At 43.8% G+C, this 144,179-nt stretch overlaps 1 protein-coding gene across 1 annotated transcript; it reads left to right on the top strand.

Annotated features, from left to right (window-relative positions):
• The first annotated feature begins 27,885 nt into the window (after nucleotides 1-27,885).
• On the top strand, nucleotides 27,886-115,479 carry KIT (KIT proto-oncogene, receptor tyrosine kinase). The gene is given in 22 exon segments (XM_058722563.1): nucleotides 27,886-28,069; nucleotides 65,813-66,082; nucleotides 68,948-69,229; nucleotides 70,327-70,463; nucleotides 75,278-75,449; nucleotides 80,082-80,271; nucleotides 82,471-82,586; nucleotides 98,022-98,136; nucleotides 99,680-99,861; nucleotides 101,306-101,412; nucleotides 101,509-101,635; nucleotides 101,899-102,003; nucleotides 102,093-102,203; nucleotides 103,367-103,517; nucleotides 105,354-105,445; nucleotides 105,932-106,059; nucleotides 107,120-107,242; nucleotides 111,264-111,316; nucleotides 111,318-111,370; nucleotides 111,482-111,581; nucleotides 111,945-112,050; nucleotides 113,154-115,479. Coding segments are annotated over 22 exon segments (2,919 nt in total). The 5' UTR covers nucleotides 27,886-28,002; the 3' UTR covers nucleotides 113,286-115,479.
• Nucleotides 115,480-144,179: the final 28,700 nt, after the last annotated feature.

Here is a 144,179-nt window from a genome sequence, read left to right as displayed (position 1 = left end):
TTGACCTCAATCATAGAAGTGACTCTCTTGTGCGCTCTTTCAGGTATCCTGAGCTCATTCGTCTAACTTCCCAGCTTTTACCCTGTTGCCCATCTTACCCATAAGCCCCAGAGCAGAGTCTTCTACCCACCGGAGTCCTCAGTTTCCGTGGGAGTCCCACTTCCTCTTAGCGAGGATGTAAGGGGGTTTGGGAATCTTGTGGACCGAGTCCCTCAAAGCACGTGCCCGGTCCAGTCACCCATCGATGCCCAGGTAAACAAGCACTATGTCCGTGTTCGATGGGGTTAAATGATCAGGATTGGATAGAAAAAGCAAATTTCAGGGAGTGCAAATTCCTCTCTTAATTCCATCGTCAACTCCTTCTGTGACCTCCCGTTTCTAAGACTTATCACAACTACAGAGAACCTCAGATAACTTCCCGGGGCTGTTTTGAGTAATACACATTAACTGGTTAAGTAGTGCAGTGATTACAAATCATTTTGCAAATACAAAGCTTTCTATATACTAAGGAATTCTTGTATATAGATTTGATATATACAAGTGATATACCAAATTGCCTGGGCTGAAAACAATGGAGGGAAGTCCACGTTGTTCTAGAAGAATATATAAAATGTATAATATATATAATAAATACCTTATCAAATTGCCTGGGCTGAAAACAATGGAGGGAAGTCCACGTTGTTCTAGAATAATATATAAAATGTATAATATATATAATAAATACCTTATCATATGGTAAGAGCTAACAAATCTTAAGTCTTTATGTACCAGGTGCTGAGCTTAGATGATCTCTTAGTTTCCCCAACAACCCTTGCTGATCAGTACTTTCATTTTCCCCATTTTAGCGATGAGGACCCTGAGGCCCAAAGAAGTTAAATAATTTCCCAAGTCCTGCAGGCAGAAAAAGCCAGAACCAAGGTATGGACTCCGACATTTCACTTCCATGGGTCTTCTTGCTTACTCGGCGGTAATACCCACCTGTGTCTGGAAGTCTCTCAAACCACCGTAGAAAAGTTTGGTAATTCTGTTTCGTTAAAATCTTCAGTTGCATTGGATGAAAATAATAATGAATAATTGACATGTCTTGAACAATGGCCTTGGATAATTACATATATTAAACCACTTAACGCTCACGTCAGCCCTGTGAAGTTGGTACTTGTATCATTCCCAGCTTATGAATGAAACACAGAGATGTAGAGAAGCTCGTGCACAGTCACGCAGTTAGCGAGTGGCAGAGGCTGGCTTTGAACTCTGGGCAGTCTGGATCCAGAGTTTGCGTTCTTCACCAATGAGGAGCCCGGTCAATGACTGAAAGTGTAGAGCAGCTTGTAGAATCCTACTACGGACCCAAGGAGTAGACTTGTGCGATCTTGGGCCTCAGTGTCTGCCAGCCCTGGAATTCTTCACGTTCTTCACAGCCCGTAAGACTTTCAATGTCTGCGCTTCTTTAAAACATTTTTTTTTAACGTTTATTTATTTTTGAGACAGAGAGAGACAGAGCATGAACGGGGGAGGGTCAGAGAGAGAGAGGGAGACACAGAATCCGAAACAGGCTCCAGGCTCTGAACTGTCAGCACAGAGCCCGACGCGGGGCTCGAACTCACGGACTGCGAGATCGTGACCTGAGCCGAAGTCGGCCACTTAACCGACTGAGCCACCCAGGCGCCCCAGACTGTGTCTGGAGCACAGTCACTGCAGCTTCAGGAGCAAGTGGATGGCCGACATTGAGGTTTTAGGAATTTGAAAAGAGACAGGAAGTCTGTGAAAGCTTGGGTTTTACTCAGGAGCCCTGGGACACTTGAATCCAGAGGTGCTGGTGAGACCCACAGGAGACAAAAGCACTTGGCAAGAGAATGGTGGTGTGATTCCAGGAAAAGTGAGAGCTGATGTGGGGTGTCGACGTGGTATACAGGGGCCCTGGGGTAGTCACCTGTAGAAGGAGGTGGGCATATGGTTTTTAAATATATATATATATATATATATATATATATATATATACACATATTGGCCTTGGCGTTTTGTGAATTTGGACATATACTGGAAAAGGACAAGAAATGACAATTGTATCATTTTTAAAGTACAAGTCTTATAGTGAGGGCAGCACGTAAATCGCAAGCCGGAGCGCTTGGAATGAAACCAATGTGGGTTTGTATCCGCCTCTGCCACCTTTTAGCAGATCCTGAGTAAGTGCCTTCCTCTCCTCCTTAATAAAACGGAGCTCGGACTAACACCGAGCAGAGACTCCATAAATGTTCCTTTTCCTTCCGGCAGGCCACAATTGCTTCTCTTCCCAGCTTCACCCCAAACCTAAGAAAGTCAATACTCAATTAACTCTTAGCCATGATGAAACGCTCTGATCTTAAAGAGGGATAAGGATGTCATACCTGCCCTGTTTTTCCTTTCAAGTTGCTTTTGGCTTCTCAAAGAGCTTGACCCTGATCCCAGAGAGAGGGGTGGGGCGGAACATGGTGGAAAGCAGCAAACCAAGCGCCCCCAGATCAGAGGTGACCACCTGGCTCCCCAGGGGAATGCAGTAGGGCTCCACTAGAAAAGTCATGATCGGAATGTGCCCTCCTCAGTCCCATGTCCTCACCTCCACCCTGGGTAGGGCCTGGTGTAGGAGCACCTAACTGACCTGCTGGACTGAGGGCTAACGATGTCCACTACTGTGCCCTGCACGGCCTGAGGACACAGGTGGTGTCACTCCCTCCCCATTCTCAGCACACGCTGGACAGGCATTATGGGGTGAGGGTTGGGAGAGGGGGGTGGGACACTTCATGGTCACCACGGGTTGGATTCGTGGGAAGACAGACTTTGAGATTTGAGTGCAGGAAGTCCGTTGGGAAGGGGTCTTAGGATCAACACCTGTGGGGTGTGATGGGGGCAGGAAGCAGGACTAGGAGGAGGTGGACTGTGATTGCAGATGCAGCAAAGGCCTCAGCCTACCCACCGGGGGACTCACGGTTGACTCAAGGTAGGAACTTTCATATCTTTTTTTTTTTTTTAAGTTTATTTATTTTTGACAGACAGAGAGAGAGAGAATGAGTGTGAGCCTGGGAGGGGCAGAGAGAGAGGGAGACACAGAACTCGAAGCAGGCTCCAGGCTCCAAGCTGTGAGCATGGAGCCCGACGCGGGGCTCGAACTCACGAACCGCGAGATCGTGACCTGAGCCGAAGTCGGACACTCAACCCTCTGAGCCACCCCAGGGGCCCCCGAAACTTTCATTACTTTACATCCTTGTAAATGGGTTGTCTGGGAAGGGGCACGACATCGGCCTAGGTGGCTCTCTCTCCGGCCAAGGAAGAGATATTGGTAGTCACCAACCGGTCCAGCAGCTGGGAGGACAGATCCAAATCCTGCAGTGGGAACCCAGGGAGTGTATCACGGCATCCGCTACAGCAGCTAACCCTCTTGTCTTAATGAGTGAAGACCAGAGAGGAAACAGATGATGAGTCCTTGTGGGGCGTGTAGCTCGCAGGCTAAGGGACTGACAGCTGGTGCTCCCAAGAAAGTCAGCCTGACTTCCAATCTGACTTCTTCGCGTCCGGTGATTTGGAGACGTCACTTAACCTTGCTGTGTCTCAGCTCCCTCATGTCTCAGTTGAGGGTCATGCTATCGATCCCTGAGAATTGTCGCAAGGATTGAACGGAGAGTAAATGCAGAATTCTTAGCACATCTGATGGGTCCCCTACCTGTTAGATGTTGTGGTGAATACTATTCTCACGATCTCATCCCTACATCATCCCTTTGACACAAACCCGAAGGTGTAAGGCGTGAGCTGGAAAAGAGAGGGAAGGATCCTATAATAATACTCATCACGACTTAACATACATGTCAGGAAAGCCAGCGTGGGGCAGGGATTGAGGGGGTAGAGGGTAGGAGGAGGGGCGTTAAAGGCAGACACCTGCAGGCTTGCTGCTTAAGTGAGCAGCACTAAACCAGCTGTTTGACGTTGCAGGGCCATTGTGAGAACTAAAAGACGGAGTGTCAGGAAGCTGCTGGCCACCATAGGCATGTTATGCTTTTGCGATTCTCATCCTTAAACTGTCATGTCCACAGAGGCAACACTGAGGGAAGAAGCCGTTGATTCAGACCTTACAGGTTTCCCAGGATGTGTAAAACACCGGGGAACGTACAAGTTGAATTCCTAAAGTTGGCTACACGCTGTTTCAACTGTTAGGAGGTTAGCCTGTACTAGCCTGGATTCCCAGGATTAAGCGTTGCATCATTTACAGTTGTAACAGGATGGTCAGAGGGGCTGGTGGTGTTTTCTTTGGTCTGAGGTGGGATTGGCTGGAGAAAAGAGCTTTGGGACCAAGGACTCTGGAGATCGGCTAAAGGAAGTGGTGTTCTTTGAGAATCGTGGGCCTCCCTGCAAGGTAACACAAGGTATGGTAGGGTAGGCTGCACTCTTTATGCATTTACAACCTTTTCTTCATTCTTTCTTTCACCGGAGAAGTTAAAAACTTGAGGAATTTCAAACATCTCAACCCTAATAAATCTGCCATGTTCTCTTGCATCAGATACTCCCCAATTTTCCTTTTTTAAAAATTTCTTTAAGTTTATTTATTTTTGAGAGAGAGAGAGAGAGAGAGAGAAAGCATGAGCATGAGCATGAGTGGGGGAGGGGGAGGGGCCGAGAGAACGGGAGATACAGCATCCCAAACAGGCTCCCCACTGTCAGCACAGAGCCCAGTGCGGGGCTCGAACTCATGAACTGTGACATTATGACCTGAGCCAAGATCAAGAGTTGGACGCTTCACAGACTGAGCCACCCAAGCATCCCAGACACTCCCCCGTTTTCCTTCTCCCCAGCTGACACTTGTGCTGGGAGGGGTTGCAGACGACGGGAATGGTCAGGATGAAGTGGGGTTTGGAGGCAGAGAGAGTGGGTTTAGGAGAACATTCCCCACGCCGAGGGCCTGGGCTCCAGGCTCCAAGCCATCCTCCCCTTCCTCGTATCAAGTTGGAAAAAAAAAAAAAACACCAGATATTTACTTTGATTTATCTTTCAATTGTGATTGATTTTCAAGCCCACCTTGCTGGGAATACCGGGCCAGGCTGGCTTGACTGAGTTCTTTTTTTTTTTTTCTTCAACGTTTTTTATTTATTTTTGGGACAGGGAGAGACAGAGCATGAACGGGGGAGGGGCAGAGAGAGAGGGAGACACAGAATCGGAAACAGGCTCCAGGCTCCGGGCCATCAGCCCAGAGCCTGATGCGGGGCTCGAACTCACGGACCGCAAGATCGTGACCTGGCTGAAGTCGGACGCTTAACCGACTGCGCCACCCAGGCGCCCCTGGCTTGACTGAGTTCTTACCACATGGAGTAAAAAAATAAGCCATGGGAATCCCAAGTCCCAGAGTGAGCCAGTCTGATGGACTTACTTAAACTTTCTCCAAGGCGAATTCCCCATTCCTTTTGTTTGGTTAAGAGTCACAGTGAAGTTTCTTCTGCAATTATGGTGTCAGATATTTTTTAAACAAGTAAGCAATAAAACAAACACATAAAATATCTTGAGAAGAGAGATAATCAGGCTGTTTGTATCTTTCAGAATCCCAAGAACTCCTAATGACCCAAGTTTTTGGCTTCAAGGGAGATATTTAGACAGGATCATGCCCTTGATTTTTATCTTTGTGGACTTAAAGGCGGGGCAACTCAGTTCACAGAGATGTCATTGCTAGGCCAGAATGGACCATCCGTTTCCTGCACCAGCTTTTCATATCAGAAAGCATAGTTGACTTTAAGCTTTTTTTATTTCTCAGAAGAAAATAAGAATAGGCCAACAGAGAGAGTCTTGGGACTTAAGGGGAACCCCCTTAAACCAAATGTATCTGAAATCTGTGTCCTTCTGTGTCCAATGACACTATCTTAGGGCACTCAACCATTATCTCTAACAGAGACTACTACTTATGATGGCCTCCTAATTGATCTCCCTGTGTCAGTGTTTGCCCAACTTCTGTGAGTTTTTTGCACACACGATGGCCATGGTGATTTTCAAAAAGTGTAAATCAGATCATGTCACTCCCCCAGACAAAACTGTAGAGTAATTTCCCTTGCACTTAGAGCAAACTCGAAGTTCTTATTGAAGATACATGGCCCTGCTTTTTCCTCCAGGTTCAACCCCCTATCTGCTAGCCTCACTAGACTTCAGTTCTTTGAGTAAGCTCTTTCAGGCCACAGGACCTTTGCACATGCCATTTTCTCTATTTAGAAATCTTCACCCTACCCTCTCCTTTCAAGTGACTTTCTCTTCTCATTCTTCAGACCTCACCTTAAATGTTACTTCCTCAGGCAGAACTTCCCTGACTGTCTTCTCTAAACAAGGCTTCTCACTCTGGTCATCGGTCTCTATTTTATCATAGCATTTATCACGATTTGTCATTATTTTTACTTATTGTTACTAATTATTTTTCTTTTTTCCGATTTATTTTCTGCTTCTGACACTTGTCCACAGATGGCTAAAGTCATGTTTCTCGCGTTCACCATTGCACCCTTTCTGTCCAGCAAGGCACTTGGCACAAAGTAGGGACCCCACGGATACCTGTTGAATGAAGAGATACTTTATACTGATAGGGGGTTTTAAACGTGGCTGCATTTTCCATGAAGTAGTTTGCTTTTAGAGTTTTAATCTTACTGAACTCTATATGACATGCTAAAGTCTCTGATAAAATCACCTAATTCTAAATCCCATTGCGACTGTCTCCATCATTCCATTTCTCACGTTTCGTTGTCTTGTCCTTTATGAGTTCCATGAAGATGAATGTATGCTAGAATGTAAGCTTCCTTTTGTCTGTTTTGTTCACTGCTTGTATGGTTAACAGTGTTTGGCACTTAGTAGGCATTATATACGTATAGCTGTTACTTAAGAGCCATCCAGGCTGCAATCTATAAGCTGATTTAGCATTAAGACCATAAATCCACAGAGCAATGTTTCTTGTAATAGAGAATTTGCAAAGTGGCAATATATTTATTAGCTAGAGGTGTCTTAGAGAAGCATATTCTTTGACTCGGATAGTATTTTAAATCCTTTTAAGCCAGTTGCCTATGTTTTGAAACTGGGATTTCATATCAATATCCCAACGTCAACTTTTCTGAAAAAACCAGACGATCTAGCCACACAGGGGCTTTTTTGCCACATGGCATAGTGGGCAGAAGCTGCATAGCAGCTGCCTCTTATGGAGGTACACATCCCCTCTGTCTGCTTTTTCTACCAGTTTGTGTTGATGCAAGGATCCTGCCCCATTACCATTACCCTGAAAATAATAGTGGGGGGGGGTGGTTTTCAAAGTAGGTAAATACAGGGTTTCATCAGAAAGCCCACCGGAAACAAAGCACCAACTTAGGGAATATTTGTGCAAGATCGCGATGGAGTTAGGCCTGATTAGTCCTTCAGAGATTTGTTCAAAGCTCTCTGTAAGTGATGTAGTAGGTAGTGGCTGGCATAGAAATGATTTGCCCTTGAGATCTTCTGTGTTGTTAAATTCTGGGCATGGAGTAAGAAGCTAAACTGGTTTCTTTATCTTAGGACCCAGCTAACTCAGTTCATAGAAATGATTCAAGGACGTCATGCCTCCAACCTGCATAGAAAGGAGGAAATGACTATAGGCATTATTTAAATCTGTTACTGGGCCACAGGCGTTGAAAACTGGCCAGCAGCTGGTGCCTGGAGAAGATAAGTCAAAGTGCATATTTTATCAATTGACGATGAGTTAGCAGCAGCAGAGTACTGACATCATCAGATCCTCACCAATGAAATCTGAGCGTTTATCTGGGCATTTGGAAACAAGCAAAGCCCCCATACAATACGAGCAACTGTTTGAACTCGCTATAAAGAGGCTCAAGTTACATTTCATCAGGAAACACTCGGGCTGTGCTGGCAATAAGGGTCAAAACAGCAAATGATTTTTTTGAGACCTAGAAAGGAGCAATTGGCCGAAGTCAATCTGGGCTGATTTTCCAAGTGATAATTAAGTTAATTATAAGCATTTTGTCTTTGGAATTTAATTTTTTGCCTCTATTCCCTTATCATTTTGGTCACTCTGGGGAAAAAAAAAAATAGGCCTGATGAGGGCAAAAACATTCAAGTACCATGGAGTTTGATTTAGTCTAGCAATTAGATAGATTTTTACAAGTGCTACTAATTGTCCCTTAAAATAAACTGGAATGCTATGAAAATGGATGTTGCAGTCTAAAATTACTCATCTATTTTGAAATCTAATTCACAGCTTCCACTCAAATGTTTACAGATTATGGTTTCAAAAAAAAACTATTAAAATTATAAAATGTGTACGTATAATTTATGAGGAATCTATCATTTATGATTTAATTAAGTAGTTCATCACAGCTGTTCAGGTTCACGCTGGATTAAAAATATCTTGCACCCAGAAGTACTATTGAAAACCGAAAGTTTTACCACAACCCAACTAGCTTTTCTTTTTCTTCCTAAAAGTGTAACACACAAGAATCAAGGAAATTGGAAAAGAACGCTTTTTAAAACATGCAAGAGGGGTGCCTGGGTGGCTCAGTTGGTTAAGCATTTGACTTCGGCTCAGGTCATGATCTCACGGATCGTGAGTTCACGCCCGCGTCGGCTCTGTGCTGACAGCTTGGAGCCTGGGGGCTGCTTCGGATTCTGTGTCTCCCTCTCTCTCTACCCCTCCCCCGCTCGTGCTCTGTCTCTGTCTTTCTCAAAAATAAATAAACCTTAAAACATGGAAGAAATGAGTGTGTAGTCATTCATTGAAAGAGTCACGCTGCTCCAGGCTCAAGGGCTACAGGCTTGGAATGGGATTAATCTGGAATTCCTGGTCTGGTTCACAGTTGACTCCCCTCCTAGTGTGGCCAAGCTTTAGACTCCTTGAAAATCACCAATGGAGCTTAGTAAAGATATGCACGTCCCCAGAGCTTCTGATCACTCAGTTCTAGGAACCTGCAAATCTATCATTCTGAAGATTCTCTGGGTCTATCTGATGGTCGGCCACATTAGGGAAGGGCTGGTCTAGTTCCAGAGGACTTGAGAGACAATAGAGGGGCCTGAAATGGATCAGTCATCCTGTTGTCTTTCAAACTGAGTGAATTCTGAACCATGTTCTGAACCAGGCAAGAACCCTCCAGGCTGATTTGATCCTTACACTGCAATCGTCTCAGATTGAAGTGACTGATCAGAGGTGAATGATGTAGGGGGATTGACAATCAGAGGGCTGGGGTTCTAGTCATCCTTTCGCTCCCAACCAGCCACGTGAAATTTCTCTCTCTTGTAGCATTACCGTCCGTAAAATGAGGGAGGTGGGCTCAATGGTCTCTAAGACGAGGATTGCCATCCGGGGGCCACAGGCCACATCTAGCCTGCAGACTGATGTTACTCTGACCTACGTGATGTTTGAAAATAAATTTCAGTTAGTTTCCCAATAGGGAGATTTCCCTCCAAATCTAGATTTTCAGCTTCTCTTGGAAAATTGGAAAATCTGGGCATCAAGGGGTCCCTTCATTCTTACCCAGCAGCTGTCATTGGGAAAAGTAGGGTTTGTTCCTTAATTTTTTTTTTTTCCATTTATTTTTCAGAGACAAAGAGAGCACAAGTGGGGAGGGACAGAGAGAAAAGAAGACAGAATTCCAAGCAGGCTCCAGGCTCTGAGCAGTCAGCACAGAGCCCAACGCGGGGCGTGAACTCACAAACTGTGAGATCGTGACCTGAGCCGAAGTCGGACGCTTAAGCTTAACCGACCGAGCCACCCAGACGCCCCACGGTTTGTTCCTTTTAAAAGGGCCACCAGGGGCACCTGGGTGGCTCGGTCGGTTAAGCGTCCAACTTCGGCTCAGGTCATGATCTCACGGTCCGTGAGTTCGAGCCCCGCGTCGGGCTCTGTGCTGACCGCTCAGAGCCCGGAGCCTGTTTCAGATTCCGTGTCTCCCTCTCTCTCTGCCCCTCCCCTGTTCATGCTCTGTCTCAAAAATAAATAAATGTTTAAAAAAATAAATAAATAAAAAAAATAAAAGGGCCACCAGCTCTTGTATTCCTACAGTAGTCATGTTTCCTACTGACCAGCCTGCTCCTAGATCGATGTTTCTGCCTGACACCCAGTGATGGTCTCACAGGTGGCTCTTGCAAAGGTCATTTGCCACATTACCACCCTTTGATTCTCTAGGTTACGTCGTAGGGGTGGATCCTTTATCCAGGCCTGTGCCTGCCTGACACCTCAGCAGCCGCTCACTCCCCCCTAATTTTTGAGTCAGGAAAGCAATTTCTGCTATTCCAGTTTTGGGGCCCGGGGAGTCTTTAAGGAAGGAGCAAGGGAGTAGGAGCCTCGAAGGAATGTGGTGACTGCTTCTCCAGAAAGGAGCCGAAGAACTAAAATTTCTGTGTTTACAAATTCCTAAGTACAATATACCCAAGTGGGCCTCAATTTAGGCCAAATGTTTGTATCACTGGTTATGGGCAGTTCCAGCAAGAGTAAAGACATTGCTAAATTGCCAGGTTTTTGCAAATTGTAATGAAAATTGTATGGCACTGAGTCCAAAATCCTTGTATCAATATAATAATTACTGGAAGACTGGAATTACTGAAAGGAAGTGGCTTTTCTGGGAAAACACAAGTGGGAAAAATTCTTTTAGGTTTCACAGAAGCATCTTCAGCCTAAAGGTGGGCAGCTGGGATTGGGGGTCTCAGCAGAGGCCTTTGAACAGAAATAAACGTGATTACGGATTACTCAGATCTCACGGTTATCGGAGGGACTGCCCTATTTGCTATGTGGGTTTCCCACCGCTTCTACCTAAATCCTTTCAAAATACACCAAATGTGAACAATGGCCAGTGTAGGGGCACCTGGGTGGCTCAGGTAAGCATCTGGCTCCTGGTTTCAGTTCAGGTCAACATCTCTTGGTTGGTGAGTTCAAGCCCCTGTGCTGACACAGACTGCTTGGGATCCTTCCTGTTTCTCCCTCTCTGCCCTTCCCTCACTCATTTTCTCTCTCTCTCTCTCTCTCTCTCAATAAATAAGTACCCTTTTTTTTTAAATTTTTTTTTTAACGTTTATTTATTTTTGAGACAGAGAGAGACACAGCATGAACGGGGGAGGGGCAGAGAGAGAGGGAGACACAGAATTGGAAGCAAGCTCCAGGCTCTGAGCCATCAGCCCAGAGCCCGACATGGGGCTCGAACTCGTGGACCGCGAGATCGTGACCTGAGCTGAAGTCGGACGCTTAACCGACTGAGCCACCAGGCGCCCCAAATAAGTACCCTTTTAAGAAAAAGAAAAAAAAAAAAAAAAAGAGTGGCCGGTGTAGATCTCATTCTCAGCTTGCCAAGGCAAATTAGTGCCAAAAGCATACTGCCTATGGTCACTTGACTCAATTCACATTATGCACATGATTCTAGGTTACAAGGGATGAATCCCACTTAAACTGGGAAGCCGTTGTATGTTACAGGTAGCTGTGCAAGTGAGAAAAATTCCTATTGGCTGTTTTAGAGGAGTCTATTGCTGGGAAAAGAGCAACAGGGAGGAGGGCAGCATTTAGGTTCCGCCTCAGAGGATGGGTTGAGTTGGGTGGTGAAGGGACAAGGAGCATTTAGGCAAAGGGCCTGTCAATAGGAACACGTGTCTGGGGAACCCTGGGGGGTCTGCTACGACCAGAGGGGAAACTTCCTGAATGATGAGATAAAAAGACGTGAGAACTGGCCGGAAATAAGGCTAGAAAGCTATAAGGCAGTCAGATCGAGAAGGGCATGCTGAAGCCTTGGATCATGATTTTTAGGTAATGGTGAAATGGTGAAAGCTTTCTGAGATGGGCATGGGAGGGATCACATGATCCCTTTTATTTTAGAAAAAAATAACTCTCTGCAGTGTGCAGCATGAATTGGAGGGGTTGGGGTTTGGGCCAGGGAGAGTCACAGTTATTTCGAGGGTGCTGAGTTGGGCTTGTTTCTATCTTCTGCCTTCAATCTAAACGAGAAAACGTATTAATTTACACTTGTTCAGTGCTGTGGCTTAATGTCAATTGAACGTTGTATTTGCGTGAAAGCCCTAGCGAACTGAATTATTTTGTTCAAGGATATACACGCATTATTTTGTTCCACTACACTCTTTCATGAAAAAGTAGTGTACGTGGAAAACAGAACTACAGTTCAGTTATTGAAAGTTATCCCTTCTTCTTCATGACTTTTCTAGGGTCTTTACCGCTGCCTCCTCTTTCCCCCTTCGCTGTGTTCTACTCAGTTTTGTGGTTCCTCTGGGGTAGAACAGCAAAGCCTGGGCACTGAAGCAGGGAGGGTCATGTTTCACATACAGTTTGGGTGTCTGAATGGCCCTCAGTGTCCCTGTTCTCGTTCGCTACAGAGAGGGGAGAGCATCAGAAGGTGTATGGGATGGAAACTATCAAATCAAACGAGGTAGTGAGCCAATAAACGAGAAGTCAGATTATGACAAGAAGGAGGAATGAAAAAGGAGCATAGCCTGCTGAGAAGGGGAAAAACATAACACACATACTAATATTTCTAATACGTTTTATATTGGTCTATTATGTATGGAACCTGTTTCGGCCTCATGGAAAATGGATGATTTTTGGCGGAGTCCACCAAGGACAGGCCTTTGGGGGTTTTGAAGAGAAAAGGGAGCCCTCCCGTATAAAATACAATTACAACCGTGTGAAATACCTTATTGCTGGGTCTGGTATTATTACCCTGCACTAGTAGAGACATACTTTAATGTTCAATTCTCGTAAAATATGGAAAATGACAGCTGATAAGGACCATAAGGCCGTTTCATGAATTTCACATAACTTGGGACACATTCTGCCCACTGATATGCATGGCTGAAGAAAAATCCCATGGAATGAGGAAAGGCTGAATTTAATATTTCTGGGTTTTTTTTTAAGTTTATTTATTTATTTTGAGAGAGAGAGAGAGCACATGGGAGGGGCAGAGAGAGAGAGAGAGAGGGAGAGAGAGAATCCCAAGCAGGCTCTGCACTGTCAGCATAGAGCCCTACATGGGGGCTCAAACCCACAAATTGTGAGATCATGACCTGAGCTGAAATCAAGCATCAGATGCTCAACCGACTGAGCCCCCCCCCCCGCCCCCGCCCCCCGGCACCCTTGAATTTAATATTTCATTATTTTGCCAGCCTTTCTATTATTTTAGAGAACTATTTGCTTTCTTAATGTTTTTATTAACTAGCGTTATTACTAACGATAACTCATTATCTTAATAAAAAATAATACAATGTCAGAATGTTTCAGTCGAAAGATGGTAAAGAGAGTAAGTCCACTCACAGAGTTCACATTTTGGGCCAAGAGAAGAGTTGGAGCTTCGGTGTTCCTAAGGAGCGTCAGTGATGGATCTGTTATGCAATCGTAAAATCCACAGTGAATCCGACATTTTCTGCTTCTTTCCCACCAATATACAGTGTCAAGGTGGGGTCCTCCAGAGTCGGACAGGCCTGGGCTGAACAGTCACCCTGCTGCTTCCAGAGCTGCGTGGCTAGAAAGAGCTACCTAGCCTGCCCGTGCCTCAGTTTCCCCATCTGTAAAATGGAGACTGTACTGTCCTAGGGCCGTTTTTGAATGTTACATGAGATAACTCATCTAAAGCAGTTTCTGAACAGTTTATTAACCTTAGCCCTGTTGATATTTTGAGCTGGATAACTCTTGGTCATGGGAAGGTAGTCCTGTGCAGCGCGAGATGTTTAGCAGCATTCCTGACCTCCATCCACCAACTGCCCATATCACTTCTCTTGCCCCACCCCCCACCCCCCCTCGGTTGTGACAGTGAATATCTCCAGGCATTGCCAAATGTTCCCTGTTGGGCAGAACCACCCTCACCCCTCAACCAGTGATCTTGGTAAAGTACTTGACGCATAGCAAGGGCTCAAAAGACATTCTCTATTATTATTATTATTATCATTTTGTATTGCTTTTAAGGAGCAGCAACTTCGGCTTACAACATCTCTTTGTTTGTTTCTTTGGGCTCCGTGACAATGTGCAGAAAAACGGTCAAATGCAAGGAGTCGGAAAGGATGGGCTACAAACTAATCAGCTCCTGACAGTTTTGTTAAATGCAGTGATTTTCTTTTCTTTCTTTTTCTTTTTCTTTCTTTTTTTTTTTTTCTGCCACTAAGGAGAAGAAGGTGACGGAACCCTCGGATCCTCCCTGATATTTTCCAGATTTTATCAGATGCTTGAGTAAAGAGAACGCTGTCACTTTACCGAGGCCTGCCGTATGAGAAAAGGGAAAAAGATAATATGGTTAAGTCACTAGCATGCTATTATATGAGTTGAGCTCTGGTGCTGTCCCCGAAAGTAATTTCCATATATTTCTTCACCTCTCGCCTTCCAGCGTCGCTATTACTTAACCCACTGACCCAGATAGCTGCTTATTAACATTTAATACATGTTGAAGTGTTAGTGGGCTTTGAACAAAACATGAAGAAGTTTCTGACTTGCTTTTAGCTCTTTGCCCTTGAACCATTACATGAGTAATTCTTTAAAGCTCTGCTCTGCCATTGCTATAACGGTGGCATGGATTTTCTTTGAGATACAAATGAACAATTTATGAAAGTTTATCCCCCGGATGCATGCAAGCTTTCGTCGGTTCAACGAATGTTGATGAGCCCCCCATGTGCCGACCACCGTGCGCGAGGGAGGGAGGGCTCACAAACAGATGTGGTGGTTGTGTTCTTGTTCTTTATGGTGGTGAAGGCAGGGAGCGGAATGCTGGGAGACACAGGTAGGTATTCACAGAGAGTGAGAAGTGTGGGGACACAGACGTGTCACCGATGAAAGCACATGGTGGGGCCCCGAACTTAGTCTTTAGGGGTTAGAAATGTGGCCTCCATTTAAAAACATATGAAAAGGGGTGCCTGGGTGCCTCAGTCGGTTAAGTGTCCGACTTTGGCTCGGGTCATGATCTCGTGGTTCACAGGTTCGAGCCCCGCGTCGGGCTCTGTGCTGACAGCTCAGAGCCTGGAGCCTGCTTCCGAGTCTGTCTCTCCCTCTCTCTCTGACCCTCCCCCCATTCATGCTCTGTCTCTCTCTGTCTCAAAAATAAAATAAACGTTAAAAACATATGAAAAGAAAATTATTCCCACTATCCTTTCCTCCTGAATGAAGTCACACCAGTGAGAAAAAGACAAAATTCAGTCAAGGCGGGAAAACTGGAAGTTTGTGACATCTGAAGGGTGCAGCCCTGATCTATGCAAAATGCAAAAATATTTGAGAATAGGAATGTTTACCCTGACATAATAAATATTTATTAGTTTGTAAATTCATTCCAGAAGTTACTTGACGTAGCTAAATGTGGCCAAAAAACCCCCACCTTCTTTCATTTTTATTTTTTTTTTAATTTCATTTCATTTCATTTTTTTATGTTTATTTTTGAGAGAGAGAGAGAGAGAGCATGGGCAGGGAAGGGGCAGAGCAAGAGGGGGACAGAGGATCTGAAGCAGGCTCTGTGCGGACAGCCGCAAGCCGGTGGTGGGTCTGGAACTCACCAACCGTGAGCTCATGACCTGAGCCAAAGTCACATGCTTAACGGACTGAGCCCTGTTTCATGTTTAACTTATAAAAGTAATACATGAGCGTACTTGGAGAAAAGTTCCAGCGGCACGGAAAGAAAAGGGACGAGGGAGTGAACTCGCCCACTTACCCTCTCTCTTTCCCAAATCCACCCCCCTTGCCAAAGACACTTGATGGTTTGGTGTGCATCCTTGAAGAGATAACAGTTATACGTATTATAAACCACGTGAAACCGCTGGTTTTACGGGTCACAATGGTCAAATGTGCACCACCTTTGTATATTTCCACCTAATATTTGATGTGCTTTGCGGATCCCACACACATCATTCCGCGACTCCCTCTTTAACCCCAGATCTTTCCTCTCCACGTGCGCACGTGGAGATCGCTTTTCCTTTTTTGGCACGTAACCTTTCTAAAAGCGTTAAGAAAATAATCTCGAGAAGATAAATTAAGGCCCCAGAGAGGTGGAGAGGCTGACGATGGGAGAGCTGCTGGAAAAATTACTCATCCTATGCTGTCGTTTGGAAAAGAAACTGGTCACTTCAGCTCAGCCTGCCCAGAAGGCTCGATTCTTTCCAAGGGGGGCTGTGTACATGGTGGCAAACAGAAGCTCCCTCGCGACCGCCACCCCCCCCCCCCCCCCCCCGGGGTCCATTGCACTGTGCTGCCTGACTCCTGCTGCTTCAATTTACCTCTCAGCCACCCAGCCTCTCCGACGGCCCTGTGCCGGGCTCCAGGCTGTCTGGGAGAAGCCGCTGGCTGGCTCCAAGACCCAGAGGCCACGGGCTGCAACTCACGCTAAGTTTCTGTGTTAACAATAAATGTTAACTTAGTTTCTGATGACTGCTGGAGTCTTCGGGTAGTACCTGATCCGCCCAGATTGTTGTTTAGTATAATTTTTCATAATTGCTATTTTTCATAATAATGGCCTCGGAGGGCAATTTGAAAAGCGGGGGAGCAGCGTTGGATTTACGGTCAGAAAACTTGCCTTTGTAAATGTCTGCTCCGTTGTTTATGAAAACCGAGGCACTGACTAAATCACTTCTCCTCACTGGACCACAATTCGTTTTAATAGCTATAAAATTAAGATAATAAAGAATATCTTACCATTTGTTGGGTGTTCACTATGTCCTGGGCACTGCTTCTAGCACTTTCCATATATTAACTCATGCAATTGTCATCGCAGCCCTGGGGGGTGACCCCATTCTTACCCCATTTTATAGGCGAGGAAACTGAGGTGCAGACGTTAAATGACTTCCCCAAAGTCACCCAGACAGGGAGGAAGATGAATGGAAGCAAGAGGCACCGTGCTTGAAGGTTAAAGAGGAATGAATGGTTTGGGCATCTCTGTGTGGCCACCAGGGCAAGAAGTTGGTGACTTTTTTTCCTTCCACTATTGCCTCCGAATCAGAGAATCTGTAAACATTTTGGAGCTGGAGCGGGACCTCAGAAGTTGTCGAGGGCATGGGGCACCTGGGTGGCTCAGTCAGTTAAGCGTCCGACTCTTGATTTTGGCTCAGGTCACGATCTCACAGTTCATAAGTTCGAGCCCCCGTGTCAGGCTCTGCATTGACAGCACGGAGCCTGCTTGGGATTCTCTCTCCCTCTCTCTCTGTCCCTACCCTGCTCACGCTTTCTCTCTCTCTCTCTCTCTCTCTCTCTCAAAATAAAGAAATAAAAACTTAAAAAAAAAATTTTTTTTTAAATTGTCAAGGGCAAACTTTTCCTTTCAAGAGGGGAAGACATAGGCCCAGAGCATTTAAGGGAGTTGGGCAAAGTTCGAGCTAATGAGCACGAGGGGGCATAGATTTTGCCTACTACCCTCAGTCATTCCCATGGTTTTCCCATTGGATTAAATATTGCAAGCAAGTTTCAAAAACCGTTTGTTGTGGATAAGGTTATACGTCAACAATAATGGAGGGGAACTCCTTGTCCCACATTCCAGCTTCAACAACAATCAACCACTTGGCCGATCTAGCTTTTTCTATGTTCCTGCCCACTCCTTGCTTTCCAACCCCCTCTGGATAATTTTGAAGGGACTTAGAGGTATCATACTCAGTATAAATCTAAACTGTAAGGGCTCTCTTTTTAATATCAGCACAATACTATCGTCACATCTCAAAAATAACAATATTGCTTAATATCATCAAATAGCTTGGCAGTGTTTAAATTGCTCCCTTTACCACACACTTTGTTTTTATAGTTAGTTTGCAGCAAGCAAGCTTTGAACTTTTTTTCTTTTAAGGCTTATTTACTTTGAGAGAGAGAGAGCAGGGCAGGGGCAGAGGGAGAGGGAGAGAGAGGAATCCCAGGCAGGCTCTGTGCTGTCCAAGTAGGGCTTGAACTCACGAACCAGGAGACCATGACCTGAGCCAAAATGGAGAGGCAGATGCTCAGCCTGACTGAGCCACCGAGGCACCCCAAGCTTTGAACTTGTTAGCAAGTGTGAGACACTGTGGGGGACACAGGGATGGTTTAAAAAATGCCCACCCTTGGGTTCTGAATAGTCAGGAATGAATCTGAAAACCTATTAAGGGGGAACCAACGTGCACTGGGGTGCCAGAGAAAGCAGTACAGGATCGGCTGCCTGGGCCTAAGCCCACCTTCACCACCTCTTCACCAGGTAAGGCACATGGCCTATCGATGCCCACCTCTCCTTACCTGTTAGATGGGGCTGATAATAGACCGACCTCAAAGCGCTGTTTGGAGAAGAAACGCAACTGTACAGGCAAATACTTACGTCAGCACATGAGACATCATAATTATGCACTAAACACTAGATATTATTATGATATCCCACCATGGTTACGACGCACTAGGTCTTAAAGGCACTTTGTAGTAGCAGGGTGGATAGTTTGGCTATTATGCCATGAATAATAATACGTAATAATAATTATTGTGGATGATGATGGTGATGGTGATGATGATGATTTTGGCCAGGATTTATTTTTTTAATGTGCAAGTCAATTAAAATTAATTGACTTTAACTGTCAATTACAAGTAATGTTCGAGTGTTTTTGCACTCATACTCCCTCTCCTCTCTCTTTCTCTCTCTCTCTCTCTCTCTCTCTCTCTCTCTCTCTCTCTCTCTTCGATCTCTCTCTGTTCACACCTTCCTCCAAGTTGAGGTCATAAGGTCCATCCCCGAAGCCACATCTCCAAGGCGTTTCTTCCCTAAAGGGCCTAAGGTATACAAAAGATCTGATTCCTAACTGGGATGGGGTAGCAGCAAAGAGGGTGCCATAATCCCCGTTGTCAGGATAACCATTCATCCTGGATTGCTTGGTTTGTGCCTTTTGTCCCCTTGCACTCCCCAAACTGGCTCAGTTCGGATGATAAATTATACGATCACCCCACCTATACCTAAAGCAGAATATCAGGCGTGTTTTACAGAACATATGGTTTGAAGTCAACCTTCTCCTATTCACATCCTTGCTCTCCGCCCCCGCCCCTGCCCAGTGCACCTGCCATCCCCACCCTGCCCTGCGTGCGTGCCCTGGTCTCTGCTGTCACCTTAACCCCTGGAGGCCTGTGGACAAGCTATGACCAGAGCAACTTTGTCCTATCACTGGGAATGGTTTGTGCTACAGTTTGGGGCCATGCTTCTGTTGCTATCCTTTCAATTATGGAAATAGTTTCTATCAACCAAGAATGAGGGGTGGGTCCCTATGAGGTCATTTAGTTGCAAATTTTAGGAGTCCCAAGCAGATTGAGAAAATTCTGTTTCCCCCTCCCTTACCAATCAAGAGAATTGATTCATATGTACTGTGTGTCAAGCACTTTTTTTACTCCTTGTATTTACTAAACCATTTAATGCTTTTAATCTTCATTTACTTTTATTTATTTTTTATTTTATTTTATTTATTTATTTTTTTTTTTTTGAGAAAGGGAGAGAGAGCGGGAGCACGGGAGGGGCAGAGAGGGAGGGAGAGAAAGAATCCCAAGCAGGTGCTGTCAGCACAGAGCCCAAGCCGGGGCTCAAATTCAGAAACGTGTGAGATCATGACCTGAGCTGAAATCAAGAGTCTGATGCTTAACTGACTGAGCAATGCAGGCGCCCCTAATACTTTTAATCTTTCTCTTTAAAACAAATTTTTTTAATGTTTATTTATCCTAATACTTTTAATCTTAAAGCAAGTTTTTCTTACTCTGCAACTGGACTTCTTTATCAGATCCTTTGGAAAATGTAGAAAAGGTGAAAAGGTCATGGTACTCAGTATGAGGGTAAGGCAGATTTGGATTTCCACATTTATGACAACCATAATAAGGTGTTTTTTAAAGTTGAATTTCTTGGAACCAGAACAAATCCCGATAAAATAAAAATCATAGGAAAAAGCACCCAGGTGCATAATTTGTCAGTAATTCCATTTTGGAGACACGCAGTGTCTGCTGTGTGCACCGTGGCTTTGCGTGGGGCAAGCCCTTCGGCGAGCTCCACAGTGGAATTGTCGCACGGTTCCTTAAAGAATGTGTTATTGAGTGGAGAGGCTGTGGCAAGGTTACAAATGATCCTGTTACAAAGCGATGAAAGATATATGACTTAAGAGTTGCCTGAACCGTGGGCTGGGGGGATTTATGGAATACAGACAGGACTCTGAAGTTTAGAAATACTCCTAATTCTGGGAAGTAGCATGGATTTAGATAAGAGGTCCTACCGTGTTGTTTTTCTGTTTCTTTATTTTTGTACAGTGGCCCAGGCCTAGGAAGTTCTCAGCAGTGGTTGTTGATAATTACAGTAAAGTAATCTTGTGGTGTCGTATTTTAAGTACTATATGTAGAGTCATATAAGTTATACACATACGTGTAATACATGTACATATAATATATATTATGTATATATATATACATATATATTATACATTCTGTATATGCATATATATACATTATATATATATATATATATATATACACTTGTATAGTACGTATAAGGTACTAGGTGCTATATAAATATATATACAGAAAACCTTGGATCGTGAGTAACTTGTTCTGTGAGCGTTCTGCAAGACCGGCAAACATTTCTAGTATTAATTTTAACTTGATAAACGAGTGATGTCTTGAAATACCAGTAGTACAAGATCCTGAACGTCACATGATCATAACTGAGCCTATGGTTCTTCTTCCTCTCCCTCTCCCTCCCTCCCTCTCTCTCTCTGTGGGATTGTGGGTGATCATCTCCTATGTACGGATGCTCGGTGTTCGGCAGAAATCAGTGATGTTTCAGAACATTGGAAGGTGACTGCGACTGGCACTAGAGTATTTTTTGTCACTTCAGAGCACCTGTGGACAGTCCTTTACTTTTCCATACAAGAGTAAGCTTAGGAATGTTCTACTTCCTTCTGGGTCATTGGATAGGTTCCTTGTTAAAGTTGTGCGAAAAGAAAAAGATTCCATTGAGCCAACAGATAGGAGTGATTCCATTAGTGATAGTGGAAGTCGTCCTACCCAATAACCCTCCTCTCTCTTGTCTCCCTCACATCAGCCACCAAAGGTTTCAAAGGTAAGTGCAGGTTAATTTATTTTTCTTTATATTTAGTATTTTCTTGATTATTTTGTATTATATTATAGTATTGTAATCATTTTTATATGAATATGTTTGGGTTGGGGAACGAATCATCTGAGTTTCCATGATTTCTTATGGGGAAATTCGCTTTGATATACAAGTGCTTTGGATTACAAGCATGTTTCCGGAACGAATTATGCTCGCAAACCAAGGTTTCACTGTGTGTGTGTGTGTGTGTGTGTGTGTGTGTGTGTGTGTGTGTATACACACACACATATATATGTATATGTATGTATATGTGTGTATGTATATATATACATACATACACACACCTCCTTGGCCTTAAATTGTTTCCACTTCCCCTTTCTAATCATCCTCCCCTGCCAGCTGAATCTTCAATATCTTTCCCTTCTGGTGCTTTCATCTCAGCCTAGGAACAGCTCCAGGCCCCCAGTCTCCCCTCAGTCTCTCACCCCATCCTCTCCTTTCTTATACCATTTCATTTCTATTTTTTTAGGTTAACTTATTTTGAGAGAGAGCGTGCAGGCTTGCACTCACTCGTGGGGGTAAGAGAGGGAGAGAATCCCAAGCAGACTCCCTGCTGTCAGTGCAAAGCCGGATGGGGGCTCAAAGTCAGGAACCTTGAGATCATGACCTGAGCCAAAACCAAGAGTCCTATGCTTAACCAACTGAGATACCCAAGCACCCCACCATTACATCCGCCTCTTTATTTTTCTCTTTCTTTCTTTCTTTTAATGTTTATTTATTTTTGAGAGGGAAAGACAGAGACTGTGAGCAGGGGAGGGGCAGAGAAAGAGGGAGACAAAGGATCCCAGGCAGGCTCCAGGCCCTGAGCTGTCAGCACAGAGCCTGACACGGGGCTTGAACTCACGATCCTCAGGGTTGATGTGGGGCGGAGCTCACAAACCTGGAGATCGTGACCTGACCCAAAGTCGGATGCTCACCACTGAGCCACCCAGGCGCCCCTGCACCTCTTTACTTTAAATGAATTGCTACATTCACTGCAGCCTGGATTCTGGCCCCACAAACTCCGTGTGTCTGTGAGTGCATGTGTGAGTGAGTGTGAGAGTATTTAGTCACCAAAGACCTCTAGGTTAACCAGAAAAGTGAGTTATCACAGTGATTAAGCACAGGGACCATGGACTCAGCCGACCACGGGTTCAAATCCTGGTGCAAGTTATCTAACTTCCTTGTGCCTTGGTTTCCTCAACTGTATAGTGGGAAGGTCTTGTCTGGAAGAGTTACCGGGAAGATTAAGTGATTTAGTGTATACAAAGAATTCAGAATTGGCTAGGCATTGTCAGTTCCTATTATGGTTACAAATGCCACTGGAGACTTTTCTGTCCTTATCTTATTTGACCTCCCAAAGGGACAGATTACCCCCGAATGCTCCTACTTTCCTGAAAATCTCCTTTTGCCACTGCCCTCTCTGTTCTGGCCTTTCCGACCCCTGCTTATCAGGTTCCTTTGTGGAATCCTCTTTTTTTGCCTGTCTCTTAAATGTGGGTGGTTCCCCAGGGGCTGACCTCAGCCCTCCGCTTTCCTGGTGGGGTGCACCGTCTAGGGGGGCCTCATCTAGTCCTTGGCTGCAGCCACCTCCCTACAGCCTGGTCCCGTCTGAGCTCCAGGCCTGCATCTCTAGCTTTCAGGAAGTCCGCAAGCACCTTGAACCCGACAGGCTCAACCACCAGACCTTCACCTGCCATTCAAACCTGCTTCCAGGAAGCACACTATAGTTGACAAGGGAAACTGCGCTCACTTTCCTCAGCACTCTGATGGGGTCTCTTACTTTCCTTCACCCTTGTCCGTGTCCCCTCTCACATTCTCCCTTCCACAAATTTGATTCAGCTCACTTTATCGCGACTCTTCATAGTTCAGAGGATGAAGTTCACGTTTCTCGTTTCCCGGCATGGATGGGTCTTTATCTCTTAAACAAGCTGTGCTGGGCCGCGTGACTTGGGGTTCTTCAGATTCCGGGTGCTCTTTCACGCCTCCAGCCCCTTTCACACTTGTGCTTTCTACTGTTGGAAACTTCTCCCCTCTCTGCTTTCTCTTCCTCTCCTTCTGATGCCTCAGAATCCAAGTGCTACCTGGGCGCCTGGGTGGCTCAGTTGGTTCAGCCACGGACTCTTGATTTCAGGTCATGATCTCACGGCTGATGGCTTCAAGCCCCACATCGGGCTCTGCATTGACGTGCGGAGCCTGCTTGGGATTCTCTGTCTTCCTCTGTCTCTGCCCCTCCCCCACTCATGTGCGCGTGCCCTCTCTCCGTCTCAAAAATGAATAAACATTTAAACATTAAAAAAAAAAAGGATCTAAGAGCTACCTCTTTGGGGGAGCCTCACTCTACGACATGAGGTAGATGCTCATCTGTGTTCGAACATCACTCTGTGCATACCTCCCTTAGAGTACGAATAACGGTTAATCTTTGACCCCTTTACAGTGCGTGTCCCTCCTTTCTCTCCAAGTCCCATGAGGGCCACATCTGTGTCTTCTCTAACTTTGCATTCCTAGTGCCTCTGTAGCACATCTTGCACCCTGAGGGTGTTCAATAAGTACTCAATGAAAGCTGAGCCAACAACATATATTATTTTCTTTAGGTTTCATAAACTACGGGGTGGTTACTGTTAGAATAGAGTTGACCAATGAGGATCGTATGTTCATTTCTTCCACTTTATGGACAAAAGACTTTTAAATAGTTACTGGAAAAGCAAGGACTATTAAGTAGCAACCTCAAAAAGGATTATACCCCATGGGTAGCAATTCCACATCTAGGAGTCCCTCCGAAATAGTCAGAGGCAGAAAAGCTTTATTTACCAAGATGCTCATCGCCAAGTAATCTATTTGTGATAGAAACAAAAATGGAAAAAAGAGACATAATGAAACACCCAGAATTGTGGTAGATAATACAATTAAAATTATACTGCCATTATACACTGTTTCCAAAGAATTTTTAATCATCTGGGACAATGCTTATGGTATGATTAGTAAAAAAGATGGGTAGAAAACTAACAAACATTGTAAAATCTTAAATTGCATAAAGGAAGAACATTTTATAAAGAACAGAGAAAAAAGACTTAAAGGAAACATACCAAAATGAACTCTTCAGTAATTATATATCGGGTGATTTTTGTTTTTTATGGTCTTTTGTATTTCCTAAATTTTCTTGTAAAAAAAATTTTTTTTAACTAATTTTTTTTAATGTTTATTTATTTTTGAGACAGAGAGAGACAGAGCATGAATGGGGGAGGGCCAGAGAGAGAGGGAGACGCAGAATCTGAAGCAGGCTCCAGGCTCTGAGCTGTCAGCACAGAGCCCGACGCGGGGCTCGAACTCACAGACCGTGAGATCATGACCTGAGCCGAAGTCTGACGCTTAACCGACTGCGCCACCCAGGCGCCCCTTAAAAAAAATTTTTTAATGTACTTATTTTTGAGAGACAGAGACAGAGCATGAGAAGGGGAGGGGCAGATAGAGAGAGAAGGAGACACAGAATCCGCAGCAGGCTCCAGGCTCTGAGCCGTCAGCTCAGAGCCCGACGCAGGGCTCGAACCCACAAACCATGAGATCATGACCTGAGCCGGATGCTCAACCGACTGAGCCACTCAGGCACCACTGGTATTTCCTAAATTTTCTAGGATAGACATCTTTACTTTTACAATCAGAAATATAAAAATTTTCAAGTTAGAGATTTTGACTGTGTGACTATAATAAACATCTTTTGTTCTATTTGTGCAGTGTTAGTACTTTTTCCCATGAGAATAGCTCAGTTTTTCTTTGGGGACACATCCTTCTTCATTCTTAGACCTCATAATGTGGATGAAATCCACTTCCAACCCCTGGCTCCAGGGATGGGCATGTGATCCAGACCTGGCCAATCATCATATTCTATTGGTCAGGCCTCAGCAACTGGTTCCAGATCGGCATGTGACGTAAATCGGGGCAGACCTTTCATAGGAGGGTTTCATGGGGGCAGAGAAGCTCTGCTCACACTGGAAATAATAAGCTGTAGGTCTGAGTGCACGGAAAGTACTGCTGAAGGATGGATACGGAGGAAAACACATGTGTATATGCACACACACGCACATACTCCACACCGCCTTCAAGTTGATGACTCTGAATTCTTGACTCTAGCAAAGTCTAAGATGCTATTGTCACTGGACTTCGCAGTTATAAGAACCATTAAGGTTTAGGTTTCTTTGTTTTTTGCTTAGGTCAGTTCGAGTTGGGTTTCTACAGGTTGCAATCCAGAGTCCTCACTAATACAGTTATGAAAACAATAAAATATGTAAAGTATAATTTATAAGAGGCTCCAGGGCTATCACAAAAAAAGAGTACAGAATCGGTCCTATGTATCCTACCTGACAATGTAAAACGTTTCCATTGCTGTGTTTCTACTGGACATGATCTAAGAAATACAGTTTATTCCCATAGCACATCACTTAGAGCACCTTCTACGTGCCTCCTTTTAGTACATAGCTGCCATGAGGTATTACTAAAAATAGCTAGTAACCCTGGAGGCACAGGGACTGGAGGCTCTTTACTATGCCCGACATTAAGCCTTTAGTTGCTGGATCTGAGGAGATTTGGGGGTATCTCAGGAAAGGAACTGGAGTGAAGGGGCACTTAGGTGTTTAGGGGAGTGGCTTTTTTTCCAATCAGTACAGAAGGATTTCAATATGCTCTCAACCAGCATGGCCAACTTGACGTGTATTGGTTGAACACAAATCCTGTTAGTAAATATTAGAATATCTTTTTGGGTATCTGCTTACCCTCTCAGACTGTGAATCCGCCTAGGCAAGGACTTTGTCTTTATGATTTCTGTAGGTCTTGTGCCTACCAAGGTGCTCAGCAGATATTTATTTGTTGGATGGTAAACATGACTGACAGTCCAGCATTATGGAATTCTCTATTCTGCCTTTTTTTTTTTTTAAGAAGTTTCCTGCCTAGAATTAAATTGCAATATGGTCTCTTTTCACCCACTCTCCTGAAGACTTGTTATCCTCTCCAATATCAGATGATTGAAGAAGAAAATTGTAAATTTTCTCCCAGGTATAATGTTGATATTTTAACTCACAGTGACTTTTTTTCTTACTACAAAATGGATTTTAGAAATAAATCAAGATCCCAGAAACTTATGATTGCTCTGAGTGGTAGCTTTTATCTCTGTCATCCTAAGAAAAAGACATGGTCAGTCTGATGGCCCAGAGCACAGAGACCTTTGAATTTCAGTTTTCCCACAGCTATATGACTTGACACATTTCCTAGGACATTTGGGTGGGGGTTCCCACTTGACCATAAGGATTGTGGCAGGGCCCATATCTGTCTATTAGCAATGGTACTCCCAGTCCCTAGAGTAGATACTTAAATGCTTGTTGAATGAATACATAAATTTAAGGAGAGGCAATCATACGTATTGATCTAAGTGACCGGCTTTAAAAATAATTTAAAAAACTAACTCAGGTCCTAATAGGTCAATGTTAAACAGGGGAGCTTTCAATATTAAATAAAGCGGAGTGTCGGAGCTGATTAATTATAAATTTTGAATGCAATTTTAGAGAAGAGTCGAGGTGTATCTATATTATTCCACTACTTTTTCTGATGGGCTCCTCCTATTTATTTTCCACTCTTAAGCTCTCTGGTAAAGTGTTTTAGTGGTTTATTAGAATGCATAGGGAAAGGTCATCATACCTGGAGTCAGTCTTAAAATGACTGGCTCTCCCCTCTATTTGCTGTGCTATCTTGGGCCACTTTTAAAACTCAAATAATACACATTAGGCTCTACCTACCGCACAAAGCTGCTGTTGTGAGCATGAAATAATATTCAGAGTAAGGAATAACTATAAAACCCTATACAGATACTGTTGTTACCTTGGATAAAGCACTTCCCAGGGAGTGGAACCTGGTTTAAGAGAATAATTTTCCTATAATTTTGCTCCTGGTACAGGCTAGGGCAGCTAAGAGGACGGCCGAGACCCTACCGCCTCCCCCCCCCCCCCCCCCCCCCCCCCCCCCCGTAACTGTTCCCTGATACAGGGGAAGAGAAACCTTACAGGGGGTGGGGGTGGGTACGTTCCCAGAGGGCTTAGCACAACGATTCTGGCGCAAATGGGTTTTTTAAAAAACTCGAGCTCCCAGAGCAAACTTCACTAGGCTCTCTTCCCCACTCGAATGCCAAGCCCGGTTCTCCAGGAAAGTCTCAGCAGGAGCTTCTTTGGCGGAGACCACGCCGACCAATAGAAACCAATTGTGTTATTACGGTTAAGAGCAGGTGGAGAAACTGAGCATAAAGAATTACCTACAGTCCGGCTCAGCATTTTACCATGGTGCCAGGCGCCTCTCTTGGGCCACTCGATTAACAGAAATGGAGAATGTGGGGGCCTAATTCGTAATCCCCGCGCCCCAATTCCGGTGGGTTTCCGCACCACCTCCGCCACCAGCGGCGTCCCTTCTCTTCCCTCGGGAGCGTGCTCGAGGGCCTTGCGTTGGACCTTTATTGTCTGGGGAGCACCTGCCAGGTGGCGGGCTCGTGCCCTAATGTGCACTGGGTGCCGGGCTTCACAAAGCGCTCGGGCAGCACCTCCCTCGTCCGGGAACCGCCTCTGATCGCCAGACCACATCACAGGGGAGCAGGAGAGGTGGAGAGATGAAGGGGCTCCGGGGTCAGGAACTGGCGGCGAGGGCCAGCGTGCCCTCCTCCTCCCCGCCGGCTCAGCCCCCGGGGATTAGCACGTCAAAAGAGCAGAAGCCAGACGCCGCCAGGAGGGAGCGAGACCCAGGAGGGAGGGAAGGAGGGGAGGCAAGGAGGGGCGCGGAGAAGGGGCGTGGCCGGCGCGCAGGGGGAGGGCGCTGGGAGGAGGGGCCGCTGCTCCGCGCTCGCGGCTCTGGGGGCTCGGCTTTGCCGCGCTCGGTGCACTTGGGCGAGAGCAGGAACGTGGAACGGACCTCCGATCCCAGCGCAGCCACCGCGATGAGAGGCGCTCGCGGCGCCTGGGATTTTCTCTGCGTCCTGCTCCTCCTGCACCGCGTCCAGACAGGTGGGAGAGCGCCGCGGACAGTGGGGCCGCGCCCCCCCCCCCCCCCCCGCCCCGGAGTAGACTGTGCCCCCCAGGGCTCGAACCCGCAGGGGTTCGTCGGCAGAGGTGGCTGACGGCCCTCCGGTGCCCTTGTTTTTCAGCCTCCGGGAAGATTCGAGGCGTCCCCGGGACTCTCCTGCGCCCTGCCTCGCTCACCTGTGCAAGGAGCCCCTGCCGCTGGTGGCGGGGGCGCTGAGCTGGGGGTCTTCCGGGAAGGAGGGCAGCTAGGGGGCTCAAGAGTGGGTGAGGTGCGGCCGCAGGCTGCGTTCGAGTTCGGGGTTGCTTTTGTGCAGGGGGTGCGCGGGGGCACAGGCGGGCGGGTCCCGGGTCCGCACCCAGCGCGTTATCTCCGCGGTGCGAGGCGCGGCCACTGCTTCCTTTTGTTAAAAGTTGCGCGTGTGTGACCGGTGCACTGGAGGAGCAGCCCGCAGGTTCTCTGCCGCGCCGAGGGCAAAGTTGGAGAGCCTTTTCTTTGCTCTGTGGCTGCCGCTTTCCAAACCGCGGGCGCTCTTTGTGCCCCAGAGCTGGGGACCGACCCGCTGCCGCCTCTGCTCGCTGTGTCCTCGGGCCCTCCCGTTAGGCATTTTGCCTGGGAAGCGCGCTGTGTGCGGCTCTGGAGCCGGACCCCGCGAACCTAGAGGTGGCGGCTACGGGGACAACTTGGGCTGGGCGTGTGGAAAGCAGCCGCTAGGTTGCAGACTTTTTGCTTTTGTAAATCCCATGCCAAAGGCTCGCCCCTTTCCGCCGCGGTGCCGTTTCTTTCCTGCCACGCGCCTCCGAGCGGCTGGTGGCCGCGTTTGCCGCCTGCACCGAGAGGAGGCAGGGACCTTGCGCTGGAACGCTCAGGTCTTCGACCTGGTCTCCTCCCGGGTCTGGCCAGAATGCCCAGACAGGCTGGCCGGCCTCTGCAAGCCTCTGGAATAGGTGTCTGCGACCCGTAATTGCGGGTCCCCGTTTTCTTTGGGAATTTTGAGATCTGCAACACCCCTTCCCACGTGACAGCTACACTACTTAAGGGCCGCCTGGGGCGGGGGTGGGAGATGGAGTGGAACTTTCTGCAAAATCTTACTTGGATCCTAAAGCTGTAGTGAAAATCCGGTTTTATCTGCGCGGGAACTTAGGTCTGAAGGTGGAGGAGGAGGATTTGCAGGCTCCTGAAAGCCCTCCGATTCCTGCCCCTTCTTCCCTTTTTTTTTTTTTCTGGGTGTCGCTAGTGCGCGAGCGAGTGCAGATCGCCCAGGTAACCCCTGAAACCCTGCTCTCTCCCAGGTCATTTTTTAAAGACCTTCAAGGCTTACCTCGCTGATGCAGTGGGCAGAAAGTGAGTCTGAACTGGGATTCACGGGCTACAAAAGGAAGCATCGCTTTGTACTATTGTGGTACTATATTAACTACCGGTCAGTTTCCCATGAAGTCTCAAGGTGTAGCCTCTTCATTCACGGGCTTGAACGGCATTGTGAGGGCTTTCCGGTGGAGGAAGAGAAGCCTTGCATCTGGACCCGGGGGGGGGGGGGGGGCGGGAGAGAGATTATAAGTGAGTGCCCAGATTCCGTGGCGGATTTGACCGCTCTAAGCTCAAATGACACATTTGGTCCTTACGTCTTTGTGCCTTGGCATTTTTAATTTCAGTTATGCGTGCGGACCCGAATAGGGCACTAGAAAGACAAGGGCAGAATAGTTTCCCCGTTTTTAAAATTAAAAGAATCAGTTGCTTCCTTCCTCCTCCTAATTATCCGGCTTCCTCGAACAGATTTTTGGCAAAGGGAATTTAAAGGTCTGGCTCCTGGGGGGCAGTATGGTATAGTGACAAAGCCTAGTGCTGCCCTTCTGGTTCTCCTTTTCCAGCCATTTATTAGCTGTGTGCCCTTGGCAGGTCGTTTCAATTCTGGAGATCCCAATTTCCTCAAGAGGACAGTGAAGCATCTGCATCAGGAACGACCCTTTGGGTCCCACATTCTCCTCTTCCAGTGTTCTGAGTGTAGACTCCAATTTTTCTGAATTCCTTCCCCGATTCCTTTCTGTCTCCCTGAAATTCCTCTGCCTTTTCTGGTCACAGGGACCACGGAGGTAGTAGCCTTACTGGTCCCCTGCCCCCGCTGAAGCGGGGAGGTGTGGTTTATCCTGAGTCTTCTTCAATCCACATGTGTGCCTGGTTTCCCTTTGAATTCAATCAAGGAGGTGCGGGCTCTGTAGGACCCCCCATCACTGTTCCCCTCAGTGTTTACAACACCTGTGCCCAGCAAGATAAGCCTGTAAGGAATAGTGAATCATACTTTCCCCTCGTTCCTGCAGGTGTGAGGCCTGAGTCAGAGCCAGAAGCTGGACACAGGACATTTTGGATGTGATCCTGTTGGGAATAACATGATGGTCTTGGAAAGGGATCCCAGAAAAGTCACATCCCCATTCTCGTCTTTCCCACTCATCCACACATTTTTTTCTTATGACTTGATAAATTATGTATGCTGTGTTATTACAACACATTTTTCTGACATGCCTTAACTTTCCCTTTATGTGTCTGTTGTACATAGTTGTTCTTTATTCAAAACTGGGCCAGGCCCATGCTGGGGCCTTTGCATGGTGTTTCTAGTCCTCTCAACAAGCCCTAGAGGTAGTGCTGTTACAATTCCTACCATTTCATAGCCGGAGAAACTGGCTGAGGATGAGTCAGTTACCCAAATAGTCAGTGGTAAAGCCTGAGATTAGCTCCATATGCCCAACTGTATACCATTCACATGCCTTAACAGAATCAGTTGTGAGATTCATTGGAAACTATTTGATGAGCACATATTATATGCCAGGTATCGTTGGAGGTTCTGGGAATACAGGATGGTCAAGGTCATTACCTAGAATTGCCTTTCTTAGGATGTGTGGGTGAAAGTGTTCTCAATTTGAGGGAAGTATTCACCGGGAAGGGGAGTCATTAAATGTAGCTTGTGTGGGGGGTATGCAGGCACTCGACCCTGGGCATGAGGGCTGTATGTATTAGATGTGCCATTCCAGAAGCCCTCAGAAATGAAGATAAACTGTCTCTAAAATGATGGTGGAAAAGTCAGTTGAGATATTTTGCCATCCACCTTTCCAAAAAATAAAAATGGCCTTCGCATCATATACTTGGGGCATGCTCTGTGAAAGCGAAAACTCCCAGGAATGAGTTAACGCCACTGGTCATTCACCCCGGATGGGCACCATGAGATAGAAGGGCAGTTTACCCCTTAGAGATTTACCACCCAGACAGATCGTCAGAAATGGGCCAAGTGTTTTTGTGGGCTCCCTTGTAGAGCATTTGCGTACAGGTGTTGTTTTGATGATGGGTTTTGCTGCTGTTGTTGACAGCTGCTAGAAGCTGCTCTTAGGATTTTGACTCATTTCCTTAAGTCTCCCCCAGCTGATTAAAGAAGGACACCAGGAAATGAGCTGCGGTGCCCTGAGCGGAATTCTTGGAGCTGGCCTTGCAGGATGGGAACCCCTGAAAGGCTGTGGTCAAGGCTACAGCAGCATGATCCAGAATGAATTTAGTTTAACAGTTGACAGACTGCGACGTGGGAAGTGCTTTATTTTGCCGCATTCCTGTGTGTTAGCTTTCAAAACAAGGGATTGAAAGACATTTGAAAGGACCTTAAAGACGCAAAATTTCATATGCAGTTTCTGTAACCTGAATAGAGAGCTTCGGGGGCTGCAAATCCAGAGTGAGGAGGGCCTACTGGGGAGTTAGCAGAGATATAAGTGTGAATCCAGGGCAAAGCCAGTGTGAATCTTTGTTGAAAGTGAAGGGACCGAGTAAGCCTGGCCTGTAGTACCTCTGGTTTTGGACATTTTGGACATGAAACAGCCCATCTTTTGACCTCAGATTCTGAATACGTAAGAGCTTACAAGCTGAAAATCCATGAACCTGTTTGGTACCCCCCCCCACCCCCCAGTGATGCTCTATTAAGGAAACATCAAGGCAATACTTAAGAGTCTGGAGAATTTATGTCAAGAACTCGATTTCTGGGGCGCCTGGGTGGCGCAGTCGGTTGAGCGTCCGGCTTCAGCCAGGTCACGATCTCGCGGTCTGTGAGTTCGAGCCCCGCGTCAGGCTCTGGGCTGATGGCTCGGAGCCTGGAGCCTGTTTCCGATTCTGTGTCTCCCTCTCTCTCTGCCCCTCCCCGTTCATGCTCTGTCTCTCTCTGTCCCAAAAATAAATAAAAAACGTTGAAAAAAAAATTAAAAAAAAAAAAAAAAAAGAACTCGATTTCTCTGTTCTCTTGAACTGAGGGACCGGTCCTCTTTAGGAGGCACTAGGCAATACCACTCTCTACTGCCCTTAGACATTTAGGCATTTAGCCTTAGGCCCTGGTGAGTGCAGATGGGACCATGCTGGTACCTAGCGGACAGAGTACAGGCCTGGGGAATGAAGACAGCCTTGTGTTAGTCTGCTGGCCCCATGGCTGACACATTTGGGACCTTGGAGCCAGTCGGCTGCCCTGCTGAACTTACTTTTTCATCCTCATTTCAGCTGTGTGACTTTGGCAAATTACTTAACCTCTCTGTGCCGGTATATGTGCTTCTACATAATACATTTTTAAAAAAATTTTTTTTTTCAACGTTTTTTTATTTATTTTTGGGACAGAGAGAGACAGAGCATGAACGGGGGAGGGGCAGAGAGAGAGGGAGACACAGAATCGGAAACAGGCTCCAGGCTCCGAGCCATCAGCCCAGAGCCTGACGCGGGGCTCGAACTCACGGACCGCGAGATCGTGACCTGGCTGAAGTCGGACGCTTAACCGACTGCGCCACCCAGGCGCCCCTACATAATACATTTTTAGGATCGTGCTGCCTGGCACACTTTTAGTACAAACATAATACATGTCAGTCATAATTATTATCTGTAAAATAGGAATTATTGTTATTCCAGAAATGGAAATAATGCCTCCTCTAATATGATTGTCCTAAAGATTAGGAAGAGATTCTTGTACAGATGCTTGGCACAGGGTCTGGGATGGGACGGCACCTAATAAACGAGTAACCTCTGTGACTATGTAGAATTTGCCGGTTTCTCTCTGTAATCTTTGCAAGTAGGTATCAGTAAGTACTAACGTGACAGCTTTTAATGTGAAGTAAACTTTAATTTTTGAGTTTTATATGGCTTTTGACCTAACAATTCGGAATCACTACTCAGGGACTGAACAGATCTTGGCCTTTTTTTTTTTTTTTTTTTTTTTTCTCCTTTCTCCCAGAAAGACAAACAACCCAGAGGATTTCTCCAATGAAAGCATTCACATCTGCTGATTTTTCCATTCACCTTATGCTTTAGCCTTAACATTTTGCTTACGACACACTGTTAGGTATCTCCAGTGCATATCTTTCTGACAGCTAGGTTTTTGACGCTTGCAAACTTGAAGCTAAATTGTTAGCCAGCACAGGTGGCATCAGAGTTAAGAGCTCGGGGTTCGAAAGGGACAACCTGGGTTTTTACGCATTTGGCCCCTTGCTGGCCGTGTGATCTGGGAAGAGACTCTTCACTTCTCCATAAGCTTCAGTTCTTTTTATGTGACTCAGAGATGATGGCATGGGCTCCCGAAGAGAGTGAGTGAGGTTACCCACATAACATGCCTAGTATGGTGTCCTTGATGGGGACAGCACAGGGACTTCACTATTAGGCTGATTTTATTGTTCCTCTTGCAGGTTGGTCTCTCAGGAAAAAAAAAAATTGGATATAGTTTAAAACCAGATTATGTAGAGGAGTTTTTATGGTATAAAGATGAAATGTATACATTTAATGTCTAGTTTTTGTTTGTTTTTTTAAGTCCACCATTAGTAAGCAATGCCTACTTTCCTCCCTGGTTCTTTGTTTTGCCTTGTTCTTAGCCCGTTTTCGGTGGATACAGATTAGATTTCTGGACGCAAGCTTAGGAGGGGAAAGCTCTGTAAAATGGCCATTTTCTCAAGGTGAGTAAGTAAGGGTAGCTCACATAGGGTCCATGAACCCTGTGTGATGCAGCATTGAAAGCACCTGAAGAGTGAGCTGCTTTTCTGTGACTGCCTTCCCTAAGAGTGAGGGACCCTGCTGAACTTGGCTGTTGCCCCAGGCTAGACACACAGTGGTTCTCCTGGGTTTAATATCTCCTGTTCTCTAGTACTTATAGGGTGCGTTGAACATAAGAAATGCTCAATAAACATGTCAGACTCCGTTTAACAAAGATCTATGATTCCCTAGGCCTTGGTCCTTGCAGGGACTGTAGGTGTGGGCTAGAGGTGGGGGAGGGATGGAGTAAGAGCACAGCGTCTGACCAGAATCGCATTTGGTGTCCAAAGAAGTGCAAAGTGCTCAGGCAGGATTTCAAAAGAGAGACGTTTATGTCTTGGTGGGCAGATGATAGCGATCAGAGATCTTTCAAAGTGTCCATGTGGGAGATAATATTTGAGATTCATTTCTGCGCGTTAGAGGGTAGAGTGTCTGTAGGTGAGGCTTCGATTGGGAAAATGGGGGATGTGGAAATAGGGGATAAGACATTAAGATCTCATATGAGGATTGTCAGTCCTTGCACTTGGTGTGATGGTTGCCGGGGGGAGGGGATAGGGAGGAGAAGAGGCTGGAAAGGTGGCCTCTTTGATTCGCCACAAGGAGCACTGTAGGGAGGGGATATTTAATGCTGTGTTTGGTCCAGATTCTGAAAAGAGCTTAGAGGTCAGGGCCAAGGTGGATCTGAGCCAGTAGTGGCTCTCTGGGCTTTGCTTACTAGGCCAGGACCGCTTGCTCCACCTTGCCGTCCAGTCCGCAACCTGCTCCGAAAACTTGGGCCACCTTGCTTGTAGGTAATGAAGGCTGAAGGAGGTGTGTGTGTGTGTTTACCCTTTAGTAAAAGACACACATTAATATTTACTATCTGGATCATTTTTAGGTGTCCAGTTCAGCCGCGTTAAGTACATTCACATTGTTGTGGAACCCCATCCCCAGACCACTTTCCATCCTGCAAAACTGAAACTCTGCGCCCATGAAACACCAGCTCCCTGTTATCCCCTCCCCCAGCCCCTGGCAGCCATCATTCTATCTTCTGTATCTGTGAATTTGACTACGCTAGGGAATCATTTGGTATTTGTCTTTGTGACTGGCTGATTTCACTTAACATAATGTCGTCAGGGTTCATCCATGTTGTAACATATGTCAGAATTTCCTTCCTTCTTAAGGAGGGAAATGTATGTATATGTGTATGTATGTATGCATATGCATATGCACATGTATAAGTTTCTGCCATATTTTGTTTCTCCATTCATCCACCAATGGACACTGGGTTGCTTCTGCCTTCTGGCTGTTCTGAATAAGGCTGATATGAACACGGGTGTACAAATACCTCAAGGAGAGTTTCTCAGGGGCCTCTTCCAGGATGGTTCGTGTCGTGGCTAAGCTTTGTGCTGATGGGGAGGGGAGCTGGATAGAGGGACAGTCAGACTCTTTAGATGGCCTCTGGGTGAAGGGGTGAGGGCCTGGGTGTTAGGGTGCGTGCTCTGGAAAGAAGGGAAAATACTTAACGAGACACGAAGAAGATAAAGGTAGCCGACTGAATTCACTTGGCAAATTTATAGGCATCTTGGGTGTGTCAGACGTTGATGAGGTTGAGGCGAAGGGGAGCGGGAGTTATTATAGGCGTGGGTGACTGGGAGAACTGGTGGGACCATGGAATTGATGAAAATAAAGTCAGAGGAGGAGCATCCCGTTTGCGGGGAGGAATATGTTGGACACTGTTGTGTTTGTCTATTGACTATTTACAGGCTGCATGAACTTGAAACTCCATTTCCCAGACATGATGGTAGATACAAATGAGATTCTTCTTAGGCGGTCAGGTCCATGTGAGAGCAAAACTAAACCCCAAAAATCAACAGAACTTAGCTGTGTAATATCAATGGTGGGATATGGGGATTATGAAGAATTGTGCGTTGTGTATCAGCCATATGATGAAAAGTAAATTTTCGTGAAAAGAAATACATAGCAGGAGGATAAGTCTGTCTTCATTCTTTGGGTTACACCTTTATCAAAAAGTTTATTTTTGAGGGAGAAACAATTGCACAAGCGACAGATAGGGGGAGAGAGAGAGAATCCCAAGCAGGCTTTCCACCTTCAGCATGGAGCCAGATACGGGGCTAGAACCCACGAACCATGAGGTCATGACGTAAGCCCAAATCAAGTGTAAGATGCTTAACCGACTGAGCCACCCAGGTGCCCCGGCATTAAGCCATTTTTAAAGGATGTTTATTGGTTTTCTCAGAGAACAGAATGGACATTTTGGGCTTAGAAGAGGACACAGAGTTGATTAAAGCTTTGGGAAATTGGCCCTTTGAAGGCAGCTTAAAGAAATTGGATTTATTAGGCCAGAGAAGATAAGGTGAAGAAGTTTTAGTGAATGACAGTCTTCAAATATTTGTAATATATGAGTGAAGAATGGCACAATGAAAATAGTTTAAATTGCCCCAGAAGGAAATGGAGTGTTTTTTTTTTTTTTTTTTTTTTTGTTTTAGGGAAAATTCTTTGATTGAGGTTTGGAAAATACTTTATTGCATTACCAGAGCTAGTCATAGGGTCTTGGCTGCAAATATGAGGAAAGCCAAATAATTGTCATTTTGAAATGGTCAGGCCCTGCTTACCTCAGCTGGTTTGAGGACCCCTTTCCGGGCCTGCCTGGAATCTTTTCTGAATAAAATAGCCGTTTTTCCTGCTTCACTGCTTTGGCTTTGCGTTGAGTCTTCCCTAAATTCTGGTTCGACTCGAACATGATCCACCACTCTTCACCAGTTTTGGCTATGCCGAAAATAGCCAATAAAGAGCTCGCAGCTTCAAAGCGGGTTGTTGATCTGTTGGGGGTTGGGGGTATCTAGCCACAGATGGATCGTGCGGCGAGGTAACTTTAGCCAAGCGCCAAAGTAAGAGGAACGAAAGGAAGTTCGAGGTCTAGAGAAACTGGAATCGATCATAATTAACCCTCACCTAAGAAAATTGCTATTTGATCTCCCAACTGACGGATACTTTTGAGAGAAAGCCAGTGGTGCTGCGTGTAGGCGGAGAGATCTGTAAGGACGAGGGGAGTCCTTCTCCCTTGATTACTCGGGGGTGGATTGTTGGCTCTGTGGTTTACCCACCAGCCGGACTTCCCTTCCCACCTGTCCTTTCCCTTTGGTCATTTCATGGTCATGGCTCGATGTACGTATCAGGTCAGCCCGCCGTCCGGTAGGGGAAGGCGGTAGAAATGAAATTGCAGTTCAGCAGCTTCCCGTTGATCACACCATTTCACTTGTCATGCCGAAATATGTGATGATGTCTGAGATGTGATCCCTGTGTTTAAGGAGCCTAGGAGCTGTGGGAAGATAAGGGCTGGGGTGGGTGCTAATGTAATACGATTTGTAATAAGATTTAAAGAACAGCCCTGGTCCGGAAGCCAGGATGCATATTCATTACCACTGGATTAGAGGAAGAGGCATCACTTCTGGGGGAGAGTGGCTGATTCAGAGGAAGATCTGGGGCCTGAGTTAAATCTTGGTTAAGGAACTGGTTAAAGTATGAATCCAAAAGGAAAGGGTTATAGTTAGCCAGAAGACTCCCATGGAAAGAATCCGCTGGAGGGTGAGATAGGGTAATTTCTTAGGATTTTTATTCTTCAGCAATTGCCGTATTTCCTATAATGCCATATGCGATGAGATTTTTGTTAAGTGTAATCTGGTCAAGCAGTTACTTATTCAGAGACATTAACTTTCCAAAATGGAAAAGTACAGACCTCACTTCTGCATGTATTACACATACTATATGTACAATGCAAATCCAGAGGAGGTCCACGGATATGTACTTTGAGTTGCTTTCAAGTCCGGGGCTGATTACCCTCCCTCCCCTGCCTGCCTCATCGCCGCCAGCGAGATTACAGATTTTGTAGGCTCAAATTCCAATAGTGGCCATAGATGATTTTTGGTTCTTTGCTTATTAGCAGATTTTAAATGTCGAGTAAGATGATAATCCAGGCTTGTAGCCGTCTGCATAAATTCATTTGTTTAAAAAAAAAAAAACAAAAACAAATCCAAAACAATAACAAGCAAAACCCCCAAGCCTTGATAAGGGTCCTGGATGGTTTAGGACATGTTGAGATTCTGCCCTGGGTTCTACAGCCCTGCTTTATAGGGTAATTAGAAAGTAATTAGGGACACTGGTTACTGCCCTTCCCAAAGCAATGAGCAGTTGGGGTGGGGGGAAGGTGGCTGTTTGTGGGAGGAAAAGTCAATCACTTAAGGAAAAGGTATATATGGGGCGCCTGGGTGGCTCAGTCGGTTGAGTGTCCGACTTCGGCTCAGGTCATGATCTCACTGTCTGTGAGTTCGAGCCCCCGTCGGGCTCTGTGCTGACAGCTCAGAGCCTGGAGCCTGCTTCGGATTCTGTGTCTCCCTCTCTCTCTCCCCCTCCCCTGCTCATGCTCCGTCTCTCTCTGTCTCAAAAATAAATAAAAACATTAAAAACATTTTTTTAAAAAGGAAAAGGTATATACAATGGCACCTGCCAGGGAATGTCTTGTTCCTAACCAAGTGGAAAAAAAATAATAGGAAAAACTAAAAGAGAAACCCTTACTCCTTTTCTTGTTATCTTAAAGTTCTTGAGTGAGGCAAAACACCTAGCTTCCTTTGGGTTTACCCCAGGTGACTCAGGTTATTTCAAAGGGTGTTAAAAAATTCTTCAAAAACAATCCCAGGCTGTCAGTAATTTAAATAGAATGACCTATGCAGGTTGGTCAGTAAGCAGAATTGCTTAGCAAGACTCAGAACAAAAGAGGGATTATCACAAAGAACTTTGGAAATTATTTGGTATTGTCTTTTTATTGGAAGGAAGTATTTATGGAAAGGAATATATAGATTTGGCTTCTGGGGAAAACACTGGCGATTTTGGAAGTGCGAAGGGGAGTGGAGGGGAGGGGCATTGGCTCTCTGTTACTCTACTTGGCTAGTGCATGTTTAAAAGAAAACAAGACCGTGTTTAAAAAAATTGAGAATTATTCTACTTGGAAAGACTGTGGGTACTTTTAAAGTGACTCGGGATTTTAGTTTGTAAAATATTTTAAATGCATTTCCATTCTGACTTTCCCAGATTTCTTTTTTAATGGGTGATGTTGAGTCAGTGTACCTTGGGAAGATCTTCATTTTAAGAAAGGGCCTGGTAAGACCACACGGACTGGCCTTTAGGCTTCTTGTCATTGTTGAATTAAACCCCGATTCTTTTTTTTTTTTTAATTTTTTTTTTAACGTTTGTTTATTTTTGAGACAGAGAGAGACACAGCATGAACGGGGGAGGGGCAGAGAGAGAGGGAGACACAGCATCTGAAGCAGGCTCCAGGCTCTGAGCCATCAGGCCAGAGCCCGACGTGGGGCTCGAACTCGCGGACCGCGAGATCGTGACCTGAGCTGAAGTCGGATGCTTAACCGACTGAGCCACCCAGGCGCCCCTAAACCCGGATTCTTAATCCGAAAATATGTCACTGGAACAGCCACTTGAAAATGGTTAATTGGGAGGTCGAGATGTTTTTTCTACTTAATGATAATATTGTCAGGATATTTACTGCAGGGAAATAGTAGACACGTTCCCAGTTCAACCAAAATGCATCACTTTCATTAAAAAAAAAAAAAAAAAGAACCCCCCCCTTCTGCTTTTTGAAATAAACTAGCATATGTAGAAGGGTTTATGAATTTTTTAGTAGATCTGAATGTGTAGCCTAATTTACATTTCTGCATTTTCAAGGGATATTATTTAAAATGATCACCTTAGTTTCAGAATGACTGCCTCCTGAAGAGAGGAGGGTATAACCGTGAACACACGGAGCAAAAATCCTTGTCGTGTTGGGGCTCCTGTTCCAGAGAATTCTTTTTGGTCTCCTGAGCCCAGGCCCACAAAGAACCCAGAAAGAAAAGTCTAGGGGTCTCTCATAGAAAGGTTAATTTAGATTTATTTAGATTTATTAATTTAGATTTCTTTCGGTTCCGCATTTTGGTCAATGAAGGAAGGAAGCAGAGACAGGTAAGGTTTCTCAGAGGGTCTGGGGGACTAAGTTCATGGGGAAGGAGGGCCTGACTCAGGGAGAGCTTTTTATGGTATTAGTCCCTTGAGTCCCATCTGCCACAGGTCCTGCCTTCCGAAGGGCTGAGCTCTCACTTCTGTCCTAGCTTTTCTTAGCTAGAACAGAACAGTCTCCATAACTTCAGAGCCACTTGAGCAGTTCCTGGAAGGACTCACCGAAGGGGGCTGAACAAAGCATGTGAACACAGACAGGTGTCTTCACTTTCAGGACATTGTGGAGCCTTTCCTGTGCCAAAGTGCGTTGTCAGTCTGCAGGCTTGGAACCGTTTTTCTCAGAATGTACCAGAATGCTTTTTCACAGCTGAGAGAGATGCTTCAGGGGTCCAGGCTGAGTGCTCTTCAGTGTGTCTCCGGGGATTAGAGGCTCGTCACCTCCTTTTAAAAAAAATTTTTTTAATGTTTATTTATTTTTGAGACAGAGAGAGACAGAGCATGAACGGGGGAGGGTCAGAGAGAGGGAGACACAGAATCTGAAACAGGCTCCGGGCTCTGAGCTGTCAGCACAGAGCCCAACGCGGGGCTCGAACTCACGGACCGCGAGATCATGACCTGAGCCGAAGTCGGCCGCTTAACCGACTGAGCCGCCCAGGCGCCCCTCACCTCCTTTTTAAATTCTTTCATCGTTTTCTTGTTCAAATCTGGCTGCCTTTGGGTTTAATAATAAGTACAATCCACGGATGGCACTTTGGGTCTGACTCAGTGCCTTTCAGCCACTGACAGGTGTTCTGTGAGTCATGTCCCACTCTCCTGTTCCTGTAGGTGGCCTGGGTGAGGGGACAGCATGCTGGCTTCATCTGATTTTTTTGCATCTTAGCCTGAGAGTGGCCTTTCAGAGATCCATGGTATGATAAGCTCTCCGGTTTCAAATCAAGCACTGTCCCGGTGAGGTTTGACCCTGGTGAATTACTGAGGACCGTAAAGTTCTTCTGTCGATTCTTGGGCATCTGGTAGGATTCTTGTTGCCTTTAGCATTGTTAGTGTTGATCCTCAGGAAGGAATCCAGGATACAGTCTGCCTAGCGATGGAAAGTGGTACTCCCTTGAGTTATAAGGGCAAGAAGGCATCCCCACTGACCACAGCTTCGGTAGAAGCCCACAAGGAGGGGCGCCTGGGTGGCTCAATTGGTTGAGCGTCCGACTTTGGCTCAGGTCATGATCTCGCGGTCCGTGAGTTCGAGCCCCACGTCGGGCTCTGTGCTGACAGCTCAGAGCCTGGAGCCTGTTTCAGATTCTGTGTCTCCCTCTCTCTCTGACCCTCCCCCGTTCATGCTCTGTCTCTCTCTGTCTCAAAAATAAACGTTAAAAAAATTTTTTTAATAAAAAAAAAAAAAAAAGAAGCCCATAAGGATTCCTCAGGTGCTTGGTAGGACGTCATCTAACAATTTTGATGAAACACCCCTGCTTCAGGAATACAAGCGTGGGTACTTAAGTAATTAGGAGATCAGTTGCTGTAACATGCTTGCTCTAGGGTGACAAGACTAGTGTTTGCGAGCCAGAGAATTCTTCTTACCCAGTGTAGTTATCATTGGTTAGTACTGACTGTTTCGGGTGAGAATTTCAGGGCCTAGTTTGTTTGTTTATTTATTTACGTTTATTTATTTTTGAGACAGAGAGAGACAGAACATGAACAGGGGAGGGGCAGAAAGAGAGGGAGACACAGAATCTGAAACAGGCTCCAGGCTCTGAGCTGTCAGCACAGAGCCTGATGCGGGGCTCGAACTCACGGACCATGAGATCATGACCTGAGCCGAAGTCGGACGCTTAGCCAACCGAGCCACCCAGACGCTCCTTCAGGGCCTAGTTTAAATAGACCCTGTTTAAGTTTGCGATCAGTTAACTAGAGAAGGGTTTAAAAAAAAAAAAAAAGCAGGGGGCCTATGACTTAGATGAATTCCTTGGATTGTTTGAAAACCCAGTGGTAGCCATTTTAAGATGGAACAATCCAACCTCACATTAACTTTAAAATAAGTATATATATATGGGGCACCTGGGTGGCTCAGTCAGTTGGGCAGCCAACTTGGGCTCAGGTCATGATCTTGCGGTTAGTGAGTTCGAGCCCCACATCAGGCTCTGTGCTGACAGCTCAGAGCCTGGAGCCTGCTTCGGATTCTGTGTCTCGCTCTCTCTCTCTGCTCCTCCCCTGCTTGCACTCTGTCTCTCTCTCACTCTCTCTCTAAAAAATAAATACACATTAAAAAAAATAAAATATATATATAAGTAAATTATGGGGACATTTGAGACATAGCTAATAGTGTAACGAACTTTCATATGCCTATCATCCAGCTTCAACAGCTGGAACAACAACTAGTCTTTTTGCTTTATCTCTGTCCATCTCATCCTGCAGTTATTTTGAAGCATATCTCAGGCCTTGTGGAATTTCGCCTACAAATGTTTTCAGCATGTAGTTCTAAGGTACAAAGATTCCCTTCCCCTAAACGTAATGGTAATGCCAGTGTCACAGCCTTCCAAGTCAGTATAATTCCACGATGTTGTTGATGATCCAGCATTCACATTTCCCCTACTGAAATATAATACATATAAAGATCTATGCAAATAACGTCAACATTTGATAGAATCCAAACAAGATTCACATATTGCAGTTGGTTGATGTGGCCTTTCAGTCATTTCTTATTTATTATAGATCCTAGTCCCCCATTTTTGTTGAAGAAACGGAGTGCTTGCCCTATGCGATTTTTCACAGTCTCTCATGTGGTCAACATGCTGTCTGTTCCCTGTATTTCCTGTAAATTTATGATTTAGAGGTTTGATCATATTCATATCGAACCCACAAATCGTGAGATCATGACCTGAGCCGAAGTCGGATGCTTAACCAACTGAACCACCCAGGCACCCCTGTACTGATACCTTTCATATAATACCCTTGTTTTGCTCTTTCGGGTATGGGGTGGGGTGGAGGTTATTCTCTCTTGGTTTCCTGCTGTGAGTAACATTTAAATTATCTAGAAGCCTGTTCTTTCCTCTCCCTTTTCTCCCCCTAGCTTGGCATCTGAAGTAATATTCTTTCACCCCGGTTACTATCTGTACAATCAGCAAGCATATGCTACTTTTCAGATAGTCCTCCCTCCCCTAATTTTGCTGAGAGCTGTACTGAAATTGCTTTATCATAATACATAGCAATGCTACCTTCTATTTCCTTTGTTACCACTCTTTGTTCTACTGGTAAATGTACGTTTGATCCTGGCCACTGGTCCTTATGTCCTGTCTTCCCTGGCACTTTGGTTTTCTGAAGCTCATCTGTCACTAGATGCCTCAGGAAGCACTCCTGGGAAGTATTTCCTGAATTCTATGTTCATAACAGCTTGTCTGTCGCTTTTATACTTCAGAGTCAGGTTGGCTGATATAAAATCCTTGGCTCATCTTTCTTTGCTCAAGTATCTTTAATATTTTACGGTAGTGTCTTTTGCCATAAAGTGTTGTCAAAGTCTGCTGACAATCTGATTTTCTTTCGCTCGTGTTTCACTTGGTATGTTTGCCGAGATATCCAAAGGAGTGTATTTTACTTTTGTTCTTTGAAGCCCAGAAGTATTTTACAGTGTTGGGTGCTTTGCATTGATTTTTCTAGGGACACGGTGCACCACTTAAATATGTACTTACCCAGGGAAGTTTTCTTGGGGCAAAGGTTTTGCTATTTATTCTATACTTTTCCGTTGGCTTTAGGAACCCCCATTATGTGTATGTTAGATCTTCTTTGCCTGTCTTCTATGTTAATCACTTTCTCCTAAATCCTTTTAGTGTCTTCATGATTCGTGTAAATGTAAGAATTTCGTTCCTCTCCATATTCTGGTTAAGGCAGTATTCATTTTATTTGTTCTTGTGCTTTTTTTTTTTTTTAATTTACCCTTCATTTCTGATTTTTTTTTTCTTTTACTTCTAATTCTTCTCTTAGTTCTTTACCTCCAGTTTCAAATCTTCCATTTTCTCCAATCAAGTAATTTTGGGGTTTTAAAAATCCTGGTTTGTATGGTTCTTTATAGCTTCTTTGATTTCATGTATTTCAGCTTAGTTTGAAACTACTGGGTTATAGTTTTCATCTGGTCTCTTTCCTTCTGGCATGATTTTTATTGTCTATACTAGGGATGTCATTCTGTGCCTTGTTGTGTCTTTAACTATTTGGAATTCCGCTGTGGTTCTTTTCTGTTGTTCACCATGAGTTTTCCTATATTTCCTGTAGCATTTCTGGCTTCACAATTCTAGAGTACCACTTACGCTGTTTTCAAAGAGTGGTCTACTTTTCTAAAGTCTAAGGTCTTACATTTTTGGTCCCCATTCCCACCTGCCCACCCCAACCGTTGCCCCTGTTTTGCTCATCTTAGATTCATCCCCAGCAGTTTCTCCTCTCTATGAAGCTTTCTCCTTTCTTGTTAATTCATAAGAATCAGATGTCCCCCACCCCAGAACATTCCAGGACATTAGACACTACGTGGGTCACAATTCCCTCTGCACTTACTAGTAAAATTGGAACTGGCAAAGCCCTTTGCCAGTTTGTGTGGGTGTTCTCAGAATGGCTCTCTGAACATTCTAGTGAGCATCTAATGGCAATTCTTGAAGCTGTTGGTTGGTTGGTTGTCCTCACCTTCACGTATACAGGGAATACCTTGTCTCCTGGTTTTGTTGTCGACGCTGTCCCTAGGTTTCTGGTTCTGCTCTGTTTGTCTGTTTTTATGGTTAGTATGGGTGTGGGTGGGGGAGATTCAGTAATTATGCTGCTGTCACTGCAGCACCTTTGCCAGAATCTCCGTAGACTTTTTTTTTTAAGTTTATTTATTTTTAGAGAGAGAGGGATAGTACAAGCAGGGGAGGAGCAGAGAGAGAGAGAGGGTGAGAGAGAGAATTCCAAGCAGGCTCTGTGCTGTCAGTAAGGAGCCTGATGCAGGGCTCGAACTCACAGACCGTGAAATTGTGACCTGAGCTGAAACCCAGAGTCAGATGCTTAACTGATTGAGCCCCCCAGGCGCCCCTCTCCGTAGACTTTTTTTTCTTTTTTTTAACATTTATTTATTTTTGAGACAGAGAGAGACCGAGTATGAACGGGGGAGGGTCAGAGAGAGAGGGAGACACAGAATCTGAAACAGGCTCCAGGTTCTGAGCGGTCAGCACAGAGTCCGATGCGGGACTCGAACTCATGGACCGTGAGATCATGACCTGAGCCGAAGTTGGACGCTTAACCGACTGAGCCACCCAGGCGCCCCATCCATAGACTTTTTAACATGAGATTTGGTAATCTTTCTGTCTACCAAACTGGGACCAAAGTAGCAAAGCCTTGAAACATTACATCATCGGTAGTTGACTTTATAAATCATTTTCTTCCAAAATAAGTTACCAAAAATGTGTTGCAGAGAGAAAAGTTAGTGGTTGTAACTATCCGAAAGACTGGAACTGAACGTTTTATGGTCTACCTAGCATTTGCTTTCTAAGCTTATTGTTTATGACAAAATGTAATGGTTGAAGTTATCAGACTACCAGGAAGCTCGTATCTGAGCTATTGTTTCTGAGGAAAATGTATAAAAAGTGACAGACTCTGCCATTATTTGCTGTAATATCCCTTGAGTTCTAAAGGAGATCATGCTATTTTACGGTTTTAAGAGCATTAGACCATGTTTAAACTTTTAATATCGGCTAATAAAGATAAAATCATTAGTTAATTAGGTGCATTTTTCACTGTCGGCTTTTTCCCCCCATGAAAAATTTGCATATCTCTAATTATAGTCATTTGGAAAAAATGCTACCAGGACTTGACATAATATTAATTCAGATTTCCAGAAATACTAAATATCCTTCCTCCAATGTGAGTTTCCTTCAATTGGCTATTGATTTAAATGATATGCTAAAAGGTGATGATTTCAGAATTGGCCTCTCCCTCCACCCACCTTTTTAAAGGAGTCATTATTCTAAAGTCATATAAGGAAGAATATGACTTCCCATCAGTGGGCATATTGGAAACTTAAAAAAAAAAAAATTCTGGAAAACAGGGGTGCCTGGGTTGGCTCAGTTGGTTAAGCGTCCAGCTCTTGGTTTCAGCTCAGGTCATGATCTCATGGTTTTTGAATTCGAGCCCCACATTAGGCTCCATGCTGACAGTGTGGAGCTTGCTTGGGATTCCCTCTCCCTCTCTCTCTGCCCTTCCCCTGCTCGCTCTGTCTGTCTCTCTCAAGATAAATAAACCTAAAACATTTTTTTTTAATTCTGGAAAACAAAGTAAAGTCGTTTTCAGACATTTCCTCTAATTTTCTACAAAAAAGATTGAGAGGAAATCATTTTAAAAACAGAGCTGGTCAGTACGAATTTTTTGCAAAAGGATCGCAGGCCTAATGTATTGTTCTAAGTGAATGTCACCCAAGAAAAATTAAGGGAAAAGTGAACACTCATTAAGCAAATTGACCAGCAAGTGTTCTGATGAATGTCGCAACAAATTTGAATACACTAATTTTGCCCATTACTGTGCTTTTAGACCAATGTGATTGTTTTGGTCTAATTATTTTTTATTTTGTTTATTCAAATGTAGAATGGCTGCAGAATTTTGCAGCGGTTTTCCGATTAGCAGTTTAGCAAATTGGTGGATGGTGTGTGAGCTCCTCACCAAGCGATGTCTGTTCGGCGATAGGGCTGAGTGCAAGAACACTGATCGTCTTGGGGGAAGCCTGCACTGCTGTTTGCTCTGCTTTCCACCCCCCTGCAAATGGGAGCTCAGAGGCCTGCGCTGGATTAGCCTGGGCTGTGGGCTTGGGCTCTGGGCCCTCAGATGGAGTGCACCAGATTGAGGTCTGATGTGCTGCAGAAGTTGTATTTGCCACCCAGTGTCACTATTCTGGAGTCCCGTAGCTGTGACTGGTGAATTCTGCAACATTTCCCACTTCTAAAGCTTGGGGATTCGAGAAATCTGTGCCCGAGCGGCTGCCAAAGCTTGTCAGGGGGACCCAGCGCGAGGCCGATTTCTAGGTGTAAAAGCCAGGCAGATTTGCTCACTCAAGAAAATCTGTTTTTGTAGGTTTGCTTTGACTTCCAAGATACAAATACTGGTAAAATTTCTTTTCTTTCTTTGTTTTTTTTTTTTTTGTCTGTCTTTCTTTCTTTCTTTCTTTTCTTTCTTTTCTTTCTTTCTTTCTGTCTTTTCTTTCTTTTCTTTTCTTTCTTTCTTTCTTTCTTTCTTTCTTTCTTTCTTTCTTTCTTTCTTTCTTTCTTTCTTTCTTTCTTTCTTTCTTTCTTTCTTTCTTTCTTTCCTTTCTTTTCTTTCTTTCTCTCTCCTCTGCTGCATGAATGCTATGAGTTTCTTCTGGTAGCTGACCATCTTGTGGGGTTGGGGAGTAACTGCTTCTGTAAGTGTGGTCCCGGACCACAGCAGGGGCATCACCTGGGACTTCTCAGAAAGGCAGACTCCCCGCCCTGCCCCAGACCTGCTGAAAGGGGAAACTCAGAGCAGGGCCCCGCGGCCCATTTTCACAGCTTTCTAGGTGACGCTGGTAGAAGCTGAGGTTTGCACACCAGTGGTCTAGTTCTCGGGCTTTGTCACAGCGTCAGGCAGTGATAATTGAAAAGTTAAAGCTCGTGTGGCCCCTTGAATGTCAGACCAGGGTGCAGTTCTCCCTTCTCTTTCTGTTGCGCTTAAAAAGACAGATATGAATTTCGGTTAGTCCAGACAGGAAAACAGACAATTGCAGTGCCGTGGGCTGGGGCCTCAGTAGAGACTGCAAGGGGCCTCAGTAGAGACTGCAAGGGGCCTTTAGAGCATGTGCATGTGCTGGGGGAAGGAACGGGAAGGCCCCTTTAGAGGTGGTATTTAACATTTTTTTTTTTAAGTTTATTTATTTTAGATAGAGCATGAGTGAGCGAGCACACGGGGCAGGGGCAGAGAGAGAAGGGGACAGAGGATCTGAAGCGGCCTCTGAGTTTTCAGCACAGAGCCCGAAGCAGGGCTCGAACTCACGAACCGAATGGGGAGATCATGACCTGAGCCCCTCAGACACTAACTGACTGAGACACCCAGGCGCCCCTAGAGGTAGTGTTTGAAAAGTACTTACTCTTCTCTGATTAACTCAGGTAGATCCCACTCAGGGCATCCAGTGTCTCCTTTGGATCTCTGTTTTGCACACAGTGCCTCATGCTTCACCGTAGTGCTTTCTTCACTCCTTACAGGTGTCCTGCTCCTTCGAGCTGTGGCTTCTGCAGGAGCCGCCCCTCTGCCCACTGCCAGGGGACCATGTTGCTCCCTGGTCTAGTGCACTTCAGGTCGCAACCGGCTTGTTTCCTTTGCAATCCTTTTCAACCCCCCAGGGTGGGTCAGGTCAGCTCCCACAGTACAGTGCGCTTCGTCATATTCATCACATTGTAATTATACAATTGTATAATTATTGGTTCATTGCTCATCGGTGGAGCTAAATATAAATGCCATGAGGGGGAAAGACCTTGCTTATTCCCTGCTGCCCAAGGTCCCAGAAGTAGCAAGCATTTAGTAAATATTTTTAGGCGAATGAATGAATGAATGAATGCATGCATGCATGCATGAATAGTGGTGGTGGGGGGGGGGCGTCCCCTTTTTATCCCTGGGTCATGGGGCTGGTTAATGTATGCAGTTGGAGAGAGGTGTCACCAGAAAGTTTTATTCACGGGAGCAGTTGCCATCACCATCAAATCCTAGTGCCAGAAGGGCCAGTCCCTTGCACGGTGGCAGCAGAATCTCATAAGCTGATTCTCATTTGGGGGGGGGAGGGGTCTAGTTTTGGGGACACCCAAGAGAAGAGGTTCTTGAGAGTTATTATCCAGGCATATGGGAAAGGAGAGAAGTCCTCTGCTCTTGGACACATTCATAATACATGTGCCAGAAACCAGCAGCTGGAGTGGTCAAGGTGGCATCTGAGACGTTTTCAGGGAAATGGCTATTGTCCCCACTCCCCTCAGAGTGTCCAAGAGGGGCTGCCTGCTTTGCTTACAGGATCTGATGCTGGGGCACTGTGTGTCTCCCACCCACTTCCAAATCCATTTAATAGAACAACAGAGGTGCCCTCCTTTGCCTTATTATTTTTTTTTTAATTTTTAATGTTTATTTTTGAGAGAGAGACAGGGTGCAAGAGAGAGAGAGAGACAGAGGGAGACACAGAATCTGAAGCAGGCTCCAGCACAGAGCCTGACGCAGGGTTCAAACCCATGAACCACGAGATCATGACCTGAGCTGAAGTCGGACGCTCAACCGACGGAGCCACCCAGGCATCCTTTGCCTTATTTTAGCCTGTTTGTCTTGACCTGGATAAAGTAGAGTTTTTCATTTCTGTTCCAGAAGGAGAAAGCATGGCATTTACTTCCCAGAGGCAACAGCTTCAAGGTGGGGACATGTGTCTCAAATAAGACACTAAGTGAGCTGTGCTGATGCTGTATAGGATTGCCAATAGCATGCACGTGTTTATAAAACTACAGATATTGAGAATGAGGGCTCAGGGTTTTGTGAAGACACAGTTTTCAAGACATAGCGGGTAAAGGTGCTGACATGCTTATGGGAATCTTTTAATAGAACTGATCTGTTGCCTATTTATAAATTAGTTGATTGCTGTGGTTTTTTTTTTTTCTTTCTTTCCTTTTTTTACGTTTGAGACACAACATACCCTCTCATACTTATTGTAAACCCCTTTTAGATCAAGTGAGTGTAATAAACGCAATGTATTTTGGAACAAAAGTCATAAACACAAATGCCCGCTCAAATAGCTACAATCAGAAGAGCTATGATCTGTGGAGCTGGCCAGGACCGTGGATGGCGCACATGGCTGTAATTTTATGTTTTGGTGCCTGTGTCCTTTGTTTATCAGATGCCATTTTCCCTCATAACTGCAGTCCATCCATATCCCCCCCCCCCCACCCCCCACCCCGCGCGCTTTCCTGCCCATCCTGGAGGGATGGATCCCAGCGTGGCTCTAATGCTTTCTTGGGTACTCCCTTATCCTCCTTCGCTGCTATCATGCACAGTAATTGTAGCGGTAGTAGCAGCAAGACCATTCACTGCGGCAAGGTACATGCAGGATTTGGAGGTGAAAGAAGAATCCTGAAATACTGTACCCCCTGCTAGAGATGTGAAAACCGAGGCTTGGAAAGGTCAAGTAACCTCCCCCAAGTCTCACATAGCTTGGATTGCGATCCGTGGTTCTCTGCCTCCGAAACGAACACCTTTTTTCATTCCTGTTGCTTGACTTGCTCACCCAGGCTCAGAGAAGCACCACCATTTCCAGGCTCTGAGCTTGCTTCTAGACTTTAAAATATTGCTAAATAAAGTTACAGAAGTTGCAAGACTGGTACAAAGAGCCCCTGGATACCCTTTACCTAGACTCTCTGATTTGTTAACATTTCGACACTTTTATGTTGTGTATATACATACTATTGTTTCTGAACCGTTTGAGAGTAAGTTGCTACTATGCACCCCTTCCCCTCCCCTCCTTCCCCCCTCCCTCCCCGCCAAACTCATCTGAAGGAGACCCTGCCTCCTGTATTTTGTGAGAGCACAGAGGCCACCCAGAATGAATTCCTTCTTCTGCCCTCCACCCAAGTGTGATCTTTCCCCCTTTCCTCTAGGGTGGGACCCTGGGCCAGAGAAGGACACTCTGGGCTTTTGCCCTCAACCTTAGTCTGAGCTCTTCAAATTCAACTCAGACCCTACAACTCCTCTGCCTTCCCGGAAATTGATTCTCTCTAGCACCTTAAAAAAAAAAAAAAAAAGGAATCTCTTCTCGGCAAGGTAACACAAAGGCAAATAAAAGGGAGCTTTCTGAATGTTTCTACCTATTCTGTAAAAGGAGGAGAGAGGGAATTCCCCCTCTGCTTGTTATCCAAAGCTGCAGCTAATTCAAGTCTGTTTGCAAGACAGTTATCAATGCTGGTAACCTTTTTTTTCTGGTAACTGCCTCAGATAAAATTCCCTTTTTTAAAAAATTAATACTTTTGTTTTTACTTCCTTTGGTATAAACCAGCTCTGTGGCTATAAAGTGACATTTTGAAAGTGGAAACAGAAGGAGAAAAGGTTCTGTCTGCTCTGTGTATGGGATGGATGGGAAGGTACAATTTCCCTTATCTGATAGATCCATTAAAAGCAGGATTTACAGGGACGCCTGGGTGGCTCAGTCGATTAAGCATCTGACTTTGGCTCAGGTCATGATCTCACGGTTTGTGAGTTCGAGCCCCACGTCCAGCTCTGTGTTGACAGCTCAGAGCCTGGAGCCTACTTCAGATTCTGTGTCTCCCTCTCCCTCTGCCCCTCCCTCACTCACACTCTGTCTCTGTCTCTCTCTCTCAAGAATAAATAAACATAATTTTTTTTTTTTAAAAAACAGGATTTAAAATTTATTCACTAGTCAAATGTATTGATTTACCCATTATGGTGAAAATTAGCCTAAATGTCTACTTAAGCCAAGCATAATGCCTAGCATTTTTTAGAACTAGAAAATCCGAGCGGTCTTTCAAAAAAGACCTTTGAAGACAAGGTTTCAAAGATGCCTTAGGAAAACAACCCACATGTCAGGATGAATGGTTATATACAGACGGCCTCTGTGCATACAATGGAATATTACTCAGTTTTCAAAAGGAGATTTTGACACATGCTACAACACGGAAGGAAGAGCCTTGGAGACATTCTGCTTGATATAAACATAAAAGGACTGATATTTTATGGTTCCACATATATGAGGTTTCTAGAATAGCCCATTCATAGAGACAGAGAGTAGAATGGTGGTCGCCAGGGGCTATGGGGCAAGTGGCGGTGGAAGGGGCAGTTTCTGTTCAGTGAGTATAAAGTTCCAATGATAAAAAAAGTTCTGGAGGTGCCTCGTGGTGGCGTTTGCACAACATTGTAATGCCAATCAAGTGTAAAATGAAAAATGGTTAAAATGGTAGATTTTATGTCCTGGATGTTTTGTCTCCATGAAACCAAGTTGAAATGCCCAGTTGGCGTAGATTTGTGTGTATATATAAATACGGACAAGCTGGCCCCTCACTTACTGGCATTTTATTTGATGTCATTAGAATTAGATGCTGTGGAAGTAGGACTAGCGCTTATGGTTGGCATGTATTATTATTAAAGTTTTCATGTGCTGCGAGCCCAACCTCGTTTCCCCTCCTAAACCTGGGAGTTGGCATTTTGAGGAATTCTTAGTTCCCAGGAGGAGGAAATGGGATGGTGATTAGTTAGCATGGGTGCATCCTCGGTCCTTACCGGCAGGCACTGCCACAGCCGCGCAGGACAACACTAATGTGAGGGTAGCTGATGCCCGACAGGTCCTTCTGCAAAGTCTTGCAAGGATCCCGCCTCTGTCTCTGGAGCATGCGCCTGAAGGTGAGCCACACATGGCACTCTGCCTTGGTGCTTGGCAGGACTTGGGGTAACACCGGCCTCTGGCTAGTATGGCTGACCTTCCCCAAGCTCTTTTTGCTCTTTTCACTTTGTTCCCAATCCTTCTTTAAGTTAAGGAAGTTAAAGTTGAAAGAAGTCAAGAGCTCCTCCTCCCCCACCCCAAACTTCACAGACGGTGAGGGTCTCCTGGTGGTTATTGTATTCAAATCCTTAATGCTTCTTATCAGGTTCAGATTTCAGTAAGTGCGTTCCAGAACTCAGAAACACGGAAATCTATGTATTTACAACAGGAGCTGTACTGGGCTGCTGGGGAAAACCCCCTGGAAATGAGAAAGTTCCTCTTTTCTGTTGCAGGGATGGATCCTAATATATTGTGCTTGTCAAATCCAGACCTTATCTGATTCCCCAAAGACCGACCTCATAATGGCGGAGAAGGGTTTCCTCTCCCTGTGTGTCTTTGTCTGAGATCAAAAGAGGAAGTCCTGCTTCCTCAAACATTGGGTTGTATTTTTATTCGGGACGAGTGAGTAGGAAATCTATTAAGTAGTCCCATGAAAGTTTCTGCTGCTGGTGAGGCATGCAAATCTAGAAGGAATCTTGCAAAATAATCAGCTGAGAAGGGTCCTTTCAGTGTTGAGTGATACTCACCTCTCCACACCTCTGTTCACATTATAAGAAGAGCCAGGGATCAGATTCCACATTTAGGCCCTTATTCTGTGTTCACACATGAGTTTTATTTATTTATTTATTTATTTTATATTAAATATAATTTATTGTCAGAGTGGTTTCCATACAACACCCAGTGCTCATCCCAACACGTGCCCTCCTCAATGCCCATCACCCACTTTCCCCTCTCCCCCACCACCCCTCCATCAACCCCCAGTTCACACAGAGGTTCTAAAACAAAGTGATTAGATATTATTTGTATCCTAAGAGAATCATTGCTATTCATTCTTGCCACAATTAGTCGAGTACCTTTTATGTCCAGCCACTGGATCTTGACCCTTTTATGGCCTAAGTACTTGATTACAGATCCTAAACTTCGAGAGCTTTTGATGGCCTCTTTATAATTTTTCAGAAGAGGAAACTGAGGCCTAGAGAACCTAAGTGACTTGCTCAAGATTTCTTTTCTTTTTTTTTTTTTTTTTTTAATTTTTTTTTAACGTTTATTTATTTTTGAGACAGAGAGAGACAGAGCATGAACAGGGGAGGAGCACAGAGAGAGGGAGACACAGAATCGGAAACAGGCTCCAGGCTCTGAGCTGTCAGCACAGAGCCTGACGCGGGGCTCGAACTCACGGACCGTGAGATCATGACCTGAGCTGAAGTTGGACGCTTAACCGATGAGCCACCCAGGCGCCCCATTCTTTTTTTTTTTTTTAATGTTTATTTATTTTTGAGACTGAGAGAGACAGAGCATGAATGGGGGAGGGGCAGAGAGAGAGGGAGACACAGAATCCGAAGCAGGCTCCAGGCTCTGAGCCATCAGCCCAGAGCCCGATGCGGGGCTCGAATTCACGGACCGCGAGATCGTGACCTGAGCTGAAGTCGGATGCTCAACCGACTGAGCCACCCAGGCGCCCCAAGATTTCAAATCCAGAACTTCTGTATTCCCTACCATTACGTTTTTTTCTTCACACCCTTCACTAACTGCTGAAGAGGAAAAAAAAAAAAAAGGCAGTTATACATTTTATCTAAAGTATATAAATATTATTTATCTTAGCAGAAACCAAACAATTAATAATTTTGCTTATTCCCCCCAACCTGAGAAAAGCTTTGACAGATGTCCTGTCTTTAAAAGGCATTTATTGGAAGCTTGAATCTTTGCTGCTCGCTCCTCTTTGTAAGTTTCCTGAGAAGAAAGCAGAATATTTAACACCTCCTTGATCTTGGGTCTGCTTTGCTCGAGGTTGGGGGTGTGTGGGGGGGTGGCGGGGCGGGGGGAGGTCTTCTCCTGCCACCAGATGGCATGCTTGTGAATCAAGAAGCAGTAGAATGAAGGCATTGAAGGTACAGGCATAGAGAAGCTCCCAGTTGTACCAGGTTGAGGAATCTGGGGAAGTGCTTTACAACAGAGGACGAGATGTGCATTCTTTCACCAGGGATCCCAATAACAGCCATGAGAGCAGGAAATGCAAGGACTGCAGATAAGGTGTGATCAACACAGGTGATTCAGTAGTTCTGGGTTTGTCCAAGCACGCACCTTACTGGTTCTGTGGTTAAGGCAGAAAATGGAGGAGCTGACTTGGCCCCCAGGAGGAAACCACTCTCCGTGGCAGAGGCAGGAAGGGCCCAAACCACAGGTGAATCCACCTAGGCTGAAAGCCCACAGAAAGGTGGTGGGTGAGAAGGTAGAATGGGGGGGGGGTGTGGAATGCAGCCTGGCCCTGCCTTCCGAGAGATGAGCACCCCTGTTTATGGTGGGACATTCGTTTCTAGCACTGGGGAGCCTGATGAACCTCTCTTCCCTGGATGTCCATGAGAAGGCAGGACCCACATGTGGTACCACTGGCCCCTTTGTACCCCTTTCCTGGAAAGAGCAGGTCCAAAGAAAAAAGACCTGGAGGGGCGCCTGGGTGGCTCAGTTAAGTGTCCGACTCTTGATTTTGGCTCAGGTCATGATCTCATGGTTCGTGGGATTGAGCCCTGCATGGGGCTCTGTGCTGACAGCACGGAGCCTGCTTGAGATTCATATTCTCTCTCTCTCTCTCTCTCTCTCTCTCTCTCTCTCTCTCTCTCTCTCTCTCTCTTTCTCTCTCCCCCTTCCCCTCTCGTGTGCTCTCCACCCCCCACACCCAATAAACATTAAAAAAAAAAAAAAAAAAAGGAACTGGACAATAAGCGTTTTCACCTTGGCTTTGGTGCCATTGACCCCCACATGGGCTCCTGCACCTTATGGCCACATTCATCAGCCCCTGAGGTCAGGCAGCAACAGCCCAGGAGCCTGCAGCAGGTCTGTACTGACCTTCTCTGCCAATCACTCCTCTCTCTGTCCCTGTTTCCTTTTCTTTCCTTCTTTGTTCTCCCGCCTCTGTGGCTCCCCTTCCCCACATTCTAACTCAGCCCTCTGGGAGCTGCTGCCTCCCATGCTGTCGAGCTCCAAGAGTCCTCCTGCCCCCCCCCCCCCCCCCTCGTGGCCCCGAGGTTGCCGGCTTTCAACAGCACGTGCAGTCAAGGTTCCTCTTCTCCCACACCCACGACCATTGGAGATTCTGGTGCAAATTGGCGGAGGGTGGGACTGGGACGTTGGCGATTCTGGCGTGTGGCCAGCGTTGCAATGAGTGATATAGGCTAGGATGTGTCTGTTAGTGACCAGTCTTGTGTGCTGATAATTGAGGGGCTTGTTCTCTGTCCACTTCTGCTCCCCCACCGGCTGCATGCCCTCAGAGATTCTGGCATCCATCTAGAAGGTCCTCTGCACCACCTTATCTGCAATTTCTTGGTTCTCCTTTACCCACCTAGCCATGCCGTCTCTACCCTACTCTAGCCACCTTGTGTCTGTCATCTCCTTTTTGGCCCCTCTGTATTCTTCCTCCCTGGATGATTCTAGGGACCCGGCTGGTTAGCCCCCCTCCCCCAGTCACTTGCTGTGTGCTGGTGAGTGTGTTTGTGGCCCTGACACAGCCCCCCCCACCCCCCGGCAAAGTTCCCGGACATTCCAGTGCCACCCACTGGTCCAAATACTTCTAAATCTTCTTCCTCCTCCAGGCTGTCAGCACCACATCTCCCCATCACCTAAGCCAAACACAGGTGTCCTGTCTTCTTCCTCTCGCTTTTTCGCTGCTCAGATGCAGCCCACCCCAGGACCTTTATTCACCCATCAATACTATCCTTCACTGCTCCCTCTGAGGTCTGACCAGCACACATCAGTCGCTCCCCGTCAGGCTGGGCTCACCCCCTTCCTGTGACGAAGGGGGCCTGTGATGATCCCAAAGGGGGCCCTGTGATGATCCTGCCCCTCAGGACCTATGGCTTCACACCCTGATGTTGCACACACCTTCCTAGGTCTCCCATATTTGCTCTTGTGTTCCCCGCTCCTAATAGACCTTTCCCCTCCTCTACCCCGGGGGCTTAGCCAGGTCACATTCTTTATTCTGAGCTTTGGGAATCCTCTTCTTGCCCCGCCCCGTTTCCCTTCTTGCTCTGCTGGCTTCATTCTAAGGCTCTGTATTCTCCTGGGCCCCAGCCCCACCCAGGACAAATAGTAGGAGCTCTAGTACCATTTCATCAATGAAGACCCTTTCAGAAGTGCCTGCTTTGTTCCCGTCCCTCGCTGCCACTGATGACTAAGGCTCCGGCTTTTGTTTTTCTGCCCATTAGTTCCCTTCTGTCAATTAGTTCATAATCTTTAGGCCAACGTTGCAATATACTTAAGGAGCTGCTGTTTTCAAAAACTATGCCGCAGTGAAGTCTGCTTTTTACGATTTTAAACCGACTTTCAAACGGCTGATCGTTTTACAATGGTGTATTGCAATGGCTGGAAACCGTAAACTGTCTCAAATATGGAAACAAATTTTGTATAATCACTGCAAATCCTGTGCCTGATGTAGTACCAAGGCTGGGCGTGCAGATAGAGAATTTCTGTCATTTTTAAGAACTAAGTACAAATGTGCACTGTGCCAAGGGATTGGTTTTGAGGCCACGGCCACAGGAATATCGCCGTGGAAGACCTAAGACAGTGAGATTGTGTCAATTACTTGTTATTTATCTTGTGTCTAACCTGAGTAGATTTTAATAATGAGCTCTATCCCGGTAAGTGCTTTAATCTCGGAATTACAAGGTGAAAGATACAGCTGAACTCTCTCTTACCCAGAAAGTGCTTTGGAAATAGCAGAGTTGTGAATCTGGCATCATGTGATCCATTAGGACCGTTCTCCAACTTGTCCATGGAGGTGCCGTTGAAGGTTGGGGGCAGTAGGGATTTGGATGGTATGTTTGGGAGTATGTCGTTGTAAGGTGGTTTGGTTTCTTTGAAGGCTCGTGATTTTCCACCTGAAAAGTGAATTTATTTTACTTTCTATTTCATGATCTGTCATATAAAAGAATGTATAAAATTATCCGCCACTGAAAGAAATTGACCTGCAGGAAGACTGGTTAAAAAGCACTCTAGATCAGAGACATGCTGCTGTGTAGGATGATGTCTCCAATTACCTTCCCTGTCCGGCACCTCCACATTTAATACACGTAGTGATCCCTTCACCGTGCATTTTTTTGTCACCTTCTGTATTCCTGGTGCTCTGTGAGGCTTTGAGCACAGAGAGAGATACAGACTTTGCTTTGGGTTCTGAGAGCTTATGTGGGAGTAAGGTAGGGGCGAGGTCCTTGTAGGATGAGCTTTTCCTGACTACCACACATACCTTCATACTCTGAGAACTTTGCCTTGCCTTTCCTTGAACACACATATAAACAGCGACACGTGCCAACGGACAAGGTCTTACTGGCTCAGCCCTCACGGCCCCTTCCTCTGGAACTTTCTTCATGGTGCTTTTGGGGAGAACAGTAGCTGCTCCCTTGGAGTCCTGGGACATGTTTACCACCTTTCAGTATTTTGATTTCATTTGTGTTGGGTTTGTCCCTGAGGTCTCCATCAGCATCTACTTCGCTACCATTGTAATAGTTATGCAGTGTTGAAGCAAAAGACTTGGTTGGATACATATGGTAGCTTGAACCCAACAGTAAAGTGGGGGCCATGCTGGGATCCCCCGTGGCATGGCTTCCTTCACTCTGGGTGATCCAGGATGGATTTACAGTCTCCCTGCCACTGGGCCAGAGCATTTTTATAAGGTTTGTTTGGTTTTCACTGAGCTCATGCTCCCCCTCCCTCCTGCTTTATTCTATTTCCAGTATCATCTACTTGTTTTTAAAGCCTCATGGGTGTTGCGGGCAATTACTAGGATCCTTCCAACTTGGTTTTCATCCAGCTTATTCCTGTGGGGATATAAAAGTATGTCAGAAAGAGTAGGATATACAAATCATTAGCCCCCCCCTTTTTTTTTTATTACAAACTGTGGTTAAATAGTACTTGAACTAATGAGTAGTTAGACTACAATGGGGCTTTGAGCTTTGCCTTAGTAGCGACTCCTCCTGCCCTACTTCCTCAAAACTAGAATAGGCCTCTCTACGTGGGTTTTCCTCCCTGCCGTTATTTTACCTGGTTCCTTATATTTGTGTCCAAAGAAAAGGTTTTGAAATGACTTCCTTACTTTTAACCCCAGCTGTAAATCCAGGCTTTGCAGCTTAGACATCTGTGAAGGGTGCAAAGCCCTCAGGAGGATCTTTGAGAATAGGTTTGTAGCAATGGTGGGAGGGGTCCAGCCACTGCTGGCGGGCCTGGGGAGAACCTTGTGCTCAAGCAAGTGGCTCTCACTTACACTGATCATTGAGAACCTTCTCTAGTAGAAGTGCAACCTGGACTCTCAATTAGTATTTTGTTTTAGTTTATTATTATTTTTTTGAGAGGGGGGCACAAGTGAGCGAGGGGCAGAGAGAGAAGAGAAGAGAAGGGAAGAGAAGGGAAGAGAAGGGAAGAGAAGCTCACCCGGGGCTCATGTTTTACCCAAAGCGGGGCTCAAGCTCACCGATGTGGGATTCGAACTCACAAACTGTGAGATCATGACCTGAGCCACCCAGGCACCCTCAATTAGTCTTTTAATTCAGGTATACCTTGAATATTTTCTTTTCACTTAAGAAAGAAAGATGGGTGACCACATTCTTTTTGGTGGAGAAGCAGAACCTTGTCTTTGAGTTTTGGTTGACTTTGAGTTCAGGATGACTGGCGGGAGTTCTCCGCATACACCACACCCAAGATGCAAGCAAGGTCTGCGGTTTCTAACTTCAGTTTCCTTAAATGTAATGCTCGTGAAACTGTTAGGATGCAGATCCCCCCCCCCCCCCCACCGCCAACCCTGTTTGTGACTTGGAGGCCCTCCTCCAATCGTCTCCTATTTTAGCCACATTGAATTTGACACTCCCTTTAGTTGAGCCGCCTTTAGAGTGTTTTCTTAGTTATCAGAGAATCAACAGCCCTTCCCCCTGCCCCCGCCTCCACATACATTTCAATTTTCATAACATGCACTTAATTTATATATGTAATACACCACAAGTCTAACTTCCATAAACAGGTTTGAGAAGTAGACCAAGTGACTCTGATAGTGTGAGTAGGAGAGCAGAGGCGCAGAAAAGAACCTAATGGTCTTGAGTGCTCAGAGTCTCCTGGGTAGGAGTCCACATGGTTTTTTTATATTTTATTTTTTTTAATGTTTATTTTTGAGAAAGAGACAGAGTGTGAGTAGGGGAGGAGCAGAGAGAGGAAGACACAGAATCCAAAGCAGGCTCCAGACTGAGCTGTCAGCACAGAGCCCGACGCGGGGCTCGAACTCACAAGCTATGAGATCATGACCTGAGCCAAGATCAGGAGTCGGATGCTTAACCAACTGCACCACCCAGGCGCCCCAGGAGTCCGCATCATTTAAAACATACAGCCTATTCAATCCAGAAGGTTAAAAGACCTTTTATGAATGCCTGCTTTGTGTAAGGTCGTAGAGAGATCGTAGTCAAGATGCTATTCGGACCCTCAGGCACAACTGTGTGGAACAAGTAAAAATAATGATGACAATTAATTATTTTTTTTAATAATATGATTTAAAACAAAGTCGGGGGGCTCACAGAGGCTGATACCAGTGGTCAGCTAAGAAAGATCCAGGGTAGCTGAGAAGGTTTGAGCCTTCACCAGCCAGGGCCTTTAAAGAATTGGTTTTTTTGTTTTTTTGTTTTTTTTTTAAATTTTAGACATTTTTCTTATTGTGGTAAAATACACGATATAAAATGTACCATTTTTTTTTAAGCGTCCAATTCAGTGCCGTTCACATTCACAATGTTGTGCAACCATCACCACTATCCGTTTCCAGAACTTTTTCTTTCTTTTTTTTATCATTCCAAATGGAAATTCTGTACCCATTAAACCCATTAACGCTCCATTCCCCATCCCCCCGGCCCTTGGTAGTCTCTATTCTCCTTTCTGTCTCTGAATTTGCCTACTGTAGGTACGTCATGTAATGGAATCATACAACATCTATCCTTTTGTTTCTGGCTTGTCTCACATAGCATGATGTTTGTGAAGTTCATCGATGTGGTAACAGGTGTCAGAATTTCCGTTTCATGGCTGAATAATAGTCCCTTGTATGCACATACTGTATTTTGTCTATCTGTTGATGGGCACTTGGGTTGTTTCTACGTCTTGGCTGTTGTAAGTAATGCTGCTGTGAACGTGTGTTTGCAAGTATCTGTTTGTATCCCTGCTTTCAATTCTTTTGGGTATGGTTGAATTTTACACTAGTGAAAGAGGTTATTGAAGGTATGTTGCCATTTATCTTTTTTTTTTTTTTTTTTTTTGGCATTTATCTTGATATTGTTAAAGTCTTGCAACATTATTGACTATGATGGCCCAGAGCCATCAGTCCCTCTAGTAGTTGGTCCCCACAATGGTAGGATTTGGCATTTCTTTTTTTTGGCTCATTAATTAACATGTGTTCAGGGAATAGAAAACAACTCATAAACTAGCCTTAGCCAAACACAATTAAGGAAGCACATTTTCTAATGCAAAGAGTCCTGATGTAGATAAAACCCAATTCAACAAACATTTGTTGAGAACTTGCTATGTGCCAAACACTTTCAATAATGTGTGATTTCAGAACAATTTCAAAGTTCAGTTGGAATACCTTATTGGTCTTGAATTTAAAATATAATAAAGGCAGGTAGATGTGTGTGTATACACTTTTTTTTGAAGTTTATTATTTTTTTAGTAATCTCTACACCCAACATGGGGCTCGAACTCATAGCCCTGGTATCAACAGACCCATGTTCTTCCAACTTGTCAGGTGCCCTTTGCATACCTTTAACATGTATCTCTGGTTTTCTTCTATTGTGAGAACATTATAATAACATTCAAGATAGTTTGGAAAAAAGAGAATAAGTAATACACAGAGTCCCACTGTAATATAAGCTCTATTTTCCTTTTACAGGGTGAGTTAGAGGGTTGAACTTACAAATAATGTATTTTGAAAATAAAATCCTTAATGCTTCTGGTGGCAATTATTTTAAAATTTGTTTTTTAAATCTCTAGAAGGAAAGCCTACACCCGTGATCTCAAATTTGGAGGCTTCTTTCTTGGAGGTATCTGTAGCAGTTTAATGGATGAGTGGAGCCACTCCCTTATGGGGAGCCGCAGAAATGACACCTGTCCTCTTTTGGGGATAGATCGGTGGGCTGTTGACACCTGTTACAGGGGCTGGGTGTTTAGGAACCTGTCCTTCCTCCGATCTTTCACATGTTCAGGGATCGAAGGGAATGTTTTCATGACTGTGCCAGGGGAAAAACACAATTTAGGATTAGGAGGAGGTAAGACGTAGACGTGGACCATGTGTAAGCATCAGTACAAACCAAATGGGTGATGGGGCTGGACATGTTGGACGGATTTAGTGAGGACAGGTGATCATGGTGAGGGACTAACACCCATGAAAACAGGGCTTTCCACGTGGCATGAAGGTGAATTGTGGAGTTGGTGTGTTCTGGGGACATGGGCGGAAAGATGGGCTGAGCAAGGAATAGAGTGGTTTACGGGCTCCTTAGCCAGCCAGCCTAAGGATCTGTCTTATTGGAGAGGCAGGTAAAGGTCCAGAGGAAGCAGCTATAAATTAGTCCCATGAAAAGTGCTTGGCAAACCATACATGATGTCAGAGTTAGCTGCTGTAGCCTCTGTTAGGGTTTTTGAGGTTGTTTTTTTTTTTTTTTTAATTTTTTTTTTCAACGGTTTTTATTTATTTTTGGGACAGAGAGAGACAGAGCATGAACGGGGGAGGGGCAGAGAGAGAGGGAGACACAGAATCGGAAACAGGCTCCAGGCTCCGAGCCATCAGCCCAGAGCCCGACGCGGGGCTCGAACTCACGGACCGCAAGATCGTGACCTGGCTGAAGTCGGACGCTTAACCGACTGCGCCACCCAGGCGCCCCGGGAGTGGGGTTGTTGAGAGGTGGTGCTTTAGGGTGATAGATCTCAGGGTTATGAGGTTTGAGGAGCTGTGAGTGGGGTGGCTGGAGCCATGGAGATCTTTTAGGAGAGGAGGCCGCCTCTCTGTGAGATAATAAGTGGCCAGTCTGGGTGCGGGACAGCAGGCGTGGAAAGACAGACAAGGAGGAGTGGCAGAAAGATTGCTAGGATTTGCTGCCAAGGAGGCAGAAGTCAGGCAGGAACCTGTTTGGGAAATGACGGAACCGTTTACATTCATAGAAAGTGAATAAGTCAGGACCAACAGGAGGAGTGATAAGAGGTTCTGTTTTTAGAATAATCGTGTCCAATATTTAGTCGTATTGTCTAGGTGCCCCCAGATGGTTCTGAGGGCTTTATATAATGGCCTTATGAAATAGGTTCTGTTACTGTCCCTCCTTTGCAAATGAGCAAACTGAGACCTAGTTGATGAAGAACCAGCCTAAGGATCACACACTGACTAATGGCACAGCCAGGATGCACATTTAGACTGTTTTCAGTCCAAGGTCTTACCAAGTATACTTTACGGCTTTGCTGTAATAGCCAATGTTTATTAAAGGTGCCCAGTCCTGTGTTAAGCTCCTTACATGTATTTGCCGCATTTGATTCCCATAAGAACTCTGAGATGAGGGTATTTTTGTTTTGTTTTTTTATCGTTTTCCAGATGTGGAAACTTGGGCACAGAGAAGTTGAGTGGCCTGCCTTAGGTCACACAGTGAGGCTTAGCATACATTGGCATGGTAGGTCTCTGGAAGTCAGCAATATTTATTCAACTGGATTGTAATATCTACATATACCCTTAAGATCCACTCCCGAGAAAACTGAATCGATCGAAATATAGGGCAATACAAATTCTTTAAGAATTTTTGGATTAAATTTACTGTCCACGTCACTGCTATTTACTTGGAACTACTCCCTTTTCACCAGGGGATAAATAATTGAAGTGATAGTGTCTTCATTTATTGTCGTGCCCATTTTCATTATTTAGCGTGCTGTATAACTTTAAAAATAATCCCAAGCACTTTGTTTTTATATCCCGTCTCCTCCATCTAGATGCTGAAGCCAGCAGGTATAGGTGGTCTTGGCCTATAGCACTTCTTATGTTGTTGGTGCTTAATAACATTTGATGATTATAATTGACCTTGTTATTACCGTCTGCGAATCCAAGTTGCTGAGTGTCTTTAATCTGGGCTGTACTTGGCATGATCTCGTGGAGCTGCAATTGAAGCCATGGTTGAAAGGTGCCCGGATGAGATCGTTTGTCTGGATGACAAATTGGAATCGAGACTGGTCATCTATGCGCACCTGCAGCAGAGAGTTTGAGTGCTTCTTCGGAGCATCTTTGGTCCGTGCCTCTCCACAGACTCTCTTCCTTCTATACTCACATGTTAAGGGATCCCTTCTGTAACTTTTAGCCTCGTTTGACTACAGATCTATTTCTCTGCCTTCTCTTGCTGTAGCTCCTCAGCAAGAGGTCTACACTTAGACTTTCATCTTGGAGCACACAGACACTCCCACTCACCTGAAATTGTACTCTCAGATTTCCTGTGATCTCTTTCCCACCAAATGCAGGGACTTTTGTTCATGCCCTTGACCTTGCTCAGCACCTGCCTTAGGACCCACCACCTTTTCTTTGAAACCGTCTGATGTGTTGCCTTCCCTCCCCTCTTTAGCAACTCCCCTTCCTTTCTGGTTGTGCCTTTTTGTTGTTTTTGTTGTTTGTTTGAGTTTTAAATCTTAGCTGGGAGGGCTCTCCAAGATTCGTACTGTGTGTTCCTCTTTTTTCCACAATCTCTTACCCTTGACTGTCTGATCCCGTCTTTTAACCCCACATGTTATTGCAGGGCTCTCGCCCCTCCTGTCCCCATCCCTTTATGATTCTGTCCCCATCTCCCCACCCCCGATCATGCCAAATGTGTAGAGAGTTTCCTGGTGTGGGATAGGCATCCCATTTTGCCCATGACCTTGCAGAAGTGATTGAAAGCACCCCAGGGAGTTCTATTCCCTTGATGCTCTAGCCCACCTCGTCCAGGGACTCTTTCTTCCATCTCCCTCACCCAGGCTGTAGGTGAGTCCATCTTTGCAGCTTTCATGGCACTATAACCATTGATGTGTTTTTCCTCTGGCGGTACGTGGCATCCTTAGTCTCAAATCCTTACTGTAAGTCTTATCGCTTCTGCCTACCTGAGAACCATAGCTTTTCACTGATTTCCTTGACTCCAATTGATCTCTAGTATCTTACTATGCATGTCACCTTTCTACTGAAAACCGTATGGTGCCTCTGCACGTGGTCTCTGTGGTATATGTCCATGGCACGTGTCTCGTCTTTGGCCTTTTCTGGCCTAGCCCACCTCCTACTTCTTCAGCTTAAAGCTAAAACTCGGAGCTATGTTTCACTTATTCTGACATGGAAGCAGTGTGTTCTGTAAACTCTGGAGTGTGTGTAAGAACCACATGTTGCACTTCACGTGGACTTCTGCAGATCACAATTAATGCATTTATGCCCAAACCTTTTGCAGATCGTAATTCATGCATTTATGTGACAGATGGATGAATGAGTTGACTGCTGCGAATTTTCTAAGGTTCAAGTTTCATATTCAGAGTCTAAAGTTTGCATCTTTAAACTAGGACGCCTGTCTAGGCATTAGTTTGATTAGGCTGTAACCCGACAAATGTTGTGAAACCTCTCATGGTCTGATCTTTCAAATGGGATTTTCATTTTCTGCCCTATGGCTTGGAACTCATAAATAGTTCTCCTTTTGATGAACATCACCATGTAAGGAGCACTGCATACAAATAACAGTTCACAGCCAAGCTGTGTCATGATCATGTACGTTTTGCCACAAGAGTAACAGGTCAGGACTTTTTGTGAGTGTGTTTTTATAGTGCGAGGTTTTGTTTTTGTTGTTTCTAGGCTGGGTGTCAGTAAGTCAGTACCACGGCGATGGCCCCTATTCAGAGTGGAAACTTGACCCAGCTGGGGTGTTTAGCCCAGAGAAGGCCATGGCATCCAGTGAGTTGGTTGCATACCAAGTGCGACCCTCAGGATTAGTTGAGAGTTGCAGAAAATAATTCAGTAGATGAACTTAAACTTTAAACAGAACTCTTTCTAACTATAAATAGCCGGGCAGCTCTGTCCTATTTTTATTGTAGAGCACACAGAAGATGGAAATCAATATTGGAAGAAATGCTTTATTTCGCCAAGGAAAAAGATCATACTCAACACGATTCTGACTTTTCTTGGCAGGCTCTTCTCAACCATCTGTGAGTCCAGGGGAACGGTCTCTACCATCCATCCATCCAGCAACATCAGAGTTAATAGTCAGTGTTGGCGACGAGATTAGGCTGTTGTGCACCGATCCAGGATTTGTCAAATGGACTTTTGAGACCCTGGGCCAGTCGAGTGAGATCACACACAATGAATGGATCACGGAGAAAGCAGAGGCCACCAACACAGGCAATTACACGTGCACCAACGGAGGCGGCTTAAGCAGTTCCATTTACGTGTTTGTTAGAGGTAAACGTGTGGCTTTCTTTCATGCAATGCTTTGGAGAACCTAAGATCTTGTTCTTAATTATGGATGGCATATACATGGCCAGCCATAGATAAAATGTTACTGGCTGGGTCTAGAAAACCTAAAACAAATTATTCTTAGTTAGTTCCCCCCCCCCGCCCATCTTTTGACACATGGTGGCTGTGGTTATGACTCCAGCTGAAGGTCTGCAAGGCTGTGATGCTCTTCCTAATGAGGTTACAATATGGTGAGCCCATTTGTTCTGGAAGCTCTGAGTAAACCCTGAGAATAAATTGGGCCCTTTGGGAAAGCTGCATTTTAATGCCTTGAGATCCTAGATACTCCCACTTAGTAAAAACACTTCAGGGAACTAAAGGCCTCTAAAGGCCTAAACAGGCCAACACTTCAAAAGAATTGATCCACTTTTAGGGAGCAAATTCCGGAAAAATCACCCAGTCAGCTAATCAACCCCTGTCCCTCTTAGGTTCTTAATAGTTGTCAGTGGATTCGTGTAAAAAAAACAAACCCAAAACCCAAAGAACAGATAAAACAAACAAACTGTGACCTCTTAGAAGAAAAATATGATGGTTGGATTTCTGTACCTCATTTCCCATGACAACCTCCATGATTCATCTGTATTTGTGCTTTTCACCTCCTTCTCAAGAGGAGGTTTGCTGAAGGGGGGTAGGCAGGAGAATCTTCTTGTTGATGTAAAAACAAGTACGTACAGCTTAAGAGATATACCCAGGTTCTAGCAGGACAAAGAGAGTCCCAGTTCTGGTCCTGCGTCTGTACCTAGACTGGGGCTACCGTTGAAAGAGGCTGCGTAGGAGGCCTCACCCGTGGTTATTGTGGAGGAATCATGAGTAAATTTGTCCTAGATCGTAGATCTGGGCAACCTCAAGAGCTTCAGGTTTTCATTGCAACCTTCAGATAAGATCACCTGCTCTGTCGTCCTGATGTAATTGTCTTTGAGGAGACCGCATTGTGCAAATTCTAGCTCTATCAAGGGTTAATACAGTTGACTCACCTAGTGTTCACTGTAGAGAAGGTTGCCATGAAATTCACTCTGCCTCTCCTTAGTTTATCTGTTATTCTTTCCTAGGTGGGTAGCTGAAAAATACACACTGATAAGGCGCAGCTTAGCCTCTGGTTATGATTCCGTAATTGTTGAGCTAACCTGTGTGCTGTTCTTTGACATTCAGGAAGGTACTCTTTAATTTTCAGGTGCTAATGAAGTATCATTCTGCGCATTAATGCAATGGGTAAACCACTGAATAAATGGGGACGACTGAATTCGCCAGGTCGGTCTGGCAGACTTCATGGTTTTCTTTAAAGGGAAAGTCTTCCCTAGTAACTTAGCCCTATGCTGAATTATTACTGATTTAAGATGTTTGGATACTTAAGTGATTCATGTTACAGCAATGAAAGAAATTGGGGCGTTGTAGGAGCTAGACTAAGCCACCGAGCAAGAGTAGATGTAGAAAAAATAAACCAAACAAAACAGCTATGGCCTCAGACCATAGTTCAGCCATCATGAAGTACTTTATTCATAGAACTAATTAGTAAGGCTGGGAGGTGCATAATTCGTTCTGGAAAATTACCTTTCAAAATTAAATGGTAAGTATGTATTTCAATGATGTCAAGTTGATTTTTGTGGAACACCTGAATTCCATGTAGAAAGGACAAGTAAGAAACATTTTAAACATAATCTGTTGGCCCAACCGTGTATCTGTATTCTCTTTACACAGGAGAGGTGGCAGCATATTGTGTATACAGAATGAGGTTTGTCTTTGCTTATATGAGGTCCCAGTCTGCCTGAGGCTTTTCCAGTCCACACCTGGTGTCCTGGCGTAATTGTTAATAGCACTCCCCTTCACTCACAAGCGTCCTGGTTTGGATGATAAAGTGTTTGCCACCGCATTCCTGAAACTCATGAGCTCCCCTTGGGAATAAGGCTTCAGTTGATTTCCACAAGTTTGTATTAATATGTGTCTTTCAAGAGAGCATGGATAGAGCGGGACCCACGTGACATTCGTAGGGGGTGGCCTGCTAATAGTTTTTGCAGATTCTATGCAGAAGCCAAAAGATTCTGGAGATTGGGGACTCTGGAAGGGGGTCCCCACAGAACAGTTAAGAGGAAGAATATCTCTCCTCTCTGATCCTGATAGGTATTATCAGACCGACTTAGTCTTGGCTCATGCTCCTTAGAGTATCCTCTGTTGTGGAAAAAGAGTAAGTTTTGTAATAAAATATCCCCAGATTTTTAAGAGCCCAAGTTGTGGTATCAGTCGGACTGCAGTTCGAGTTCCGCCCAGCTGTTTCTGGACCATGTCACTTTAGGAGAGTCCCTTTAAAAAAAATAATTTTTTTTTTTTAAATGTTTATCTATTTGAGAGAGAGACAGACAGACAGGCAGACAGAGTGCAAGGGGCGTGGGGGAGTAAAGAGAGAGGGAGACACAGAATCTAAAGCAGGCTCTAGGCTCCGAGCTGTCAGCACAGAGCCCGAAGTGAGGCTTGCACCCACGGACCACAAGATCATGACTTGAGCCAGTCGGACGCCTAACCGACTGAGCCTCCCAGGCGCCCCTAAGAGAGTCACTTTTTTGAGACTTCAGTTTCTTCATGTATAAAAGGGTGATGAAGATAGTGCCCTTCACTGAGGGCTGTTTTGAGGGTTAAATGAGAGAAAGCGTAATGGTCCAAGCTTGGTGTCTGACACGTGGAAAGGGACAAATGTTAACTGTTATTTAATTAGCAGTGTTTGGGTAAATTCTACTTTTGCTCGCAAAGAGAAACGTTGGAGTCATTTGAGATTTTTCAAAAATGTTTTCAGCCAAACTACTGATTTTTGACACTCTATAGATCCCGCAAAGCTTTTCCTCGTTGACCTTCCCTTGTATGGGAAAGAAGACCATGATACGCTGGTCCGCTGTCCTCTGACAGACCCAGAGGTGACCAATTACTCCCTCCGGGGGTGCGAGGGGAAGCCTCTTCCCAAGGACTTGACTTTCGTCACCGATCCTAAGGCTGGCATCACAATCAGGAACGTGAAGCGCGAGTACCATCGGCTGTGCCTGCATTGCTCTGCGGACCGGAAGGGCAAGTCCGTGCTGTCGAAGAAATTCACCCTGAAAGTGAGGGCAGGTAAGGGGGGGCCCTTCTCGCTTTCTTCTGGGAGGCGGAGCAGCTATTGATGTTGATTGGTACACGACTTCTCTCTTCTCGCTGGTCTATCTTTCGATCGGCCGTCAGGCAGCTGGCTCTTCCTCACTCCCCCCGGCTTCAGACTACTGTCAGCTGCTTGTGAACTCTTTGTTGCATAGTCCCCACCCCACACAACCGCCCACGACTGCCTCCAGCGGGGCGCATTGACCAACGACTGGCATTTAGACCGTACAGGGGGCAGTAGGAGGAGGGGACCGCCATGAAACCTACCGACATCGGGGCACCCCAAGTTTTGTAACCGCACGAGGTGTTCCTTCCGAGAGAAACTCACTGGGAAGCTTCAGTTACACTATTTGAAAAGATTAGCATACACATTATTCACTCCTTGATTTAGTATTGACAGAGGGATTGACTTTCTCCTCGGCTGTTTAATTTTCATGCATTCCCAAACTCTTCACAATCTGAGGAGGCAAGTACCAACTGAGTACAGACTTTGTTGTTATCCTGGCATTATGTAGATTATTTTGGTAGCTGGAAGATGTCTAGATTTTGTATCTCAGATCATCAAATTCGACACCAGTTGACATTCAGCAACTGGGGGGCTTTTTTTAAGGCTTTTGAAAAATTGTGCTCCTTGGCGTTAAGTTTGGTTATTTAAAATGGGGGTTTTCAGAGATGGACAACGTATTATTTTTATGGCCTACGGGAAAGATGCCTGTTCGGTTAAAAGAATTTAACTAGGTGCGGGTCACATCCTCATGAAACCATCAAGGTTGTGTGAGGTAAAGATTAATGCCAGGCCTGCCCGTTTCAAAATAGCATTGTCAAGGAGCGTTATAATCTCAAAGCAGACGGTCCTATCTTTTTCACCCGGTATTAATGAATTTGCTTGAAGGATACAAGATTTAATTGCTGATGCCTACAGATGTGCATGTACTACAGAGCAGTCAGTAGCATCCCTGATATTGTATTTAACAGACCACTGAGTAAGTTGTGCGCATTTGAGGAAAAGTGGCAAGTGAAAATGGCATATAATAGAACAGATTATTTGAGGGTCCCGTTTCTTTTTATTCTAGCCATCAGAGCTGTCCCAGTTGTGTCTGTGTCCAAAGCAAGCCATCTTCTTAGGGAAGGGGAAGAATTCTCCGTGATGTGCTTGATAAAAGATGTGTCTAGTTCCGTGGACTCGATGTGGATCAAGGAAAACAGCCCGGTAAGTGGCTTGTTCCCCCTTTTTTTTTTTCCCCCCAATCGATGGTTTTCTCTTTGTGGGAGATTTTAAGGGTTTGGTTTTTTTTTTCCTTAAAAGGGTCTATTAATTGTCCTGGGGAGGCTCAGCTGGTATGTCTGTCTGAGGTGGGACTGTCTGGGCGTGAGTCGAGATGCAGATTTCCCCCTTTCGTGACACCATATGTGGGTGTGTATCTTCATTATTAGTGACACATGCATGTCATTTGGTAAATTTACATTGAGAAAATCAACAAGAGGACTTGAGACTCCTTTTGTTACTGTACGCGGTTTCTTTGACTTTCCTGGGAAAATTTTAAGAAAACTAATGATTGCGTATGCACCTTGATTTTTTTCGGACTATTAACAAAGCTACCCAGGGCAGATTATTTAAAATATTGGGAAAAGTTGTCAATGTTTTTTTTTTCCTTTCACGTTGAAAAAGAGTAAATGGCCTCAGATACTAACCAGAGAGCTCTTTGCTTTCCCACAAAGTGGCCTATCCATTTGAGAGCTGGGTTTCTTTTTTGTATTGATCTGACTCTCCCCTCTGAGGCTGGTTACCTGAGATCAAGTTGCTAATGGCTTTCTGTTTGTTTTAGTCACTATTAATAAAATGGTTATCTTTAATCTGAAACATTTGGACATGTTTAAGTTCTCATTCGTTTAACAAATGCGTATTGAATGTCTACTATATGTCAGGTACTGTGTTAGGCATATCTTAAGTAAATTTTAGCCAGTTTTGGAAGTTCTTTGTTTTTTGTTTTTTTCCTCTCTAAATACTCCTTAATAGCAAGGTCTTTAAAATGTCTAAATTCCCAAATATTTTGTTTTCAAATTCCCATCGACTGAAGTTTCAGTAATTTTTATTTGCATAATGTTGGCCATCTAGTTAACGAGCTTTTACGGTGGTTTTTCTTCGTATACATATGTGCATGACATTGGAGGAAAGATATGATATAGTTTCCTTCTCCTCCTCTTCCTGTCCTCCCTCCCCTTGCTCTGTATTCAACATTGGTGATTTCATGCCTGTTTAAAGAATGCTTCGCTAGATAAGTAACCATGGTGATTAGTCTAATGCAAAGTAGTATGATGGTATTCACATAGACTTGTGATGGATGATCCCTTGCTGATGAAGCCTATCACCACTGACTAGGAGAATGGATTGTACTAGACTTGTTCTTTCAAACCAATGGCTCAGAGAAACAAGTTTTCGTTTCCTTATCATAGAATTTAATAAAAACGATAGTTTATGTATGGATTTTTGACTGACCTTATAGAACGCAATCCTATATAAATTGGCTTTCTATAATCCTTGATTTCAGATGAGAGAACAGTTTATACCATGTATATATTTGAGCCTCCGTATAACTTGAAAATTAGCTTTTTTTTCCTATGAGGAATTATATTGCCCCAGGCAGTTTTGTTCTGAACCGTTTTTCCCTGGAGTCCTACATGCCATTCCCAATTAATCCACCGGCATTGGAAGATAAGCCTTTGGTATTGGGAGCTCTTTGGGGAAATCCCAGTGTGTATCTCAAGGGTTAAGGAAAACCAAATCACATGCAAACAATATGTAATATGTGACTTGCAGATGGGGCTCATGGCTCTCTGCCAAGGTTCATCCATGAATCTTTTGTTGATATCCTTTGGCTTAATTTGAAATACTTAGCACTCTTAGCACTATCAAATTATTTTAAAAATCCATGGTATTTGACTCTGACCCTTTGGAATAACTAACTCACAATGAAATCTAGGATAAAATGACTGTCCTAGAGTTTTTGCTGTTGTGTGTTTTAAAACGTAAGAGAGTCTTGGCGTTTATTCAACACTTGTGAATCATGTTAGCTTTTCTAATGCTTTTAAACCCTTGTATTTTTTACTTTTAATTAGGATATTTGACAGTGTCCTAAAAATGGTCTTCAGGTTTGGGTGTTGGGTCTGCATCACTACTGAGGTCCAAGCTTTTCCTTCCCGCATTGACATGTTCATTGTTCAGGTTTAACTCCCTGTTAGAAGACCTTTGGGCTCTTGGGAGAACTAGAAGGAAGAGATACCATAAATCTAGAATGTGTGATGTTACCTGTCCATCGTCACTCTGCCTTTGAAGAGAAGTCTATGACATGATGGACCGGGAGAGGACAGAACAATGTCACCTCACCTTGCTATTACATCTTGATTGATCTTCTGCAGCAAAATGGCAGATTCCTGCCAATTACTAGAAGAATCTCTGGGAAGGGAGTATCTTCGAATCTGCCTAGTGCTTCAAATTGGAAAGGCGTTTCAAGACCTTTCTTTAAAGACCTTCTCTCCTTCCCTTTCAGAAACAAAAGCTGGGTGGGGCACCTGGGTGGCTCAGTTGGTTAAGCGTCCCACTTCTGCTCAGGTCATGATCTCACGGCCGTCAGTTCGAGCCCCGCTTCGGGCTCTGTGCTGACAGCTCGGAGCCTGGAGCCTGCTTCGGATTCTGTGTCTCCCTCTCTGACCCTCCCCCGTTCATGCTCTCTCTCTCTGTCTTAAAAAAAAAAAAAAAAAGAAAGAAACAAAAGCTATGACTGCTCGTATCCTTGACTTGCTCAAGATCTCACAGTTAGTTAACAAAGCAGGTTTCTCTTCTTTTTATTTCAAAACATTCAGCTTTGGCAGTCTGCTCTTATGTATGCTCATTTTAATGTAAAATTTTTTTTTCCAAAAATATAATAACATGAGGAAAAAAAGAGAAACAGATATAATTCTACCACTGCATGTAGCAGTGCTATGCAGTGGAAATATAATGTGAACCTCCTATGTAATTTAAAATTGTCTAGTAGGCACATGACAGAGAGTAAAAAAAGTAAAATTGATTGTAATATATTTTATTTAACCTTGTATAGCTAAAATATTACCATGTAATTAACAAAAAGTATCAATGGGTTATTTTGCATTACTTTTTTGATATTAAGTCTTCCAAATCGGGGACATATTTTATATTTACAACACAACTCAGTTTGGACCTCAAGCATCTCAAGAGCTCCAGTAGTGTCTATGTTGGCTGGTTTTTTTGTTTGAAATTTATTTCTATTTATTTATTTTATTTTATTTTTATTTTTTTATTAATTTTTTTTAACCTTTATTTATTTTTGAGACAGGGAGAGACAGAGCATGAACGGGGGAGGGGCAGAGAGAGAGGGAGCCACAGAATCGGAAGCAGGCTCCAGGCTCTGAGCCGTCAGCCCAGAGCCCGACGCGGGGCTCGAACTCACGGACCGCGAGATCATGACCTGAGCCGAAGTCGGACGCTTAACCGACTGAGCCACCCAGGCACCCCTTTATTTATTTATTTTAATTGAGAGAGAGCATGTGGGCAGTGGAGGGGGTGGGGTTGGGGAGAGAGGGAGAGAGGGAGGGAGGAAGAGAGGAATCTTAAGCAGTCTCTACACTCCCTGCGGAGCCCAACGTGGAGCTCAATCCCATGATCCAGGGATCATGACCTGAGTTGAAATCAGAAGTTGGATGCTGAACCGACTGTGTGACTGGTCTTTATAAACACTCTATAGCCCACTTTTTTTTTTTCTTTTCATATTTCTTTTCTCTCTGCCCCCATGCATATGTATTATCACATGGTTGCCATTCTAAGGTACACTCGATTTAGGTGTTTTAAGTAATATAAACATTTTTCTTATTTTCACATTCATGATTTTGATCCTTGGTAGACATTTAGGTCATCTCTGAGATATCACTGCAGTAAATATTTTTGAGCTTTTTTTTTTTTTTAATTGAGTTATTTCCTTGAGATAAATTCGCTGAAATTGATCAGGGGATATGAACATACTGCCAAGCTGCTTTCCACAAGGATTGTTCTGATTTACAATGCCGTCAGAATGGTCTAATGCTAATAGGCTCACCATGGCCTGGCCAGCAAAAACCCTTGATCTCGCTCCATGTCAATATCAGCTCCTTTACTTTCTTTTTTCAGTTGTTATTTTTTCAATTGGAATGTGTTCATATTACAGAAAATTTGGAAGATGAAGAAAGCTCTTTGGTACTCCTTTTAATCTTTTCAGAGAGGAGCTATAGTTTATATTTTACTTTATTCCCATGATATTTTCCATACCAGAAATCTCTCCATGTGTGAATGGTGATATCACAAGAGTAAATTTGTAACTTTTTCTCTTCAGCTCATGCTTAAGTAGTTTGGGTTTGGTCTTACATGTTTTACATACTTTGGGACCCTTTTTAATAGTTGCCAAAATTCTGCTGGGTAAGAACTGTAGGATGAATTTCCAAGCTAGCTTTAGACATTGGGATTCTACTTTTATTCTTGAAAATAGTATAAATATTAATAGAACATGATTATTAGAGATGTGTTTTCTTTCAATCACTAGGGTATAAAATTTAAAAAAATACATGTAACAGGAAATACTGATATGATCTAACTATGCTGACTCATTGTAAAATATCAGTAAAATATCAGCATTGTAAAATGTGGTATTTCTTATGTAGTAACTTCTAAAATTTGGCACTGTTAAATATTTAGTGCTGCAGAGTATTTGGAATCAGGTATGCCATGGTTATTAAAAAAATGAATTTTCATGTTTTTTCTAATAGTGACTATCTTTCAATATAATCCAGGAATATGAAGTGTTCCAATGACAGACTTGTCATGACGCTTTATTATTCTTACTTAAGTAGTGTATAATGAATGTTAATATGGAGAAGTTAATTGCTGCTATTTTTAATTTATCTAGCTAGGAAAGATCCTGAATATAAATTTTATGGTAATCTTTGATTTTTTTTTTTTTCCTCTCCTTCTGTAACCAGCAAACTAACGCACAGCCACAGAGTAATAGCTGGCACCAAGGTGACTTCAATTTTGTACGTCAGGAAAGGTTGACGATCAGCTCAGCAAGAGTTAACGATTCTGGAGTGTTCATGTGTTATGCCAATAATACTTTTGGATCGGCAAATGTCACAACAACCTTGGAAGTCGTAGGTAAATATCTCTATGGGAACGTATAAATTACTGGCAGTAGTGAAAGAAGACATTGCTAGAGAGTTTCCTTTTTATGTTAATAGAATGTTGAAGTGATTCTTAGAAATTTTATGATCACGGAATGAATGAATGAGTGAAAATGATCACGGTAGCCTTTTTCCAACTAGAGCCCAAGAGCAAATCCTATCAGTTTAATAGAGGGGAAGAGGAAAGATGTAACTGAAGTTGTTTCAATGGGCCATTTTCTGCCATCCGCCCTCCCCTCCCTACCACACAAAGTGTGACCTGGAGCTTTTTCAAAACTTCTAGTCCTTGCTGAATGACTTGAGTTTGGAAGTGGGTGTAGACTTTCTCTATGGAGGAGAGCAAGTGCTGAGAGCCTACAGTATTTCTCTGCGTCTTTTAGGGAAGTGCCTCAGTCTTTGGTTTATCTTTTTTACCGCCCAGGGGTCTGGTTTATTTGTTGCAGGAAGGGTTGAATTGGGCCTTTTCTTCCTAGTATGCCCCTTACTTCACCCTGTCTTGTAGCCTTATAGGCCGTAGCATAAACCTTCAGGAAGGAACCCCACTGGGGTTAGTTAGGTCCTTGGTTCTACCTAGCATAAACTGGATCATGGTACCTATGGTCCTAAGTGCATCTAGCTAGTACATACTATGTAAAGGTTTAACCTTTTCTTCCCTCCTCTGGAAATCTCACCAAATCTTTATTTTCCAAGATCTACTTAATGAGAACAGAATGCAGTGAAGTACTGTTCTTGATTTCCTGGAAATAATAATAATGTTTAAATTACTTTATTTACACTTTTTTTTCCTTTGGTCTTTTGAGTATTGTTCGAATTTCATCTATTTTCTTGTCTTTTTAGTGCAGTTATGTTCTTAGTGCTTGACTTTGATTAAGTACTTGCATGGTGGTGAAACTTCCTCATGAGCAATAATAAAACGATGTGATATTTGTTTTCATTTCTCCTCTTTCCCCCATGTTTCTTCAATAATTTATGAAGCAATGTTAGAGGTCTGTGATTTATTCTACAATAATCTCATATAATTTTGGTGTTTCTGCCCATGTTGTAATGGAAAGCATTACACACTAAATGTGGAAAAGACCCTTTACTTGCAATTATAGAGTCAGTGTGCAGAAAGAGTATTATTACTTTTTCCCTAAACGTGATTGTGAACCATTTATTAATTTGAATAGAAAGCTATGCTTTTAAAATATTAAACTCCATAAGTGCTAATTTGCTAAGTTGATTAGGGAGCATGTTGATATATCAGCTTCAGCTCCAGAAAGCAATTAGTAAGGATGTTTTGAGCATATTATTGTATGTAATCAGATTTTTAAAATCCGTTCATCAATTTCCAAGAATATAACTGTATAACTGGAAGGGCTTGTGGCTGTGAAATCTGAATCTGGTTTTGTATTGTTTCGGGATGGGTTGGGACGGGACAAGAAAGAGGGAGACAAAGAGAAAAGTCATTTCTTTTGGGGCTGGAGGTCAGATTTGAATATGATGTGGATCCCTTCTTGGCCTTTCAGCTAAGATCAAGTGTGCATATGACGTGCAGTGGCTTTGGGATAGTCCCCACCTGGTTTTGAGTTGGAGCTGTGCCACCTGACTTTGAATGCACCCTACTTTACCTCTGCCTGCATTTCCTCTTCTGAGAAGCACAGCCTCCAACTCCAAAGGCTGCAGAGAGGAGAAAAGGCAATAGATTTTATAGAAGTGCCTGGCATAGAGTTTGCACTTGATGAAACGTTAACGCATCACCAACTTCTTAATGCAGAAGTACCTGAAAAAAATCGTACTTTCTGTTAAAACAATGCTGATGGAGTTCTTTGATTCTAATAACTCTTATACTTCATGAATTTGAAGCTCTATTCCACTATAGGACATAAAACTATATTGAGCCTGTAAAGAACTCTAGAAAACTCAGGAAAACTTCGGTAGTATACATATGTGGTGATAATGAGAGAACTCACTTCAGTGCAATTATTGTCTGGAATATTTGAGTGTTTTGCTTTGGGTGTGTTTGAATTGATGACCTTAAGAACTGGAAACTGTAACATAGCATTTAGATGAAACATTTGTTCCCTCAAAATTAACCTAAATTTGCTTTAAAAATGACAGGAGGTTTTAATTTATGATTTGGGTACTAGAACAAGATGGTGGTTTCCATCTCCAACTCTGACTTGGATGAGTTTTTATTCTCACCTATGACAGATCCTTTTCCATTACTGCAAAGGAGAGTTGGACTCCACTTTTTCTTCTGAATCTATAGGAAAACCAAGAGGCAGCCAATGCTGTAATGACAACTCCTGGGAGACCTTAATATATGTAGCCAAATAGTGCCAAAAATAATGAAAAGTGTATTTAAAAGTTTATAATTACTAAATTTGGAAAAAGAATTAGAAGAATAAAATGAAAACTCTTCCATAATCCCACTAAATGTGACATAACCATTTTTAAGATTTGGTATATTGCTTGTATTTTTGTATGCAGCAGGGTTTCAGTGATGCCTACAAGCTTATTCTCTCTCTCTAACTGGAAGTATTATATGGAGAATCTAGGGATATGTTACAGTGAGAAAAGCCAAGCCTGGCGTCTCACAAACCTGTATTCAAATCTGGGCTCTGCCCTTGGGCAGCTAGCTCTTAAGCTTTCCAGGACTGGATATCTTTCATCTATACATTAGGAGTTATAAGCTTTCTCCCCTAGTATTGTTATGGAATTAAATATTTGTCATAATTGTTAATTAAAATGTAATGCCAAGCTACTTAAGGCAGTTCTTGGCACATGGCAAGCATTCCATAAATGGTGGCTATAAAAATAATATTGGCAATTATTTTATTACGTGTTTTTCAAGCTCTTTCTTATATTATTGTCATAGAACCATTTCTAACCAGTGCCCTGATTTTTAAAATTATTATATCCAAGGTAGAGAGCCGTTCTTTTTGCATGTAGCTACCCACAAAGAAGAGTGCTCCAACGGAAGTTACAGGGTTAAATTAGAGAATAGATAATTATAGAAAATCTATATTGCTAAATGCTTTCTGAAAGAGTTGTGCCAATTTACAGTGTGTAATTCAGCACGCTGCTTTTACCGCACTTGCAGAATTATTGAGTTTCTTTCAAATTAGTTTTGCTATTTTTCCATAGGATGGATAGACTTTATTTTTTAACAGCTTTATTGAAGTTTTGCTATTTTTAAGAAGTGAAAAGTGATGCCTTATTTTTAATTACCAGTTTAGGGGTGCCTGGGTGGCTTAGTCGGTTGAGTGTCCAACTCTTCTTGATTTTGGCTCAGGTTGTGAGATCGAGCCCCATGTTGGGCTCCATGCTGAGTGTAGAGACTGCTTGGGATTCTCTCTCTCTCTCTCTCTCTCTCTCTCTCTCTCTCTCTCTCTTCCCTCCCTCCCTCCCTCCCTCCCTCTCCCTCTCCCTCCCCCTTTCCCTTCTCCCCCTTGCCCCTCTCTCCCTATTGGGCTCTTTCTCAAATTAAAAAAAAAAATGGATTTACTAGTTTAAATATTTTCCATCTATTGATTTTCATGTTCTTTTTCCTATTACCTTAATTTTACAGTATAGACATTGAAAAATGCTATGTATTCAGATTCTTAGGACTTTCATGATTTGATTTTGTTTCTTCTGTTGTTTCTTTTTTTTTTTTTTTCTTTTTTTTTTTTTAATGTTATTTCTGAGAGGGAGAGAGACAGAGTGTGAGCAGGGGAGAGGCAGAGAGAGAGAGCGAGACAAAGAATCCAAAGCAGGCTCCAGGCTCTGAGCTGTTAGCACAGAGCCCGATGGAGCTCGAACTCAGGAACCACGAGATCATGACCTGAGCTGAAGCTGGATGTTTAACCAACTGAGCCACCCAGGCTCCCCTCTTCTGTTGTTTCTAAAACGTCTAGAAAACTGCCCCCTCTGTAGAAGTTTGATAGGAGTTCATTCTGTTGTCAGTTAAAGATATAGTTTGATTATTAAAATGCTGTACTTGGGGCACCTGGGTGGCTCAGTCGGTTAAGCGTCCGACTTCAGCTCAGGTCATGATCTCACGGTCCGTGAGTTCGAGCCCCGCGTCGGGCTCTGTGCTGACAGCTCAGAGCCTGGAGCCTGCTTCCGATTCTGTGTCTCCCTCTCTCTCTGGCCCTCCCCTGTTCATGCTCTGTCTCTCTCTGTCTCAAAAATAAATAAACATTAAAAAAAATTTTTTTTTTTAAATAAAATTCTGTACTTGATTTCATCTGTGATATATTACATGATGAGGAGGTAACAGGTTTATTTTTCTTCAAATACTAAATGGCGTTCTTTCAACACCTTTATTGACAATTTGAGCTCTCTTCCCCCTCTTGACTTTTGACACCTTCTTATCACATATACAATTGTACTGGGTCTGGGTGTGGGCTAACCATTTAGTCCCAACACTTTCTAACCTAAGAAGTAGTTCTAGAAGACTTACAGGGTGGTGCTAGCTCTTGAAGAGAGTTCCTTAAGAGACAGAGAAGGGAGAATAAACATTTCAAGTGGGTCCTTTCTGAAACCAGCCAGTTACTTTTGTAAGCCAAAGGTGAAGTTGGGTTTTCCATTGGATGGCTGTGAATAATAGTTTCTTCCTGTTCTATTTTGTTATAATCAGCTAAAGGATTCATTAACATCTTCCCGATGATGAATACCACAATATTCGTGAATGACGGAGAGAATGTGGATCTGATTGTCGAATATGAGGCATATCCCAAGCCTGAGCACCAACGGTGGGTCTATATGAACAGAACCCTCACTGATAAATGGGAAGATTATCCCAAGTCTGACAACGAAAGTAATATCAGGTAAGAAAAGAGCCTTACACTGAGGATCAGATGTTTTCCCCCTCTCTCCTTGGCTTACCAGGGCCTGTGTCTGTGACCCATAGATGTATGAGAAGACACCTGGTGTGGAAAGAAGTTTGGGCCTGCTTCCTGAGTCTTTACACCAGTATTTCCTTTCGCTTTGTGATTAGAGCACGCACGGAAGTCCGTGCCTCAGTTTTCTCATTTGTGAAATGGAAGATCGTTTGCTCCCAGAGTTCTGAGGCTAGTTCCGAGCAGTGACTGGCATGTGCTAGAGACACAATGAAATCTTTTTTTTTTTTTTTTTTTCCACAGAAAGAGGAGAGTTAGTGCCTTGAATCCTTTTTTTTAAAAATGTAAGGTAACTAAAGCCTCATTCGGTAGCTCTGGGCCAGGCAGTGAACCCAAGTTCTGTCATAACACACACCCCTCTCATTTGATCCTCAACAGATTTATGATGAAAATAGAAGCAATCATAAAATAGTAACAAGTAAAAGAAAACTAGTAAAGAAAAATAAATACAATAAAAATGATTTTAAAAATTAAAAGAGTAAACTAGGCAAAGTAGCTTCCTTCTTGTAAGCTGCAGGTGTTTTTGACTGTGCTGCACTGTTCTAAGTACCTGACATATAGTGAGTCAATAATTTTAGTCTTCCACAAGCCCCATGATCAGGCACTCTTATTTTCATCATTTCTGTAGAAGAGGAAACAGACACAAATGAGTTAAGTAACTTGACCAAGATCAAAATGGCTACCAGAGGTAGATGCCCACTTAGACTTTGTATTTTTTTCCAGTCAGAAACTATGGGCTGTTACAGCAATGTGGGTGAGAGATGATGTTGTCCTGGGCCAAGATGGAAGGGTGGGAAGGAAGGGAATGGATTTGGCAGGCATCCAGGCCGCCTCCACAGGAATACTCAGTGGTTGAGGGGGTGGGAGAGAGAAGTAGGTGCTGAAGATGTCCCTTCGGATCCTGTGTCCGTCAGCCACGTTGGATGGCGAGGGGTGATGCCATTCAAGGAGGAGGAAAGGTTGGCAGGGGAAATACTGTGAGTTCGGCTTGGCGTTTGTTGAAATTGAGGTTGACCATGGGCTCTCTAGTAGAGATGTTCAGGTAGGAAGTATCCTAGGTCAGGTTCCCTCGAAGCAGAGCCTGAGACAGGGATTCTGGGTCAAGGGCTTCATTAAGGGGAAGAGAGACCTTCCAGGGAGTAGGAGAGCAGGGTGGGGAGGATAAAGGAGGAAAAAAAGGATATGGGTGAGCAGTAGGCTGATCTCAGGGGTCCTCTGGAGCTGGCTTTTTGTCCCTCTCCATGGGCGGTCACTCATTGCTGTAGACCTGGATGGCAGTCAACTTTCAAGTGGGCCTAAGTGCCCAAGGGCAAGACTTGGGAGGACGTCACAGGTGTGAGTTATCATTAGCTGTACCCACAGGGCAGGGGTTGGGGGCTTGAAAATAGCTCTGTAGAGGAGGTGTAGGACTGAGAAGTCTGAACTGGAGGTAAAGATTTGAAAGTTGTGAGCAAACAGCGAGTAGTTCGGTGCGAGAGTAGATTGCTCAGGGTCACGTCAAGACGGTTGTGTCCGGGGCTTCTGGCAGAACTCCACACTCTGTCTACATAGCCATATCTGCCGGCCCTGCCATAAAAGAGAAGCTTCAATGTCAAGTACTACGAAGGACTCTAGGAAGAGGTGCTGGGCATGGGAGGAAAACCAGGAGATTATGGAGTTGCAAGAAGGAAGGTGAGGGCCCACAGTGTCGACTTTGCTCTCTGCATGGAGACAACTCCATGTAGATGCCTGCCAGGCTTGGGTCCTTCCAGGTGAGTGTTGTGAAAGCACAGTGGGGCAGGTGAGCTCAGGACACCGGTGGGGGGGAGACTGAGTGAAGGACCGTGGGCAGAGAGGGACCATGGACAAGAGGCCAGCCAGGGACCGGGAGGAGGCTGCATTGCCTCTCCCCACTCAGCACCCTCACTGGGCAGCCATTTTGTCCCAAGGTAAATATAGGTGTATATGTTTATATTTGTTAATGTGGATCTTGTTAATACTGAGTTAAGTGAGTCTTATTTTTCCTCAAACAGGTGTGTATTTCCAGACAGAAATGGTGGATAAAACACTCACTTGAGGCAGGCCCTTCACAAGTGATTGATTTATTGCCTTTTTTTTTTTTTTCCCTGTGTGTGTGTGTGTGTGTAGATATGTGAGTGAACTTCACCTAACCAGATTAAAAGGGAACGAAGGAGGCACTTATACGTTTCAAGTGTCCAATTCCGATGTCAATTCTTCCGTGACATTGAATGTTTACGTGAACAGTGAGTAAAACAAATGGGTTCTTATCTTTTTATTTTTTATTATTTTAAGTTGTGGCTCGTGTTTGTAACAGCTGCAGAACTGAGCTCATTGTGTGCTGTGTAAATAATGTTTCATGATAATTTTGACCTTAACAAAGACCCCGTGGTTTGGTGGTTGGAAGAATGTGTACGAAAGCCAATTCCTTGTCCTACAACTCACTGACCGCACGACCTTGTGGAGGGCGCTCAGATTCTGGGTTCTGCCTTTGAGACAAACAGAGGAGCCCTAGAAGTTAAAAATAACTGTCGTTTGAGGGAAAACGTATTATTATTGATTGTTGAAATGGGGAGGCAGAGGTTGAATGAGACCTGGATTACGGTGTTAGTTGGGTAAGAGATGCTATCAAGCTCTGACATGATTTCTTTGTGACAGTGCTTTCTTTTTCGGGGTTGTGAGATTATTTGTGTTTTGATTGTTCTCCTACTAAGGCGGAGGCAATATCGATCCAGATCCATAGGACTCTCCTGCGTAGCACATGGGTACTAAGGAGAGGAAGCAGGTGGTTTAGGATGGGAGGCTGGCTTTGGACATGGGAACCGGAACACCTGAGTCCTGCCCCGCTGTGGCCCCCACAACATCTTGGAGAAATGTCTTTGCCCAGAGGTTGAGGCCAAGGGAGCATGCTCACCAGCTGGGGCTTCTGCTATGTGCTGGGCTTTTCCCCTGGCTCTACTCTGGGGGCCTATCTGCATTTCCAAGGAAGGATAGCAGGTGCCTGCCATACTGCACCAGCCAGGGCACCAGGGCACGGGAGGGCTCCAAAGACACAGAATTCCAAGGAGTGGCCAACAAAATGACCCATCGGAATTAGCCGTCCTGGGTGTGTGTTGGTGGGGTGGGGGGTGCGGGGGGGATAAGGAGACAACCCGGAACATTCCCTAGGAGACAACTTAGTCACTGTGCTGGGCACTTCCTGTATGCTGGTGAGAACAAAGAATGGGCGCCGGTTTCTTGTCCTGAAGGAGCTTGCCTGCTCAGAAGTGAGTTTACAAGTTCATTGATGCCGAAGCTCCGCGGTATGCGGCAGGTAGCATGATCCATTTCAAGGGTAGACAGGAAACAGCTAGTAAGTGCCATTTAGGGCAGGTTTTTGATTGCTCTTCTGGAGTCTTTTAACTAGACCTTCATTTCCAAGCACAAGATGTTCTTAACGTGTTTACATCAAGAGCGTCACGTCTGTGGAGCTAAACAAGTTTCTGAACTACAGGCCTTCTCAGGATCCTTACTGTGCTGGTGTGTGTTATGCCTCCCCAGGAGGGCGGGTAGATGCTGTGTGCAGCCCAAGCTTGGTTGACCACGGAACTTGCCTCTTTTTTGGAGGAAATCGTGTTAACATCGCAGTTCCTCTGAACAGCTTTGATTATATGGTATCTCATTAGCCTGCATTCCAGGCATCTCCAGATTAATTCAGGTGTTAATCAGAGGAGTTTAGCATATTACACATGGGCAAAATGATCTGCTTCTGCAAAATCTCAATATTCGAGTAATTTAAGAGACGGTTGCAGGTAAATCAATATCCTTACAGGCTAATATGCACATTGTCCACACAAAACTCAATTTTTCGGTGCTCTGGTGCAGTGTTTCCCAAATATCTGTGGTAAACCTTTCCTTTTTTTTTTCCAGTTTATTCCGGATCAGTACTTTCTATAAAATACAGTAAGAGCCAGGATGCCTGGGTGGCTCAGTTGGTTCAGCATCCGACTTCGGCTCAGGTCATGATCTCATGGTTCATGGATTTGAGCCCCGTGTAGGGCTCTCTGCTGCCAGTGCAGAGCCCATTTCGGATCCTCTGTCCCTCCTCTCTCTCTCTCTCTCTGCTCCTCCCCTGCTGGTTCGTTTTCTCTCTCTCTCTCTCTCTCTCTCTCTCTCAAAAAAAAGAAACTTGAAAAAAATATGGTAAAAGCCAGTCACTAGGAGAGTGAAATGAAAAAGAACAGACATATGCAAAACCCACGTTTGATTTTTTTAAATTGTGAGATTCAATAGATAGAAAAATGACTGTCAGATTGCTCCTTGTAAATGCTTATTATCAGGTTGTGTACTTAACTCTCGTTGACCAGGAACAGCGGATCATGGCCATGGCCTGCCCCACAGACCTCACTTTGAGAAGCTCAGTAGTTGGGAATTTTATAAAATGAAGTGCGTTTTGCGTCTCTTCTTTCCCTGGCTTCAAGGTCAAGGAGACACTGAGATCTGTCTCTTTCCCCTTTTTCATGCTTCCATTTGCTAGTCTGGTCTGCCAGTTAGCCGTGAGTCATTGACCTTAGAAAGATGTCTCTGAAGTCACCCTTACTTTTCTCTAGTGACAAAATTGCTGCCATTTTACTTACCAGGCTAATTTGCCATCCAGCAGGATCAGTGTTAGTCACCTCTGCTGGTGAACTCATGCTTGTTTTGAAACTGGATAAGAAACGGCATTAAGCTTCGCAAATGAATTTTTTCTCGGATTCCCCGTTGGTGCAGAAGGCCTTTTGTTTCTGCTGGGGCCTGGGTCACAGACATGCACCTAACATTTCCTGAGCTTCTGCTTCATGACACTGGGCACACAGACAAGAGTGTTGTCTGACCCCGTGGGTTAAGGTTCTTCAAGAAATCTTCCATTGATGTCAGTTCATTACAAACACTTAACTAACAGTAGCCATTTCTTTTCACTGACCTTCCACATTGGATTTCCTTATCTCCCAATGCTTTGACAGAGGTAGTATTTGTTTTTAAGTTTATTTTGAGAGAGAGAGTGTGTGTGTGTGAGCAGGAGAGGGGCCAAGAGAGAGGGAGAGAGAGAGAATCCCAAGCAAGTCCCACACTGTCAGCAGGGCTCGATCCCACAAACTACCAGATTATGACCTGAGCCAAAATCAAGAGTCGGGCGCTCAACCAACCGAGCCACTCAGCTGCCCCGACAGAGGTAGTATTTTTGTGTGAAACTCAAAAACATCAGGCCTCTTGTAAAGTATGTTCGGTTGCTGTTCACAGATCAAGTTGGCTAATTTCTTTGTTGATTTTTTTCTTCTTTGAAAAAGATTTTTTAATGTGAAATTTTAAAGGCAAACGCTAAAAATAGTTTTGAAAGTTTAAATTGGAGAGTTGTGTCCATTTTGACATAACACTTTAGCTGAGCCAAATCCATATGAAGATCTACTGTGTGATTTATTCTGTAAATAAGCTTAGCCCCAAGGATGAAAGGAATTGTGCTCTGCAAAAATTAGAATTGATAGAAATCAGGATAATAAATGCATGATATTAGTGCAGAAATTCAGTGACTTTTACTCAGTGGCATTAATGCATAATTGCGTAATAGATTCAGCTGAAATGCTTATGAAAATCCATGATTTTGAATGGTTCAGTGTTTGATGGTTGAAAAATTCACTTGTTTTAAAAACTCCACATGTAGATTTGAGTACCCTGAGTGTGTGCATGTGTGTATGTTTTAATTGCTTATGTGGGAGGCTTTAAAAAATACCATGTTCTGTCAGTTTGTGTTAGAGAAAAATATGTAGCATATTAAATTTGAAAATGTTTTAAGTCTGTTTTTAACTTCTCTAACCAAGCCATGATTTACATGGGTCTGTTCTGTTGACTGTTGGCTCTGTGGTATTAAAAGTGGTTTATAAAGGCCAGGCAAGAGCTATAACATGTTTGCCATTTTGGAGCAGAACTTCTAGTGGAAACTGATGGGAGTTTTCGCTAAGACACAACAGAAGAGGGGCGCCTGGGTGGCTCAGTCGGTTAAGCGTCTGACTTCGGTTCAGGTCACGATCTCGCCTTTTGTGAGCTCAGGCCCCACATCAGGCTCTGCAGTACAGGGTCTGCTTGGGATTCTGTCTTTCCCTCTCTCTGCCCCTTCCCCACTTGTGCGCTCTCTCTCTGTCTCTCAAAATAAATAAATAAACTTAAAACACACACACACACACACACACACACACACACACACACACACACACAAGAAAAGCCGGTGACTCTTTGCATTGAATTTGCATTACTATAATCACCCTTTAACTGCTTATTGAAGATGCATACAGAAATCAGATTCTTAGTTCTCTAAAGAAGTTTGATATCTTGGGTGAGTTAAATGTCCGTTTGTTTCCTTTGTCGATTAAAATTGGGAGGAAAGTAGCATTCTAAAATGTATAGAACTATCCAAACGTGTTTTCTTATATATATACGTATATATACATACATATACGTGTATACACGTGTGTATATATATATGTATATATACGTGTATGTGTATATATATATATATATATATATATATATATATGAAGAGAAAGCACATATATATATATACATATAAAAAAGAAAGCACTTTATTATGTCATTGTATTTAGATACAATGACATAATAAAGTGCTTTCTCTTTTAAATTTATTTATTTTGAGAGAGAGAGAGAGGAGAGAGCGGGGGTTGGGGGGGGAAGAGAGAGAGAGAGAGAGAGAGAGAGAGAGAGAATCCCAAGCAGGCTCCGTGCTGTCAGTGCAGAGCCCAACATGGGACTTGATCTCACGAACCACGAGATCATGACCTGAGCCAAAACCAAGAGTTGGATGCTTAACTGACTGAACCACCCAGGTGCCCCAAAAGTGATTTATTATTTTTTTTTAATTTTTTCAACATTTATTTATTTTTGAGAGAGAGAGAGAGAGTGTGTGTGTGAGCAGGGAGGGGTAGAGAGAGAGGAAGACACAGAATCTGAAGCAGTCTCCAGGCTCTGCGCTGTCAGCACAGAGCCGGACGTGGGGCTCGAACTCACGGACTGAGCCGAGGTCGGATGCTTAACCACTGAGCCACCCAGGTGCCCCCCAAAAGTGCTTTTTTAATAGGTACTACTCTTTCCAAAATTCCTGGAGGTATAAGAAAGATGACACCACTGAGATTCTATACCCTGTGATACTCCATTGGAAACTTCTGGTCTCCTTGCCTACAATAAATGTCACACGGTAAGGTTTTTACCATCCAGCACAAATAAAAGGCCAAATGTACATTTAACTCTAAATTATCCACTTCTCTTTTCCGTCACCACCCAATATTCTTGAATATTTCGAACCTTATAGCAGACCTAAGTGTTAATCCGTAATGTACATATTTTTTACGTTTATTTTGGCATATGCTTTCAAATATCCCAGGTGAGTCCTGAAGTAACCTACACAACTGTGGAAAGAAAGTATGATTGATATGATCATCAGTTATGATATGTATCAGTTATGATCATATCAGTTATTATATGATCATATGATCAGCAGTTGGTTTTCAAACCTCTGGAATGATTTTAAGAAGGTCCAGTAACTTTTTTTCCAGCTTTATTGAGGCATCATTGACAAAATTGTAAGATATTCAAAGTGTATATATGATGATTTTGATGAATGTGAACATTTTGAGAAGATTCCCCTATCCACTTAATTAACATATTCATCCCCTTACATATTTACCCTTTTTATTTTCAGTTTTCTGGATTTTGGGGGTGGGGGGAGGGTAATTTGTTTTGTTTTTTTTGGTCAGAGCATTGAAGTTCTACTTTCTTGACAAATTTTGATTATATAATACGGTGTTGTCAACTATGATCACCATATAACTTGTTAGATTCTCAGACCTTATTCATCTTATACCTGACCTTTTGTACTCCTTTAATACTTCTTCCTAATTCCTTCATCCCTTAGGCCCTGACAACCCTTTTGCTACTCTTTTTTGATGAACTTCATTTTTTTTTTTAAATGTTTTTATTTATTTTTGAGACAGAGAGAGAGCATGAGCAGGGGAGGGGCAGAGAGAGGGGGAGACAGAGAATCTGAAGCAGACTCCATGCTCTGAGCGGTCAGCACAGAGCCCGACGCGGGGCTCGAACTCACAGAGCGTGAGATCATGACCTGAAGACGGACGCTTAACTGACTGAGCCACCCAGGTGCCCCGAACTTCATTTTTTTTAAAAGACTCCATTTAAGTGATCCCGTGCAATATTTGTCTTTCCATGTCTGACTTATTTCGTATAATATAATGCCCTCTGGGTTTATCCATGTTGTCACAGATGGCAGGATTTCCTTCTTTTTTAAGGCTGAGTAATATTCCTGTGTGTGGGGTACACATTTTATTTATCCATGTATCCACTGGTGTGGATCCACTGAGCCCTGGAGTGCAGATGTCTCTTGAAGGTAATGGTTTTGTTTCTTTGGGATATATACCAAGAAGTGGGATTGCTGGATCTTATCTATCTATCTTTTTTTTTTTTTTAATTTTGTTTTTATATTTATTTATTTTTGAGAGACAGAGACAGAGCTCAAGTGGGGGAGGGGCAGAGAGAGGGAGACACAGAATCGGAAGCAGGCTCCAGGCTCTGAGCCATCGGCACAGAGTCTGATACGGGGCTCCAACCCACGAACAGTGAGATCATGACCTGAGCCGAAGTCGGACACCCAACCGACTGCGCCACCCAGGCACCCCTGGTAGTTCTATTTTTAATGTCTTAGGGAACCTCCATGCTGTTTTCCAGAGTGGCTGCACCAGTTTGCATTCCCACCAACAGTGTGTGAGGCTTCCCTTGTCTCCATGCCCTTGTCAACATTTGTTATCTCTTCTCTTTTTGACAATAGATGTGCTAACCGTTTGAGTGAGACTTTCATTTTGGTTTTGATATGCCAGTAACCTTCAAGTGCCTCTTTAACACATTATCTGATAACATTTCTGGACCAGCATTATGATTCTAAAATGTGTGGTAAATGATATCTAGGGGCCATAAATAGATCTCTCTCCAGTCTTAAAGGTCTCCCCTTTCAGGACAAACCTAGCCAGTGGAGTCAGAGTACTGTGGTACTCAGGTGGAGGTAAAGTAAGGCAGACAGGACAAGTGAGATATGGAGAACTCTGGGGCTTGTCCTTCACCAGTGGGCATACGTGGAACACGTGGAAAGTTAAGCTAGATTGGCTATCCAAATGACCGCCAAACTGTACCAAGTTAGCTCTCAAAGTTTCCAATTCTACATTATTTACAGCAGAGTGTTAACAGGGGCTTGAAACAATTTAAGGAAATGCTAAATAATGCATTATTTTCACATCACCGTATCATGTAATTAACATCCTGTCTGGCATGAGCAATTATTTATAGATCATACAGTGTACCTGTATCAGTCAAAGTAGTAAATCATCTGCAACAAGGCCTCTTGAAGAGAAAGTTTCTCTTTGACCACATTTGCAAAATTTGGGCTGCCTTTTATGTGTTTTTGGTTATAGTTTTTAAATTTTTTTTTAATGTTTATTTATTTTTGAGACGTAGAGTGTGAGTGAGGGAGGGGCAGAGAGAGAGGGAGACACAGAATCCGAAGCAGGCTCCAGGCTCTGAGCTGTCAGCACAGAGCCCGATGCGGGGCTCGAACTCCTGAACCGCGAGATCATGACCGGAGCCTAAGTTGGACGCTCAACCAACTGAACCACCCAGGCACCCCTGGTTATGGTTAAGTCTACTTTTGAATGGCTAAACTATCCTTCTTCTAGGGGAAGCCACTCTAAGGGTAACTCCCTGCAAACAAGGTACATGCCAGCACGTTCGCCAAAGGCGAGGGCAGACCTGTCAAGTTGGCCATGTAGATAGAAGGCTTAGACTGCCTGCCAGCAAGACCTCTGGGTCACCCACCCAGTGGGAGGTCTCAAGAACCTTCCCCCAGGATAAAATGGTAATATGGGGTGGCCTTCAAGGATTGCTCATTTGGGGGACTTTGGGTCTGTGCCTTTCAAGATCCCCAGGAGACAAGAGCAGTTACTAGAACTTTGCCTTTTTGGAAGGTGGAAATGTTTTTCTGCCTTCTAAACTGTCAGCCATTTTTTAAGGATTGAGATGACCTTCCAAACATTTGGGTGTCCAGACCATACTTATGTTAGAGGCTAACCATTTTAAGGCAAAGCCTTGAGCGGCTTTGGTCTTTAGTGTTTTGTTTTGTTTTTCCTATTAGATAGATTCTATTAGGTCTTCTAGATTAAATTATTAGAATTCTTCTTTTAAATTTTTTTTTTAACATTTATTTATTTTTGAGACAGAGAGAGACAGAGCATGAATGGGGGAGGGTCAGAGAGAGAGGGAGACATAGAATCTGAAACAGGCTCCAGGCCCTGAGCTGTCAGCACAGAGCCCGACATGGGGCTCGAACTCACGGACCGTGAGATCATGACCTGAGCTGAAGTCGGACGCTTAACCGACTGAGCCACCCAGGCGCCCCTAAATTATTAGAATTCTTAAACATTAAATAAAGCCAGTGTTGAATAGAAGTCTTTCTTGATTTATTTATTTGCTTTTGAGGATTTGCTGTAAGGCTATCCCAGTAACCAGAAATGTAGCATGGCTCGTGCAGACATTTGTGTACGTGTGTTTTGAAATTAAAACAATTTTTTTAATTATAAAATATTGTGTGAAGCATAGTTCTAGAAAAACTAGAAAATGTGAATAAGCAAAAATAAGCACGTTTTAATTATACCTTTTAAAGTTCATTTACTTACCATTGCTAATATATCCCTTACTGTGTATATGCTCTTCGTGACCATTTTTTTAGACTTTTTTTTTTTTTTTAAATAAAACTGAGGTCCTACTGCTTCGTAAGCTTGTGTTTTGGTGCTGAATAGTGAATGCATTGTACACATCTTTTCACGTCATGAAATACTCTTCCGCAACCTTATTTTGGTATCTCATTGCATGGATAGTGCGTAATTTTTTTTTAACTCATGTCTATGTCTGGTGCGATTTTGAGACTGTGTAGAATGGGGGCTGGGACACGGATGATGTGACTGGGGTTTTAAAGAAACCCATCAAATGCTTATTTAAGGTTTATAATTATCTTGTTTAATCTCAAATGAGCGACCTTGCCTAAGTGCTGGGAGTAAATAAGGTTATCATCTGTCATTATCTTTCATGCTCCCATGTCTTAAACATATGTCACAGAAGATGCACTGTGCTGGCTTTTGGGACAGTTCTAAATTAAGGAATAATTTTCAGATCTTCTTAGCGTGGTTGCTAATCCGTGTAAAAACAGTCGCTTGTCTTTTTACATTAATCTTTTTATAGGTAGTGTGTATTCATTTGCAATATCTGACAGTGTCTGAGCCCTGTTTTTATTTTCTCTTCCCGAATTTGAAATGAGTTTTTGTTGTTAAATCGCTTGGGAGTTACGAGTGTTGTTTTTGATGTGACACTTTAATATCTCCTTTTCCTAATTAAGAGGGTCTCTGTGGCCGCAAGAATTGCTGGAGACACTTAAGTGGAAAGAAAAAAGGAATATCATGGCAACTTCCTTTTAAAGTAGAACTGGATTCTCTTATATTCTAAAAAAATTTAGGATATGCGTTGGTATCATTTTTCCTTCATGTCGTATAGGAAAGTTGGTCTGGTGGGGTGTGTTGCTAATTTGGAGGATCTAGTTAAACACAGCCTGCTTGAGAGCAGGCAACCTTCGGGGCGCCTGGGTGGCTCAGTCAGTTAAGCGTCCGACTTCAGCTCAGGTCACGATCTCACGGTCCGTGAGTTCAAGCCCCGCGTCGGGCTCTGGGCTGACGGCTCGGAGCCTGGAGCCTGCTTCCGATTCTGTGTCTCCCTCTCTCTCTGCCCCTCCCCCGTTCATGCTCTGTCTCTCTCTGTCTCAAAAATAAATAAATGTTAAAAAAAAAAAAAAAAAAAAAAGAACAGGCAACCTTCTAGACTGTTAAGGCCCTTTGTTCATATGATCTGGCCATTCTTTCATGTTTATGGTAGAAAAGCAGGAGAAACAGGTTTAAGTTATGTAACCATGTAAACTGCCAGAATTGACCCTGAACTGGGGGCACACTCTTCTAAAAACAGCATGAATTCCTCTTCATATTAGTGGAACTTCTCTTCTATGGAAACTTCCTTTCCAGTTGAGCCAGGGATGTTTTTACATCAAATTAGCCACCTTCAGTTATACATGTATTTACAGGTTCACCTTTAGCTTAGTGTAAATTTAAGCAAACCCACGAAGAGGTGCATATTTTTCCCATGAGTTAGATGTCAGTAACCGTTCTCCTCCACTTCTGAATTATGTGGCAAAATGAATTCAATGCTTGTACTAACAATTTTATCACATGCCCGCACTCCACGCGTGTGTCCACATCCGCCTGCCCCATGCCTGGGTCACATGGCAGTGGTACCCCTGTAAATTGAGCCTGGGGGTTCTGGTTGAGGAAGGCTTTCTGCAGGCAGTTTTATTACTTTTTAATTATTTTAACTTAATCTTTGTTAATCCCAATCTCAGGATTGGGAGATCTTTAAGGGCTGTTTAGAACACAGATTGGCAGACTATAAGACCTGGGGCCAGATTCAGTCTGCAGCCTATTTTTTGAAGGGCCCATACACTAAGGCTTTTTTTTTTTTTTGAATGGTAGAAAAAAAATCAGAGCCTAAAATATTTATTGCCTCACCCTTTCATTGAAAGTTAGCTTTCCCCTAGTTTAGAACATCACTTTGTTAGGAGAGTGTTTTTGCTTGTTTGTTTTGATTTCTGTTTTTTCTTTTCTTTTTTTTTTTTTTTAATTTTTTTTTTTTAACGTTTATTTATTTTTGAGACAGAGAGAGACAGAGCATGAACGGGGGAGGGGCAGAGAGAGAGGGAGACACAGAATCGGAAGCAGGCTCCAGGCTCTGAGCCATCAGCCCAGAGCCCGATGCGGGGCTCGAACTCACAGACCGTGAGATCGTGACCTGAGCTGAAGTCGGAGGCTCAACCGACTGAGCCACCCAGGCGCCCTTGATTTCTGTTTTTAATTTTATTTATTTTGAGAGAGAGAGAGAGAAAGAGAGTGTTAAGGAGGGGCAGAGAGAGGGAGAGAGAATCCCAAGCAGTCTCTTCATTGTCAGTGCAGAGCCCGACACGGGGCTTGAATTCATGAACTGTTGAGAGCATGACCTGAGCCAAAACCAAGAGCTGGAAGCTTAACCGACTGAGCCACCCAGGTGCCACTGTGTGTGTGTGTGTTAATGGTAGATACTCTGTTAAAGATACCTGGATACAGGCACCTATAATTGAAGTTTTATTTCATTTGTTAAACAAATTTCTATCAAAGTGCCCATCTGCCAGTTTCCGGCGATCTTTAAGAATGTGTAAAGCAAAATATATTTTCAATATATCTATTCTGGGGATATTTTTAAGCAGAAGTAAAAGTTAACCTGAATTGTTTTCTACTCCTATTTTAGCTGACTTAAGTTCCTTTATCGTAACAGTGTGACGGCAGGAATATAGATTTGACCCAGGCACAAATAGTGACAGATTGCTACAAAGCATTGCTGTGTTGCCATTAAATACCAGCAGACCTACAGTCATAAAAACAAAATGCATCCTTATGAGCTCTCTTCATTTAGTTTCTTTATTGTTTGGGGACCTAAGTTCATGTTCTTTGCTGATTATAGAGCGTGGGTAAATGTGCATGCATAGCAGGAGCCGGTCGAGGTGGTCGGGGGCGAGAGGAGTTCAACTCCAAAATGCTTCTGCGCCGGTTACTTGTGTGTCTCCTTTCACCCCCACCCCAGCTCCTATTATCTGTGCTGTGTTCTTAAAAATTTGTTTTGTTCTTGCTTTCCGTATGGGCCTGATGGTGGTAACAAGGAATATTTTTCAAGATCACATATTTCTGGGGTAAATCAGCAAATGGTTAGGATTTTTAATTGCATGAGCCATAAATTCTCAGTAGAGTCATTAAGCACTCTGAAATCAGCCTACAAGCTGATCAGTGTTGTTGGAGACACTGGAATGACTCAGGTCCATGAAGCTTTGAAAGGAGAAAAGGCTATTTTCTTAATCTCCGCAGGAAATACATAACTCATACACCTCTTAGGCTTATCTAAACCTCCAACTTGGGAGGAATTAGGGAATGTGTCATTTGGTATACTGCTGATTGCCGAATATCTCAGAAACCACAGCTCAGATTTAACCTGGAGAATTGCAGAGTTATGTATCTTTAAAAGCAAAATGCATATTTAATGCGTTACACAGTGCATCGAGGCACTTACAAAATGCAGATGAGCCCAGATTTTCATTTTTAGGAATCAGATTTATACCTAGCTCATTCTTTATGCATTAAACATTTTCATAGTGCAACTTGCCATGTAGAGCTGAAACTGTACTCATGTAATTTAGCCTTTTCAAAATGAGGTCTGTCATCACCAATGTTAGGACAGGGCTGGGATTAGGGTGAGGCGCCTTGGGTGCAAAATTTAAGGAGGTGCTCGCTGACTGTGCCAGCCCTATATTTACAAACCTTGAGGAGGGTGAGTGCCTTCTTAAAATCCACACCCTATGTGTTTTTCTGGCCTCACCCTAGTCCCGGCCCTGATCAGGGTCTTTCGTAGGTACTTTAAGAAGGCACATTGCTGGGTCAGATCCTCAACTTACTGAATCTCTGGGATTGGGTTGGGGGGTGGGGGTGGGGGGGGGCAGGAATCTACATTTAACTTCTTAGTGCTTCAAATGCACATTGAAGTTTGGAGGCCTTCTGAGCTTGGTTGGCCAGGCTAAGGACCAGCTGGATGAAAGCTCCCTGTTAGCCTTAGGTTACAACTGGCCTGAGATAGTAACTTAGAAATCTGCCCAATTAACCAGCACACAAGAACAAGTAGGCCAGCCGGACCGTGCCACTTGCCAGGCCTGGCCGTTGTGTAACTGCTACCAGGTGTCACGCTGGAAGGCTTGGATCTTGATTGTAGCCAGAGCTAAATGTAACTGATTATGTAATTTTGAGCTGTTCCAATTTTTTTAATTAAAGAATGGTTTATTGGTTCATTATTACCTCCGTGTTCATTGTAAAAAAAAAAAAAAAAATGAGAAGGTAAGTCAAAAGAATGAAATTGACACTCTCCGTAACCCAGGGATAACCATTGTTAACATCTGAAGTATCCTTTCAGGGTTTTTTTTCCCCCCCTACTGGATTTATATTTAATTCTACTGAAAGAATCTATCGTGTGGCATTCGGAAGGATGGGTGACAAAAAGAATGTTGGTATAAGGGCATCTGTCTTAGAATCTCGATTCCCGTCTAAGTCCTATCCAGTTATCTTTCCCATCTCTGTGTAGACCCTCCCCCCTCACCTTGAATCTCTGCGCTAAACAAAAATTCACATGAACAGGTAGATGTGTGGCTATCTTACGGCCCGCTATTGCAAAATAGTGGAAATGGTGCCCCCCACACAGGGAAGTCACCATTAGTCTCTTCTTCTAGGTCCCTTCTTTTGATTCTAATCGAATTCCTTTGACTCTGGGGACCTTGTTCTTTTGGAGGGGAATTAATTGTCCACGCAGCTCTGCCCCTGCTCCACATCCGAGGTACAGTCAGTAAGACGTGGTTCTGCCCTTGAGTACATAGAGTCTGATGGAAGAGGCAGACCAGGATGTCGTATAAGAGGGTCAGGTACCCTAACATGCTGCAGGAACAGGGAGGAGAGACCAACCAACTTGGCTTTGGAGAGTTGAGCATGGCTTGAAAAAGGAGATGACACTTGAATGGAGTCCAGAGAGACCTGCCGTATGGCGCCTCCCGTCTCCAGCAAATAGCATTCTCCTAAAGTTCCACTGTTTTTTTGTGTTCTGTCCTACTTTTCAGCCCAATCACACAGTTGCCCATGATAATTAAATGAGACTTGCCAGATGGATGCTTTTGCAAGACGATGGCTCGTCTTCTTGCTCTATTTGTGAAAGCTGGCATTGGATCCAAACTCTCAAGGAGGCCCCTACCTTGAGATCGCTTTGGAGTGCCGCTCTTTCGTGCATATTAGCCAAATGGCCTGCCCATCCGCGGGGCCAGGCTGAGTGGCAGGTGGGTGTGCCATGCATGCAGACACTCTGATCCCTGCCAAGCTGTTTTGCCTGCAAGGAGGTGAGGTGCCGAGAGGTGGTTCTATAACATTCCCTTCCTTTGAGGGAGTTAGCTCCTAAGCTTCCGATCTGTCCGTCTTAACCTTCTCACCACGTGTATTTTCCCAGTCAGTTGCAACATACTCGATGTGAGATTCCCAGTGCATTGAGTTACAACACATACACGTTATCACGTTATCTCAAGCAATTTGTACGTCACTGAAGAGAGTATTTAGAGTGGCAAATACAGTTAAATTAGGCGGTGGCAAACTTGATTCACCAAGGAGGGTTGGTACTCTGAATCGAAAACGATAACTGAATCATTAACAAACTAATAACAAATAAATCTATTTCATTTCTGTGCATATCATTCTTCCTTCTTGGTGTGCTCTATCTCATTTAATTGTCATAGCATCGCTGTGAAATGGGTACTGTCATTATTCCCACATTACGCACCAGGAGGCCTGATGGAGGGTGGGTTCCTGGTAAGTGTGGGCGCCCTTCTGCAGGCCCGGCCGCCACGTGTGCGGCCTCCCATAGTTCTGTGCCTGATGCTGTGCTAAGGATTCAGGGTGAGCATCCCCTCGTCCCTGCTGTCGGATGCTCACAGTCTGGCCTACTCGTTCTCAAAGGGTTAGCAGTCTTCCAATGTATCTCCAGGAGAACAACTGAACGTAATAAGTTCATTTTCCTTTCACTTTAGAAATAATCTCAAGAATTTGCAGTGCTTTAGGGCACTCTTGATTGAATACCAGTTGATTATTGTAGTTACCCAGAAATGTCAAATTAGAGCATGCCTGCTGATACAATTTACTTTTTCAGTGATTGTACACAGGTTTAGGTGTATGTATGAATAAAACTCTCGGGCTGGCTTCCTGTTACAATTTTCTGTCCATATTTTGCATTTGAAATAAAACTTCGGAGTTCAAAGCCCGTATTGTATTCTACTCTTCTGTTTGGGTTTCTCTGTAAATAGTATGATTCCGTTCTTTGATTCGCACCCATTCCCTTCTGTCCCAACCCCCCCCCCCTCACCCCCAAAAAGAGGACCTTCCTGAGATGGGCAGAGGGGACTTCTTCTTTTCCTGGAACTCCTCTTAATTTCATCCATTCCAGTCCGTGCCATAACTGGAAATTCCTATGGCAGGTTCAGTGATGTGAAATTCTGGTGGCAGGAATCCTAAACGCGATTTCCACCTTCCCAACAGTCTGGCATCCTAAAGTTCGGATTAGAAGCCGTCTTTCCGATTGCCCCTCACAGGAAACAGAAACCCTGCCAGGTGGTCCTGCAAACCCCACTTCAGTCATCCCCGAACGGGGAGCTCTCGGGCACCCCCACGTCTGCAGTGTGGACAGTCCACGCTGGGGTTGGGCAGCTCTTTGTAAGCCCCTCCTGGTCTGATCCTCACTTCTGCCTCCCTCCCTGCTTCAGATTCTCCCCTTTGAATGTGTTCCCTCCGGGTCCTCTTCAAACCTCAAGAAAGTTCTAAGGACTTGAAAGCAAGGGAGGGAGGAAGTCTTGGTGAGGTTTTCCAGCAGTCTGACGTATGACCGTCTCTCTTTTCCTGCAGCAAAACCAGAAATCCTGACTCATGAAAGTCTCGTGAGTGGCATACTACAGTGTTTGGTAGCTGGATTCCCGGAGCCCACAGTAGATTGGTATTTTTGTCCAGGAACTGAGCAGAGGTGAGGTGATGATTTTGGGTACCACTTGACATGCTTAAGGGAAGGACTGTAATTTAGTTGAATTTCAGATATGTTTTCAGATTTTTTTTTTTTTTTTGGAAGCTTTGTTTATTTTGTTCTTCTCTCCACGTGGCTTTGTAGGGGGCACAATTGCTGTATTTTTTGTGGGAGACATTAATTTTGTTTGCTGAAAAATGATTACTGAGCGACTTCTCTATTTTGGTGGTTATCTTTTGGATTTATCACGCAATTTCTAGCCTGCAGGTAGATAAAGCAATTTTCCAGGACAGAGTAATTAGATTTCCATTCTCTACACAGGAGGTAATGTGTGTGGGAAACGTGGCTGCAGTTACCATGAAAAAAATTACCTCAGAAGTTAATTGCCAAGTTACCAAAAAGTAATGATCGTGCAGTTACAACATACATATGGCATTTGTAAGCTGCGTGTTTTTAAAAGGTTTTCTCCTTGATTAGGTGCCCAGCCCCTGAGCAGAGCACATCTGGCATTGTGTTTTCCTCTCCCTCGCAATCTGCACTTAAGCCTTAAATTGTCCTTTCACATTACCTGAAGATGAAAATGGGGTCAACATTGCTGTTTTTATCCATCAAACGCTGTTTTGTGCTCAGGCTTTAAAAGCCCAGTGTAACATCACCATTGAATAGTCAGGATAATAATAGGAATTTTATTTTTCACAGAATAGACCTCTTTATCACAACGAGTTGGAAGAGGTTACGTAGGATTGTTGTTTTCAGCAGAGTTTTAGCGGAATGTTTTCTTTGGGGAACAATAAGGAGGGCTCGAGACCCCTGGAAATGCCCCGGCAGTGGCAGTAACCCCAGCAGTTACTGTTATATGTGCAGCAAATGTTTCTGGAGGGCAGCTGTATGCTAGACGCCGGTCTGGTGAGCAAAACACACCTGAGTCCCAGCTTTGTGAGTTTATGTCTAATGGGTAGGGGTCCACGAAAGATGAAATGAACAGCTACCGTGATCGGGTGTTAAGTGCTAAGGGGAGAAATAAAACGAGGTGAGGGAATAGAAAGGTATTGGGTGTATGGAGGACATAATTTAAAATAGGGTCGTCTGGGTCTAGCCCCTGATGGGCTTTGCTGCCTGGAGTACGAGCCGATGGTACAGCTTCTGTCTCCCTACATGAAACCTGGAGCTGCAGGGTCTCAGCTGCTGGGGATTTGGGGGCCGCCCTGTCTTCATCCTTGTAGACATTAACTCTTTCCTCCTCTAGGCTCTTCTTTTCTCAACGCTCATGTACCGTTGAAACCGGTCATGAAACCGCTCAACGGAATAGGTGTTTGAATCGGGATTCGAACTCCTGTCTCACTCCCTGGATCTTCTTGTCCACCATGCCGTTCTTTCTCACTGTGCCAGGGAACCTAGTGCCCATCTGTCCTCCCGCTGTTGGTTGTAAAAGGAAATTCCTGATTATGACCTGCTAACTTAGTTTGAAAAGTATGCCAAACCCCTTGTATTTCATGATGGTTGATCTTTCTGGAGTAAATCGGGTTGTTATTTTTCTTCCCTCTAGATGTCCTGTTCCTGTTGGACCACTGGATGTGCAGATGCAAAACTCATCTGTATCGCCGTCTGGAAAACTAGTGGTTCAAAGTTCCATCGATTACAGTGCTTTCAAACACAATGGCACAGTCGAGTGTAGGGCTTCCAACAATGTGGGCAAGACTTCTGCCTTTTTTAACTTTGCATTTAAAGGTAACAGCAAAGGTATATTTCTTTTTAATCCAATTTAAGGGGATGTTTAGGCTCTGCCTGCCATATCAATCATGATTTTCAGTCCATTCCACCAATGGCCATGTCATTTCTGGTAATTTCTACATTGTACCATGCCGTCATCAAACTCATTAAGTTTCATTCTGCACTGTTTGTTAATAACACGTATGTAGTGATTTTAACTGCACACTTTATATTTCCATGTGTCTGTGCACATATGTATGCATGTGTGTGTGTGTGTGTGTGTGTATAAAATGAGTCGCATATTTCCAATCATTTCCATTTAAAGGGGGTAGAGAAAAAAATAGGGGAGTGTATTTACCATATAGCCAAACATAACCAGAATTAGGGCAATTTAGAAATTTAAATTTAATTTAAAATTTTAGTTATTTAAAATCACATTTTAATACATCGCCAGGCACTATATCAGAAAGCTTACACTGCCTTTTATGAAGTCGCGTCAGTAAACTATTTCTTTTTTTTTTTTTTAATGTTTATTTATTTTTGAGACAGAGAGAGACAGAGTGCAAGTTGGGGAGGGGCAGAGAGAGAGGGAGACACAGAATCTGAAACAGGCTCCAGGCTCTGAGCGGTCAGCACAGAGCCCGACGCGAGGCTCGAATCCACGGACTGTGAGATCATGACCTGAGCTGAAGTCGGACGCTCAACCGACTGAGCCACCCAGGCGCCCCATGAACTATTTCTTTAATGTCCGCAAAATTTGAATCATGAGTGACTGACTACCTCTGCTAACATAAGTTAAATGATCCTTGTGGACAAATTGATGAATTGGTATGAAGTTAGAAGACAAAGAAACCGGGCGCCTACATTCTTAGGGCTTAGTTTTTGTTTTCTTGAGTTGGCAAAGATGTGTGCCAAAAAGTTGTGTGTTTTCAGTTTTGAGTAATGAGGGAAGAATCTTCCATTGTTCTTCATCATAGATTTTTTTTTTTTTTTTTTTACTCAGGCAATGAAAGAACATTTTAAAAATGTTTTCTTACAATGTTTTCTTGGTTGTAAAAGAAATTCTTGCTCAATGTAGAAAATTTGGAAAATGCAGGGAAGCATAAAGAAGAAAGTTTAGACCCTCCAGAAAGGAAACTTCTTAAAGCTGTCCAAAGCAGGAATTTGGTTGAAATACAAAACTCATTCGTATGTTGTTTTTTGTTGACAAGCGGCATAAAATTATTCTTGTGCTACAGAAATCTCAACCTCCACAGGAGCCTGGTTTAAGTTGTTATTTGAAAAGATTCCTTTGAATAACAAGAGTAAGATAATAAGCGAGGCAAGGAGCAGAGAATGCCCATGGCTTTGAACCCTGCCATGGGCTGTAAAATGGGAGATGGGCGAGTTTGGGGTCAGGTGGTTGTGGTAAAGATCCGTCCCTGCTAATAGATTGTGATTCCACATTCCCCTTTCATTTTAGAACAAATGCATCCTCACACCCTGTTCACACCTTTGCTGATTGGTTTTGTGATCGCAGCTGGTATGATGTGTATTATCGTGATGATACTTACCTACAAATATTTACAGGTAATCCTTCCTTTGCTCTCTCCCCAATAAGCGCTGTAATGATTGAAATGTTCATCATTAAAAGACGATATACCTTTCCCTTTCTCCCCCGACCAGAAACCCATGTATGAAGTGCAGTGGAAGGTTGTCGAGGAGATAAATGGAAACAATTATGTTTACATAGACCCAACACAGCTTCCTTACGATCACAAATGGGAGTTTCCCAGAAACAGGCTGAGTTTTGGTCAGTATGAAGCCGGGGCTTTCCGTGTAACCTCTTTGGGTGCGCATAACAATAACTTCCTTTGTTCTGTTGTACCTGAAACCGCGTTTTCTGTGAAATGTCACCACCTTTGATAGAGTTGGCCTACTGCACATTATAGGGAGATGTCATGGACAGATTTGTCCTTAATTCTGTAACAGTTCCTTAATTGTTGAGTTTGAGATTACGCAGGTGGTCCGTTGGTCCCAACACCACCACGTGCTCTCTTCCCTTCCTTTCTGCAGGGAAAACCTTGGGTGCCGGTGCCTTCGGGAAGGTGGTTGAGGCCACTGCATATGGCCTGATTAAGTCGGATGCGGCCATGACCGTTGCTGTTAAGATGCTCAAACGTAAGCTTTTCTCCTGTAGGCTGCTGCATGCCCTCAACATTGGCTTGCCACATGTACTTTTTGCTAAAATGAGATCTCTCTAATTTTAGCAAGTGCCCATTTAACCGAACGAGAAGCCCTCATGTCCGAGCTCAAAGTCTTGAGTTACCTCGGCAATCACATGAATATTGTGAATCTTCTCGGAGCATGCACCGTTGGAGGTAAAGCCATGACCAAATTGCCTTTTATTATCTTTCAAATGATCAAAAAAGGGGAAATTTTCATACGATTTCGACAATGCTCGATCATAAGCTTCTTGCAAGATTTTTGCCCAGGTTGTTACCTCTTGCTTGATTTCACGCCTCTGCTCCCAAAAGTGTTGTTCTTCAGAGTGTGTATTTGAGTTTTATTGTCATGGGTGGGACAGCCCAGGACATACCCTAGTTACTGTCACATATGTTGCCTCGACATTGACCTCCTGAGGATCTTGAGAATGTCTCCTCTCATCCAGCACGTCTCCCGATCTTGCAGGCTTTATACTTTGCTGGATCATTTGTAGTCACTAAAGGGTTAACATTCATTTGCACGTCATAATTAAAGATAGACTTCGAAGCCTGCCAGTTCTCAAATAATGCACCAAATGAGGCAGACACTTCACTTCTGCAAGAAAATAAATTTCTGGTCTGAAGCCGTTCTGAGGTAGAGCCTTCCATCAAGGATTTCTGTGATGTTTCCAGAAAACATGTTGGTCCAAAGGACCAGATGAGCCATCTTCCTCAAGATGTACAGAGATTCGCGGTCAAGTTGACGGCCTCCATAATTTCTTAAAACAGCCCCCGTGAAGGTGGCAGCCACATCATGCATGCTTCACCAACATGTCTGCCCAAGTGAAATAGTTGCCTGTTAACTTCAGGGCTGCAGTTGTAGGCACGGTCACATATCAGCTGGCTGTTCCGTGTGGTTGCTTTTTCTTATTATGCAGTTTGTTCTCTGCATCATTTCCACAATAACGGTGGGAGAGGGTGTGGAGCCCCTGCAAACAGAAGTGAATCAAAGGATTCATGGAGGAAATTTGATAGTCGTACAACATTGAAAGCGGTAACTCTTTGTAAAGCCAGCAGTCATGCCTGGCTCCAAGCACTGACATCACTTAGAAAGGCAGGTAAAGGGGGCTTGCTTGTTCAGTTTGACCCCACAGAATGCTATTTTTTGCCAGCGGTGTCAATAGGTAGGATTGTATTGGTACTAAGTGGGCTTGTCAAACGAACCTGAATGTTAATGGTTATGATCACTCCTGAGTGTAATTATGGGGGGGGGGGGGAGGGGGCAGCATTGTCTATATAGCTCATCTCTCTTTATTTAACCTTCTCTTATATGCCTGTAGGGCCCACCCTGGTCATTACTGAGTATTGTTGCTATGGTGATCTTTTGAATTTTTTGAGAAGAAAACGTGATTCATTTATTTGCTCAAAGCAGGAAGATCATGCAGAAGTGGCACTTTATAAGAACCTTCTGCAGTCAAAGGAGTCTTCCTGGTAAGGCTGATTTACATAAATAGCTGTTGACAGGCAGTTCGAGGGGTCATAAGGGTTTGCAATCAAGGCCGATTGTTAAAAAAAAAAAAAAAGTGAACAGAGATACTTCGAGGCACAAAATCAGAATTATTAAATCATTTAGATGTCACCAACAATTTAGAAAGTTCGAATAGTGTTTGTAAAGATTTGAATAGTGTTAAACTTAGATTTCCGTTGATTTTTTTAAATGCATCTTTCGTTTGTTTCAAGGCATTAGTTCTGTTCAGTCGAATGAATTCTGTACCTGTTTCTCTTATGACTCTGTTCTTGTGTGTCATTTCATTCACCCCGTCGGGCTTGCTACTGTGTTGTTGAGTTGCCTCAGTAAACTTCTTGAAAACCTTTAACAGAGTGGCAGAGAGCTCTGAACGTATCTCTGCATGTAGGTTTCTCACCGTCTACCTGTGAATTATTTCTGTATACCTTGCCCTTTTTTAAAAAACTCATCATGCTATAAAAAGGCACAAAGACTAGCACATTTTTAAAAGTTCTATACCTTATTTTCATCTGTTTTATACTTAATATAGTTCTGAATTTGAATGATGTATAAGGAGCTTCAAATTCCTTTAAGGAGGACGAATATGGCTTACCAACCAGAATAGGATTCTTCTCTGCCATACCTTGCCCGTTCTTTCCAAAGGTTGAGATCCACCGTTTATGAAGGTTTCCTAGATTCACCCAGAGGCCAGCAGAAATCACACTCCTCCCTTATGCTTTATATTTCTGAAATTGTGTATTGGATTCCTCCTCTGCCTTTTATTCACTCTGTCCCCCTGCATTTTGAGATGGCAAGACGTTGTCTTTCGAACTTGACTCCAGGCTCTCAAGAAGACCTCAGCAAATATTATTGGTGGACGGTTACCTTTTAAAGCCCTTTTCTGTACCTGCCCTGGCTAAAGTTTTAAACCCCAGGCGAAGGCTTTTTGTTTTATTTTTTTTTTAGCCCAGTAAATTTGGGTAGTGTCAGATGGTAGTAAAATACAGTACAAACCACCTTTGGTTAGTTTCTCCAGAACATATGCTCTTTGTATAAATAAATGAGCCACTTTGCCTTATTTCTAAAAACCTTGGCCCCATAGATATTTTTCAACTTTCTGAAATAATGGCCTAAATTGTTCAATCCGACGTGGTGTTCTTTGTGCACTGGGATCCCATATGGGACTGGAACCACCAGCATAATCTGAAGGAGATTGTTGTCACAGTGTTTCTATGCTAATCAGAAGCAGGAAGTACTAGAAATCTTGAAGACTTTCCAGCCAAATGTTGCAGATTCAAGAGGTCCAGATGGTTCAGAAAATCATCCAAATTATTGGTGTTTATCTGAACTAAACTTGGTTTTTTTAAAACCTTCTTCCATCAGTCGCTATATGTTAACGATCCCTGCCTTCCCCCCATAACACATCTCAGAAGTTCTTGCCCTTTGTGTCTTGTCTCTTTCATCTTGTCTCTTGGGGCTAATTTAGAGAGTTTAAGGGGATGGGGGTTAATTTTTTTTTTTACTCTCTGTTTCCCCATTAAATCCCTGGTGTCAAGAGATGGGGAATTTCTAATCCCCCATCTACGATTGAACACAAAACATGCCGTCTCATTCCTGGGGATTGGACCCTAATGTTGAATATTAAAATCTCCTGTCTTATGAACAAGATTTTCTTCAAGACTTGGCAGTACTTTCTTTGAACAAAATCAGCCTGTTCTGTAAAGAAGGGAATGAGGGTATAGAGCCTGCCCCGTGGGTACTCCCCTTTTTCCCATTTTGTTCAGTCATGATTTGATGGATGGATATTTCCTCTCTCCCAGCAACGATAGTACTAATGAATACATGGACATGAAACCCGGAGTTTCTTATGTTGTGCCAACCAAGGCAGACAAAAGGAGATCTGCCAGAATAGGTGGGTACCTTTTTCATTTCGAGAGGATTTCTCATACTGCTATGAAATATCATACCATGCCCCGTGGCGACCGGTTCCCCTTTACAGTAGCCCCCAATAACAGTGCCAGTGTTGAATGGCAGTTAAGGGTTCCAAGTGGGTATTGGGGTCAGAGCGTTTGTAACTGTGTATGCGTATCTTACTGCATGTATGAAAATATATGTGTATCAAATATGTATTTTGCATATCACAATGTATCAGATACATGTTTTACATATCAAAAACATGAGATTTTTGTATTCACGATCCTGCTCCCCTGAGGCCCCAGGTGATGAATATTAACTTTGTGCTTGAGCACTTCCGTTTCCTCAGCACCGGGGAGCTGACCTGCCTGCACGTTCACATCAGTCCCTTCGTTACCAGCCCTTTGGTATCCCTGTTGTCACCATCTTCTGTTTTCCTTGCTTTGAGGTTTAATTGCTAACAAAGTCCTTCTCCTCCTAACAGGCTCATACATAGAAAGAGATGTGACTCCCGCCATCATGGAGGACGATGAGTTGGCTCTAGACCTGGAGGACTTGCTGAGCTTCTCGTACCAGGTGGCCAAGGGCATGGCATTCCTCGCCTCGAAGAACGTGAGTGGGCGTGGTTCCCGGGAAAGCACTCCCACACCAACCCCCCCAGCCCCAACCCCACCGAGCACTTTGGAGCCATAGTTCGAATGCACAGTGTCATTTTGAAGTGCAGTAACCAAAAACAGAGGAGATTTAGTTTCTTCATATTCCAACTGCTGTCTTTTTGGAATTCCTGTTCTCATTTATAAGCTTTAAAGTGCAAGCCTGTCTAAATGAGCTTTCTATGAATATTTTTTTTTTATGCATTGAATTCATTTAAAAACTTTGGCTTTTAGGATACGGGAGCTGCTCTTAGAAAATAGAATGATTTCATCAGCAAAAGGAAGGGGTACCTCATGCAGTTGCAATGCTTGGTGAAGCACATACTTGGGCTTTATTGAAGTTGGACCTCAAATATTGTATGGTTTATGAAGTGTGGGGGAATAAAGGAGTCAGAATGATAAGCATTTGGGGAAAAGATGGGGATGGGAAGAGAATGATAGGATCAAAACAAGGAACAGAGTCTCTGGAAGGGTGAGAGGGGTGCCCTAGCAAATGGGACTGGCAGACTAGGAGGAGGTAACAGATCCTCCCCGTAAGTGTCACTGGTGACATTTCCAAACAATTACCAAACTAAAAGAGGATGTAGGATGGCTGAAATAAAGAGCCTCTTCCCTGTGTCCTTGGGAGACATCAAATTGAAGTTGCAAACACATTTCAGAAACTCTATAAAAGGACATTCAAAAAGAAGCATGCAAAATGAGTTTTCAGTTTAAAAAGTATGATGTGACTATTTATAATGTATTTTCCTGTGAATGAAAGCAGTCCTAAGAGGAAGAAAATGTATTCGAGTTGGTTTTGAAAGCGATTGTAGTAATTAAGGTCCTAACGATGCGAAACACACATCACTCAGAGTGTAATTTAGATGTTTATTTTTGGTGCACCGAATAGTTTCAGTGCGAAGCCAAGTTACTGGACCTGTGTGACAGAAGCAGCATCCTAACATTGCACGTAGTTTTCATTCTTGAGGAGTTTAAAATAAATGTAAATGGTTTTCTTTTCTCTCCCACTCTCCTAATAGTGTATTCACAGAGACTTGGCTGCTAGAAATATCCTCCTTACTCATGGTCGAATCACAAAGATTTGTGATTTTGGTCTAGCCAGAGACATCAAGAATGATTCTAATTATGTGGTCAAAGGAAACGTAAGTACCCGCTCTCTGCTTGACAGTCCAATGAAGGATGTTAGTTTCAAGTTTTTCTAAGAATTGCTTTTTATGAGTTTCGTAATGCAAATCCTACCTTTGAGATAGCATGCATTTTAGCAGTCAAATTAAGTGTCCTTCAGCAAAATTTGCATGGTATGCTGAACATTACTACAACTAACATTCCGATAATAGAATTCCTAATTCTAATTGTGTAATTATGGGGCATGTGAAGGAAACAGAAATAGCCTTAATTTTCATTATAGCCTGAGAATAGCAATGAACTCTGTTTTGTTCAAGTGAAACAAATGTGGGCCTGAAGGTCACAGCGGGGGAATTTTATCTGGAGATTGACATGCTATGTGAAAAAGATTAAAATCTAAGGTTATGTTCAGAATTAGGTATGTAGAATGTCGGATCTTATAACCAATAGAGAGCATATTAAATAGTTTCGTAAGTAATCACGGGCTTATAGAACATAGTGATTTTAGTTCAGAGTGCTTTATTTCGTTGCCAATTTTCATTGTATCCTGAGAACAACCCCTGGGTGTTAGAATGCAATGTCTTCACTCTTTCAGAGTTGGAGAAACTAAAGCTCAGTATGTTTTATATGTTTTAGTAATAAGCATCACTGATTCTGGGATGACACAGGTCGGTTAAAGGCTGAATCCAGAGCCCGTGATCTACAAGCAGCATCCCGTTAGTGTGGGAAGCCATATAGTCCCATGTATATATTCTTCTGCATCTCTTTCCTAGGCCTGTTTCCCCAGTCCAGATTTATTCCTGATGGTAGCTGTGTGTGAGCCTTAGGATAATGTAATATTTTGTCCTGCATTACTGTGGCCATCTCTATGGGTAGGCTGTACTTGGCTTGGTTTTACAGAAGTGTTTCTGGCTTTCCTTCCTGATCAAGGCATGTATTTCTAATAAATCTCTTCTGACGCTGCACTTCATTATTACGAGGGTTAATGAAACCAAGTTCTCTCCATCCCGGTGCATGCACTGCTGGAAGAAAGAATGAGAGGTAGTCCCCGATCCAGGCCTTGGAATAGTGACAGAAGGGCAAGAGGAGGAAGACAGCAGTTTCTGGACTGCCGTTGCCGAGCTCGGATCTGGTTCCATCATTTAATGGCTCTGTGATGTTTGGCAAGAATTACCCGGGGCCTCTCAACCTTGCTTCTTTTTCTCTTCTTGGGAAATGATACTGTCACCTGACTCATCAAGCTGTTAGGAGGGTTAAATGAGTGAATCTAGGTGAAGTGCTTAGAACTTTACAGAGTTCAGGTGGGTTGCAGCCAATATGCACGTGGCGGTCGTTCTTCTGACTGTTCTTTATAGATGTCTTATGTGGGAGATAAATAATCATGACAGTGGTTATGCTGCAGCTTCTTAATAGCTTGTGATTGGTTCGCGACCTGTAATGAACAAGGATGGGTTAGGTCCCACCAGGCTTCTAGATTGTGGGCTCCAGCTCAAGTCTGTTGCACGAACCAATTACAGATCTCTCTTCACCAGGCTCCTGGGCAAGGAGGATTTATGGGACAAGTTAAAAGCAGGGAAACTCCCACAACATGTTACTGCCTCAGATTTGCTACGTCATAGTCATGTGACATCTCCCCGTGTCAGCTTCTCAGAAAGTTCTTCCATTCCTCGTAGGTTCTTCGTCATATTTCTGCGGGTGAAGCCAGCGGATACCTTGTCAGAACATTGTCTTAAATGCATAAAATAAAATCTATAGGATTACCAAGAAAAGCAGTTAAATTGGAATATAGTTATCAAAATATTAAAAAAGGATATTTTTTGACATCAGTACGCGTGTTTCTTTGTTACACAGAATAACCTGTTCTAGCCGTGGGTCTAAAAACTGATTTCAAAGTGGTGATGAACGTAAACACTAATCATGATGGAGGTGTCTGCAGTGACTGTTGGTGATGGAATCACAGGACCTGCTGACATTACTGGGCTTTATTGCTTTCATCCAAAACTTAAGGAAATGCTAAACTTCATTTAGAAGTTAGTGAAAATAAGAATGTATGGCATTTTTTTTCACCTTCCAAGTCCACAGGCCCCTGAGTTCAGGACACCTTCAATCTCAGGTTAAAGCTCCCTGTAGGAATTTAGGTATAAAATCTGGGAGGGGATACTGGAATGTGTCCTTCCTTCCTCCCTTCCATCCTTCCTTCCCTTTCTTTCTTTTTCTCTGTCTCTTTTTCTGTCTCTTTTTTCTCTTTGTCTCTCTTTTTCTCTCTTCCTTTCTTCCTCTTCTTTCCTTCTTCCTTCCCTTCCTTTTTCTTTCTTTTCTTTCTTCCTTCCTTCTTTCTTCTCTTCTCTTCTCTTCTCTTCTCTTCTCTTCTCTTCTCTTCTCTTCTCTTCTCTTCTCCTCTCCTCTCCTCTCCTCTCCTCTCCTCTCCTCTCCTCTCTTCTCCTTTCCTTTCCTTCTTCCTTTCTTTTCTTCTTCCTTAATTTCTTTCTCTTCTCTTCTCTTCTCTTTTCTTTTCTTTTCTTTTCTTTTCTTTTCTTTTCTTTTCTTTTCTTTTCTTTTCTTTTCTTTTCTTTTCTTTTCTTTTTTCTTTTCTCATTCCTGCTGGCTAAAATAACTTTAACACTAGAAAAACAAAATTGTCTTCCCAGTTTCAATCCTGAATGGATTAAGAGAAGGACTGAATTAGCTTTTTGTGGTAGATTAAGATCCAGGAATCCAGAATGTCTGTAAGAGCAATAGTCCCAGCAAGTCTGACTCGATTTTAGCAGAGAGACTTCAGGATGTGAAGTTCAGCTGTTGAATGTAAAGACCAGTCTGCCACTTGCCACCTTGGAATAGTCCTAGGCACCATGAGCCGCCCCTATTTATTGTGTGCTCGCTTGTGCAAGGCAATCGTTTAGAGATTGGTCTGTCGGCAGTACTGTGGTAAGCACTTTTACCTACGTGATCTCATTTAACCCATCAAACAACTCATGAAATATGAAGTATTATTTTTGCTTTCTAGCAGACCATATTGAGATTGTCTTTTTAAATTTTTTTTTTAACGTTTATTTATTTTTGAGATAGAGAGAGACAGAGCATGAACAGGGGAGGGGCAGAGAGAGAGGGAGACACAGAATCCGAAGCGGGCTCCAGGCTCTGAGCTGTCAGCACAGAGCCCGACGCAGGGCTCGAACTCACGGACCGTGAGATCATGACCTGAACCGAAGTCGGATGCCTAACCGACTGAGCCACCCAGGTGCCCCGAGATTGTCTTTTAATTACAGATACTTGTGACCTTCCCAGTGTATTCATGAAGGATTGGTTTGGGTTTCATAGGACAGAAAACCCAAAAGAAAAGTAAAAGAAGTGTAGTAGCCGCAGGCCACGGCTGGTGTAGAGGTTCTGTGAAGCACTCAGGACCAAATCCTTTTACCCTTCCATTTTCTTACATCTCTGGTGTAGCCCTCCTGTTCATGGCCCAAGGTGGCCACTGGATAGCCAGCCACCACAGTCGGAAGGCAGGGTGGAGGAGGGATGAGAAGGGAAAGAGCAAAGGGCACATGCCAGCCATCTTTTAAGAAGGTCTTCCCTATAGTTGCCGTATCATACCTACAACCTGGTGTCCAGACTTGAGTCGCATGGCTACACCAAGCTGCAAAGGAGCTGGGAAATGTCGTTTTTATTGTGGGAGGCCATGTTTCTATCAAGGAAAAGGGAAAACACATTCAGTGGTAACTCATAAACCTCTGTTACTCAAGGCCAGTGGCGGAGCCAGGATTTGAACCCATGTGTCTGCCTCTGACGGCTGTGCTCTTAACCGCCATGCTGTATTGACTCAATGTCCTGCTTTTGAAAATGGGGATAGGATCGTGTGAGCCCCCAGTTTCAGAGGTAGTAGGAGTCATCTGAGGTCCTAGGGGAAAAGGCTTTTGTGAGATGGCGGGCAGTCAACTTCTCACCCTCACCCCCTCAGCAGGAGCAATGTCTACAGGAATTTTTTTTTTTTTTTTTTTTAACTTAATTAACCTGGCCGAATCTGTTGTGCTTCCATTACAGGCTCGGCTACCTGTGAAGTGGATGGCACCTGAAAGCATTTTCAACTGTGTGTACAGAAAGTGATGTCTGGTCCTATGGGATTTTTCTGTGGGAGCTGTTCTCGTTAGGTAAAATGCCTTGCCATAGGCACCTTGGTTAGACTCAGCATCTTCTTTAAGGTTCGTCAGTGTCCTGCTTGCTTGTTAGTAACACTGATTTGCAAACCGTTTGTGCCTCAGGAAGCAGCCCCTACCCTGGAATGCCAGTCGACTCTAAGTTCTACAAGATGATCAAGGAAGGGTTCCGAATGCTCAGCCCTGAGCACGCACCTGCTGAAATGTAAGGGCCGACACGTTTTCCTTCAGATAGTGCTTCCCCTTTTATTTTCCTTTACGAAGATAGAAACCCAGATGTTAAGGGTTTTCACTGGTACGGTTTGAAATGTCAATGTCACCTGGTTCCTTTTTATGACATCTTGATCAAATGTCATTTTTGTAGCTTATTTTCATAATCTCTTGTCACCAAATATGTGAAAAGTTTCAGCCACCTTTCACATATACGGTGTTTTATTTCATCATGCACGTGCCATTCAGTATGTCCGTTTGCACGGCCCTGGAATTTGAGATTGTCACATGGCATACGCCGTGAGAAGCCGGGTTAACGGCATTGGGGGGTGATAGGAAATGGCTTTCTGCTTTGCAGGTATGACATAATGAAGACTTGCTGGGATGCTGATCCCCTGAAAAGGCCAACATTCAAGCAGATCGTGCAGCTAATCGAGAAGCAGATTTCAGATAGCACCAATCATGTGAGTTCCCTCTGGCCAGGTGTAGAACCTCCTTCCTTTCTCTTGGTTCCAGATGCACCCTTCTGAGGCTCTGGGGGTGAAGACCTTTACTCATCCCTTCTCTCCTTGGCTTAGGTGGCAAACTGGGCTTTGGGCAGCCACGTAAAGCAGTGGAAACAGTTCTTTCTGCCCGGCTCCCCTTTCTGAGCCTAAACACATGAGATGAGAAGGAAAAAGAGTGGAGGGCTTTGCATGCAGAAATGTGGAAGCGGAATGTTCCATAAGGATGCACCGTGTTTCCTCCCCCACCCCAAGTGCCGGTCATGGGGTCGGCGTGTTCTCTGTGTCACGTGTCATGGCCCTTCAGCCTTTGGACAGTGGGGTAATGTGAACTAGAATGAAGGCATAGAAAAGACAGCTTGTTACTGCAGTGAAATAGACCTTCTGCTCAAACAAGCATAGCCAGAAAATGGTAGCTAGCTGTCATGCCCACAAGCCATATAGAATGAAGAGCTGTTTGAAGTTGGGAGATCCCTCCCAGTGATTTGGGGAGGGGGGCGTTCAAAACTCAAATCCATTATTTCTTCTCCTGCTCTTAAGGAAGAATTCGTGATCCTTACTATAACTCGGATTTATTTAAGCTGCTTTTTTTTAATGGATCGTGGCTCGGAGCTACCTTTTCTATGAGCACACCACTGATATTTTTGGGTTAAAGCTTGCTTTTCCGGGTGTCCGAGCAGATTTCAAATACAACAGCATTTCCCACCCCTGGAAGGGCCACCGATTTCCCAGCAAATGACATCAGCCATTGGGTTCATCATTGGCCTCAGAGGTTTATAAAGCTTTTTAATAGGTTAGATAATACTTGCTCCCAGATGCATCCCAGCACATTTTTTTTGCCATCACTTTTTATGTATCGGACCTGGGGGGAAATGAGGGCTAAAACAAAGCTTGTGTTTCCTTTTGTCAATAGGATTGGGGTTTTGGCTGTGAAAGTCTTGTAAATCTCCTCCCTTTAAAAGGCCTTGTAAGTTATTTGCGATCCCGAAGCCCAAATGAGCCCCTTTGTCGTTGTGTTCGTGGTGTAGGGACTGGCATGTTAACTGTGGGCTTGTTTTCCTCAGATTTATTCCAACTTAGCAAACTGCAGCCCGAACCGGGAGCGCCCCACAGCGGTGGACCATTGTGTGCGGATCAATTCTGTGGGCAGCAGCACATCTTCTACCCAGCCTCTGCTGGTCCACGAGGATGCCTGAAGCAGGAGGAGCACCAGAGTCTCCCCAGCGAGAACGATCCCTCTTCTTTTGGTTCCTATCCTGGTTATTTCGTTCCCCCTTCAACTCGCATCCTGTTCCAGGGTAGAGGACACCCCGCTGTAATCCCGTCTTTACAAGCACACTTCAGTGGCCAATGATTTTTGTCATCAGCCACCACGCTATTGTAAGGGTTCGAACTGCACATATCCCCGATAACGAGGCAGCCCCCATTAACGAAAACAAAACAAAACAAAAACAAAATGCAGACTTGGAGCAAGGGAGGGTGGGATGGGCCACACACCCTGGGGCCTTTCCAAGGCTTCTCCACTTTCTGTTTGAAGAGCAGAGTTGATAGTTTATTTGAATAAATGGCAGTAGTCGCCTTTGGGCCTCATAACCATCCATAATGATACGATGACGCAGCAAGATTAGAAGCTGAAACCTTATCTCTTGATGTGGAAAATGGAATGTTATTAGAACAAAGGGCAGAAGTCTATGAATATCTGGGCTTAAGAAATCTAGGATTTCGTGCTGAGGAATGAGACATAGGCCATGGAAAAATGCTCCCCGAGCAGGAGTATAAGACTCGCTGCTGGGCATGAGCCTTTTTACTACTGACCTGGTCTGTAAATAGAGTTCGCTATTAGGGCGCTGAATCGGAGAGAAGGCCTCCCCAGCCAGCATTTGTATATACTCATCTATAAATTGTACATGTTCATATATTGAGGAGAGAAAACCCACAAGATGTAGTTTCTGGATATGACCCTGGCTCAAGTCTGCTGTGTGTAGAAATAGATTAAGGGCCAGACAAATTTGAAGGAAACAGTGCTTTTTTTTTTTTTTTTTTTAAGAAAAAAAAAACCATAATTGCCAAGCACAATCTTAACAAAGATCTCCTTTTGTAGCCTATGAACTTGCTCTGCAGATGCTCCAGAACAAGCCTACCAGCTTCAGAATGGCATTGTGCTCAATGGATTGGATGCCATTTGAGAAAGTGACTGACTGACTGCATGACTCCCTCGGGAGTGACAAAACAGTGCTGTTTTAGTTTGGATCCTTCTGTAGCCAGACATTAAGTTTAGATTCAGCCTCCTTTGCAGGCATATCCTGGACGCCGGGCCAGTATCTATATAAGTGTGTATGTGTGTGCGTGTGTGTATGCTTGTAGACAAATATTTTGGGGGGTATTCTTGCCTTGAGCCCAAGAGGGTCCTTCAACACTCAAGATGCAGCTTGGCCTTCATCATCAGTACTGCTCTTGCTTCTCTTCACCCAGCTGTCCAGAGGAGCTTCCTGAAAGCTTACATAGCAGCCATGTAGGAAGCAGAGTGCTTGAGTACTTATTTATTTGCAATCCACCAACACTTAAAGCACTCTGGTGTTTATATACTCAATATACTGTATCCGTTCCTTAGACGTAAGGCTACTCTCCCGCTGAAACATATTTAAATTGTACCCTTTGGGCTGTATAGCCTGGATATTATTCTTAGAGTTGACTTTTTTTTTTTTTAATAACTCCCTGCCCAACCGTCAGAAGTCCCTGTGTATGCGGCCATGTTTGTTGTCTCGCGAGATTCAGGTATGCCGCCTTCACGGTTCCCCCTCCTGGGTCCCTTAGACTACATTTAGAGAACTGTGGTCGTTTAGCTGGAAGTAACCATTTGCACTGGAGTTCTATACTCTCGCACCTTTCCAAAGGTAACAGGTTTTGGGTTTTGTTATCACGTAAGAGATTGTCGCTATTTGCCATACTTTGTCAGAGAATTTCCTTTGTGTTTCTGTTGACTTTGATCATAGTAAAATAAGTGGCTGTTGATTGTGGGTGTCTAGGTACTTCAGGGGCACTTCACTGAGAGTTTTGTCTTGGATATTCTTGAAAGTTTATATTTTTATAGTTGTGTTTTTTTTTTTTTTTTTTCCACATTGGATGTTTCTTTGCAGTGGCTTAATGTTTGAAATTATTTTATGGCTTTTTTTTTGTAAATATTGAAATGTAGCAATAATGTCTTTTGAATAATTCCCCCGCCCATGAGTCCTTGAAAATATTTTTTATATATACAGTAACTTTATGTGTAAATATGTGCGCGGTGCAAGTTTAAAGGATGTTGATGTTCCATGTGTTTTTTTCCTGGTGTATTGTCCAACTATTGACAGTTCTGAAGAATTCTAATAAAAATGTACATATATAAATCAAGTGGAACTTTTTAAATTATTTTTTCAAGCTTAGTGAAACTCAGCTTCAAAGTGTTAAAGGGCATTCAGCCTGACGTTAGAAAATTTGTACCTAGGGGTGCCTGTGTGGCCCAGTCAGTTAAGCATCTGACTCTTGATTTTGGTTCAGGTCACAATCTCACAGTTCATGGGATCAAGCTCTGTGTTGGGTTCTGTGATTCTCTCTCTCTCCCTCTCTCTCTCTGCCCCTCTCTCATGCTTGATCTCTCTCTCAAAATAAACAAACATTAAAAAAAAGTTTATACCTGGTGTGCGTAAGATACAACCAAGGCCATCAGATCACTGGGGTTTATATACTTGAAGATTCAGCAAACACTTATTAAGAATTTAGTATGTGCTATATATTCTCATTTTGTTTTTACAACCCAAGGTCTCCATTTTATTTTATTATTTTATTTTATTTTATTTTATTTTATTTTATTTTATTATTTTATTTTATTTTATTTTATTTATATTTTAATTTACATCCAAGTTAGCATATAGTGCAATCATGATTTCAGGAGTAGATTCCAGTGATTCATCCCCTATGTATAACACCCAGTGCTCCTCTCAACAAGTGTCTCCCTTAATGCCCCTTACCCATTTAGCCCATTCCCCCCACCCGTAACCCCTCCAGCAACCCTCAGTGTGTTCTCTGTATTTAAGAGTCTCTTATGTTTTGTCCCCCTACTTGTTTTTATATTATTATTGCTTCCCTTCCCTTATGTTCATCTGTTTTGTATCTTAAGTGAAGTCCTCTGATATTTGTCTTTCTCTGACTAATTCTGCTTAGCATTATGCCCTCCAGTTCCATCCACGTAGCTGCAAATGGCAAGATTTCCTTCTTTTTGATTGCTGAGTAGTACTCCGTTGTCTGTATATACCACATCTTCTTTATCCATTCATCTGCCGATGGACATTTGGGCTCTTTCCATATTTTGGTTGTTGTCAGCACTGCTACCTACATTTGCACTACTAGGTATATATCCAAGGGATACAGGTGTGCTGTTTCAAAGGGGCACATACACCCCACGGTCTCCATTTAAATTGAAAAATACGTATATGAAGCATTTTGAGAATACTACACATTGCTACAATTATTATTAGGTTGACTTGTGTGAAATGACCAATTTTGTAGGCAAAACGATGGTGAAACAGCGACAGTGTTGTGTGGTCCAGTCTAATATAACTGGCCTGTTTCCTCCTAAAAGAGATTGTCGAAAAATTAACGTGAACTGTAAAGTAATTCACAGGGTTGACATGAGGCATCCCAAGAAAGTGGTTTGTGTTCTTGTTGGCTTGGATTTTGAAGAGAGGTTATTCCGTTGTGAGATGTTCATGCTCCACCCTTCGACCTTATTCTCACTTGCTTCTGGAACATTAAGTTCTGTCACTTGCTTGGAGGAAGCTGATTTGTGCCGGGTGGTTGGGTACTGTCTTGTGGCCAGAACATCCTTTGTGATCAGGAAGTTCCGTCCAGAACCTCCACAGGGCCCGAGAGTCCTCCCAGCCTGAAACAAAGAACAACCACTAACCACGCGATCTTACTAAAAATGGGTTAGGCACATAAAAGATCATCAGTTTTGATTTTCTTTATTGACACGGCATCTATACCTATAATAGAACCTCCAGAAAGGAAAGGGGAGAGGGCTGAAAGGTGACTGTAAAGAAGAGGAATCCTCTTAAAATCAGGGGGGAATTGTGTGGCTAGGACACGTCAATAGTCTGAAATACAGACCCACACTTCTGTCCAGCATTTTCCACTATTACAGGAATGAAAGCTGGTTGACCACAGAACAAAGGAGTCCTTTCTTTCTGAATGTTTTCAGTGTCACTTAGACTTTTTCATGTGTGTGAAATCTTGAGTTAAAAGCAGTCAATGGCAAGGGAACCTAGATGGCTCAGTCAGTTAAGCATCCGACTTGGTTTTGGCTCAGGTCATGACCTCACAGTTTCATGAGTTCGAGCCCCACGACGTGCTCTGTGTTGACAGCATGGAGTCTGCTTGGGATTCTCTCTCTCTCTCTCTCTCTCTGCCCCTCCCCGGCTCACGCTGTCTCTGTCTCTCTCAAAGTAAATAAGTAAACTTTTAAAAAAAGAAAAAAAAAAGCTGTCAAAGGCTCCTGTATTACTAGCCTCTAGTTATTCCCTCACTGGCCCAGCTTTTAGTCACAAAGTAAGTATCAGGTGTTTGTCCTGGCTCAAACTAGCTTCAAATCCGGGTTCCAGCCTTGTCTCGGCTACTTACTGATGTGTGATATCAGGCAGATTGGCTCTGGAAATCTGGTTCCATAATAGTGGGATCTGTCTCAATATACTAATATGAAGCTATCAAGACCGCATTCATATGCCTAATATATAAATGGTCCTCACAAATGGTAACGTTTGTCATGGCTAATTTGGCTCACTAGGAACGAAGAAGATGCTCCTGTGCCAGCATAACCCAGTTGGTGTCCCATGTAGATTTTTGCCAGGAATTCAGGTTCCCCGATCAAGCCTTCCTTCCCAGCTTCTGTCATATTACCATAGACCCATGAACACACCACATTCTTTCTGCCTTCGCCCATTCAGACTTCATATGGTCTCTTCCTTTCCAATCAGCTCCCACCTTTCAAGACCAAGGAAACGATCTCAGTTGGAAGTTGCCTCTCAATTCCCATGGCATTCTGTACCTGTACTTCTTACTGCTCTTAAAATCTATTCTGCTTTGGGGCGCCTGGGTGGCTCAGTCGGTTGAGCGTCCAACTTCAGCTCAGGTCACGATCTCGCGGTCCGCGAGTTCGAGCCCCGCGTCGGGCTCTGGGCTGACGGCTCAGAGCCTGGAGCCTGCTTCAGATTCTGTGTCTCCCTCTCTCTCTGCCCCTCCCCCGTTCATGTCTGTCTCTCTCTCAAAAATAAAACGTTAAAAAAAAATTTTTTTTAAATCTATTCTGCTTTATGCTGTAATTATTTTGGTTCTTACATCTGCTCCCCACACCCACCTTCTCCTGTCTTAAAATCGATTAGCATAAAATACCTGTATGTGCTAGGATCGCTAGTTTTATTGGTTATCATCTACTTGTCAAAATATTTACCCAAACATTCAGGGGTTAAATTTCTCAGAAGGTCGTGAGAGGTTGAGACTTGCCTAAGTTCACTTAGTACAACATGGAGCCAGAATTTGAATCCACATCGGAGTCTCTGTACTTCCGTGGTGGCAAATATCATGGGTCATCCCATGCTGGCGTCCCCCATTCCATGTCCACATGGACATCACTCATCTATCTATCATTCCTTCTCACAGAGCCACAATGCCTTAGAAGTCCCGATCTTCTCCAGGAAGCCCATACAAATCCACTGGAGTTAGCCTCAGGCGAGACTTACCCATCACCCTTAGATGATTACCACGGTTCACATTAACACACAAGTGGCCTCTGTCTCGCATACTCCTGAAGCTTCTAGCACAGTGCCCATGAGTGATTAATTAATATCTTTTAATGAATACTTAAACATTCCATCAGCATGGACCAAGGAAGAGTCATCTGGGAAGAAATGGGTCCAGGAAAGACAGGAAATATAAGACAACACAACTTTTACCCAGAGTGGGGCCTGGGTAGGCAGCTTCATTTTACACTCACTGGGGGTGAGGCCTGGGGGAGAAGGGGAAAGGGGAACTAGGAAAGTTCTTTTGGGCAGCCTTGTTGAGGCATGCACACCTGCTTTGTGGGAAGGAGGACACGAGAAGTAGACAAAAGGGGTGACTCGGAAGGGTAGGGAGGAAGGGAAAGTGGCAGAACTTCTCTTCCTTAGTCGGAGTGGGGAGAGACACTAAAGTTGCCAGTAGGTCCCTGGGCTGGAAGTACAGAAATTGCAGGCAGGAGACCTCTCCCAATCAAGGCTTGATCTTGGGAGCAGGTTGTTGGGGGCAGCATCTGCATGGAGAGTCACCCCCCCCCCTCCCAGGAGGGGACCTGGGGCTACCTGGGCTGTATCTGGAAGTACCAGCTGGTCAGCCTTCTAGGGAAGTTTTGTGAAGCAAAGTACTCGTCCACCGGGGCTGTTGGAAGAAAGCACTGAGCACTGGGAGCGGGGATGGGCGTGAACAACAGAAATGTGTTGTCTCACTGTTCTGGAGGTCAGCTGTCTGAGAAGAACTGTGTTGGTAGGGTTGGTTCCTTCCGAGGGCTGCCGAGAGAATTTGTTTCATGCCTCTCTCCCAGCTTTGGGTGGTTTGCTGGCAGTCTTTGGCATTCGTTGGCTTGTAGATCTCTGCCTTCTTCACATGGTGTTCTCCTTCTGTGTGTATGTCTGTGTCCAAATCCCCTCTTTTTATAAGGATACCGGTCATGTCAGATTAAGGGTCTACCCTTCTCCAGTATGACCTCACCTTAACTAATTGCATCTACAATGACTTTATTTCCAAATAAGGTCACTTTCTGAGGTAGTGAGAGTTAGTTACCATTATGACTTCCATATGAATTTGGTGGGATGTAATTCAATCCATAACAGAAGGGATTGTATTGTAGCAGGCAGCCTGGTCGTCACTAGAGTAGGAAAAATGGCTCTCTAAAAGCTTTAAGAATATAATCTCCAAAGTAAAAATTTCAAAGCATCCTTTTCCATTTTTCTATTGCTTATAACAGTGTCTAGAACAGTACCTGGTCTGTACCAGACACTCAATACTCATGGAATGAATGCAGCTTCATGCAATGGGAAACCTCCTCGTTGCAACTTGCCTTCTGGCCTGCCCTCCCTGGTCCACCTGTTTTCCTTCATCACCCTTTAAAGTCTGGAATGCTGGGTCTGGTCCTTTATTTGTCTGTTTTCATTTGACATGCTCTCCCCAAGCTCTGGTCTATCTCATCCAGTCCCTGGGATGTGGATGTCACCTACCAGCTGACAATTTCCAACAATATCTCTGACATCTATCCCCTCAGATAGACTGTGGTGGCCAGGTAAAACAGACGACACCCAGTTACATGTTCTGTGTGCCATTTGGGACTCACAGATACTAAATATTATTTACCTTAAATGCAAATTAAACTGGGTATCCTGTATTCTGTTTGCTAAATCTAATCACCCTGGTCTAGATTTGGGGCATCTTGAAGCTAGGGACTGCACCTAATTGTTGACTATTCAAGGCCCAACCCATGGAAGAAATGTAGAATTTCAGTGATCTCTCTCTCTCTCTCTCTCTCTCTCTCTCACACACACACACCAACAACCCAAAAACCAAAAACCAAAAAAAAAAAAAAAAAACAAAAACAGGAAGAATTTGATTTTCAGGAAGGTCTGCAGGTGGCAAGCCTTAAGGGGATTATTTCTCCTTTATTCTTGAACAGTGTTTTCACTGGAAATAAAATTCAAGGACAGCAATTCTATTTGGTTCATTCATTTCAGCACATTTATTCCCACTCTTTTCTGATTTCCATCATTGACGTTGAGAAGTCAGATCAGTCTGTTCTTTTGAAGATAGTTATTTGTCTTTCTTTGTTGATTCTAACATTGTCTCTTTGTCTTTGGTCTTTGTAGTTTCACTATGATATGTCTAAGCTCAAATTATTTTTATTTATCTTATTAGGGATTCTTTGACTTCTAGAATCTGTGGATTTGTGTCTTTCATCAATATTGGAACATTCTTAGCCCTTTTTAAATTGCCTCTGTCCATTGTGTTTCTCTTCTCCTTCTAGGATTCCGATTCAGTGCACCATAGAGACTCTCACTCGGCCCTTGTGTCTTTTAATCCAGCTTTCATATTTTCATCTTTTTGTCTTTCCATGCTACATGCAAGGTAGTTTCTGTTCTTCCTGTTTTCTGAATTCCCCTTCAGCTCCTGTCCATGGAGAATATTTTTCAGCAATTTTATTGAGGTATAATTAACATATCATAAAACCCATTCCCTGTACGTGTATAATTCAGTTATTTTATTAACTTTATAGAGTTGCGCATCCATCCCCTTGATATAGTTTTAGAACATTGCTATCATCCCCCAAATTTCTCTCATACCTGTTTATAGTTAATAGATATTCAGATAATTTTGATGAGTTCCTTTTCAATATTCTTCCCTTGTAAGATGACACCACATATCTGACTCTCTTAGAGTGTACACATGCTCACTGAGTCTGACTGTCTCTGGGATCTTTCTAGATGTTTTGGTCATATAACTAATAGGTTACCTTATTTGGATAATTATCAGTGATGATGATGGTGATAACGACTATCATTTATTGAATGTCTACTATGTACCTGGATGTATGTTGGCTATTTTACACTTATTTCCTTATTTGAGCCTCAAGATAACACCAGGAGGTAGATATTACTTATTTCCATTTGAAGATGAAAAAACTTTACCTCTCAGGCTCACTGTCTTGCCCTAAACCTCATGTTTAAGAGCAGTGGAGCTGAAACGCACACACTAGTTTGTTTGACCCCTGAATCCTAGGATTTTAAATAGTAATGTCACTGTTCTAGTTGGTACATGGGCAAGCCCTTTATTGTCCTTTTCTGGGCTTTGGATGATATTTTAGCCATTTTATTCACCTTCAAAAATGGAAGAAAAGGTAAAGAAATCAAATCAACCACTTTGCTACTTATTACCAACGCTACTAAATTTGGGTGAGGTTGATGGTTGAAGTAAAAATTAATAATGAAGTTCCAGAATTATCTATCGCTCTCACAGCTTTGTGATCTGTCTGCCTCCTTATATGCCATGTGAACTTCCCCACGTCCTCCAGGAACGTTTCCCCTTTTCCCTCTGTGTTTCAAAGAACAGTCTTGTTCATCTGAGCCTCGTGAGAAAAACAAAACAAAATGTTGGGTTTGCAGAGGGAGTGGGGTCTGAGGTGCAGAGAAGAGCATCAGAGGGAGGGCAAATCCAAGGATTTCGGTTCAGTGAGAGTGGGGGTGAACACAACACTTTGCCTTTGCTTCAACAGTTGTTATTGTTGGTTATAAATTAACAAGCTGTTACCCATATGTCTCCTTCACTGTTGATTCCACTTTTGTTGGTTAAATGCAGCTTTTATGATGTGGGTTCTTCTATGAGGGGTTTAACCTCACAAGGGCTGGGTCCTCAGGGTAAATGTTCCTAGTTGAAATAAACATTCTCGAGCGGCTTGCCTATGTGTCTCCGTCCATGGTTGGCTTTGAAGTGTGCGTGCTTTTTCAAGCACATCAGCAGGACTGTGGTGTAGTTTATGAGACTGACCTTTTTCTTTGTGGTCTGTGGCTTAGCAGCCGCTCTTATTCTATAGCAAATGAAGAACGAAGACAGGCAAAGAGGACGTTTTCATGGCTGCTTGCCTCAGGATGTGAATAAGCATTCTGGGGCAGCTGAAAACATTTGTGTCCACACAACAGGCTGCCCGGCCCGAGTGTCCAATCCCCCTCGTATGGCATCATTTGCCGCTAATCAGAACACATTTTACTTTGGGGGAGGGTCTGGTAGGGAAAACTGGTATGGGTGAACTGACTGTCTCTACTGCTTACTGCTAAATATTCCAGTCGACGTTATAATACGACGTGAAGGTAGTTTTCGTTTGGCGAGCTGATCAATTCACAACTACGTGAAGTGGCTTTGTTCAGAAAAATACAGAGACCTCAAACAGATTCAGTGAAAAACAGTGCTGTCACTGACTTATGGCTGTAGGGACATGGGTATGAGAAATGGAGCATGTGTGCTAATTCTTCTAGATCACACTTACATAGCTCTTATGTTCTCAGTGCTCGCATACATTAATCTCATCCTCTCAACAACCATATGCAGTAGTTATTATTTTATGGATCAGGAAACTAAGGCACAGAGAGGTCAGGTAGCTCGACCAAGGTCAGGCAGCTGGTAAGTGGCAGAGGCAGGGTTTGAATCCAGGGAGTCTGGCTTCAGAGTTTGGGTTCTGAGCACTATGTCAAACTGCCTCGCTGTGTATTTATTATCCTGTCTTCATCAAGACAGACTACCTGGGTCAGTAAAGGCCTTGTGTTTTGTCCTGGTCTAGGATGAAAGAAGGGGTCTTTCCCATAACGCTCACTAGACATGAGTGAGCTTCATGTCCTGTTGGCCTTCTTTCCTCCGAGGCTGATGAGCAATTAGGTTGGAACCTTGCAAAATGAGACAGCTTTTTCAAAAATGGAAAGAGGAAGTCCCCAGGTTGAATAGGTGCTCAGAGCACATGCTGGTGACCATTTACCCCAGGTCTCTGAAATGCTTAATATCTAAAGGTAACAGGGAAAATTGAAGACAATGGTCTAGTGGAAGGCATTCCAAGCCCGCCATTGCCCTGTGCCTCTATTTACCATGTGGCTGACTCCCTTTTTTTTTTCCCTTTAAGTGACCACGTATTCAATACTAAGTGCCTAACTGCATTATTTCGTCTTATGCTCATAACAGTCCTAGAAGGTATAAATTTATCTGCGTTACACAAATGGGGAAGCTATGTAAGAGTGAGATTAAGTAAATTGTGTTTGACTCCAAAGTCCCTCTCAATGGAATTGGAAATTCTCGACTTCTTTTGTTGCTGTCACTGCTGCAGCCCAAGGTACACGAGAATCCCAATAAGCAAGCCCATGGCAAGGGGGTCCCAGAAGTCTACCTGCCAGGCTCTCATCCCCCATCCCACGGCTACCCCCAGACTCTCTAGTCTTTCACAGACCACATTTGGAAGCACTGAAAGTCCCCTGCATTTCAGCAGCTTAAAATCCCATCCCACCTGCTGTGGTTGGCTATGGCTCATGCCTTCTCTTGCTGGAAAACTTCCTGGCCTGAAGCACTTTGGGGGCAGTCCCCAGCCACTTAACCACAGACTCCCCTTTTGACTTAACAGGGAAATAAGGAAGGAAGTACACCTTCCTTGTCTGCAGGTTTTCCAGTCTTCTCCAGCACCAATTTGTTTCCAATTTTCTTTTTAATTGGTAGGTAATATACTACCATTTTGAAAAGATTTGTTTAACTGTTACTCCTCCTTCGGTAGTCAATAAGTTTGGTATGGTTCCTCCCATGCCTTTCTACCTGTCTATCCACCTATTTCTGTTATTTAAAGAAATGGGAATATTATTGGAACTACAACTTACATTTTTAAATTCTCATGTATTGTGATGATCATTCCAGAGCATCACACATAAACTGAACTTAGGATTTCCTATAGTATGGAAATACCAAAAACCTGATGTTTTCAGATAAGAACTTATCACATTGGCTACTGGAAGTCTAAGACCTAACATTTCTGGTCCACTCATAACAAATGTAGAGGGTGGCATGCATTTGTTTGTTTGAGTTTGAAGCTAAATCAAGGGGAAGTATGTGATAATAGATCTTAGTCAGTGTATTAAATAAAGATGATCCATTGGAGAGGGTACAGAGCAGTGCTGGGCAGGTACATGTGTTCATTAAAGGTTAATGAAGTCTGAAAGTATAATATACTTCAGTAAGTTAAAAAAGGACTAAGAAAGTAGAAGGAATATTAATTGGTCTGGATTGGTTTTTAGTCAATGTATTTTAATTTTCTTTATGTTTATTTTTGAGAGAGAGACACACAGAGCATGAGCAGGGGAGGGGCACAGAGAGAGAGGGAGTCACAGAATCCAGAGCCGGCTCCAGGCTCCGAGCCATCAGTGCAGAACCCAATGCGGGGCTCGAACCCAAGGACTGCAAGATCATGACCTGAACCAAAGTCGGACGCTCAACCGACTGAGCCACCCAGGCATCTCAATATATTTTAGAAGATTATTAGCTTTTCTTAGATGTCTAAAGGAAATTGTAAGAAAGGAGTTATTTCTCAATCATACACATTTCTATAGCTCAGTTGCCTATGATTAAAATAAAGGCAAATCACGCCAGTGTTACATTAGATATGAACTGTTCAGACTATAAAATAGGCCGTCACTTTCTCTTCGGACTGCTGTCCAATGATTACAACTCCCTTACCCCCAAGAATGTCAATCCTTACCCCTCTTTGGGCTGATTAGTAAAGCTTTAGCCTGCTCTTACCCAATGATGAAAATAGCTGCACTCCGGGTACTTGTCAGGCAGTATAACCTCCAACTCCCTGACATTCAGAATCCATTGAAAACCTCGTTGATAGAAACCATGCTTATGCACAATTGTCTAAAGAATAATTAGTTCATCTCGCCTCTTGTTTGAAACTCAAGTTCTATCCATGAACAGAAGAAAGCTGCGTGCACAGACTAGGTTGATACTATATCATAACCCCCAGAAATGCTTTTGCTGAATTCTACTTTGGGGTATCCCATCAGTTTTCACTTTAGATTAGGGATATTGTAAAAAGAACATTATTGTGGCTAATGTTTCGAGTTAAGAAGACTCTAGTTTTAATCTCAGCCCTGCCATCATTTAACTATAAGATTTTAGTCCAGTCATGTAATTTCTCTGAGCCTCAGCTACCTCATCTATTAAGTAGAAATAAGAAGAGCTCCTAGCTCATAGGCTGTTCATAGAATTAAATGAGATAATCCGTTTTAAGTTCTGGCAGCACAGTACTCAATTCTGGTGTTACTTTACATGACTTTCACCAGAGTGCTCTAGACCCTCTGTGGGTTGTAGAGACTGATGTCCAGACCCACTGGACACTCTGACTCAATAGGGCTATTCTCCAGTCTGTCTGCCCTCTTGTGTTCATGCCAGCCAAGTTGTCTTGTTGCAAACATATTTATGTCAGTTGAACTTATAATAGTAGTATATTTTGATATTTATATTCATTACCCCAAAAAATTATGACTGGAGTTATTTCAATAAAAATCAAGGGAAATATTTGGAAAAACTTCATAAAGGTGAGTGGCCAAGAAAAATTGCTCTCAAAGTAGATAAGGGTATAATAACCACTACAAAAAAAAAATGGGAGAAAACCTATAAAAAACTTAGAAGAAATACATACTCACAATGTTTCACAATTTGTTTAACTTCAAATCATAGATGATATATTGTGGATGTGATTTATAGAAGAGAGAAATGGCAGCATAACTCAAATCAGGTTTTGGAATCAAAGAAAGAGCATCGCCCTACCAAAAGATTGGGGAATGAACTCATATTCATAGGATTAATTTAAATAAAAGGTGTAAGATGTGCCTGTATCATGATGTTTTTGTAAATAATTGCAACCACTTTAACCAGTGTTGGCTTTTTGTTTTGTTTTTAAATCAATTAGTGAGTTACTGTGCCCAGATCACCTCTACTATATTATTATCATTCACAGCATTTTTAAGACCCATGAGGGAAATTTCTTTCTCATCCTGGAACACGCGGTGCTTTTCCATGAAACGGAATGTTTTGGCTTAATGGATTTTGTAAGTCAAATATTTGTTTTTCCTCTTTGTAGTCACCTGTAGAAAGGTTAGAAACCAAATTAGTGATCTACCCTCTGCAAATGGAGACACTTTGATGATACACACTTTGTACCGATATCATGGCTTGTTTCCCTCTCATTTCATTTTCCAGGACGTTTTTGCAAGGTTTATGTGATTTTACGGAACTTTATGTATCATTCAAGGTACTGATACAAAACCTATAACTATTCTATTTCAAGCAGAGAGGGATTTAATACAGGGGATTCGGCGCTTATGCATGGAAGGTGGGCTCTAGACTCGTCCTACAAATATGCCTCCTGTAAAACACTACCGAACTGACCCACCAAAGGAGCTGCGGTCTCTGGAGCAGCCAGGAAATGAAACTCAGGAGGCTACCACTGGAATTGTTGACTTCAAAAGCTCATCTCAGAGCTGCAGTGCAGGGATGAGGAGATGGCTATGGCTGGATTGCTGCTACTGACTTTCACGCCCATGCCGCTAGGGGCTAGACAAGGACACTACAGCAGAGAAACATGGTCCTGTACCCATGTTAGCCAACAGCAGCAGCCAAAGCAGGAGGGAAAAGGTGGCCCTGCTCACTTCCACCTTCTCAACCTCACATCAGTACTTCAAACAGGTGGAACCGAATTCCCAGCCAGAACCTTAGCTTCAAGAGAGCCTAGGAAATACTTTTAGCCAAGTACTCTGCAGGGCTGCAAATCACTGAAAAAGGTTGCAATGAATGCAGAGGGCCAATTCCCGACACTGCACTTTAAATATTTTTGTGAGTCACCATACATCCTTCCCGGTACAAGCTTGAGGGAATCTAATTAGAAAAATATTCCCACCCCTTTCCTTTCTTAAAAATAAGAGTAGCAGTTTCTCCCATGACATCGTATCTGATATGCCTTCTCTTTCTGAGACAATCTTGGAAGTGCTACTCAAAGGAAAAAAGAGAAGACTCCAAGCTCCCCCTCTTTTTATTTAAAAAAAAATTTTTTTTTTAACGTTAATTTATTTTTGAGACAGAGAGAGACACAGCATGAACGGGGGAGGGGCAGAGAGAGAGGGAGACACAGAATCGGAAGCAGGCTCCAGGCTCTGGGCCATCAGCCCAGAGCCCGACGCGGGGCTCGAACCCGCGGACCGCGAGACTGCGACCTGAGCTGAAGTCGGACGCTTAACCGACTGAGCCACCCAGGCGCCCCTAAGCTCCCCCTCTTAATAGCTGTGGGACACTAAACCACCCCGAGAGCCAGTTTTCTCCTTGAGAAAATGAGAATAGGAACAATATAAGCTCTAATTGCCCTACGTGACAGTGCGGAGATCAAAGAAGATAATGCGTGAAGCATATTTGGCCTCCTCAAGTTTGTCTACGACAAGGATCTTTTTGTCTCTAAAACACAGGTCACAATGAACTTTTCTAAATCAAATTTTATCTGCTCCCCACCCCTATCCTACCAAGCTGGCAAGGGATTAATCTTAAGTGTTCTCACCAAAAAAAAAAAAGGAAAAGGGCCTATGTGAGGTGATCGATGTGTTAATTAGTTCAATAGTGAGAATCCTTTCACAATATATACCTATATCAAATCGTCGCCTTGTATACTCCAAATATAGTGCAATTTTATTTGTAAATTATACCTCGGGAAAGCTGGGGAAAGAAAGTCACGCACGGTCCCCTGGAAGCCAGGCATTCTTGCTGCTTTGGTGCCCACTAGGGGACTGACCTTCGCCTTGGGTCTGGCTCTCCTGTCCGTTGAGGACTTGCCTCCTCTCGGAAGTCTGTGGTGCTGTTGAGCACGAGTCCTAGCTATGTGCCGTCCCACAAAGCTGCTAGGCCCTACGAGTCCCAGAGAGCCTCCCCAAATACCCCTAGCTCCCCTACACATCCCCAGCCCCTGCCTCACCCCTTCTGGGCAAACCTGCGTAAGGCCTTCCGCCTTCCGTGAACCCGGCCTTTAGAAAACAAGAGACAAAAGGGAGGGGGTGCTGATGCTGTCTTCTGGCAACATTTGCCTGTCACACAACTTACTCTTTCAACAAATTACGCCGCCACATCTGAAAAAGTTTTCTGTCAAGTGCTACACAAGTGCACGGAATAGAAGTCAGGGCTTCCCCGTTTGTCTAGTCTGGCTGTAGGCTGGTTGTAACAGGCAGCAGTGTGCCAGGCTTCAGAGAGTGGCCTGAAAACGACATACTAGAAAATACAGAGCACCGTTTTCATCACTGTTTTTTTTTTTTCTTTTTTAATGTTTGTTTTTGAGAGACAGAGAGAAAGAAAGAGACAGCGTGAGCAGGGGAGGGGCAGAGAGAGAGGGAGACACAGAATCCAAAGCAGGCTCCAGGCTCTGATGAGCTCTCAGCGCAGAGCCCAACGCAGGGCTCAAACTCACTGACCGTGAGATCTTGACCTGAGCTAAAGTCGGATGCTTAACCGACTGAGCCAGCCGGGTGCCCCTTCATCACTATTTTTAGTGGATTTGTATTTATTAGAAAAGAAGCAGAGGGACAAAATGGGGGAAACTCTTCTTCAGATCTGGTGAATCCTACCTCGAAGCTACAGGGTAGGTCGCTTCCTATGGGTCATGTAAGCTCTGTGGGGGTGGAATTCACCAGCTTTCTTTGAAATGAGCGGGTCATGAGATCTCAGTGGTTTTCAGAATGCTCAGTGATGTGAAGATAGGAGTGGGTGGGATTCTGAGTCTTTACCCTTGCTTTAACCGGAGCTACCTGACGTTTATCTGGTGCGTATATCTGGTTAGAAGAGAGTCCCGCTACTCATAGCAAGAAAGAGGTGTTACAAACCACCGAACTGGCTGATCTCTGGGGTCTGTGATTCTGTGAATGCCGCCGGATCTGCTGAGAACAGAGGAACCTTTCTCTTGCATGTCGCCCCCACCAGGCCCTCTCTTAGACGTGAGCAAACGACAGCTGAAGCCCCCGCTAACGGCTCGCAACCCAGAGACGCATCGTCAGCACTGAACCCTCCCGGGAGGTGCTCAGCTCCTGCCAATGCGATGCCTCCTGCCCCAGCTTTGGTGATTTTCTCCCTTACTTCCCCCACCCCGCCGCAGTCTCGCCTTGGGCTGCGCAAGTTTGAGGTAAATGAATCAGGACACAGACGGGCAATTGCACACTGCCTTTCGGACTGCCTTTTGGACGTATGGCATTTTCCATACCAGCCAAGGGAAGCCTGCAGCTCTAGGATCTGAGGCAGTACCTCCAAACTCACAGCAGATACCATCAATAAATCAATCACTTACTCCTTATTATCCAACATTTTCTGAGGACCTGCTCTGTACGAGGCCCAGGACTGGGTGCCACGCACCACAGTGAGGAAGAAGGTCTAACGAGTGCCCTCAAGCAATGTTAGGGCTCCTGAGGGAGGCAGGTCACACAGGTACAATTTATTACCGCGGGACCCGGGGAATACACAACACCTCGGGAGCACAGGGAATGGGGTAATTAGCTGTGCCTGGGGAGGTGGAAGGGAGGTGAGGGTGCCTAGAATAGAGTAGCTCCTCACTATTGAATGAAGGGATGGTTGAGAAAGATAGACTCTGGAGCTAGACTGCTTGGAATTGAACCCCAGCTCCTCAGATCATCAGATGTGTGACTTCTGGCAAGCTACTCACCTCTCTGGGTCTCAGTTTTCCCATCTGAAATATGGGGCCTCTAGCACTGGCCTTCCATCATTGGGTGGTTGCAAGGATTAAGAGTTACTACAGGGAAGAGCACCCGCGTGGCTCAGTGGGTTAAGTGTATAACTTGATTTTGGCTCAGGTCACGATCTCACAGTTCATGGGTTCGAGCCCCACACTGGGGGCTCCACAGCACGGAGCCTGCTTGGGATTCCCTTTCTCTGCCCCTCCTGCACTCTCTCTCTCTCTCTCTCTCTCTCAAAATAAATAAATAAACTTGAAAAAACAAGTTACTACTTGAACTTGGAGGTGGTCCTTCAAGCAGTGTTTGGTGCGCATAAATGCACTCTCTGGGCTGGCTCTTCACCGTGGGGGTTGGACAGGAGTCTGTAGGGGAGAGAAAGGAGGGAAACACAGTGCACAGGATCCAGAGTAACCACACAGGAGTTGCTTCCAGTAACTTGCTGAGGGAAATTGCTCTTACTGGAATTGAAAAAAAAAAAAAAAAAAAAAAAAAAGGCGACGTGAAACCCAGTTTTCTGTACCTGTCCCACCCTTTGGTCTGAAGCTCTCTTCCTCCTCCCACCGTCTCTTCCTTCCCTTTCTGCTCTTCTCCTTTCCCTCCCTCCATCCTCTGTCTCCTCTCTGTTGCATTTATCCCTTCGCTCCAGTTCTGCCCTCTGTGATCTGCTCTTTCTCTCCTCTCTCACTCCCCTCTTGATTTCCCTGTATCTGTGTTCCTCCTCCCCGTGCCCACCCCAAACAGGCCGGCCCTGTAAATATTCCTCCAAAAGCCTGAAAAACCAGATCCCCCTCTTCCCCCTTCTCCAGCAAGAAACATACTAATAGGATTAGGACAGACCAGAGCAAAGAAATAAATCTTTTTTGTTACTGTTGCTTCTCAATGGAAAGTACCAGTGGGTGCCCTTTGTTGCCAGCACAGCCAGGGCTCTCTTGGTGCCATTTGTAGCTTGGGGTGGCCGGGGGGGTCTTGGCTTTCTAACTTTTCCCTGTCAGACACGCCAGCAGTTTTCCGAGTTTAAATGGCAGTAATCGACATGGACAGAAGCACCCCTGCTGGCACCCCGATGGGGGGATAAAGCCTAGATCCTCAGAAAGAAAAAATTCACGAGTTGCCTACACTCAGAAATTAATGCTCCAGCATGAAGAGTGAGCCCTGGAGCAGGGCAGAGGGCCTTTGAGGAGTCAGGCCCGGGCGCTTCCTATGGGGGGGCCTTCACTGTTTTCTATTCTGCAAATGATTCTTGCACCCCGTGAGTCAGACACCATTCGAGGTTCTGGGGGTGCGGCATTGAAGGCAGAAAAGGTCCCTGCTCTCCCGGGATCACTTCTGACGGGAGAGGTAGACCATAACCGTGTAAAAATGTGAACAAGGCACTTTTCGATAGTGACAAGTGCTGTGAAGAAAATAAAATGACTAATGAAGGTCTCTCGGTGGAGAAGGGATTGCTTTAAGTCACACAGTAGGAAGAAAGTCTTTCCTGAAAGGAGCCCTTTGAGCTGAATCCTCAATGACAAGAAGGAGCCATCATGTAAAGACCCAAGAAAGGCCAGGTGCCGAAGACCCAGGTGACAAGAGTTTGGAGAAGAAAGGTCCAGAGAGGTGGCGAGTAGGGACCAGTGGGGGAAGGGTAAATGTGATGAAACTGGGCAAGGAGGTAGGGTTTATGAGGCTTATCAGCCACCTTTACAAGTCCCTTAGCACGTCACAGAGACTAATTGGATGATCATATCAGAAAAAGAATGTATTGAAAGGCGTTTAGGTACTTTTGCCAGGGACAGATGTGGAAGAATGACAAGAGAAAGGGGGTGGCATCCAGATGCGGTCGATGCTGCCTCTCCTGCCAGCACTGGTCACCGGACACTTCCCTGGATGTCAACGAAGCTGCTTCAACCCACCCCCGGGACAATTCTCCCAAGTCGCCAAACCCAGATTCAAGTGTTGGGGGTATTAGGGTCCTTCAGAGAAACCGAACCAGTAGGATGTTATGCTTTATTGTGAGTTAAGTTGTTTCCCTTCAAAAAGATATGTGGAATAGCTATTCTGGGCTACCTGTGAAGGTGACCTTACTTGGAAAATAGGATCTTTGTTGACGTAATCAAATCAAGATGAAGTCATGTTGAATTAAGGTGCCCTCTACTCCAGTGCCTAGGGTCTTTAGAAGAGAAAGGAGTGGGAGATTGAACACAGGGAGACAGAGACATGGAGACATGCAGAAAGGGGGGAAGACAATGCGCTTGATATCAGAGGCAGAGCCTGGAGTGAGGGAACTGCAGGACAAGGAATGCCACGGGTTGCCTGCAACCACCAGAGGCCGGGAAGAGGCAAGGAGGAATTCTTCCCTAGAGCCTTCAGAGGAAGGCTGGCCAGCCTTGCCTACATCTCTACCTTTAACTTCTAGCTTCCGGAAGTTTCCAGCCACCCCGTTTGTGGTACTTCATTATGGCAGCCCTAGGAAACTAATGTAGCCCCGTTTTGTAATCGAGGATGCCAGAGCTCAAAGGTGTACAACTAGCTCAAGTTCACACAGCTAGTCATTAGCAGAACCGTAAGTCAAAGCAAAGCTGAGTGGCTCCAAGGCCCATCCTGCCAATTTCTCTCTCCAACCTTGCCTTCTCTCCTACATCATACCTGCAATACCCGAATGTCTGCTTTGTAGTGTGACTGGATGACTAATCGGCACCTCTTTCCATGTCAAAATTAACATGTTAGAAATGAACTCCTGTTTCCCCTCTTTTTCCCCCCCGACTCCCCATCACGATAACTTAGGTCACCCTCCACCCAATTTCTTCATTGAAAAACTAGAGTCACCCCTGACCAGCCCCATTCCTTAATCCCTTACATCTAGTCTGTCACCAAGTCCCGCTCATTTCACCACCAAACCGAATCCTCGGTCTAACCGTGTCTTGTTACTGCGACCGAACTGGTCCAGGCCGACATTACTCCAGCAGCAGCCTCCCGCTTTCCCTCTTGCCCCTTACAATCTGTCTCTACCTAGCAGCCGGGGTGACCTTTGAAAAGTATAAATCAGATCACATCACTTCCTGGTTGAGGTCCTCCAGTGACTTCCCATGGTGCTCAAATAAAAAGCCAACTCTTGCCCTGGTAGAGGGGACATTTGTCATTTCTTTGGGGACTCAGAATCCTAACCCACTTCCTACATTTGGGAAATTCCCTGATTTCTGAGTTTTGATGGGTGGAAAAGTCTACTTCCCACTCAAGAATACTTCAGAGACTCGTATGCCCGGCTGCTTTGTCCCCAAGACGTGGGCAAGCGACCACTCAGCTAATGGGCTGCACTTGCTCACGATGATGATTAACTTTGTGTGTCAACTTGCCTGGGCCAGGGAGTGCCCAAATACGTGGTTAGATGTTCTTCTGGGTGTTTCTGGCTGAGATAAGTACTGGAATCGGTAGACTCCGTAAAGCAGATGTTCTCCCCAGCGCAGTTGGGCCTCACTCAATCACTGAAGGCCTGAATAGGACACAAGGCTGAGGGAGGCTGAATTAGCTCTCTCTGCCTGAGTGTCTTTGAGCTGAGATGTTAAGCTTTTTCCCTGCCTTCAAACTGGGACTCAGGGACTGGTACTCACACCATTGGGTCTCTAGAATGCCAACTGCAGATCTTGGCACTTCTCAATCTCCCTAATCATGGGAGCCAATTCCTTATAATAAATCTCTTTATCTATCTATACACGCATATGCACATACGTCCAACATCTTAAGTGTCTGGTACGCAATAATCTCTCCATAGATGAGGATTGTTTTAATTCCTTTTGTTCTCTTTGGTACGGACCCCATGGGCAGCTGTTGTGGTAGGCGACTCTGAATGTATTCGTAGAAGGCAACAACACACTTCCTTCCTTAGCTCAGTAATTCTGGATTCTTGAACATTAAGTAGACAGACTTTTTATAGCTCTATTGTTTTTGTATTTAGTTGTCTTTTGAAAACTTTTGCGTTGTATTGAAATCCAGTCAATAAGCATTTGCAAAATAAATATTGCTTGGATTATAGTGTTCTTCTCCTGCTACCTTCTTACGTTCCCTTTTGGAGTTCAGGTAGCATGTATGTTCTCTACCTTTTAGCCTTACCCTCAGTGCCCTAAAACAGAGCCTGGCACAGAGTAGGTGCTCAATGATCGAATTGATAAATGATAAGAAAAGTTATGCAAGCATCACAGACATTATACTTTCCCAGATTTAAGGGATATTAAAAATGACTCGTAAGTCATTGCTAATTCTACTGGGGCCGCCCTGGTCATTAAACCAGGCTGGGCGGCTGGGATTGGAGTACTTCTCAGTAATCGCAGACAGCAGGCTGTACAAGCTATTCAACCATTTATTCAGTTGTTTGTAACACTTATAAACTCAGAAACCACGTCAACTAGTGTCGGCACAACGAAGATAGCCAATAAGCCACTGGAATTTTGAAAGCTTTGTGTTTTGAAATAACTCTTAACTTGGAGAAAATATGCTGGCATAAGAATAGTACATAAAATACAGCGAATATCCCTACCCAGATTTACCAGTTAAGTGCATCCGTATGTGTGTATGTAAAATATTTTTTCTGAACTATCTGAGAATAATTTACATTCATCATGGCCCTTTATGCCTAAATATTATCGTGTAGATTTAACAAAAATACTGCTGTTTTCCAGTTAGAGCTTTTGATCTATTCTATTCCTTTTGCACAGAATGCACAAGTATGGCATTTTGCTGTTATGTCCCCTTAGTTTCCTTTGATCTGGGGTGTTTCCATAGCCCTTCTTTGTCTTGCACGATACTGACACTTTTAAAATGGATTGTTCCTGCTGGGGCGCCTGGGCAGCTCAGCGGGTTAAGCTTCAGACTCTTGATTTCGCCTCAGGTCAGGATCTCAAGGTTCCTGAGATCAAGCCCCACCCCTGACTGGCTCCTCACTGGGCCTGGAAACTGCTTGGAATTCTCTCTCTGCCTTGCCACTCCCCCCGCCCCTCCCCCGCCCCCGCTCCAATGCACTTGCCGTCTCCCTCTCTTTGTCTCTCAAAATAAATAAACATTAAACAAAAATAAATAAATAAATAAATAAATAAATAAATAAAATAGATTGTTCTTCATTTGGGGTTTGAGAGGTGCTGTCAGGGTTAGATTCAGATTTCGCTTTCCAACTTACACCAGCAATGTGCTCTTCTCGAGACTCACGTCTGAAAGCAAAGGAGGGCCGCCTGTCCCACGTTGGCAAAGTAATTGTTTAATAAACATTTTTATGGAAGTATAATATACATGCAGAAATGGGCACAAATAATAAATCGCCATTCTGTTAGTAATCTCAAAGTGATCACGGCCATATACTCTCCACCCAGATGGTAACAGATTAGTCGCAGCCCCCACAGCCCACACTGTGATACTCGCAGTTACTCCTTCCTCTCTCCCCTTCCCTGAAGCTAATCTCTAATCTGGCCTCTAATATCATAGAGCAATTTTGCCTATTTTCGAATTTTTAGAAACAGAGTCCTACATATGTTTTGGTGCATTTTGCTTCTTTATCTCAATATTATGGTTGTAAGATTCATCCATACTGTTGATGCAGTGGTAATTCATTCATTCTCTCTGCTCTGTATACTATTCCATTAAAAAAATACAGCACAATATGTCCATTTCACAATTGAGTGACGTTTGAGTTGGTAATTCGGGGCTACTAAGAATAGTACTGCTATAAACAGATTTGTACATGTGCTTTGTTGAACACGTGTATGCGGTTCTATTGGATATATTCCTAGGGGGACAATTTCTGGGTGAGAGGCTAGGTATATGTTCGATTTTAATAGGTATTGCCAAACAGTTTTGCAAAGTGGTTATGTTAATTTTTCCTCACGCGAGCAGGTGAATATGGGAGATGCTTTTGCTTCATGTGTCTCTAGCAGGTTGTAATTCACTGACTTTTTAAGATTTAGCCAATCTGGTGCACATGTAACACAATCTCCTTGTTGTTTCAATATGTATTTCCCCTACTGAAGATTTTTTACTAGGCATATTGGCCATGTGGTGATCCACTTTTGTAAAGTTTCTGTTCAAGTCTTATGTATTGTTCCGTTGACTTTTCTGAGATTTTCTTACTGACTTGTATGCGGTCTTTGGATATTTAAGATTGGATCTTTTGTTGGTTTTCAACATTGCAGATATCTTCTCTTCTGTTGCTTGCCTCTTCACTTTCTGGATGGTATCTTTTGATGAGTCAGATATTTAATATAATCCAACATATTGTTTTCTTCATGATTATTACTCTTTGTGTTCTTTTTTTTAAATTTTTTTAAATGTTTTATTTATTTTTAAGACAGAGAGACAGAGCATGAGTGGAGAGGGGCAGAGAGAGAGGGAGACACAGAATCCGAAGCAGGCTCCAGGCTCTGAGCTGTCAGCACAGAGACCGATGCAGGGCTCGAACTCATGAACTGTGAGATCATGACCTGAGCCGAAGTTGGACGCTTAACCAACTGAGCCACCCAGGCGCCCCCTCTTTGTGTTCTGTTTAAGAAGTATTTTCCTCTTTCAAGGCCATGAAGGCATTTCCATATTTTATATTCTAGAAGCTTTAGTGTTTTACCTGTCACATTAGAACTTGAATCCACCTGGAATTGATTTTTGTACGTGGGGTGAGGTTAAGAGTCAAGGAGCATGTTTTCCTATGTGGATGTTCCAACGGCATGGCTACATTTACTGAAAAGAGCATGCCTTCTTCTCTGGTTAATACCTTGCCACTTTTATTGTCAATAAAAGTGTCCATGTGTGTACAGATCGATTTCTGTGCTCTCTGTTATGTTCCTTTGGTGTATTTGTATATCCTTGTGCAAACATCACACTCTCTTTATTACCAGGGCTTTATAATCAAGACTGGATGTCTGGTCGTCTAAATTCTCTAAATCAGAGCTTCTTCACAGTTTAGGTGGTGGGTGGGGCTATTCTTAACCCTTTGTACTTTCATATGAAATTTAGAATTCCCTTGTCAATTTTTAGCAAAATTACCTGTTGCGATTTTGATTAGAATTGCATTAAATCTGTAGATTAACTTGAGGAGATGGACCCCTTTATGCTATTGATCTCTGCGCCATGAAAATTTCCATATCCTTCAATCTATTTAGGATTTCCTTTTTCTTTTTCTCTTTCTGTTGTTGTCGTCACCATCATCGGCATCATCGTCTCCCCCCCACTCCTTCTCCTTCTCCTTCTCCTTCTTCTTCTTCTTCTTCTTCTTCTTCTTCTTCTTCTTCTTCTTTCTCCTTCTTCTCCTTCTCCTTCTTCTTCTTTTTTCTTCTTATCTAATTGGCTTTATTAAGGGACTTGTGAATTGGGCAGCATCCAGTTTAGGAAGCAAAGGGGAGTTCGCTATCTAGGATTTCTTTAATTTCTCCTGGTAACATTTTATAATTTTCAGTACATAGATCTTAACAGCTTTCATTGTATTTAATCCTAGATATTTTATTGTTTTAATGCTATTGTAAATGATATTAGAGAAATATGTTATTTATTAACTATGACTGGTATATAAAAATACAAATAATCTTTTATGTTGATGCTTAAGAAATCACTACACACATTAGAGGGTTAAAACAACAACAATTTGTTATTTTTTTGTGATTCTGTGGGCTAATGTGGCAGTTTTTCTGTTTCACATACAGTGTCGACTGTGACTATAGTCATGGTGGGAGTCAATGGACTGAAATCCCCAAGCTTGGTTTGCTCCCACTTCTGGGACCTTGGTGGGCATGGCAGGGAGACTGGGTTTCACTAGTTGCTGGAGTCACTGGGCTATTCTCTCACGCTCCATGTAATCCCAAGGACTTCTCCTTCTGCACACAGACTTTCCAACGGGGTAGCTGGACTTCTTACATCTGGCTCAAGTGCAAACGGCACTTTCTTTCCCATGGCCCACAGATGCCCTCTGACAGCTTTATTGGGTTCCGAGTCTTTTGGCCATCAACGAAGAAGGCAACAGGAGAGAAAAACGCGGTCAGCTTTTCTAACCTCTGGGGATTAATTTGGCAGTTTTTAGAAGATTACCAGGGATGTTCTTGGTCCCTCTCAGTTGAGACATATTCAAGTATTTCCACTTTCTAAAAGTGAGTGAGCAAAGGATGAGAAGGAAGGAAAAACAAGAATCTGTTCAAATGAATTCGTTTGCAACTCTAAGAAAAGTTTTGGTTACGTAGGCTATTAACGCAACGATGTTTTGGTATTTTGTCTGTATTTAGAAATACCCTTATATGCCTATTTAGGTGTTGTCTTTAAACTAGTAAAGACAGTTTATCTTTAGCCTTTGACATCCCCAAAGGATAAAGATGCTTTCGTTTTAATTTTATACATCTAGTAGAAGATGAAGGCAAGCTAAATCCTCAGTATCATTCAAGTAATAAAACAATCCATCTATATATCTAGTCATGAATTAATTTTCAAAATTCAGTAACAAAAATCTTAAAATTTTAGAAATGTATTGATTCTTTCAACATACACTGACATATATTTGTAGATTACCGCTATTCATCAATTGCCAATTTCAGTGTATATTTCCTGATTACTCAGGTCCTGGATATCTAGTAGTAAGAGGCCATTCATGAAGCTTATGTTCTAGGAGATGAGCAGAAATTAATCAAATAATCACACATATTCAAATCTGGTTATGACATTTAACACATAAAAGGAACCACGAATGCAAATTGCAGACATACATGATCTTCCTCAGAGGGTCAGGAAAGCTTTTCTGAGAAATGACTTTGTGCTAGATGTTAAGCAGATGGAAAACTGGAAGACTGTCCAGACAGAAGGTAGGTTGGGTGTAAGGTCCCACTCTGCACCTTTAACAAGTGGAGTGAAACACAGCGTGGCTGGAGGTTCAATAGACAAGGGAGTCACGGATGCAGCTTAGGGGCAGAAGGAAGTCACCATGGGGGTCTATGAGGTCACACTCATGTGCTGTATGACCTTAGTCATATCTGACCCCTTAGTCTTTCTAAGTCTCCATTTTCCTGAAACGGGGATACTTTTCAGCATGCTAAAGCTCCAGCCCTGACCTCTCCTCTGAGCTCTGTCCTTCAGTGCCAATCTGACACATTCATTTCGATGCCCAACAAGCAGACCCAACTCATTTTCAACATAGATCTACTGATCCCTGTGATTCCATCTCCCACTACTTCTTCCTCATCTATCTTCCCCTATTTCCGTGACCACCTCCATCCTTCACCCAATAGCTCAGGTCAACATCTCAGGAGTTGGCCTCCACTTAGCACTTTCCTTCATTCTCCATATGAAGTAAGTCTTGTGGGCTCTGATGGCAAAATTAGATTCCAAACCCGACCATTTCTCGCCATCTCCCGTGCTGTCACTGTGATCTAAGCCTATGTTTTGTTTTGTTCTTTTTCCTCATCTGGACTATTACAGTAGCCTCCCTCTCTGCTCATGCTTTCCTGTGCTCCATTATCCACTCAGCAGACAGAATGTTCTTCTTTTAAATGTGTATTTTCAGGTCATCCCTCTACTCGAGCAGCCCTACGGTTTCCCGCCGCACTTAAAATGAAGCACAGAATCCTTACCGTGACAACTCCCCCAGATGCTCTGGTCCCCTGCCTGCCTCTCCGATGCTGATTTGTAACCACGTTGTTCATGTGCTCCAGCCGTGTTGGCCTTCTGTTTGTTTTCCACACATGGCAGGCTCACTGCTGAGGTTTATGTTCCTGGGTCCTTCTCATCAGTCTTCAGCTAAAGAATCACATTCTCAGAGAGACCCTCTATTCCATCTAAGCCAGCCCCTCTCCAGCCTCCTACTGGATAGTCACTATCCCCTCATCTCTTTGCAGTTTCTCAATAGCAACCCATTCTCTGAAATTTATCCATTTACTCATTTCTTGCCGACATCCAAATACAAGCTCAGTGGGGACAGGACCTTGTCAGTCTAATGTTCCCTGTGTAGCGAAGGGTCTGGCAGAGACTAGGAGTATAGTATGAGTATTTGTTGGCCAAATGAACACACGCGTGGATGAAACCACCTTATAAGCATCTCGTTCGGCCCAAGAGTCAGGATGCTCTGGTTTCGTGGCTGACGCACACCAAAGTTGCTAGTTCTTGAATTAAGACGGGCATTTTATTCTTGTAGACTCAATTTCAATTTTCCAGGCCCAAATCCAATGTCTTTAGCACAATTTAGGAATTGTTCCCAACATAGTAGTCTGCATCTATAAACTCATCAGAATTCAGATATTGCATCTTGATGTGTGAGTTTCCTAACAGCCGGTAGCTTGTACCCATGATCACATTTTTATGTATATTTCAGTTTAAAAACAAACATGAAAGGCTTCAGGAAAACCATCTCCCACGGAAGTGCATAAACTTTCAAGTAATGGCTTAAAACAGCTATTGATTGCCCAGTGGATGATTTGTAATTACAGATTACACATTTGGTTAATAGGTCTTTGTGGGCCCTTTGAAATTTGTTTTATTGGGTTAACAGATAATTAGGGGCTTTTATGTAGACGCACTATAACCATTCCTTTGGAGCAATTAAAGTTTGCTGAATGGATCCCCAGCTCTGCTGTTTCTTTGATGCATCCCTCCAGCTCCTATTATAGCTCTTCAGAGGAACAGGGAGAGGCCCAACCTGGTGTTTAAGGAAGGAAGTGTTTTGTGTTCACGGTAGATCCCAACAGCTATAGCCTGGGTGGAGGGAAGGCGGGGAAGTTCGTCCTACACTCCTTGGAGCTCCCCCAGCTGGCCTAGGGCACAGTGAAAAAACTGCTGCTTTCCCACCAGGTGTGCCCCACCCACCACAGCTGGATCAGCTCAGCACATTTCTTCTCCAGGCAGGACGCAGATTTCTGTTCCAATATCTATTCCCAAGCTGGTGCCATGTCAACGCCACCCTCTCTTTTTTGCTTTATGACTCCTACTTTGAGAAGTACTTTTGAATGCTCACCCCATAGTTCTACTCATTGTTCCAACTCAGGAGAAACATCCTGGATTAGGACCTGACAATTCTTGGGGCGCCTGGGTGGCTCAGTCGGTTAAGAGTCTGACTTCAGCTCAGGTCACGATCTCGCGGTCCGTGAGTTCGAGCCCCGCGTCGGGCTCTGGGCTGATGGCTCAGAGCCTGGGGCCTGCTTCCGATTCTGTGTCTCCCTCTCTCCCTGCCCCTCCCCCGTTCATGCTCTGTCTGTCTCTGTCTCAAAAATAAGAAAATGTTAAAAAAAAAAAAAGGACCTGACAATTCTGGATTTGAATCTGGGCAAACAACCAACATACTTACAACCATTCTCTACCTGTACAACCATTTTGGTTTTCAGTTTCAGTCCAGTATTAAATAAATCGCGCAAACTAGTCAACACTTTATTGTAAAATAGGCTTTGCGTTAGATGATTTTGCCCAGCTGTAGGCTACTGTGAGTGTTCTGAGCACGTTTCAAAGCAAGCCTGGCTAAGTTAACGATGCTCAGTAGGTAAAGCGTATTAAGTGCACTTTCACTTTCCACTTAGGATATTTCCAGCACACAATGGATTCATCAGGATGTAAGCCATCCTTGGTTGAGGAAGATCTGTAGTCTGCTCTGAGATACTCTGTTTACCTCAAGACGTTAGAGAGGATTAGAGAATTTCCAAGGCTGGTCCCATAGATGCTGGTACCCCTGTCACTAGTGTGCCCCCTGATGAGAAGAAAAAAGTCAAAGGAAAATGTGTATGTTAGACCTTGGTGTCCAAGGTGACCTCTTGCCCTAGCAGATGACCTCTATTCATCCTGACCTTTCCCCTACTAGAGTTGTGGACACTACTGTTTTCTGAGGTCCAGATCAGCAAGAAGGAAGAAGGCTTTCGTCAAAACGTCTTGGGGAAAGTCTTAGTCTGAATCGGACGCAGCCCTTCCTTCCAAACATCTATAAGCAGTTAAGAGAGTGATGTCTACTTTGAGTACAGATAAGAGCCCTGTGTTTTAGGTGCCTGCAGAACCTTTCCTTCATTTTGTCGCTTAAAATACTCACAAGTCACCCTGACCCTCCAAGGACATGTGCTCTGTTGATACACATGCCCTTGTGGGTTTCCCTTTGGCTTTGTGCTTTGGGGGAGAAGTCAGTTAGGAAAGAGGACAAAGGGCCAATAGGAGGTAGCTGAGTCTATGAAGCCTAAGTAAGCAACGTGAGCATCTGGCTCAGTTGAGGGGCCAGTGCACGCCTCAGGGGACAAGTTGGGCCTGTTTCACCCCTTTCTGAGCCTCTGAGGGCCCTGGAGCCCAGTTCCAAGCCTTGTGAAAACTGCCCACGTGTTGCCCAAAATCAGTGCCTCCTGCAAGCTGAGTTCAGCACTTTGCAGTTAGCAAAGTGCTCTTTGCTTCGGAGGGGTGAAGCTGAAGCTGAAATTTGCAATTTTACATACAAGGTTTAGTAACTTATGAAGCTTTTATGTACATATCATATACATTATCATATAGATTCCGTGAACACAGTTATTGCAAGTTCCATTCGACGGATGAAAAGGCAGAGACTTAAAGAAGTTGAATAGATTTCCAAAGCAATTAGCAATTAGGTGGTTGATAAGGATTCAAACTGAAAGCCACTCAGCTTATCAAATGTTTCACTGGTACCCAGCATGGCCGGGCAACGTCTCAGGCACTGGGAGTCCAACGGTGATGAAAGGGATAAGGAATTTTCTCTCATGGTGCTCATTAGACGAGTACTCAAAAAATAGAAAATAAATATGGATAAGAGCTATGAAGGAAAGACATAGGCCATTAGGAGAAAATGTAGCAAGGAGAGAATTTGTGCATGTGTGTGTGTGTGAGAGAGAGAGAGAGAGAGAGAGTGAGAGAGAGAGACTAAAGACCGAGTATAATATTTGAGACCTGAGACTAGGGGAAGGAACGGAGAAACTAGGGGTAAGAGGTTTCAGCAGAAGGTGACAGCATCTATAAACACCCTCGGGCAGAATGAACGTGGTGTGCTTGATGATCTGTAAAGGTCGAGTGAGTCAGCCTGGAAAGGACTGGGCCAGGAAGAGTGGCATAAGATGGGAGCAGGTTATTGGTAGACTTGGTTAGATCACGTAAAGCATTCAACTGTGGGTTTTATTGTAAATATGATGGCAAAGCAATGGGAGATTTTAAGCAGGGAATTAACTTGGTTTCATGATTATTCTAAATGCTCAATCAATATGAGATTGTAGGGGACAAGGGTAGGAGCAGGGGGACCAATTAAGAGGAGGATATCGCAACAATCCAGGGGAAAGATGATGGCCCTATAGCTTCCAATCCTGGAATTTTTGGCTACGCTACGTGCTGTAGTTGTAATCCTAGAGAACTGGCCGACAGCTGAGAAGGGTTCTCATTTGCTATATTTTCAAAATCACCCTGGAGTTTTCTCTACTTACTAAGGTGTCAAGGGACAACAGAGCTACCCCTTAGCACACTGAAGAATTGGCAAAGATTTCAGCCACACAGTTCCAGGATTAAGAAGTCCCTCTCCTCGTGATCTAAGAGGCTGCATAAAATGCCATGCGGATGACAGTTGGAGAAGTAACTGATCACCAGAAATTTAACTGACTGGTCCTCACTCAATAAGGGACACACTTTTAGCAGATATGTGACAATGGGCAAGTTACTTAACCTTCTGAACCTACTATACATCATCTGTGAAGAAAGAATAAAAGCAGTACTTTTCTCAAAGAATCATAGTAGGATGAGATTTAGATTAGATTCACAGGAAGGTTAAATAAGCTAATACATGCAAAGCACTTAATA

The sequence above is a fragment of the Neofelis nebulosa genome, chromosome 3 (genome assembly GCF_028018385.1).
Source record: "Neofelis nebulosa isolate mNeoNeb1 chromosome 3, mNeoNeb1.pri, whole genome shotgun sequence".
Taxonomy (NCBI): domain Eukaryota; kingdom Metazoa; phylum Chordata; class Mammalia; order Carnivora; family Felidae; genus Neofelis; species Neofelis nebulosa.
Note: the sequence above shows the minus strand (reverse complement) of the source record. Positions and strands in the feature narration are given on the sequence as shown.